Raw genomic sequence first — 144179 nt, 5'->3', positions numbered from 1 at the left:
CCTTGGAACTACCAACGTTGCTGATTCTCAGGGCTGCCTAATTAAAGCTTTACTGTATGTAGCTATGGTATGGCGTATTGTGTTCAACTAGTTCACGTAACTACAAATGGAGACCTACTCATAGTACATTAATTAGTTGATAGGTAAGGTTTGACTTCTTACCCTGAAGCATTTGTTCCTTCAGCAGTTGTTCAGTGCATGATTTTGCATAGAAGAGAGATCTAGATTTTTTTTTTAAGGCTGTGTTTTTTTCTTTGAAAAAAAAAAAGAAATGAAAGCTGGATGTGCACATGATTGCTAGTTCTGCTTTCTGAACTTCATGAATCAGGTAGCAACTGGAGATGGAAACAAATAATGCATAGGGCTGGCTGTAGCTTACTTCCCCTCCCAGCTGAGAGGTTACCTTACCCTTCCTGTAAACTGTTCCACTTCTGGCACAGTAACTTGTACAATCTATGCAGTGGTTCAGATGTGAGGAAGAAGTTAGAGGATGGTTCTAAGCAGATGATTCTGCAGTTTGATGTCTCAGGCTTACTTGTTGTTATGGGAAAGGTCAATCCATGGCAGTTGGATTTCTTTAATTTCTTTAATTAAATGACTGTAGCTGCTGTGTAACATGCTGAGCTCACAGTGGATTTAGGACAGTTGAGTTACGTTTCCTGTTTGTTCTAGCCCGTGTGTTCTACATCTGTGGGTCTTGCAGTTACCTGGGGCATTTGAACAGAGCTTGAGCAGATCTGAAAAAGGTAACATTTATCCTAAAACTAAAATAAAAGCAAACTCAATAAGAAATGTCATCCTACCATGTCAGTTCAAAGGTCCAGTCTGGCCTAGTATTATTTTTTCCAAGACTAGCTAGAGAAAAGCCTAGGAATAGGATAGGCACAGAATGATACTTCCCCAGTATGCACTTCTGCCAATGTGCAACCCAGTGGTTTTTGACAAATCGTAGTGAACCTAAAGTAGGTTAAAGTACAAAGCTTGCTTTGATAAACAACTGCATTAGGCTGATCTCAAAATCCAAGAAGAAACAAAGGCCACCAGAACAGGTTTCTCAAAGAGACAAAGGATTAAGTTACTGTATTTGTAGGTAGTAACACTGCCTGAATTTTAGTTCCTTGTAGTGTCTGTTGTCTTTCCTAAAAGGCAGTAACTAATGTTTCTAAGACGACATTTTGTTACCCATTTTGAGAGGGAATCTGGAAGCAACTGGTCAAACTAATGTAGCTTGCTAACTAAACCAGAAACAGATGATGATGATAAGGTTTGGATTCTTTTAAAAAAGTTAATCTATCTTGCAATATTTTTCCCCCCCCAGCCAGTTTAAAAAAAAATATGAAGAGGGGGAGTGGAAGATGCTCACTGCCTGAATTTGTAGGACTGCTTGCCAGTGTTGAGAAGTGTATTGTTTGGAGCTTCCTATTCTTGGAGCAAACATAACGTCTGGGATCTGCCAGGGATGTTTACAGGATACAGCAAGTCTCTTGATGACGCACTTCAATGCACTGAAACCTTCAAAGTGCACCAGTAACTTCTCAGCCACGGAGGAGCAACAACCTGCAGTCTCCTCCTGGTTTTCTACTGCCTCTCTTGCCTTCAAGTGGCAGTAAGAGTTTTGGCCTCCTCTGCCTCTGGTGGTAAAAGGGTAGGCCAAATAAAACTGCTGAACCTGGATAAATTGTACTTAAAACCAAAGCATCTCCCTCCTCATGCCTGGCTTGTGTTATAAGCACTCATTCTGCTCATGATGATCCAATGGTACTACTATGAAATGGGTAATAGTTTGTTCTTTTATGTATACAAGAACTTCCCTGAAAATTACTAGATGCGTACCAGTTTCACACCTTTCTCAGAAAATAAAGCACACATTTTTCAAAACTAGGTTCGCTGTGGTAATAGAAGCAAGAGTTGGTGAAAAGGAAAAATAATCTGGTTTCTGGGAGTGAATATTAAATCAGTTAGTGTAAATAGCGAGGAAAGCCTGTTTAGGTTAATTTTGTGTCTGTAGTGTTCTCCTCTTCTTGGTGAGCAATACTGAATAAGGTTAGTGTATATTAATTAAAAAAACCCCCAGCATTCTCTTCTGGTTTTTTTTTGTTGTTGTTCTTTAATTTCTTAAAAAATTATTTTTATTGCTTTATTTGTGCTCAAATAAACTACAAGGTGCTATTGTAGAGAGTGTGCTCTGGATTGGCAATTTTTCATCTTTGTGTGTATGAAGAGTCTGCTCAGCTTGACTATGAGAACTGGAAATGGTAGTGTGATGAGTCATGCATGTGTAGGAAAGAAGGGTTGTTGTTCTCATAAGATACAAGTCCTGTAGAGTGTCTAAAGCAGCTGTGATGTCCCAATCAACCAAAGATTTGTAAATCTTTAGAAAGATAAGCAAGCACATAAACCATGTTCTCATTTGGACTTCCTTTCTCAAGTGCTTTGGTTACAAATAAACAGTATCTAGGTTTTTTTTAAAGAGCCATCAGTTATTCCTATAGTTCTGCTTATAAGGTACTGACTCTAAATTGGATTGGCTGGTATAATCTCTGGAAGTAGATATGTGTTTATTAAATAGTGTGAAATTGTTATTTTTATTTTTTGCCTTTAGAGAGAGAGAGAGAGGGGTAGCCCTGTCCCGGTGAGAAGGGATACATGGGAAGAGACCAGAAGTGTTAAAACAAGCAGTGGCTCCAGAGTAGTAACTGTGTCAGTGGTAGCGCATCTGTTGCTGAAACATTCTGGTCTTTCGTATATCAAGAAATGCCACAAATTGGCTGAGATAGGACTGTGTATTAGCATTCAGAAAGTTGACAAGTGGAAATACAGAGCACAGGATAGTCCTAATACTTTGAAATCAAATTTAAAAATGCTACACAGGTATTGTACCAATTGGTCTCTCTTGCTGTTATCCTCAAACAAACATTTGTTTCCTTATCAGTGATTTTTACTTCTTCCAATAGCTTATTAAGAATGGTGTGGTTAGAATAGTTCTTGAGCAGTATGATCTCTCTTACAGTCTCTCCATTAAGCAAGGTACCTGGGGAAACAAAACAAGTAGTAGAATCTTTGCCCCCTTCCCCAAATAAGAAGTGCTATCAGTTTGGGGGGAGAGGTGGCCATGGTACACCTGCAGTCTAATGATACCTTGGGCTCTTTTGTATTTGTTCCACTAACCTATGCGCTGTGCGGAATATTGCCAGGTATGCCTGGTTAACATATGTGACTGATCTCTATCTTTTTAATCCTTCAAAATGCCTTGAAGACTGTCTTATATTTAAAGTGCTCCAGCTCTTCTTGGGATACCAACTTTTTTCATTACTAATGCTAATCCAGGCTGACTCTTTAGATAATCCTTTCTGTCTCAGTGGACCATGAGAACATGGTATACTGACAGTGAGGATAAACTCACAAAAGAATCTGATGTACCGTAGTTGTTCATACAGATGCCTATCTGATCCTAGCTTCAGGTATGTTGGTTATTCTGAGTATAAACTAGGCATTTTGTGTCTGTTTTCCAAGCAGACAGCTGCCTTTTTTGGCTGATAATCTACAAAATTTATATCCCCAAAGGGTACACTTATATTATTTACCATAACCTGGAAGGTGCGTTCCTCATCAGCCTGGCTATATTAAACTCACATATTTGTTCATGTTCGTAAGGCTACTTTTGCAATGCTACTGCATCAGTCATTCTGATTAAACACTTCTGGTTATATACATAATGTGTTGGTAACGCAAATTCTGTTAGTGTCTGGATTGAGCCATGTGTGCTGTTGGGCAGTCCCCTTGCAGGAGTTCCAAACTAGCTCTAGACTTTCCAGCTCGAATTGGTGATGGCAAATCAGAGTACCACAGGGCAAGGATGCTGCTGGTGCTTGCTTAGCAAAAGGGAATTGCTCCTGAAGTCCTTCATTAGGTGTGATAGTGTTTAGCTGGAAGACGGTATCGCCCCACCGTTACCATGAAGAAACTAACACTTTGTCTTCATATTGAACCTTGGAAGCACAATACTAAGTTACCTAAGTATTTAATATCTTTGTATTTCCGTCTTCTTGCCTATGTGTGTGAAATAGGTGGCAATTGTATGCCTATGTTACATACTGGCAGTACTGAGCTTTGCAGGGAATGCAAGTACAGATCAGAAAAACCAAAAGTCAAAGAATGGTTTGCATTAGCATGGAAACAGATTTACCATTAATGTGACTTAAAAGGTAGAAGTAATAGAGCCAGAACTGGTTTCTTGATATCTCTCTTCCTGTAAGATAAGGAACTTTATGTAGTAATTAAGCATAGTTTGACTTAGTCTCAGAAAATAGGTGTCAGATGCAGCTGGGAAGATACCCTGACATAGTTCTGCAATAAAAAGAAAACTGTAAAGATGCCTTAGTATCTTGCATGGTAACAATTAACCTAGATTTACAGTAGTATTACAGGTAGCCAGTAAGGATGGAGTATCCCAAGACATATCAGAATATGTTGCCACATGCAGTTAGGGAAATGTTTCCAATATTAGTACGCATAGGTAAAGTGGATTAAAAAGCGTATGAGGGACTATGTAGGAATTGTGGTATATCTACAGAAGAATTTATGAAGGAGTGATTCTCATGCCATCCGTCTCCCCACAATATTTTGTATAAGTAATGCAGATGCTAGTTATTTGCATTGTTTCTTTCTTCTGTCAAACCGTAATTATGTTGTGGTTGCTCTTGCAGTGGAAGCTGTTATAAAAATCAGCTGGTATCTTTATTTCATTACAGTTACTTGGTGTTCTCATCATAGAACCTAGGCGGAAGCTCTTCTGCTTATACAGGAATTGAGCAGGATTGGTGCAAGCTACACCTGAGGCATAGCCACCACCCTGTTACGTTCTCATTGAATGAAACCATGTCTGTCTGGTCCCCCTTCTTATTCTGAAGTGCTTTGATTGTATGCTTTGGGGGTCAAAACAATGTATTTTTAAATTTTTTTGTGGAGCACAATAGAATGAAGCCTTGATGGGGCGAGTTCTCAGGACTGCTGAAATATACGCAGTCAATATCATTCTGAAGAATAATTATAAAGCTTTTAAGTTGTTTGCACTTTTCTTTTTAACTTTTTAGTAGTAAGAAAAGAAGGTAGAGGTGGCCTTCCCTACATCTCAGGGCTGGATCTTTCTGGGTAATATGCAAACCACCCTGATAATATGCTACCTGGCCTGAAGAGTTTGTTGCCAAACATGGGATAAGTAAGAGTAAAAATGAGTAAGTTTTAAGGAAGTGGATATGAAATACAAAGAGAATTGTTGTGGCTTGTATCAAATCTCAAAGGTATATTTTTTGAGGTCATTACTTTACTTGGTATAATATCATGTTGTCTTTTTTCATAATCCAGTTTTATGCATTTTGTAGGTAACATGGATCCAAGTAGATTTGTATCTGAGGCTTGGATTTTAGACATCTAAAAACTCAATTTTCTAGCCAGTGTCAGAGCAAGTTTTGTATGAGCTATGTTCAGTGCTGTACTGTTAAATAGGTATTCGGTCAGATCTGGAGCCAGACTAGACTGGTTTTGACACTGTTTCCCACAGCCTTCTCCTGGGCAAATGGACAAGACAGAGATTGGATAGGTGGACCGTGAGATAGTTAGGAAACTGACAGACAGGGTGGTCATCAATGGTGTTTACTCAGGCTGGCAGCCTGTCACAAGTGGGGTCCCCCAGGGATCAGTACCGGACCCCTGCGCTATTCAATATCTTTGTAAATGATCTGGAGTATGGAATTGAAAGAACTGTCACCATGTTTGCTGATGACACCAAACTGGGTGGTGAGGTGGGACAAGTCAGAAGGGTGAGCTATCTTAGAGAGAGCTGGATAGGCTGGAAGAGTGGGCTAGCAAGACCAGGATGAACTTGAACAAAGGCAAATGCAAAGTCCTGCACCTGGGATGGAATAACCAGAGAGCCAGTACAGGCTAATATCTGTGTGGCTGGGGAGCAGCCTTGCTGAAAGGGACGTGGGGGTCCTGGTTGACAACAAGCTGAACAGGAGTCAGCAGCATGCTGCTGCAGCAAGAAAGACAAATCAGAATCTGGGCTGCATCTGCAGGGGCGTTACTAGCTGACATAAAGTTGTGATCATCGCACTCTACTCAGTGCTTGTCAGGCTGCACTTGGAGTGCTGTATCCTGTTCTGGTCCCCACAATTCAAGAAAGATGCGGACAGACTGGAGAGGATCCAAAGGGAGGCGGTGAAGATGATTGAAGGGCTGGAGAACCTGGCCTGTGAGGAGAGGCTGAAGGAGTTCAGGCTTCTCTCCCTGGAGAAGAGAATGAGCAGGGGGGAACCTCATCACAGGACCCTAGTACTTAAAGTGTTGCTACAAAGAGGATAGAGGCTCTCTCTTCACAGGGAGCCACATGGAAAAAGTCAAGGGGCAATGGATACAAGTTGTACCGGGAGAGGTTTCATCTCAATATAGGAAAGAATTTTTTCTACAGTGAGAACAATCATTCACTGAGAACAACTTTCCTAGGGATGTGGTAGAGTCCCCATATCTGGAAGTTTTCAAGAGTGCTCAACAATCTCATCTAGGCTCCCTTTTCCATGAAAGGCTGGACCAGATGATCTTTTGAGGGACAATCTCATCTAGGCTTCCCTTCCCATAAAGGGCTGGACCAGATGTTCTTTTGAGGTCCCCTACAACCTGGGCTGTTTTTTGATTCTGTGATTGCTTCTGTGATTAAATTGTTCTTGGACCTTGAATTCTAATGAGAGTTAGCCTTTCTTCCTCTTCTCTCTGTCCTTTGCCTTTCTAGGCAGGGACTACCTCAACATGGATCAGCATTACTACAGTTCCTACCCATGAAGTCAGCAGGCAACGTGTGATCAGCCCGGGAGGACTCTAGTCAGCCTATTGCTTTTTCAGGGTCAAAGTGGACTTCCATGCAATCTTTTAAATGAGTAGCCTAACCTGAGTGGTCCTGACAGTGGGTCTGGTGCATCGCCCAGTCATTTAACTCAATTTCCTATCCATAACTTTCTTTGAAATGACAACAATTCTTTTTGGATAAATTAAGCTTTAAAGAACAAAGTGAAGACAAACTGAAATAAATTTCAGAACAAAACAAACCAGGGAGTGCAATCCAGATGGTGACATCTACAAATGATTGGGCTTCTTTCCCACTAGATCTGGAGATTGATTTCAATTCTCCGCCTTAATTCCCAGTATCTGTTTAGGATACTGATACTATGTCATGAACTGTGGCAGTGCTAGAAAATTTTAAAAAAGACAGCTCATGCCACTAGAAGCTGTGTGATCTGGCTCTGTTCCAATACAAGCCTTGTTACTTGTCCTGAGACACAGTTAGACACACATGTTTGTCTTGATTACTTGAAATACACTTCACTAATTAGTTGAAGTCAGTTCTAGTTTGGCAGTGAAAAATGGCTTTTTGTTATACATTCAGTTGATTCAAAGCATGGGAGGTAGCTTAGCTGTTCACTTCAGGTACAAAAAGAGAGTTATCTAGGCTTTGCTGATTAAAGGAAACATTATCTCTATGCTGAATCTTTTTATATGAGTAAATTACTGCTCTATGGAAAGAAGTCTTACATCATCCCTCATAGGTACACTATCCAGTACTGCAGGCTGAGCAGACCCAGGAATTTATTTTAATTGTTAATGGTAGGTTTAATACTTCTCACAAGCTGGAAACACCAGGAAATAATTGGAGTCTCAGTTCATGGGAGTGTTTATCATTTAGATGGCCCTCACACAAACCATAAACAGTCTAAACACTAATACTGGAAAGACCAATTCAAATCAGTGCTTAATGCTAGTCTATACTCAGCTCTTCCTTGTGTTTCCCATGAGTGTAATTTCATGGTGACAGCAGCAGGAATGAGCACTGTTAATGGCAAGGCACTGGAAATCTTTTTTAATCTGAAATCAGAATACAATGTTACCTGTAGAAAGTATTAAATGATAGAAATTACTATAGCATTTTAGCCATACTTGGACTCTTGTTGCTTTAGTATATATAGTACTGAATCAGTGCTAGCACCGCTACGAAAAAGCAGCTAAAGAATATGGCAGTGTTCTACATCAGCTCATGAGATGCTCAGAAAAGTCTGTAGGCAATGGATGTGGATGTCTTCATTGCTAGTAGTTGGATTTGAAATGGTCCTTGTGATCTGCTTCCATTCGAATAAAACCAGGGGGTAATACTAAGGTCTGGTTATTGGTGAGATAAGATGCTTCATGTTCTAGGGTCTACAATATTGTTTGGCTGCTGTGATTTGTTGGGTGTTTTCTATATTAGATAATAATTATATATAGAAAGGTAATATAAATGTTGTGAGTATATTGGTTGGTTTAATGTCCTGATGCTGCACTAAGCTATTTCACCTTCTAGGTCACTGCTTTGTGCCTCTGTAGGAAACGGTCAAGGATTTGAGGAAACTCATGCTTTTAATCAGCACTTTTTTCACTTTAACTCTGAGAGGACTTTTTACATGTAATTTACTGAACCTGTTGGCTCTAAGATACTTTGAAGCCCTGTGTGTGTGCTGATAACAGGCAGTCCCAGGGCTGAATGAATTTATAAACTTATACGTCTTCTCTGTAGGAAACACACATTTTACAGATTAGCTGTATCCACTTCCATCTAGAAGAAAGAGCTGGGACACGTTCAGGCCTCAGTGGAGTTTCAGCGCATCTTGTAGTGTTCCTTCTGTCCTTCAACATTTTTCTCCCATTCCTGAAGGTACTGCAGCTGCTGCAGCATTTTTGTTTTCCTTTTTAGCTATGTGACTGTCTCGCTGCAGCTGTAGCATGAGGTCCATGGCTTCCACCTCTGGGAAACTGTTATGCTCCAGAGTTTATTTACTGCAGATTTGACATTCCACAAAGGTTTAGAAAACAATGCTTTCTATAGTACTGCATGTAGCAGCACCTACATTCTTCTTTTCTGTAAGTAACGATGGTTGGACTCGGCTGCGACAGCTCAGTGGTCCCAACAAACCCTGCGTGAGAGCTGGGGACAAGCAGCATGCATGCAAGGTCTGGGTGTTAGCCATCTATAGGCTGTGACCGCTGTTGTCAAGGTCCTGGTCCAGTTTCATTGCTGCCACCTACTGAAACTAGAGCTTTCCACCTCATCGAGCAGACTAGAGGGAAACGTAGTGTTGCAGATGAGATCTGAAATGCCACAACATCACTAAAAATAATAATAAAAAATGCCCCCTTCCCCCTTTAAATGAGGATTTCCAAAATGTTTGTTTATTTTGTTACTTAAAGTTCAGCTTCCTGTGCAGCTTTAGCGGTCCTAACTAATATTCTTTCTGTAGCTATTAATTCTTTCCCTGCTGGGTTTTGTTTTGTTTTTTTTTTTCTGGAATATGTGTCTGATTCAGGTCTGCCTGGTATCTTCTGTTTTCTGAGCAGTAACTCCTGAATGCATTTAGCTCTTCTGTGTCATCTTTAATACCAAAAAAATTATGCTCTTTCTTTGTGATAATGGAAACATCTGTATGTACTTCAGAAAACCCTTGTAATGATTGAATATTTTTTGGGGAAGAGTGCGTTTTATTTTAAATACTCTTTAGTTGCTTGGTGACTTTACTTGGCAAGATCTTGCTTGCTAAACTTGATTTGAAAAATGTTTATTACAACATAAAAACCCAAACTATTTTCTTGCACTGGTTAAATGCTTTTGAAATTGCAGGATTCACTTACATGCCTTTGGTCAGAAGGCAAAACATATTTATTCCTGTAATTAACTTAGCAAGTACTCGTAGGATAAAAAAGCCCACAGTCTGCTTTGATATGCTGTATATAGGACTGACTGGGCAGCAATGAAATATGAGAATTGGTGCACCGGTCTTAATGACCAACTCTCTTGGTTTTTGGTTTTTTGGTTTTTGTGGGTTTGTTTTTTTTTTGGTTTTGGGATTTTTTTTGTTGTGTGGGTGGGGGTTTTTTGTCTGTTTTGGTTTAGGTTTTTTGATTTGTTTGGGTTTTTTTTCTCTAAGGTTTGTATCATTTTACACTTGTTTAAAAAAATGTCTTTTCCCCTTCCCCTCTTAAAGGTAGAGACCTGTGGGTTCTTGTTCTGGGAAGGTTTCCAACCCATCATAAGATTGGCATTCCAGAGTTCAAGTATGTTGCTAATATGCATGGGGATGAGGTACGTTTCAACTTTTGCAATGTAATTTATACCAAATACACTTACCAGAGGTTTAGAGTGAACTTCTCTCAGGTGTGTGCTACTTATTATTAAGGTATATCATACCTCAAAGGAGACCTAATACGTGTGTATGTCTCAAGGAATTTCAAGAGTAAAGTTCCCTTGTTTTGGTGGAAGGGCTTTAGGACACCTTACATCACAGTGAAGAATCGTACACCTAAGACCTCTCTTAAGTAGAGAGCTTTGTCTTCTCCATGTGGATAAACTCAGAGGCTTTAACTTTCCTGGCAATGAGTCAGATGCAGTAGTTTGCTTGTGTGTTGTTATTGCTTAGGCATGAAGCGTGACTGATAGAACTCTTCAAATACATCCTAAGATTGAATAATAATTCCTGTGAAGCACCAAATGACTTATTTTAGAAAGAACATTTCTCTTGGGAACCTTAAGCTAGGAATACTTAGATTCACCTGCAATAACACAGTGAGTACAAAACAAAAAGCACTTTCAGGCTTAACTTGCTGTGGAAAGAATGCCCCCTTATTAATGAAACAGGAGATAATGGTGATTGCAAGCCTTCCTGGTATAGTACATGAATCTGGAACAAGAAGACTTGAAGCTTCACTCTTCTCTATAATCTCTTCTTGCTTTCTACTTCCCTTATTCTTTAGCTTTAACTGCTTTTATTAGTCATGTTCAGAGTACGCTTAAACTACACAATATATTTCTATGCAGCCTTTAATGTGAAGGGTAAATAATTCAACAGAGAAATGGCAAATTTTATATTTAAATATATGTACATATGCTACACTGAATTCCCAAAACTAAGAAATACAGATGTAGTAGGAAGCGTGTCCTGTGTAAAGCATAGCAGATCACAAGCTATTGCTATTACCAATACTGTGTGTGAGCACTTGCACGCCTACAGGCACTTGTGACTCAATGTGCCAAGAATTTTCCCCAAGTTAGACTAGTTTCACCTTGTTTGACAGTGGCTGTGCTCAAAGTACTGCTGGGAGTCTGACTGCTTTGGAATTTAACTGTGTGTGGGAGGAAGCTGATTCATGGTTTCAAATGGGTACATGTGTTACTGGATGCCCCAGATAGGGTTTTCAACTTTTAAGACCTGGTGCGTGTCAGCAGGGTAGGCCAGGGAGCCCAGGAATGGAGGCTCCATGTGACTATCCCTGCAGACTGCTGAAGGTAAATGCAAACTTATGGCTACGGATGAGCCAGCTTTGGTGGGAAAGAGGTAGAAGGCAGGATATGATCTTAGCCAGAATGGCCTGGCTCTCAAACCCAATATTGCTGGACTGCCGAAGGCCACTCCTCTTATTGGAACCTCTACGATGCACCACTCCGGCCATCATCACTGCTTTGACCATGGAGATACACACTGTGCATATCCATAGGGTCAGGAATTGCTGGGGATCAGGTGACCTGGATCACTGCCTAGGATCTAAATTTTTATCTTGACTTTGTGAGGCAATGAAGTGAGACTTTTTTCTTTTTGAAGTATCTGGCACTATATCTGAGTCTGTCTGAGCAGGGTTGATCCTTGAGCTGCCTAGGTATCATATCGCACGAAGTGCCATGCTACATTCTAGCTTGTTCATTAGACCAAGCAGACACATAGGGAAGATTCTGGAAAGAGAGCTATTCCTCCTTTTCAGGCCTCATTATGATCTTTGCCTAATTCCTTTTTTGTGTATGGATATAACGCACAGTTGGTGTTTGTTTTTCCTATCTGACCATAAATGTATTTCAGATGGCAGGAAATGAATACCTCATATAGGGAGGCATTGGAGAACTTGAATATTTTTTCCCATAATCTAAGATTCTGCTAGACTATTCACTGGGGAAAGATTCAACTACCCCTATAATATATTAAGCAGATAAGCTTTGCACTAACTGTGTGACAAACTTCAACTTGCATTCCACAGTCTTTCATGACTTAAAATTGCAAGATTTCATTGATCTAGTTAGGTCTTTTGTGCTTCAGTGATGCTTGCCAAAAACAGTACAAAGTGAGAAAAGTTCTGTTCTCAAGTGTTGGTTGGTGATGCTGCCCTTCTAACCTGTCATGGTCTCACAAATGACACTTTTCTGTTTTGACTCAGCTGACCAGCTGCTCCTAAAACCTAAAAGTTGGGGGGAGCCTGAACTGCATGTGTGCAGGCTGTTCACGTGTGCTGCTGGAAGGAGACTTAGGTTATTTGGAGAGCTGCCCAACAGGAAAGTTCTAGTAAAATAATGTGAGTACACAACATCAGGAAGAGAGTATTTTTTTCAGAACTGGAAAGATTTTTTTTAAGTCAGTTAATTTTTCTTAATACTGTAAGATGTGACCAGCCAAGGTTTAAATGATTTTATTTTGTGATCACCATTGCCAAATAAGGTGAACTTTTGCCCCAGAGATGCAACAAAAGACTTCTTCCATTCTTTCTGTGCCTGTATGAAGCTGGATGCCCTTTTTAGCAGTACTTTTTGTTTAATCCAAGACAGATTAAAACTGATAATTAGAGGTAGTTCAGTCACTTGCAGCTATGTGAGACTTTAATAATCAAAATGCACTAACAGACTGCACAAAATGCACAAGTCTGTGAAATGTTGTTAAAGTCTGCAGTGGGGAAGATGAGGGAGAAGTTTCCTGCTGTTCTGGGGCAGCACTCATTCTGATTTAGCCAGCAGCCTCCCTTGTCCTAGGCCTGCACCCTTACTTGAAAGATCTGCTCTTCCTCAGTGTGTACACTCACTCTGGGTGGAAAAACTTCCTCCACTTAACATCAACCACAACCAAACCCCAAACGCTCCTAAGTCGTCAATGGAGCAGAAGTACCACCTTTTGACCAGCTGTGCCAGTGACCTGAGTCCAATCTACACAACTGAACCACAGGATCTAATTAGAAGACTGTTCCTAAATCATGTATATCACCGTAGGAAAACTCTAAGGAAAAGCACATCTGAACAAAATGTAAACTACCCGTGCCTTTCTGCTTGGCCCCTTTAATGTATCAAGTACATGGCTTCCTTAACTTTCTGCAGTTATAGTGTAACTGGGCCATCACAAGACAAACTCTTTCCCAGGATGGTAAGTAATGCTGATACCAAACCTTTTCTCCTAAATCATCCACTTCTGATAATTTTCTTTTCTTCGTGTAATAGTATTTTGCCTCTTTCATTACGCAAAGCTGAGCCTGTACTGATCATACAGAGCTAGCCTACATGAAAGGATGTATTTATCTTGCCAGCTTATTTTGTGCTTTAAGTTTAAGCATCTAGACCCTATTTTCCATGTCATCACAGACATAGTCCTATCCACAGAGGGTTTCCTAAGATATGGTGACTTATTAGGTGTTGGGTGGCTGAGTTAGATTTAGTTGTGATCAATAAAATTGGGGCTTAAAAACAACAAACTAATGAGTCTTGTGTAGAATTTCTCACTCTCATTTCTAAAAAAAATGAATGGGAGCTCCATTAACACTATCAGAATGCCACTACTAAAAAAGGTGTTTTTTTTAATCACCAGGTTGGGCAAAAAGAGTTGTGTCCACATACTGTACAGTCTGCTGTAAGGAGTTTTCAGCACATATTCTTACGTCCTTTGTGCTGCGCAATATAATCGGAAGTAGTGTGGCAGGGAAACAAATATGTGCTCTAGAAAAGAGAATAAAAAATATGTATGGTGTAGTGAACTATTTTCCACCTGGCTTCAGTATCAGCTGATGTGATGTAAAGAAGGTAGGAAGCACCAGAGATTTCAAAATTCAAAGAAACCAAATCTATTTGCTAACCTCAGACTTTTAAAAAAAGCTGGATACTGCTGAGATCTCTTTCAATACAGGTGGGGCTGCTGCGTCACCCCAGTTACCTTCTTCCTTATCTTCCCTCCCACTCTTCTGAGTGGGAAAAGAAAAAGTGATCCATTTCTCAACCAGGTGAAGCCTGTGCTGAGAAGCCTGAAGCCTGTGGAATTTGTCCAGGTGGCAACATCTTATGCCAGTTACTAGTTCAAAAGCAGGCCTTATGTTGCCATTTCCTTCGGTGATAAACCAAGGAATTGCAATTCCCTGTCATACATGTAATAGTTCTCATATTTCCATAGCGATTACTGCTGTAGAAATAAATGGATACGTGCCAAACTGTGTTTGCACAAACAGTCGCTTTAACACTGGTGTATTTTAGTAAAGAAGGACAAACACAGTGCAGTGTGTCGCAGCCCTGCATAACAATTAGTGCTGTACAAGTCTTAAGTGCCCCACTTACAAGATGTTCTCTTTTAAGTGGTAAACCAGGATGGACAATTGGTTTCTCTGCTGTAACTCCACTTCCTTAGGCGGGGTTGCGCCGGGTATGCTGCGCTAGGTCTGTTAGAGCAGTCAGAGCTGGAGCAAGGAGGCTGGCCAGACTGTGTTGCTCTGAAACAGGTCCTACCTGATGGTTTGGATCTTTCTTTCAACATAGTTCAACTTAAAAACTGGGCCGCGTTTAAAGAAATAATTTAATCACAAAAATGGGCAGAGTCTATCCACCCATAGTCCCCTGGTATTAGGTCTCTATCATGTGGTAACAAAAACGTTTTAAAAACAGGGGTGCTGCAGTGAAGTGTTACAGTGCAGGTGCAATTGGAGCTAACCTTAATCTTTTAACTGGCTGCCGCTAGGGCTTCTTGAGTAAGCCCTTCAGTAGCTGAGCAGGGTGCTGACCCAGCCATGCCAGAAGTGATAGTCAGCAAGCTTAAGGGGTACATCTACAGAAATGGCAGTCACACCCTTTTCTCCAGTGTTGAGCCATGCCCTGACGTAGCATGCTGCTTCATTCAGGGCTTCCCCTGAGGATCGCTGAAAGCCTTTCCTGCTGACGCTCTCCCTTTGGGGCATGCAAGGAAGCTGACAGCTGAAAGTGCACAGAGAGGCTTAATGTCTGCCTCCCTAGAGGTGGGAAAAAGGGTTTTCCTTTGCTTTTGTGTCACCCCTCATCTGAGCCACAGCAGAACAATGAACCCGGGCATTGCCCTTGGGATACTGCAATTAAAACCAAATATTCATCATGTCTTCTCAAAGCCAAAGAGCACATAAAGGCCCCTGCTCTATACATCTTTGTACTAAAGTAGAGGCAGGTTAAGGTGTCTGTCAGCAACCTACCTCTACTGTGTCTAGATCCTTCATTTGAAGCTCTAAAGTAAAACTAAATGCCTCATAACTTTCCTCCACAGGTACAGCTGACCTCTCTAGTAACAGGGTAAAGCTTGGCTGGGCAGGAGGTGCCTTGCAAGGACTTGGTCAAAACTTGAGCTATACTTTCCCAGAATTGAAAATTTCCCCCCCTCAAAGACATCCAGATGTGCTTTCTCAAGAAATGCAGCGTACTCTGCACCACAATAAAACCACCCCTCTCACACACCACCGAAACAGAGTGGTAATAAATATATTCTTCCCCCACCAGGGAATGATCAAAGTACCAACCCTCTGTGACAGAGATTAGCTGAATTGTTTAATGTACTAAGTACTCAAGTACAGCAGTAGCTACACAAGGAATCCTAGAACATAGGGTTAGTTTTTAAAATACTGTATATATAAGTAAATCTGGGTTTAGCTCTTAAGTGCAAAGAATGTAATCTATGAAAAACTGGTCATTTTCCATTCTTCATAAGCATTTTCCTTTTCCACCACCTTCTCTTGTTGCTTTTCTTTATCTTTGTTCCCCTTCCTGTTCCTGCTTCTCTGCCCTTTCTTTTCTGGATGTCTTTTTCAGGCACTGAAGTATGGTAGGAGCAAAGACACTTTCCCAGTTCCTCCAGAGAGCAGTCTGGTCTTGTCTGTAGTTTAGCTGTCTCTGTGGTAGGGCTGTTCTTGTTGCTTCTGAGTCTGCTAGCTTTATCTCTCATGCCCAGGGCCATGATTTGGCTGACTTTTCTCCCCTCCTTTCTTCCCCCCTGCTCTGTATGCTTCCCAAGATGTCTATCACCCAGAGCTGGAACTGAGCTGCCTGTACAAGACAGGTTCTGTTGCATCCCTTCTTAAATTTCATGGAGTAAATTTATCAAACCTGCAGAGCCGTCTGCTTTCATGTACTCAGGTGCTGTTTTGAAAACTACTGGTGGTGGAGGAAATTAGGTACCTTTTCCCCACCTTGCCAAAGCCCATTTGCTGTAGTGTTTAGAAAAAGAACCACTTAGTTATTGGGACAGTAAATGCATTTGTGTAACACAGCTTCCACTAGTGGATTACTGGATGGTAGCTTGCAGGAGACCATCAGGAGGTGACAGGCAAGGGTTAGAAAATTTGGGAACAAATCTGCTCTGGGGCAGACTGAGAAGAGATCCTTCTTTGTCCCTGTTCAAAGAGCATGGCAGAATGGTTTAAGTACCAACTCAGAGACCATGGCTGCCTTCAAGTACGACACTTAAAACAGTGCGATCCACAACTTAGCGGAGTCATGTTTGATACTATGTTGTTTGTTTGTTTGTTTGTTTCTCCTGTGACTAAACAGCAATTGCCAGCTAACTGGCAAGATACGGTTTGCTCCCAGCCTGAAAGGCAGTTACACCCGGCCCTCCTTGCCCCATCGTGTACCAACCCAGCTCCTGTAGGCAGAGCTCTTGCTGGACGGTGTCTTGTGTTCCTGTTCACCTCAACACCCAGAGCAGGATTTGCCACTTAAAATGCACCAATGTGAAAATTTAAAAATATATTAGTGCAGCAAATAGCAGTGGAGAAATATTCCTTTTCCCCTGCCTGATGTCACCTACCTTTTACGTTAGCCTGTACCAGTCTGAAAGCAAGATGTTTATCTGTGATACCAGGTTCATCCAGTAATGCCACTCCATGTTCCTTGCTTTAGGAAAAAGTAATTATTTACAGTATTTCCACTTTAGTGATGCAAGGTTCATTCTAAAAGATACTGAGATGCTGTAGCTCTGAGCTGGAGCCTGCAGTGATTTACCAGGCTTTGTTCTTGGAGATAAAGTAGAGATAAATTATCTCCAGAGCATGTCTAGTGGCAAGTCTTGATTTGTTCCCATCCCAGCCAGGGCTTAGGAACCCTACAGCGCCCTTGTGGCGTGGGGCACAGTGCTGCAGAAAGTGCTGCTGGAAAGTATGGTCCAGTGAACACTCTACTGGTGGTTTCTGGGGTAGAATAAGATTGTTCTTAACTCACTGGAGCTGGAACTTGCCACTGTTTTGCCTGAAATCTGATAGAGTAGACCAAAGGGAGATGTCCTGCCAGCTTTCATGGCCTATACAAACTTAAATGAACAGAAATACTTATTTAGCTTTTTTTCTGCCACTGCCTTCCCTTGATCCAAAGTCTGCACCCAAATGTCCTTCCACATCTTTCTCTAAGGATGTAATATACCTGTTTGGTTTCCCTAATGCTTGTGTTCACAGCATTAAAATAAAGCAATGTAACAGAGAATATAACAGAAGTGTCTATGAGGTCTCTTTTGATCCTGCATTAAAATCGACTTCCCGTAAAAGGGGATCAGCAAGAAAAAGTCCCGCTCTGTAGCAGCCCGGAAAACATGGAAGGTGTTTCCTTCCTTTCTTCCAAACCGAACCGTCACTGCCAGGTGGTGATGCACAGCACCAATGCGCATTGCAGGGCCCAGGGTCCCTCGGGCATCGGCACAGAGCTGACTCCGCAGGGCAACTGAGGTAACACAATGGTGCGTTTCCAGGCCCGTGGGATCTTTAACAGGCGGGCTCTGCAGTTACAGTTTTTGATAAGGCTAGTCCTTATCCCTGCAGGATTTAAGCAGCACAGCTGACACAGTCTGTTTCCCATTACAGAAAAAGCTCTGGTTGATCTGGGTTTAAAAGCCATGTGAAAACCCTCCAGTGACTCTTTTCATCTATTAAATTACTGAAAATATATTTAGGGGAGAGCATTAAAAAAAACAGCGTTGACCAGAATACTCTTGTATGCCTTTTATGTCTGTGTAATCCAGAAGGAAAAATGTGTAAGTGGAAGGTGGTGGGTCTTTTTTTATTTCCTTTTTCTTCTTCTATAGCAGACTTAAAATAAAATCTATGCTTCTTTATACAGACTGTTGGGAGAGAAATCCTGCTCCATTTGATAGACTTCCTGGTGACCAGCTACAGACGTGACCCAGTTATTACCCGATTGCTCAATAATACCCGGATCCATATCATGCCAACAATGAATCCTGACGGATTTGAAGCTACAAAAGTACCTGATTGTTTTTACACACGAGGAAGGTAAGGGTGGCTTAGAAGGTGGGAGTAGGTAAAGGAAATGGGTGGGGAGTAATAATTGGAAATAGCCAAGAGACTGAATCATCCTTGGTGGAGAGGGTAGCCTAGAGGATGTGTTAGGGCTAATTTTGGCGGTGCTGTTCTGAAGACACACTGTTACAGCATAGAGTTTTTGGACGACTGAGTCAGACTGGTGTTTATATGTGGTGCGGCTAGAGAAAATTGGTCAGAAGGGTGTCATGAGCTAACCTTTTAGGCAGGAGACCCAGACTGCAAATAGAAGCACAACAACCTATTTAGACCTTTAGGGTCCCACAAAAAAAGGAAAACTCCACCCACAGGGATCTATTTCAATTGGAGAACTCTGTAACTCTTCTTAATGAGAAAAAGTTGTGTCTAAGCTTGTTGAGTGGACTTCTAGAAAAGTGTTTAAAGATCATGTTGAATGTAGATCTAATAAGAGGGAGGAGTTAGGCAAGCAGAGCTGGCTGTAATAGGTGCTGTGCTAACTCCAGTGCTGGGAAAAAACTTACGCAGAAGAAAACATAACGTAGCATTGCGTCTTGTGCTACTTTTGCATTCTTTAATTTAGCTGTTGGAGTGACCAAAAAGGGGAGGAAAAGTTTAACAAGCTAGTGAAAAGGTAGTTTAGGTAGTTTAGTTCTCTAGGTGACCAGTGCAGTCCCCCCTTTTTATTAGGAAATAAATCTATTCCTCAGCAAATAGATAGGACTTCTATGGAGGGTGGTATTTTTTTATCCCCTCACTGTCAAAGAGTTTAAGTAACTGAGTTTAAAAATTAATACAGCAGATGCTAAATACCCTCTCTACTCTCTGTACTGACCTGTCTGAGCAAAAAAGGAAGAGCATTTGCACAGGCTGGACCTTCTGGTACAGGGGGAAGAGAACATATCTTGTGCTTGAGTCAAATTTTTTGCTCCATGTCCGCATCCACCTTGGTCTTCTATACTAGTGTGAAGAACATACGACATCCTCCTTATCTGGCTTAGGTTTTTCTAATTCACGTACGTGTCAGTGCGTACATGCTATACGTGTGTTAAATGTTATTACTGTTTCTACCCAAAATACAATAGAAGAATTGTTTTATTGTGTGCTGTGAAAATCCCAGTGCTGCCAGAAAGCAAACTGAAGTCCATCTTCTTAATGCTTGAGAAGATTTGCAATGGTCATCTTGCCTGTTTCCTGAAGACGCTAGCAAGCCACAGACCTTAAGTGCTGGGAGGCTGGTGATGTGGAAGTGTCTATAGGCAGAACAGTAATGGGAATGTGTTCTTTCTTTCTAAGGTACAATAAGAACGGAGAAGATCTGAACAGAAATTTCCCTGATGCCTTTGAAAGTAACAGTGCTGACATTCAGCCAGAGACTCAAGCAGTAATGAACTGGATAAAAAATGAAACATTTGTTCTTTCGGCAAACTTGCATGGGGGTGCCCTGGTTGCCAGTTACACCTTTGATAATGGTAACACAGGTGAGCTAGTAGCAAACTCTTTTCTCCATGGCTGATTTAGTTTAGGAACATTAGCTGTACCAAAGCAAAATTAATAAGGATTTCTGCAGAGTTTTGCCAGCTGGGATGGGCAGACTTTGATAAACCCATCAAAATTCACTGCCTGACGTGGCTATTTGAGAGATGTTTATCCTGCACGTAAGCCAGCACTGTAGGTTTTTCCAGTAATGAGAGTTACAGAATGGCTATCTTTATCCTGCAGTTACTGGCACTTTGAAGGGCTATAGCAGATCTCCAGATGATGATGTGTTTATTCACCTGGCAAAAACTTATTCTTTCAACCATGCCAGCATGTACAAGGGGACTGGGTGTGACAGCAGGCAAACCTTTCCAGAAGGCATTACCAACGGGTATTCTTGGTACCAGCTGGAAGGTAAGAACGTCAGTGATATTTTTTCAGCTGCGTCGGATACGATGTTCCCACTTTCTCTTGCCGTATTTGGTGATGGAAGGGCTGTGACCGTGCCCAGAGCAGGGGGCTGATAAGGGGCGTAAGCCACCATGTTCATGCGGATTCCCCGAGCAGGAGGTGGGTGTTTGCAGACTCTCCCAGTCAGCAGTTACATAGTGAACGAGGCAGTCTCTGCTGCCGGGCTGCTGCTGTGCCCTTTCTTAAGGTCTGCGTAGAGTACACCCACGCACTGGTGTGGTACCAGGGCCTTGTCCTTTCAGAAAGAAAAACCAATCTTCTGTTTATTTATAATCTTTTTTTTTTTTTCAATGTTTGATTAATGAGAGAAATATTTTCATTACTGTTTATGTGTAGCCAAACAGAATATGGGTCCTGTATACTGCGGCGCTGCGTGTTGCTTTCACAGTCTGGATTCAGAGCCTTAAAAGGCTCTTAGTGGAGTTAGTGGCAAACTCCATGCCAGCCTGTGAATGTACCTGCCCCTGTTTAGTGGGGAGTACTTGAACAAATTTAAGTCAAAGGCCCACCATTCCTCAGCCGCAGTAATCATTCCCGAAATGCCACTGTGCTTTAGAACACAACGCTCTACATGTAACTGGAGTAATTAAGTTGGTTTTCCACAGGAGGCAGTAAATTCAGGTGTGGCACTGACAAATAATTTATCAGAATTACTCGTTACAGGTGTGATGCAAGTACCAACACTTTAACTCTGCTATATTCCTTCTAGCTTCGACTTGGTGCTTCTTTGCAGCTGAACACTATTTTATTTGACTTTTAAGGTGGAATGCAAGATTACAACTATGTCTGGGGACAATGTTTTGAAATTACATTGGAGCTGTCATGCTGTAAATATCCTCCAGAAGACCAGCTGGAAAAGTTCTGGCAAGACAACAAGGTTGCTCTGATCGAATACATAAAACAAGTACACCTAGGTGGGTACGCGAATGGGGAAGGGGGCTAAGGCTGAGCCGGGTCTGTGGGCAAAGTGGGGGCTCTTCAGCAGCCTGGCTGGGTGTCAGAGCTCGCAGGGGAGGAGCTCTGGCATCAACTTGGGAGCTGTGGCTTCTGAACAGCAAGTGCTGCAAGGCCAGGTTGGGGCTGGGGAGGAGAGCTTACACGTGGGAGGTGACCAGCACCATTACAGTGGTGTAGGGGGCTCAAAGCTTGCTGGGGCAGGAGCAAGGGACAGGCCCCAGGGCTGGCTTATGCATCCCCCACTCGCTTCTTCCTGCCTCGGGGAGTCCCGTAACCCGTTCCAGCGGTCTCGAAATCTATGTGTGCATGTGGGCAATGTTTCACTGGTCTTTGCTGCTTGGATTTGGTATTTTTGTAAGGCTTTTCCAGGTGTGATCTCACCTTCAGAGTTGGAAGAGAGAGCTGCTGCGCAGAGAAGCAGTGGTGCTTTACAGCGAGTTGAAGGGTTTGCGGAAATCTTGCTTATCTTGTGTTTTGTTGCTCAGAATGTCTGACTGCTGTTTTATCTTTGCTTAATGCCAGCACCGCCTTGAAGGCTGTGTGTGAGAATTTAGGGAAACCGTTTCGTAAGCAGGCATTATTGGTATTCTGCCATTGGGAAGTACTAGGGAAGAGGCTGACTTATTTTAAATTTTTAAAAAGGACTGAAGATTGAAGCCTTTCGGTAAAAGACACGAACAATAAGCATACATGGTGCTTTCAGCAAATGATATTCAGAAGCAGAGATGACAACACTGCTTTCAAATTTCATGTGAGGGTAAACCACTAACAACAACGAAGGATTTTCTATTTTAGTTCCCCTCAGTACGACAGAAGTGACTAGTGATATTAAATGTGCTCAAAATCACTGAAATAGCCATAGAGTGCATCCAGCAACCACCAGCCTGGCTCTTCCAGTGAAGGACGCTCACCGCAGCTACAGGCTGCCAGCTCTCTCGCCTCTCCCTTCTTCATAGGTGTCAAGGGCCAGGTTACGGATAAGAACGGGAATCCTATTCCCAACGCCATCGTGGAAGCCCAAGGAAGGCCGCACATCTGCCCCTACAGAACAAACGAACAAGGGGAGTACTTCCTTCTCCTTTTGCCTGGGACCTACGTCATCAACGTAAGTGTGTGGCCTAACTGTAGCGTCGTCTCTCACTGCGTTGAGCTCCTGGCCGCAGTGGGGCTGCATCCTGACAGACCAGTGAGCTGAACTCGCTCGAGTCACGCACAGGAGCTGTAAAGGCTCTTTAGCAGAGTTAGAAGAAAACGGTATCTTAAAACATGAGTCAGCAGAAAGGAAGTTTTTTTGATACAGCAGCTCTTGAGTCCCCAGTGTTGGATGAGAGATGAGCACTCATCCGACCTAGGTGGCAGAGCCAGCTGGGGCAAGAGGCTGGACCACGGCGATGCTAGCTTGAGGTGTCTGAAACACACCGCAGAGGTCCTGAAGGGCGAGGAGGCGGAGGCTGGGATCCACGTAGCCCCAGGCAGTACGGGTGGACATGGCCAGTGGCAGCAGTTACTTCCTTGGGCAAAGTGGCTTCTCCACGGAGGTTGGCAGGAGCTGGTATTAGAGAACATCCGTGCGGCGCAGGCACTGCCTGCTGCCAGCCGAGGGCTTAGGCCTAAGCGTAACTGCAGGATTCCCTCTCTTGGTCAGCCCGGGGTGCACCCCATCATCAATAAATACTCTGGTTTCATCTCAGGGGTTTGGGGGGTTTAGTCTTATTGCTGTAATGTGAAAAACTTTACCCTTTTCTCAGTCCATGTTCTCAAACTTATGTTTAGAACACTTTGCCTTACACTGAAGGCTTAAATAAGCCCATTACATAAAGACTATTTCACAGCTGAACTCAACATTTCAAATCTTGTGTTTGCTCCTAGGCTACTGTACCAGGATTTAAATCGATGCTGGAGACAGTGGAAATACCTGACAACACTGGGAACTTCAGTGCTTTGAAACATGACTTCACTTTCTCAGAAGCCCCTATCGGATCAAGAGCTGCTTCATGCCCCAAAACTCCACTCTACCAGGAGCTCCAGCGGGCTTCAGCTGCAGCAAAACCAACTCTACATATCTGGGGCTTAATGACCGTTATGCTTGTGATTTTCAAATAAAGTCAGGAATGACACAAGAAGGCAAGGGAAACATCTTCCTGCACAAATGTGGCTTTTCTGGCAAGGAATTGTACATGCAAAAGAGTGTCTGTTTTTGTAAAATACGGGCTTGACAAGCAATTTTTGATAGAATATCATATTTTTCTACATCAGTATTACATGCTAAAGAAATTCTGTACAGCCCGGGGAGGTAACTGTAGAATTTTGATGCAGAAAGTGCAAATACATTCTGAAGTTGCTCAAGTTAAAAAAAAAAAAAAAAGTCTAGGATTGTACTGCAAATGTTTCATGCCAACCCAGGTTCCTCGTTGAACCCACAGCTGATGTGCCACACGGGTTAGCTCAAGCCTAAGTTCTCATAATAAAGCCACTGCTATGAGTGAGAAATAGCATTTTTACGTACGTTCTTTCTTATGTGGGCAGCTGAAACCAGGTATGGCTCAGTCACAAAGACGTGGTGTAAGACAAGAAGATGGCAGCGAAGCACCCAGGGGCCACACTGCTGGAAGCTTGATGATAATCATCTGTGCCATCGGGCAAGAGAGTAACTCCGGTCTCTGGAAACTGCTCCTCTAAGGCAAAGCTATTAAAAACATGGAAACCGTCCTTGACAGCTTTATCCTGTCGGCGCTGTCCATTTTTTACTGAATTTGGTGTGGAGCAGAACCACGTACGGCTTAGAATTTTTAAATCCAACTAGTTTTAGCCATGGCGTCAGTGTGTTTAGGCACGCATCACAGCCCTGCGACTACACACGCTGTCTGGGCCGCGTCTAACAGGCCCGCGTGAGGCTGGCGGGCAGGCACAGCAGGGCGCAGACCCCGTCCTGTCAGAGGTGGATTTCAGGCGTGGCTGCTCTACCGGTGTCCCCTGGCCGGGCTGTGCGGGGCATTTTGAGGACCCTCTGAAGCAGTCCAACAGCCACACAAGTTATCAAGAAAAGCCATTTAGTTCCATCTCCTGCATTTATTTTAAGATTTCCTTAAGCAATTTCAAAAGTAACCACAAGAGCTCATCTTTGGAAACATCAAGCTTTTCCTGGGCCCAGTAGACAAAAGTGCAGGGTGGCAGCTAATCTTTTGATGCCTTTTTAAACATGCAGCCTCCACTGGGCACTGGAGCTCAGGCATCAGCCCCTCACCTACCCCTGGGTTCTCTTCCAGGCACTGTATGAAGCTGTAAATACACTTTAGAAATTGAAACAGTGATGCCAGTTTGGAACAAGGGCTGTATGTGCACACAATACCCCTTTTTTGAATGTTTTTCTTCATCTCCATTTGAATTTTCTACCTTTGCTCCCCCTCTGTACTGCTGTGGATGGTTTACCAACCAGAGGAGTAAATAATTATCCACTAATCCCTCTGCTGATTCCTCATTGCGATCCTGTCACTCACAGCACAAAGAACTAGAGACCCCCTAAGATTTACAATCCCCTAAAAGCATGAGATCTGTGGGAAGCTGAGTGAGGGCAGGAAGAGCCTGTACACCCATTCGCAGAATTAAAAATCCGTATGAAAAACTAAGAAGTTCTCCTGCTAACAAGTCACTGAGGTGAAAAAAAGAACACCAAGGAGTATATAAACAAGTCTTTATTTAAAGCTTTTTAAATGCAACATAGTATTTAGTTTCCTCAGAAAAGGAAAAACTTAACACCAGAAGACAAACTCAATACACATGAAAATTCTCATCATAAGTGGATCCATACTCTGTGCAATTTGAGCAGACATCTGTCTTTTAATGGTTACCTGCTGTGGCAGGGGGAGTGCTGATTAGCTAAAGGGTACGTGCCATGGCAAGGTCCTGAAAGCGTGTCCATCAAGGAGTAGTGGCAAAATTGCATAGGTGTTTGAATTCCCTATGAACCAGTCTGCTTAACAGTTCTTCCAACTACGTGCAGTCCCAGAGCAAAGTAAGGCTGCTCCTGGAAAAGCTCTGGGGTACTTTAGGTACGTAATTGTCGTGTTGACGGCTATTTAGCTTGAAAACGAGCTGTCCTTTAAAAGTCAGGCTGTTAAGTTAAAACAACATCTACTCAGAAGGGGAGACACTACCTTATGTATCACCAATAAATTTTACATGTTGAATATATATATATAATGTACTACAGAGAGGCATTCACTTGAAGCTTTCAGTGCATCTGTGCTAAACTTAAAAAAAACCAAACCAAACAAAACCAGCACACATTAGTTAAAAGCAACAATTTTCCATGATCAGTAAGTGCAATCCATTGCTAGAAGATCCCATAAGCCCAGGTTTCTGGGGATTTTTTTGCTTTACATTGCTTGTGCAACCTTTAAACAAGAAGTAACCCAAGACAAGATGCTGACTCCGGTACGGACACGCTGGAAAAGTCGGGTGAGTCGGGCAGGTAACCCCCGGCGCAGACAGGCCTGACGGCCAGGAGGGTGCTGGCCTACGCAGGCTGGAGGTACGACAACACGGGGCGTGCAGCACAGGTCACCCTACGCACAGTCAAAGCCCGCCGGCACCATCAGTAATGAAGAGTGGCCGACAGAGCTCAGGCCTGACACAAACGTTGCCCATCCACCAGTCCTGAGCTCAGGCCTGGTATTAACGCTGCCCGTCCACGAGCCCTCTGCAAGTGCTCAAAGCTCTTCCCTGCAGGGAAGCGCCACACCTGCAAATGCCCCTTTGTAGGCCAAGCATTGCACAACGAGATGTTGCACCTTCCTGGAATGGCTGCTGCCCCACCACGCGTGGGGCAGGTTAACATGCTGCCTGAATTAACTGCTTTAGAATTATAAACCCTACTTCTAAAGTTACGCCCTAACGCAATAGCGGCTTTAGATTAAGACAGGGAATTTCTTCACCCCTATATTAAACCTATTTATTCATTTCGCTTTATTCAGTTTCAAGACGCTTCTAATCATTTTCATCTCTCTTTTGTCAGAACAGTTTTTAGAAACAATTATCCTTGTTGACACTTTCTGTAAGAACGAGGAATTGTTTTTTCCTCATGTTACTCTTTTTTAGGGGAAAAACCCGCCTGAAGCCTTGCACGTGGCTTCGCACCAAGACAGACCTTTCAGAGGCAGCGACATTTAAACAAATGTACACCCAACAGAACTCGGCGAGAAAGTTGGACCACACTGTTAGAACAAAGGCAACGCTTCTCATCAATTAAACCTTTGCAGCACTTTCACCCTTTCTGAATCAACCCACCAGCAGCCTCCTGCACCGTACGGCATCGGCACGTGCTTCCTCCAGCGCGCCCGTTAGCAATGCCAACAACGAACGTTCCAGGGGTGCTGCTCAACAAAAAGCCTAACCTTTGCGGCATAAGAGTTCAACATTATCAGCAATCCAGTTACTTCTGTTTCAGCTGTGCAAGTTTTTTGAAGGATAACAGCAGCAGGCTTCATAACTAATAAATCTTACACAAAGATACAGTATTAAAAGTATTAAAATATATCAAGTATTTTAATACCCACCGCTTCTAGCCTTTTTCAGAAACGTCACAGACACTGAAACAAAGCCCATTCACCACCTGCCTCGAGCATTTCACTTTGCTCTTTGCCTCCTTGGGTCAAGAGTTGAATTTCAATACTGATAAATAGCAACACATAGTGAAAAAAAAAAATCATATTAAGTAGGTTTACTGTACTTTGTGAAGATGACCAGGTGAGTTCTTGTAGCATTTCTAGGAAACTATTGTCTGCCTGAAGTGCGCGAAGGAACAGGCCAAGACAATTCTTGAAAATGTGCACCGTCACACTTTGTCCGCGTCTGGCCCTCATCCCCATGGCTTCCTTGGTTGCATGTTCAAAGGCAAAAGCCATTACCATCCATTGCAAGTTAACTCTGAAACCCCTCACCACCTCCCTGCATCTTCCAGACCATCACCTCCCGCCCACCAGCTCCCCGGAGCAGCCACTTGGCTGTTCTCGGAGGTGCCAAAGCATTCCAAAGGAAATCAAACACCAGCAAAACGCTTTCACTCCGCTGACGCTGCGTCAGCCTCCACCTCTATTTAATGAGTGTCGTTCAGGTTCAATGCAGAAGTTATTTTAAGGGAAGGAAAAAAGGAACAAAGCCATAAATCTTCCTGTGCCCCTTGTCTGAAAGTAACCTGAATATTCATCTTCATTTTAATGCTACAATTTCTTAAATCTTTTTGCAGCTGTGATTTTCCAAGTATGCACATTCACCTATCTACGCACGTACCTACAGACTAATTCAATAAATTAAAGCTCAAGACACTCACTGTAAGCACAAGAATATTTACAAACTGCAATAAATTAAAGATTAAAACGCGTATGCTATTAAATAAGGATCTCAAAGAGCTCATCAAGTAAGACCAATTGTCAACTTCTGCTCTAAAAGTTTTGCTGACTTCTGTGCTGCTGCCCAAGGCCAGAAACATATTTACAGGCCAGAGGGAACAGGATGATAAGCACAGGGCTGGCAACGCTCACGCGCGCACAAGGAGCGTGGGTCGGGGGGACGGCGCAGGGGCAGACCCAAGCTTCAGCCTTGGGGACCCAGTGCCGGGGCCGCGACACCACAGAGGCACCCACCAAACCCCACGCGCGCACTGGCCTGCCAGCGCCTCCCATAGGAGCTGGGATGGACACCGATACTCATCCCTCCCTTATCCGTAAGGCGTGCCTTGGGGCAAAAAAACCCCACAAACATAACGCCCTATGGTTTTACTAGAAATTAAGAGTAATATTAAAACTCAGACCAGTAGAATTAAAAAAAAAAAAAAAAAAAGGCTCTGACACAGGAGTTTGGCCACAGCTGCAGAAATCAAACCTCTCCATTTCCTCAGCACCATGTACTTCCCAAGGCTGCCCTCCCCAACAGAAGGCATGCCAGGGAAGTAAAACTTTAGATCATAAAAGGGAAAATTCATTACTCTCTCTGCTCTCACTTCATCTTTTGCCAAAGCATAAAACATTAATAAGAGACAAAATCGGGTTTTTTGAAGAAAAATCCCAAAGCTGAGTGGCTGCGAACAGCAAGGGCCATCGCTCTGACCACATGCGCCTTTTTGAGAGTGGAATATTTTTTTGGTTTTGTTTTTAAATATAGAGATTGCCAAAGGGGAGCGGATGAGAACACCAAGAGCGGGATGGTACAATCCGTCCCAGCAGGAACCAGGTAGGAGCAGCGGCTCCCCCACCGACTGCAGCTACACCGCTATCTCTGTGACTGCAAAGAGATTATTGCGCTGAAAAATCAAAACTTAAGAAAAAGAAGCATTGTAGATTAAGGCAGGTAACTGGCTTTTAGAAGCATCCCTGCTTGAAAAGTGTATGTATCTGCCCCACAGGACTTCCATCTTGGTCTGAAGGGTTATAAAACCCCACGAAAGGTTACGGCTGACCACAGACCTTCAAGGAGCTTCCAGCTACCTGCTGTTGCATCTAAGAATTTGAAGAAAGATACACAACTGGGTTTTACATTTTGTCTGGTTAAAGTAAGTTATGGTAAAACCTCAGGGATGTCAGTATCTTTTAGTAGTACTTTTCAAAAATCAGCTCAAATGTATGAACACATCATGACTGAACCTGGTAATTCACTCTTAACCTATGAAGGTATTTCTCTGCAGGCGAGTAACAGCCAAGGCGTTGCTGAGCCTCTCCCGTACAGCTTTATGCCCTTTTCCAAGGCACCTCCCTGTATCCCGGCCTTTGCAGCCCTGGTTTACAGCCACTTTATACTACAGTAACTATTTCAGCTCTGACATGAAGGCAATTACAGCAGGATAAGTCTGTGCTACCACACAGGCATCAGCGGTTCCACACCGGTGGCGAAGCGAGACGTTTAGCTGCGGCCTGCGGGACGGTCATGCAGCACAATTCCTGCATTTAGGCTACGTCTCCCTTCTTGGTGCTCCCCCATGCCGAAACGACCTATTTGCTACTCCCTATGGGGCAGACTATCAGCAACTACCTGTAAAACTAAAAGGTGCTAAAAACGTACAATTCCTCTTGTAACCTAGTTTTCCAAAGAAATAAACACCTCGCTAGTACAGAAACTCTCCATCTGAAAAACAGCTCAGACAAGCAGTCTAACTACGCCCTGAAGGTACCTCAACTTGTGGAGATATACTCGTGTTACCTACTCTGAAGGCACCATAGAACTGAGTCACTGCACAGACGCCTTAATAAAGGCACTGGTAAGTTGCACACAGTTTTTGGCAAAGCACAGCGAGGAGACCAGGGCTAAAAGCAGTAAAGGACAGGCCCAACGAGACCAGTTTCCAGTTGGCCAAACACCTTGCAACAGATTTTTCAGAATTCTTGTGATACGGATAAAAACCAGCTTAAGTTGGAAAGACTACAGAATTTAAAGAACGCCTTTGTGAACTAGAACGGCACAGTGTATTTGTTTCTGCAGATGAAGGTGGACTTTTTTTGCCTTACTATTTTTATTCAAGTGAATGTAGTGATCAAGCAGCATGCTACACCGCTGAAACCAAAAATGAGTGTAGAAAAAGAGTAAGAATGTCCCCTAATACGGCCTGACTCGACATTACATGGCATCTCCTTCATTTACCTGGCCCCTTCCAGCCCTTTCTCGCACTGCTGAAAACAACCGCCAGGACAGTACAGACCTCCAAACCCACAAAGCATTTTAAAAGCCGGTTTCTCAGGATGTTTCAGAGACAACCCTAAGACTGAACTTGGATCAGCGACCTCTCAGGCAGGACGCACACAGCCCTGCAGTTTGCTACACACACTACAAAAATCAGAGACAGGCAGTACCCCTTTATATTTCCAAAACCTTACATGATTTTCTATTGCATCTTCCCCCACTTCCAGGTAAGATCTCCCCCATCATTTGGTTACTTGGAGGAATTTAAGTTTTGGGAATGAGGGAGACAAGATTCTAGTTATTTATTTTATTGACTTATTCAGAGGGTTCCGACTGAGCCTGGTGTCTTCACCAGGCAACAGATACTGGAATCTGGAGCATCTTTTTAAGAGGAGGAACTCACATTGAGGAGCTCTTCAGCATGTCTTTCGTAATCACTGAATTCAGGTTTTTAATGTATTTAGTCCAGCAAAGCCAACGGTACTAGCTTGTATGGAACGCGAAACACTTGGAAAGGCAGGCAGTTTGCCAGAATTGGTTAGTCCTATTGAGCGGGACTTAAAACCTTTGAGCTGACTTAGGAATATTAGGCTAACCTCTTAACAACTCCAGTGCATTTACTTCAGCAATTACTTCTCATACCAATCGCAGAGAGAGCCAAAATATTAGTTTCCCCAATAAGCATACAAAAATAGTTTCTTATTCTCTTAACCAGTTTATGAAGTTCCATCCACTGCTTTCCAGTCACCACCCACCTAGCTAAAATAAGTTAGTACGATCATTTGTATGGGCTGCCGGCACACCGGGCAGGGTTTGTTCCTCTTCTTAAGCTTTCTTGCGCACGTAAAGCACGACATGAGGTGTCCCGTTTTGCCATGCACTATGCAGCCATTTTTAGGTCTGCTCTGACATATGACACAGGGCTCTATGCTGGTAACGGGTAGACTGGATTCCACGCCTTCCTCTTTGTCTTGCATTTCTCTCTTCTCGGGCTCCTTATAGTCCTCCTGACTGCTACAGAACATGCTGCTCGATGTCGATGGCTGAGAATAATCTTCGCTTTCCTGGGACTCGGAAGTTTGTACTGCTTTCTCCTCGTTCTCCTCTGCAGCTGGTTCTTTATCTTCAGTCATTTTCACTTTCTTGCAGTCAGGAACATCAAAACCTTCTTCGGACTCCAGGGGGAGGGAGCTTTCTAACTTGCTCTTTACTGATTTCTCACTCTTTTCATCTGGAAGCCAGTCCTCCCGAAGGGCCCAGCATCTGTGGCAATGTCGTGGTAACGGAGGATTCATTTCGTTACATTCCAGACACTTCCAGTAATCCTTCAGTGAATTAAAGGTTGGAACAGCTTAAGCTACTTGGAATGCTTACAACTCAAATATTCAGAGATTATAAACAATTTATCACTGCCAAAATAACAGTTATCTGGAGCTATCGACTTGTGTATCATTTAAAGATTCCATTGTGTCTGGTCCCATTCCATTGTGTTTAGTCCCATTTTATGGTTCTAAATTAAAATAGTCTGAGTTTTAAAAGACTCTCTGACTGACTGACTTCTTGCAGTAGATTTGTGAAATAAAAACAGAGGTAGAACAACAATGATTTATTAACAACTTAGGCAAAATTGAAGAAACCAGGCCACAAAAGTCTTCAGAAAGCCTCCTGAAAATTTCTTTCTGATCAAATGGTCACCATTCCCATTATTTCCAACAATAGAAATGGAAACTATTCCAGACTGGTGGGACAGTTAACCTGTGGGACGCTAAGCTGTTGGTGTGCAAAGCAGCCGGGTGAGGGCACTCTAACACAGTAGTACGAAACAGAGACCATCGGCCATTTAGGAAAAAAAAAGGCTGCATCACTGAGGTTACTGCATATACTACACTGAAAATACACCACACACTCTTTAAAAACTCCATTTAAGGGGAGAGACACTTCTTAGAAATAATCCATACCGCAGTGGGAATGAGAACAAAAAAAAACACCAAACCAAAACTCATTTAGAAGATTCAAAGCACTTTTGGTTTGAGTCCCAGATATCATCGGTGACATCAAAAGCTTCAGAAACCAATCTGAATTCCTAAAAATAAGGTACTGACCTATCTTTCCATACACAAGCAGCGCTATGCTTTCAGACGGAGGCTAGCCCCGTGTTCTACACACATAGTGAAGTCCCTTGGTCCTACAGACCATCAAGGGACTGGAACGTTTCAGACAGTTTTGGACAACAGCCTTTGTTCAAGCTTTGATTGTGAAAAGCTAGTACAAATAAAAAAATACACAGCTTTTTACTTCTAGTGTCTGCTTTTCTCACAAACATCTACGGACGTTACCTCAAACCCCTGAACTTCTTCCCATACTTCAAGAATGGTCTCATATAATTTAGAAAATGCCTCAAAATCTATTAATTTTACAGTACTTTTCTGAAAACATGTTTGCCTTCACGTCTGTATGCTACAGATTCAGGCTGGACAATAAAACTAGGTATTACCATTTACAGGAAGAGTTCTTAAACATACTAAGATTTTTTTGTTGTAGTTTTGCATTTTGTGCAAAAAGTCAGATTTAGGCTTCAAATAATTTCCTTCCCTGAAGTCACTGAAACCGTAAGTTAGTACTTTTTTAAATGGATTAGGAACCTTACTGATTTTTTTTTTTTTTTAAAATATCAGGGTTCCTTAATAGTCACCTATTCAGTAATGAAATCGTTGTCTTGGAATCTTCAAGCATGCAAGCAAAAATCAATTTAAAAAAAAACAAACAACCCACACTAGTAACAATAGAATTTATCTATACTCCATGATCTACTCTGATCTACCTTGATGTACTCTTGATCCACCCAACTTATGATGCTTTGCCAGCCAAGTTTTTACTCACAGCTAGAGAAATCTCTGGATCTTCATCAAATGAGTCAGCATCACTGTCTTCATCCTGGTAAATAGTTAGCTGATACACCTGGTTTAAGTAAAAAGAAAAAACCTGATGTAACTGATTTTTGGCATTCAATTAAAAATCTGATAGATTTTTAATCTGATAGATTTTCTAATAGACTTCTAATCAAATGTAATAAATAGTGCATATATGTTAATGTATCCTAGCAGGTAATTCCACAAAATCTGATGACTGGTTTGGGGGAAAAGAATTCCGTTCACACTTGTAATACCACTTTGAAGAAGTTAGATCAGACAGAGAGGAGGTACCACATTCTAGAGTAGAGGTGATCCTTCCCCTCTGCTCAGCACTGCTGAGGCCACACCCAGAGCACTGTGCCCAGCTCTGGGATCCCCAGTACACCACAGACACGGAGCTACTGGGGAGAGTCCAGCAGAGGACTGTTAAGAAGATTAAGGGACTGGAGGAGCTCTCACATGAGGAAAGGCTGAGAGAGCTGGGTCCGTTCAGCCTGGAGATGTCAGCTCAAGGGGTATTTTATCAATGTGCATGGATAACCGGAAGTAGGGCATAAAGCAGGCTAGCCAGGCTCTTTTCAGTGGTGCCCGGTGACAAGACCAGAGGCAACTGGCACAAATAAAAACACAGGAGGTTCTGTCTGAACATCCAGAGACACTCTTTCTTACTGTGAGGGTGACTGAGCACTGGCACAGGTTGCCCTGAGCGGCTGTGGAGCCTCCATCCTTGGAGGTATTTAAAAGCACATGGCACTGGGCATCCAGCTCAGTTTGAACCAGGAGGATGGGATAAGATGACCTCCAGAGGCCCCTTCCAACCTCAACCACTCTGCAGTTCCCAACACTGCTGCTGGGGGCAGGGGCACACCTCGATCCTTTCTTCCTCCAAATCCCTGCCTTATCTCAGGGTGCCACTCCGCAGCACTATAACCCACCCGGCACACATCAGTACAGTCAGCCCCATGCAGCCCTTCAAGTACGGCTGGGTACGTCCCAGGCAAGTTCTGCCTCCGGTGCTGAACCGATCTTGCCATGAACTCATTCACCTCTGAAGTAACAGAAAATTAACCCAGAAAAAAAAAAAATCATCTCCCACTTTGTTCCTGACATTCCAGATATCCAGATCTCTTGACAATGATGGTAACACAATTCTACTGTTGTCTTGCCTCCTCATGAAAGTTTCTAAAATTGTGCTTCAGCACCTCTATGTAAAATTTATAACCATGAAAGTGAATGATTCAGAGGTATCCCCTTGCAAAGAGTTACTAGGAAAGTTTTAATTCACTATTGAAAGTGTCATCAAAGCTCTACACATACTTCTGCAATTAAAAATGGAGGAACAGACTCAAGAGCACATGATGCCATCAACTCCAACAGCTAGCAAGTGAAGTTAAACAGACAGACTTTTCCAGACCATCAGGAGTCTGTTTCAGAGCCTACAGAAAGCCTTAGCACTGCTCTGCTTACTGCCCGGTGGGTGTATAACGGTGACCCAGCTGCACAGGCATGTAAATTTGATTTAATGAACCACTAGGTGCAGCTTGTGACATAGCACACACAGTCCTGAAATAAACCTGAAGAGTTACTACTTCTTGCTGGAATCTCAACATGAAGTATTCCTGTAAGTTTCTTTCCCCTTCTCACCACCACCCCACACACTAAGTCAAAAAAAACAACCCCAAACAAAACAAATACGTACCTCATCATCTTCATCTGTAAGCTCCTGTCCTTCTTCATTATGGCTATAATCTTCTGAATAAATAGACTCAACTTCAAATTCTACACTAAACTGGTCTGAAACAGAACTGTGGTCAAACCAATCAGAGTTTTCACTTAGTGAACTGGCATCAAGATCCTGAAAAGAAGAGAAAGCACACAGTCAACCTCACTAGTCCATATCCATAACCATTACTGTTAAATGGCTCATAAGATGAAAACCCAACTGAGCAGTTTAATTAGCTCTAGAAGAAATGAGACCAGCTGCTGTTAGATAGAACATCTTTTATGAGACAAGTGAATCAAAGGTAGGTAATAATAAAGCCAGATCTCAATGCCTTTTGTCAGCTCTGCAATAGAGGCTGCAGCCAACCTACAGAGAGCTTGAAGACTGCTGCTACTATTTCAAAAAGGCTCTCCTAAGAAGTGAAAGAACAGATGCAGGAAGGTGTGCCTGTTGGCTGCATGTCATTAAATTTTCTATTCTCATCAGCTTTGTTAACCTTGATTTGAGACAGTGGCTAAACAATTATAAAACACCGAGAATGAAGACACAGCGTTAGCTCTGACAATTCAGAATACAGTATAACACTAGCAGTACTGTTAGTTTAGCTCTTCGTGACTTAACCTAACCACAGATAATATGCCTCAAGTGAAGTGTTTGCTGAAAACAACGATAAAAAAAACAGGAAAGGCTTGGAAAACGAACACAGCATCATCATCGGGGCACTACTATGTAGTTACCAAAGCTGTACCAGAATCCCCAGGTGCCCAGAAGTACCAGCTATTCTGTATTATGGAACATCTGTGACTGCTTTTCTTCTCTCAGCATGCTAAGAAACAGTTATTTTAGAACACAAAATGTATCTCACATTTTTTCAATACTGCACCAAGCAGTAAGAATCTACTCTTTAAAGAATATTCAGAGTTAGTATTTTTAAGTTTCACTTCAGCTTTGCCAGCACATCTATGAAAGGCCCCACCCCACCCACACACCATCTTTTCTCTCCCCAGATACCACTGAAGCCGCTGCTGCTTTTAATCAAGAACATGATGTTTTAAGATGCATATTTGCACTTGAGGAATCTGCAAAACTTGTACCACAAAAAAATATATTTTTACTTACAGGAATGGAAAGAGAATCTGTTGAATCACTGCTATTGCTTCTTTCACGGCACAGACCGCTGACTACGCACCATGAGAGACTTTCATCAAACGTCAACGAAATGCTGTCTGACTTGTGTCGCTTTCTTCTGTCGCTATGCAGGTCATCTGAAGAGTTTTCTTCTGGGCACATTCAAGAATTTTTATTACTCCACAAACATCTATACAATGTGCAGTTTTGAATATTCTTAACAGAAGCTTAGAATATAATTTACTTATATAGAAATTTAAGAAAAATAAAGTAATTCAGGATTATTTTATGGGGGGAAAAAAGTAAAGGCACCAAAAACTTACTTAAAGAAGACACAGAAACATTGAGAAACATGAAAAGTGTGAAACATTCCCAAAACCAGGGGCTGGCTTTCCCCACTGGCCCCATCACCACAGCTTGTAAAAGGCAGTCTCCACATGCAGGAAATAAAATAATTGCAAATTTGGAAGCATTTTTACTCCACTTCACACATGACACATTAAATCCCTTCTAATTTTAAGGAATACAGTTAGGATCTGAATTGTCCTAGCTCCCTCTATAAATCCCTTCTAATTTTAAGGAATACAGTTAGGATCTGAATTGTCCTAGCTCCCTCTACAGTCAGTAGACAGAAAGGCGCTTTCAGAGGGCTTCTGAGTCCATGCCAGAATTTGCAGGGAGACAGAGCACCTAGTTCTTGTGTCACATGCATACAAAGGACCTCATGCTAGGCAAGGTACATTCACGTTCAAGTTTCAGGTACCTCAACAAATTTAGCAGTTAAACAGTTGCGCTATATGTAATTGTATTTACTCAACCGGATTTTTGTGACAAACCGTTACGACTTTCACCACACACTAGCAGGAAAATCTTCAAGGCGTACTAAGTAAAAATTGAACTCTGAAAGCATTGCTTTAAGCTGTGTTTACTAAGTATGCTCGCTTTGAAGGCAAAAAGGCAATGCTTTTTAAATACATCAGGTTTTGAAACAACCACCTGCAGCAGCATAAGGAGTAGGGGGACAGCATTTTTGGGGTAAATCAAAATTCAGCTCCACTGACTTGCAGAGTGTTTGGTTAGAAAGAATTGTATTGAAAAAGGCACTGCAAAGTCAGTATGTAAGTGCAGTGGAGTGAAAGCTCCCCAAGAGGCCTGACAACTTGGTTCAACAGACCTCAGTAAGAGCCTGCTGCCCCCCTACAGGTGCCTTTTGCACCCACCCTCTATCACCCAGCTTCTCCCTTGCCTTGCAAAACACACCCTGACAATCCACGAGTCTTCAAGTCTTGAATCTTTCATTGTAAAGGAAAAGAGAACAAAACACTTGTACATACTTTGAGACTTCTCTTACTTTCCCTTGGTGCTTCTTGGCTCAGCCCCTCTCTTTTCTTTTTCCGCCCTGAGAGCCCCACCAAATTTGGTGCCCCCAGGCCCAAGGGTTGCTCCTGTCCATCGTTGTCCTCATTTAGTTGTCATGGCTCCATGCCGTACTGATACTGTATCACCACAAGGTTTCTATACACTATATAAGCGGCTCCAAAGGAGCCGCTACCATCCCAATTTAACAAGAATAGTGGTTTAAAAGGAAGATTTCCTATAAATTAGAAAAAAAGTGTATATAAAAACACTATATTAAAAGAACTTTTAAGGTTGTAACAAACTAATAAATGGATGCAAAGACAAGAGTTAATAATCAAACCTACAATAAGTAAGCACAGTGCAGGACCTTACGTGCTCTGCATCATGCCTAAATATTACAGGTTGTGATGTTTAACCGAGACTTTCCATCCTTTCACCAGTTTTTGTTACAACATTAAACGTTCTTTTAATTTAGTGCAAACCGCTCAGCAATGCAGCACAGTTTTCGGACTGACAAAAAACTACTACACAAAAGCTGAGGAACTGGGAGATATTCCCAAGCAACTGAAGAAAAGGAAGGTCTATGCAGCGACAGAAGGTTATCACTGCCCCCGTAATTACAATCGTCAGGTCAGGAGGTAATGGAAGTAAGTGATGGAACAAACTAACGTAAGAAATTCCACAGAATAGTATTTAAGTAGAACTGTAGAGAACACTTCCAATGAGGAATTTAAAGTTACTGAGGTTTAGGCTGACCAGCCTGGTTTTTGCTAATTATCGGAAGAAACATCCCACATTTTGGCCAGTGATTATTGAATAACCTCAGTAAGGAGAAAGAGAAGACAAATAACGATGCTTAAGTTGCCAGACTTTTTAAGAAGTGCTTAAGGAATGGTCAGGTACCTAAATATATCGAAAATCATCCCACGTTACTATCAGATCTTTGATGTCTTTGCCACCAGTTGAAATCCAATGAAAAGTGATTTTTGAGAGCAAACAAAATGTAAAATTTTGTGTCTGTCTACAGAGGGAAGTGAAATGAATTTGACTACAGCAGTCTATTTCAAACAAAAGTGTTCTCATCACGAAGACAACACAACTGATTAAGTCCTGCTCATGTGAACAAGCTTAAAAGATCTGTGGAACAAATTATTCCATCATCTTACTAACAGTTCTAGAAATCTGAACTGTAACGTGATACCGGAGCAATGCAAGGAATCGTGTATTTCTTCCAGACTCAACATTGCGTTTTAGATAAGCAGAGAAACATGAATAGTATCTCACAGCATCTTTCAAAGTCAGGAAGGCAAAAGAACGTACTTTTCTTTTTTCCCTAAGTGGCCATGCTACTGAAAGCTCTGCATCATAAATCTGCACATACCAGATTCACTGTGTTGTCTCCTCCTAGAAGATGTAGTTGGTCGGGAAGTCACGTTTGATGAAGTCTGCTTCTCTTCCAACTCTTGCATGGATTCCTGGTTAACAGAAATACTGAGTAAGCCTGAGCATGAATACAAGGTAAAAGGCTAGAATCAGCTAATTGCAACTAAGCCACTGACACTATCACGCAAAACTAAATAGAATTTACATTTCACAAATTTATTTAAAAATGAAATTTAAAAATCACCTTCAGAACATTTTCTTCTCCAAGCTGAAATCTGGCATCCTCCTCAGGTGGGTCAGCAAGTGTAGAGTCTGAAACCAAACCACACCAAAAATCCATAATACAGCACAGCAGAAAGACAATTTCAGGCTCAAAAACATTAGAGTAAAAGCAAGGGAGAGAAGTTATCTGCACACAGCATTTACAAAGTAAATTCTAAACAGAATTTACAATCCAGACATTTTGCAACAATGGAAACAACAACCCTGTTCCTTTGCTTTTCAGGCATGTGCGGCACTTTGCCCGTAACATTACTGAAGTGGGAAAGTGGGGAGGAAGAAGGAATCTTGACTGCAGAGTAGTTCAGAATTTTATTATAAATGCCTTGAAATGAAGGCTGTGCATTAGCTGGGGTTCTGCAGATACAAAAGAATATAGGGAGGAAACACTTAACACTTTTTCCTCTCCGAAGTGTATTTTACTAGTTACCATCTTGCGGGAACACTGAATTAAAACCACATTAAATAGCAGAAAAAAAACAAACTGTTGTTAATTACATATGCTTACTACCAGACAGACTCTGAAGGAATAAATGACCTTTCAAGAAAAGAATTTGAGGTATGATTTAAGTTTGCAAGCACAACAATAAGTGATAATTTAAAAAAGCATGTTTCCCATTCTCAGCAGGTGAACATTTGCATTTAGGAAGAATCAGGAACACACAGTGTCTTAATATGGATTTCTAATGTACAAAATGGCTTCCAACACTTCGCTTCTGATTCATTCCTTGTATTAGCCAACAATTACAGCTGTACTGAGCACTTTTACACTGCAGGAAAGAGGACTGTATGTAACAATTCTCCATTTACGGAGTGGCTACCCACAAAGTTACCACAAAGCTACTTTTTTAAGTGTACAGACCTTTTAAAAGAGGACTCGGTCTAGCTGAGGGTGACCAGTTCTAAAAGTACTCTGCATTCAGTTTTGAAAATTAAACCAGAACACTAACACAGAGCATAAAAAGCATTTGTCCTGACTTCCTTGCTGGCACAAGTTCAAGAAGCTAATTTTTTAATATAAAACTTGTTACATTGTTGAGGGCTTTATCTGTAAGAAATACAAGCAAACGCCTAATTTTTCAATTGAGTCCTGTGTGTTCAGCTCTGATTGTGCTCCGTCTGGCTCTAGGCAAACTAAATTACGCAAATGCTGTTCATGTTTTTGTTTTGGGGTTTTTTTTCTCCCACAGTAGAAACAGTGTTTGCTTTGATTCACTATTTGTGATTGCTCTGGACAGTAGCATGTAAAGCCAAAAAGCTAATTACAGAGAGATTGATGTTATCTGATCACTAACATGCAAGACGCATTACTATAAGTTATATTTTCCGCTACTATTTCCCAAAACAAAAGGTCCTCCCAAACTAGCTTACCTTGTTGGTTGATTGCTACCAGATTTCTGGAAATCATGGAATACAGTCGCCTTAGACGGGAATAAAGAAAGAGATTTTGGAAGTTAGCTACATGTAATCATAAAAGAGAGCTTACCATCTCTGAAGAGAGTTTAAAAAGGCCATACGCATTACGTTCTCCATTATTTCACAACCAGACTCAGAAAAAAATCCCATTTTACCTGTGTTCTTTTACTGAAAAGCTTGCTACTCCAAATAAATCCCCCAGGAGATCATTTGCACAGTGTACAATATGTTGCTGTTTTTCATCATATAATTGTTTAGACATAATATATTGTCCAAGATAGAATATTACCTGTAAAATAAATGACATACACAGACATTAAACACCCAGGTTCTATTAAGTGGAAAAGAACACACATTAAATTCATTGAGATTTTCTCTTCTAACTTGAATTGCCTACAACTCCCTTTGAGCTGTGATTTTTCATCTGTCGTTCCCCAAGTACTTTGCTGCTCTACTGACGACCAGACACTTTTTTTCAGATATTGAGAAACTTGCTGACAAGTCAGCAGGAAAATGTTTCAGTATCTTCTAGATAAGCTGTGAACTACACTGCCCCCCATTCACTCAATACAAAACAACAATCTATCTGTATTCACCATAATCTACCTTTAGTGATTAAAAGTTCTCACCTCCTTCATAGTAAAAGTGTCCTTTTCTGCACCAGCTAACTTTAACAACTTCAACAACAGTGGCTTTGGTTTAACCTGTGTGGGGAAGAAGAAAAACAGTATGTACCGATTCTTCAACAAACAAAATACTATTTATACAGGTTGGCTTTCTCCTTCTGAATTAATCTGATATACAAACACACAACTATGTTCAAACCTACCCACACCCAAGTTTTCCACTTTGCAAAGTCAAAGCTGAAAGAAAATAACATGAACCCAATCACACTAAACTTCTTGTACATCTTAGCTCAAACCCCATTCTTTCACTGGTACGTACAGATTCCTCGACTTGAGCTACACGACTCATTTGGTGGTTCCAAGTACAGGGCTGGGTCACGGGGAATTCCGTTTCGCTCCTTTAGTCAAGGCAGACTCCCAAAGGGAAGGGAGGAACGCAAACGGACCTTTCTGACCTTCAGGTCGAGTGCTAGTCACAAACCAAAGCAAGCACCGGTCCACCTCTTTCCTAGTCTCTTCCTGTGACAGTTTCTGGGGCTGCAGTTCTGCATTTGCCAGCTGGGGTGCTTTACCTCTGAAGGCTTTCCTTAGCTGAGATAAGCACACCCTGTCCTTTCCATCGGATTTCAATCACTCATACCTCCGCAATGGCCTCCCGCTCACCCACTGTACCAGCAGAGCTAGATCTGCAGCCAGTCTATGGCAATTTCTGAGGTAGAGGAGGAAAAGTAAAAAACAACAGAAAACATTTTCTGTCTCTTTTATTTTTCCCCTCTCTGGCCAGACCACCATCCCGATCCCATTCGCTGCACTGTTTGACAATCAGCTGTGCCAGTACCAGTGCAGGAAGTGAGAACAAGCTGCAGGGGCTGCCACAACTGTGGAGCCACTGAGGGTTCCCAGTGCAGTATATTCTAGTATTGCCACTTTAACAACAGCATAACCATTCTAAGAACAGGGTAATATTTATCTACCCTAATGTAGTCCCTAAAATAAGAAAAAAATATTATAGAAAATAAATTTATAGGAAATGATGAATTAAATATCACTGGACAAGAAATGAGTGCTTAAGGGAAGAGGGGGGGAACCTCCTTACATTCCATTTCAAATATCTGCTAAAACCAACGTTAAGTTTTAGTGCATTAACAAGAGATTAGCTGCAAGAATCACACATAATAAAAACAATAAACAAGCTTGTGGACAACATTAGATGTCTATTCAACCCCTCCTAAGTGCTGAATTAGTTAGATCACACGGCACGTGTTAGTTTCATAAAGGAAGCAAGCAATAACTTATTAAACTACAAATGACAGGTGACCATAGGAGAGCAAAGCAAGAGTTTCAGATCTCTGAATCTACAATTAGACCCATTGGTTCAGATCCTTTTACTCCCTAGCCTTCTCTGGCTCCTGCAAGTAAGAAGTTCTTCTGCCACACGATCTGACAGCAGATGGTAGCTACATATTATGACTTTAAAAAAGAAACAAAAAAAAACCAAATCAAAAAACACACCCCAAACTTTCAACAGTGCTGTCCTGTTACTTCACTTTTTTGAAGTCTGCTCTCAGTCTACACTTTTAAGCTTTACCGTTCTACAAGAAGTTTAACTGTTACTATACACGTGCTGTTTTTAACTCGCATCTCAGGTATAACACATAGACTTCCATCCTCAGGAAAACTTATGTGGAAAGCCAGGACAGCATAACTGTCACTGTATCACGGAAAGCCTGGATATGCAAAGCCATAAACACAAATGAAGACTCATTACAACTTGCTTGCGAATTCCAACAGTGGAGAAAGTGAAAATGCCAAATTCAAAAGCCTTCGGTTGCAATGACAAGATTAATTGACAAACAGTGTACGTTTTGCACAATGCAGATCTTCCACAACTCTTCAGTTATGAACTGTTAACGGTTTCCACCACAGAATACTTACCATGATCAAATCGGACCGTAAGATCCTTTTTGTTAAAAGAAAGCAACCTGACCATCAAAGGTCTCCAGGAAACAGAGTCTAGACCTAAACCATCACCCTCAACGCTCAACCACGAATGAAAAAGATTTGCTTCACAACTACAGGATCAAAGAGGTCCCATCTTCACCGGATTTCCTGGCTTTTCTCTAACCATCGCTTGCCGAGCAAAGCGGCCCTTCTGAATTAGCAGATAAAAAAAACTCTGCAAAAAGCATGAAACACCCGCGCGTCCAGCAGAGGTACAGACCAGCGCCTCTTGCTCCGAAGCGGTGACAGACGAGGCATCCGTAAGGGAGGACATGTTGGTATTGCACATTTGCCTGCAATTAAGGGGAAAACCAGCTCAAAACGTGGAACACAGCTGCACAACTCGGGCTCCCCCTCCGCCACCCCGGCGGACCTCGCCGCCCCCCTCCGGCCCACACACCGGGCTCCAGCAGCAGGTACCTTGGGCTGAGTCCGGCTGGGCCAGGCCCGGCCTTATATAGCGCTGCTAAGAGGAGGCAAGTCGGGGCTTAGCTCCTCCGCCGGCCGCGGCCCGACATGCCCGAGCATGACCAGGGGTGGCGATGCTGCCGAGTCACGGCGGGCGGCGGCCGGCGCTGACTCACCACGGCCGCCAGCAGCTAGGGGGGAGGGGGGGGCGACGGCGTGGAGGCACAGCCCCGTTTCCGCGCCCTCCACCCCCCCGGGCCCGCCCCGGCCCCGCTCCCCTCCCCCTCCCCCTCCCCTCCCCGCGGGCGGAAGCCGCGGCGCTTCCCTCAGCGCTTCCCTCAGCCGCCCCTCCCCCTCCCCTCCCCCTCCCCCGCACTCACACTGTCATCGGCCAGAAGCAAGCCCCGACCGACCCCCTCAGCCCCTGCCCCCGGAGCGAGTCGGGAGCCCCCCCACGCACCGCCAGCCGTGCCCGCTCCGCTGCCTGACCCGCGGCGGCCGGAGGACCGGCGGCCCTACCGGGCGGCAGCGCGCTGCGCGCCCGACGCCGCCATTTTAGCCGCCCCGCCGCGCCGCGCCGCCCGCTCGTCTCTCTAGCGCCCCCTACCGGGCTGGGGGCAACGGCCGCGGAGCGGCGCGCGCGGGCCTGAGGCGGCGGCAGGCCGTGGTGGCCCTAAAAGAGTATGGATGTTCCCGACGGAGCCTCACTTTACTAAAAAAAAATAAAAAAAAACCTTGTGTGGATGCTGAACTTCTCCCCGACTTCCCCTCAGACAGGCCCGGCAGCTCTGAGGCGCGGCCCCGTCGGTGGCAGCCCTACGGCCCCCTGCTTCCTCAACGCCCCTCCTGAAACTTTCAGACCTTGTTTGGGGATAAACAGGCTCTGGTTGGCAAGCTTAACTTCCGTAAATCCAGCCGCAGCGTAACTTAGTGACAGAAAACCTCACTACGTCAGTTTGTATTGAGGTTAATAACGGCAGAGACTCTTGCTTATAGTCCACGTAAATTCAGGGACACGATAATAAGTGTTGCTTGCCTGGCTAATAGATCTGACACCTTTGGGTACTAGTTTGATTTGCAGTGCTCATTTGTGCCTTTTAACTTGTTTTTGCATTGATATTTCTCCCATTTCTAATTCTCAGGTTTTTTCTTTGCCTATAATGACATCTTAAAATTATATTTGAATAGTGAAAAGATTTGTTAAAGAACACAAGCGCTGCAGATAGTGTTTAAAGATATGCTAGAGCAGAGCAAGCATAATGCTAATTTTCCATGACAACTAACTTGTCCAAACAAGCAGCGGATAACTGCCTGGACTTGTCCGTCAGCCAAATATAGCCTCTCGGCAACCATGGCACCTTGTAAAAATTCCAGCAATGGTTTAAACCTAAGATATTTGTGTGATGACGGATTTTAAAGACGAGCTTGTTATCCTTCGAGAGCATAAAGCTCAAGGTCTGGTGAGGGACAGCCGAGAAGCTGCCAGAATTTTGCAAGGCGTGATCACCTCCTGTTGGTACCAGACTTTCAAGGCAAACAGAAATCTGGTTTAAGTAGAATGTCAAGCCACCAGCAAAGTCAGGTATCTGCTCATTTCTACTCAGCATTCCATTACTGAGATCCTTAGCTCACTAGCTTCATCATTAGGAGAAAACTAGGTCTATACAAAAATGCAAGAAGATAGAACCAAATGTCTACATTCAGTTGATGTAACACCGAATAGCAGTATTATCAATGCTCAGTCTTGTCCTGATGTGGCATGAAAACTGTTTAATTCCTGTACAAAATGCATTTTACTGAACTGAAGCAAAACAAAAATAGAGTGTTTATGTGGTTCTCCCCAAAATATATCACATTATTGAGCCTTGTCTTACCCACAGTATCACTTTGCTAAGGCTATGTGGAAATTAAGGTGCTTTTTAAATTAGCAGTAAATTTTCTACAGTCCAAGACTTACCAAACTGGTAACTATGACTTTCTTTTTCCACTTCTCAACCAATAAGTGTCTTGTGACCAATGACTTTGAGATTAAATTGGGATTCTTTAAATAATAACTCCCCTTAACAGTTCATTAACGCCTAGGGATAAAAAAAAAACCCACCTAAAAACAGTTTCTGTCTAGAATTTTTATCAGCCTTCAAGGACAATCTTATCTCTATTCTCAGACAGACTAATCTCAACTAAGGGGAGGATGCAAGTAGCTAAAACATGTTTGCTTAGGGAGATTGGGGATATTTTCTGACATGCAGTGTTGCACCACTTCTGTCCTGTTTGCCACTAGTTTGTCACTAATACAGCACATGCTGTGTCTTCAACATGCATATTTATTTTCTTATGCTTGATAATTTTGTACTAATATAATGAAGAAGTTTTACCTGAAGGGTAATAAGCTTGTACAGTTATGAGAGCTGGCTTCCCCACTCTTTCAAAGTCGTAAAAATAAAAGGAGACATCACTATGGCAAGACCCCACCTGTGTATTTTATTTATTATATTACAGAAAATACCTGAAGCAGATGTAGCCCAACTGCCTTAACTGGAGATACCCACTTTACATTCTGGTTAAGTAACATGCTCTGAGACCCTTTTTAATATAAGTTCAGATTCTAACTGTAGACATTTCATTGTTTAATGCTTGCAAGCTGAATTCTTTTCTGAGATGGATCTAGATGGATCTAATCTACCTATAGGTGCATATGCCAGAGGAAAGATAGTTCGCTGTCCTGCAGGGATGCCCTGCTCAAGTGAACAGCTGGACCATTAAAGACCTCCATTTCAGATTTTTGTTCCTTGCTGTAATACTTCCCCTCCCACCCCCAACATGTTGCCTAGTCAGCATCCGGCACATACATGAAATGGTCTGAAGTTCCCAGATGCTGATCAGAGGCATAAGTGGCCGGGGTTTGTCAGGTCTCATCTCCAACACATTTGCTGCTTCTTGGCTATCAGATGAGTTAACCTCACATGCTGTCTATCAACTGCTCCAGACAGAAAAAAAAAAAAAAAGAAAAGAAAAAAAAAAGACAATGACAAAAAAAAGCCTCTGGGGCCTTATGCTGTGCTGATGTGTCCTTTCTGAAGCCTTAGACTGCATCTCTATCAATGTGACACACAGCTGCGATCAGGCATGTGCCACAGATTGTTGGGCACGGCAAGATAAAGGGAGGGGAAAAAGGATGCTGAAATGCAGCTGGGATATGTGTGGCTTAACTGGGGTTTCTGCCAGGCCTGTCTGCTGCAGCTGTGACCCCACATGCCAGACAGCGGGACAATACCTTTCTTTACAAACACAGGAGTAAGAATTTGGTTGTTTTCTCTACACTCCTGTTCTGTTGTGTATGAAAAAGCACATTTGTAAGAAATCCTCATGCCAGTAATAGCCTATTTGGTTCAGAGAACTTACACTTCATAAACTAAGACCTATCCCAATGGAGAGTATGTATAGTACTGCCACTGGGAACTTCTTACTATAAATGACACCCAAATTCTACTAAATGAAAAGGCGACACAGCCTTCCTGGGGACAATTTTGAACAGACAGTAATGACAGGCAGGAATCAAGAGCAAGGCTCGTAGCAGCAGTGGGAACCCAAAGACCACACACAATGCCTTTGCAGCTACTTCACAGGGAACGCTAAGCTGTACTTTGGTGTTAAATTTGTGTTTTTCTGGTGCACAGGAGCTGTGTTTTTGAGCTGCCCAGGGCTGTGCTGCCCTTCCCAACAATCCCAGCTGCTCTGCAATTGGGTGGCATGACAGGCGTTCTGCAGGTTCACAGAACCTGCACCCTGGGCTTAAATAGCTGCACCCTGGGTTTAAATAGCTGCAGTATTTTATGGTTCATTTGGATATGAGATCGGCAGTTTCCTACAGTTGAAAAATGTAAAATTACTTCAGGTGGACTGGCAAAGATGGTCTCAAACAAAATGTTTTTCTAGCAGCCGTTCATGAGATCTTACCTCTGTCCCACAGGCACTCAGTTCAGGTGTGAGCATTAACTACGAGCTTCTTCAAAACCACCTGGAGCTGGAACAATCCCACATCAGAAGACAGAAATTCTTCTGCTTTTGTTTAGTTGGTGTACACATTCCTTCATGCATCTGGGAGACAGTGGTATGTCTGCCCAAATCTGATTTCTATTTGGTATTAGCTCAGTCATCCACAAACAAAATTAAACAAAACGAACTTCTACTTAGAAGTGCTCAATATCTAACAGGGAATGAAAAGTTGGGGTGGGGTTTTTCCCCTCTAGTTTTCTGTTTAGTCCTTGCTTTTGGAGCTCATGGAGCAGTTCTAAAGAACTGAAAGGGGAAAATCTCAGGAAAAAGCTCTTCTTACTCCCAATGATTTTGATTAGGAACATCACTGAGTGGAGGAACTGAGTGTTTTTCTTCTACTCTTCTTAAGCAGGGGTGAAGTATGCGACTAGACTGTGACCATTTCCCGGTTTACTAATCTGTAGCTGTGAAAATTAAATAATCCAGTGATCTCTCCTCTGTAGTACTTGATTGCATGTAATTAGATCAGAGAAAGCCTCCATTTAACAACAGTCATCTGCCTTGTTTAAGCAAACTAGGATGACCCCAGTTCAGTTTAGAACTGTTCTGTTAATTCAGTGCTCATTTGTCATTCAAATGTACTATTCAGTCCAGCTCAAAACACATTTCTGTTCAAGGGAGTGGCCCAGAAGGGTGTGTGGGGTGTGCACAGGCTAATAGGACTCAGGTGAAAGACTGAGGCCTCTTTCAGAAGCTCCAGAGGGAACGCTGAAATGTATTCAGGGACAACATGGATCTAGCTGAGGTTGAGAGCAAACATAGCATGCAATCCAAATGCAGTCTGGGATGCCACGTATGGACAGAACTACAGTTGCTGGTGAGGTCAGGCCTGAAAGTACTGTTAAAGTCAGGCTGCAGTTTGGGTTAGAGGAGGGGAAGACAAAAAGTTGATTTTAACTGTGTGGCTGTTATTTGAACTGTTTGTTACTAACAACAGAACACAGCAGCATTTTACACTATGCAAGCAGCTTCTTAACTCAGACCCATTCTATGCACCTGATTGTGTATCTCCAAGAATTGTCCCAGCCTTGCAAACCTATTTGTCCACATCTCCCCTGCATGCTCCCGGATCCTATGCTTGCTTTCTAGCTGCTTGCTCTACAAGGAATGATAATCCTTTATTTTAGACCACAAAGTCGCTTATACCTCGCTCCATTGCAGACATTCTTGTGGTCTGTTCCACAGTTTAATATTAGATTGATGCAGTCTTACTGACTGGTGTACAATTTTACCTGACACAGAATGAGCTATCCATTCCTGAGAAAAGCCTCAGCACTCTCATTTGGCTCATGTAATTGGTTTTGCTTGTGAATTACAAACTCACCTTTCTGCTGCTATCAAATGGCTCTCAACTTCTGAGAGCATAGCTTTGCCAGTACAACTTTTAACATACAGCTTGCAGCACATATAGTTAAACAATGCCAGTAGCCAGACAAGTAGTCTGGAGCATTTACTAGAGGAATTACAAATGTCTGGGGTAGCCTCAACTTGAAACCTTGAAGTTTGACTAGTTTCCCTCCAAGAGTTCCTTGCTATCACAAACAAGACTATGTTATCCATTTTGGATGTGCATTCCAAAGCTCATTTTAGAAGTAGATTTGCTGAAGAGAGAAGTTTCCTCAGTTTCCTTGAGATTAAACCTCTCCCAAATCAGGCATGGATTTACATACCTCCTGAAATAAACTGTTGTACCTTCTAAGTCATCTTTCTGAAAGGCCACATTTTTTTCCTGGTTACCCAGCCTGCATTTTTCCTTATTTATATGCCCTCACTTGATTCAGGTGGGTCCTGATCAAATGTTACCTCACCATTTAATTGCTGGCATGCAACTACTTGTTGCCAAGCTGATATCCTGAAGAAAATGGAATTTTCTGCTAAGTAATAACAATGAACCATGTGAGTCTGCCAAACAGAATTTGGAGGCCAGAGAAGGGAGCTGAGAGATAGGAAGCATTTGTTTTATGACTATATCCTTGAAGAAGGACTGAGAGACTGACAAAAGGAAACATCCTGCCTCCGAAGACACTGAAAGCTGGGTGATAAAGTGTATGGTCAAGGAGAACAACTAATTGGGATGTTGATAAGAATTAAAAGTAAGTGTCCTTTAGGTGAACTATCCTCATTACAATACTAAAAATCACGCCCATAGGCCAGAAAACCCCATACTCAAATAAGCCCCTTACTCTCCCAGCATGCGTGGTAAATTTAAAGGGACCTGTACTTTTAAGGTGAAATGAGAAAGAAACTAACCGATTATTAGCTGGGCAGCATGAATATTATCTGCGACTGACACATTTAACTGTATAAATACCTTGTGGTTTCTTGGTGTGGGGTGCCAGCTTTGTGAGGTTACCACCCAGCACCCATCTTTGCGCAAAAATGAATTGAATAAAATACCTCTGCTTTGTGTGTAGTTTGGTGCTTTGCACACCAGGTAGACAAACCCACTTTTCAGGAAGAAAAATCAAGAAGAGAAGTTTTATTATAGTGTCGAGTTGCCTGCCCATGAATTAGTACATGTTTAAACACAAACATGAAACAACAGCATCTAAGTATGGAACACATTCATGCCACTGAAACAGAAAGGTTCTCTCTGTGGACTGAGGGAATAGTAACATCAGCACAACATACAGAAGGGAACTGGTGTGATTTTAATAGGAGGGGAGCTGTATCTGTGCTAGTTGTGTCATCTTTTGGTGACTATAGTGATATGGACTTTCCTGACTGATACACAAAAATGACGTTTTGTCCATCTGGTGAAACCCATGAACTCTGACGTTCAGAGGAGCTGGAGCATCCTGAATGACAGTCAGGAAATCTACCTGAACTCCACTTGAGACCCAAACCATGAAGAGGACTGAATCCATGGGCTCCTAATATTCAGTTTGCATGCGCTGCATTGCTGTCTTTGCAAACAAGCAAACCCGAACTGCTGCATAACTTCATGCCTAGACAGTGGTTATTCAATCCTCTTGCCCTTTCCACTTCAAAACGGTGGCTCTATTTGATCTGACTGAAAGATTCTCTTATGGGAAAGACACAGAAGAAAAAGGCAGGTTTTCTAGATCAAAAGGCGGTACATTTATGTATGAGAATGACAGGCTGGCAAAGTAGAAAATAAATTCACTGATGAGTCCCAGACCGCTACAAACTTGTACCAAGTTTTCCTGTTACCTACCTGGCAAAGTAGTCTGCAAGACAGTGCTTTACATCTCAAGTGTATTGAGCTTTACATAGCAAACAGGCTGTACTGGAGAGGCAGTCATCTTGAAGCATGCGGTCTTGTCATCTTTTAAGTTTGCATAGCATAATGAACATGCAGTAAAGTTGTTTTTTAATTATTTACATGTTTCCAGTGGTATATTAGTGTTCTGATTTTAAAAAGATCCAAAGGGAAGGAGATTTACACATGACATATACAGAGGTTCTTCTTTAGCCGCCCTAACATCCAGACAGCCTAGTTATGACATAGTTGTAGTGGGCCACACATTATACTTTCATCTTGAGCGATCTTTTCCCAGATTTCTTCTTCTAGCAGCAGTTGGAATTGGAGGGTTTAGATTTCTGAAATATCTCAGAACTTGCATCCTTCATTTTTATTTATGGCTGATCATGTGATTTATTTCCTCCAGTCCATGTGTGTAGCTCTTGTGTACTTGCATCTCCACAAAGAACACACCTAGTCATCTTGCTCTCCATTGTCAATAATGTGACAGCATTGTCAAAGTACCTTATCAGTATGACATAATCATATTAATGGATGTTAAGGATGTGATAAATGCTGTTTATTCACTGATGTTCTTAATGGGCCCGTTTTACCTGTTCCTTCCATTGACCCTCAAGGATTGTTCCTTGTTCTCACATAGGCTACCTAAAACATGGAAAGCAGCTTTTAGCCTCAGCATTTAGGCTCCATCTGTGCATCAGTTGTATCAATTTCCCATTCTGCAGCTACTGGCAGTTCTTCTTACAGCTCCTTTTTCTTATACAAATGTCCAGTAAGAAAGGCCTGGGAAAGTAGGAACTAAACCTCGTCTCTCGGAATTAATGGACTATTACTGTAAAGGGAGACCAAAGCAGGAAATATTTCTGCACTGCAACAGAACAGGCAAATGTCCCTAAAGATCTTGGAGATGTAAATATGTCTGTAAAAATTATTTGTCCTTCAATGGCCATTTACTGTAAAGAAAGCCCTTCTTCTGTGGAACGTTACAAAACCAGGTGCCAGGGGTTAAACATAGGCACCCAGACTCTTCCAAAGGCCTGGAGAACTTTAGGGAACTGAGCTGGCTAAGAAGATAGCCGGGTGTTCCTGGGAGGAGTTCTGTGACCACAGAGACACAGGCAGTTCTGCTGCAACAGCCTTGATGATTATTCTGTTTGTGCCAAGCTGGGTGCCAAGGCCCTGGAACACGGCAGTCACAGAAATCAAGGGGAAAGCTCTCATACGTGTTTTCTACTCTCACAACTGCAGTGAGAAACGCTAAGAAAATGGGATTTTGGCATTTGGGAGTTCAGATGCCAGACAGTGGTTGGAATGACCAGCACTGTTGATATCCCTAAGAAAATGGAATTTTTGGAACTGCCTGCTAAAGGCATAACAATGAAATAAGCAAGCCTGCCAAAACAGAAGTTGAGGGCCAAAGACAGAAACTGAGAGATAGAGAAGCACTTGTTTTATGACTATATCCTTGAAGAGAGCTGAGAGACTGATCAAAGCAAACATCCTGCCTCAGAAGCCGCTGAGAACAGGGTGATAAAGTATGTAGTCAAGGAGAACAACTAATTGGGCTGTCGATAAGAACTAAAACAAAATGCCCAATGGGGGAACTATCCTTATAATACCAAAAATCAGGCCCATAGGCCAGGAACTGGCCCCCCTGTAATAAGTCCCTTAATCTATGAGCGTGCGTGGTAAATTAAAAGTAAGCTGTACTGTTACATCAAAGCGAGAAAGAAATTAACCAATTATTAGCTGAGGCATGTCAATATTAGCTGTGATTGACACATCTAGCTGTATAAATGCCTTGTAGTTTCTCATTGCGGTGCGCTAGCTTTGTGGGTTACCACCTAGCACCAACCTTTGCATAAAAATCACTTGAATAAAACACCTCCGCTCTGTGTGTAGTTTGGCATTTTGCACACCGGACAAACAAACCCGCTTTTTGGGATAACACTGTCTTGAGCTTCATTTTTACATTGACCTCTGAATTTCTCCACTTTGTCCCCTACGGTGTTTTTCTCCCAGTACTTGCATATTAACTTTGTCTCCCCCCCCCCCCCCCCCATCATTGCTGCTTTTCGGATTTTGGTAATGTTTCCACAGTATATTTATATATATTCTCTAGATATATAAAAAATAGTTTCATACAAAAAGTTTGCAAACTATTCTGCACATTCTCTTAGGTGTCCTAATTTTTTGTAAATACATTTGAAAATGTTTGTAGAATTGGATCAATAAAGGGTTTACTCCTTTTTTGAAGGGTTTTGATATCCATATATTTAATATCCTGCCTTTCTTCTTTTATTGTAGAGTTTTAGTTCTTCATAGCCTCACCTGAAAGCCACCTGATACTAGTTTCCAGTATGTGGCATGTTTTTTAGCCTGAGAAGGACTTTGATGGGTCCAGCTGCAGTAGAGAAACATGAACAAGACAGGTTGTTCTTATACGTTACTTGTTTTTGATACCAGAATAATTTTTTAACTAAATATGAAACAGGAAAAGCAAGGGGAATCCCCCACCCCAGCTGCCCTACAAATTGAAACCTCTTTCTAAGTACAGGTGGGCAATACCGATCAGAATAACACCCACAGTCTTCATCAGGAAGGCAAGGTTTGGAGGGAGGGAGAGAGAGGAAGTATTAATCCAAATGGTATATGAATTTTTGAAGGATATGCGTGCCATTGAGATTGTTTTTCTGCCATCTCCCCTGGCTCCATTGGCTGGTCTGAGAGACATTACCTCCGTTTACAAGCCTTCAGCCTTAGACGAGGCTGGCTTTATAAGGAGGTTCGTGAGTGAAGGTTTGTTGGCGATTGTGCCATCTGGTGGAGAAAAGGGTTTTTTCCATCTACAGCACGCAAAGAAAGGCTCTGGAAATAAACGGAGAAGCCTTGCACAAACCCATTGATGCTACTGGAAAAGCAGGGCAGAAACTAAATTCTGACTGAGTTGAAGAAGCCATGCAAACTGTTGTTCTGTGCTTTGTTTGGTCCATTAAAGTATTAATATCTCAGTTATCTTGCTTCCAGAGAAAGCAAGCGCATGGACTTTTTGGCATTCCTTCATTCAGCTGGTTCCTCAGGGTCCATCTCTGCATCTTAGTTTAGAACACCCCTGTCATTTAAAAATAATCCTTTTAGCTGCAATAGATTGATTCTGAGCATTTTTCTGGGCAGTTTCTTCTGCCTTTCTTTGTGTACCTGGAGAGATATGCAGGCACTGGGCTCTGACTTCTGACCCACCTTACCTATCTTCACATCATGTTGTTCAGATATGAGCCAAGGCCAGAGGGGACACAGCGTGGTAGAACACTTTGAGAGAAATACACCACAGTAGTGTTACTCACAAGGGAAGAATCCCAAATCCACCACTGTGGGTAAGATATTGCTGCATCATGATTTGGCAGGCTACAGTTTCCTCACATAAGTAAAATGAGCCCCACACAAATGTATCCAGAAATGCATCTCAGTGAGCTATTTGAGAGCACAGGTCTTCTGGCTTTCAGTGCCAAAATACAGTTTCAAGAAGATTCACGAGAACACTTGTTTTCCCCAATACCTACTGAAGAAGGTCTGGTGGAATACAGACCATCCCTTTTGGCAGATAATTGCCTATCTTGATCTTTAACTCATTCAAGGAAGGAGATGCCACAATATCTATTTCCTGTTTCTTACCAGATGGGATGTAGGTAACGCTACAGAGAATCATTGACTTGGCCCTGTCTTACCCTCTTCCTGGTCCCTCATCAGCCACATTACCATGCCTGCTCTGCTTAAAGAAACCTATCAGTTGTGGAGCATACTCAGCTGCACAGCCACACTAAACCGGTTGTGTTTAATGGTGAGATAGTGGAGATTCAGCATGCATTTCTTTGCTAGGCACGCTACTTCACAGAGATCTGTTCCCATCCACCTCTTCCATCCTTTGCTGCCCCTTCTGTTATACTGGCACAGGTATTTGTGTATCAATGGCATAAAGTGGATAAAGTGATGTGGCACACCTGAGAAAGATAGCAGTTTTTTCTGCAGGTTACTCCTCAGCCAGATCAGTTCCCTGAGGTAATCCTGAGTAGCTACACAGCGGCTGGACCAGGACATCACTGGAATGGTGCCAGACAGGTAGGCAGGGGAAAAGGCAGGATCTGTTTCAGCTACCTTAGGCAGCAGTACCACTGAAGGTGAAGCTTACAGAAAGTTTGGCTGATTTCAGAGCTTACCACCACTAAAGAGGTGTCCCGTTCTCCTCGCTGGCTGCAAGCTGTGATGGTGAGACCTTTTTTGGAAGCAGTGTGGTGTTGGATTGACTCAGCCACCTTGTATGGTTAGGTGATGCAGCTGCGCCCATCAAATATCTCACTAAAAGAATGTTTGGAGCCCATCTAATGCCCTATTGAAACAATGGCCTTGCCAGGAGCTGTGCACTCCCAGACAACTATTTTTTTTGAGCTGACTTTGGCATATTTAACCACAGATTTAGCTGATTCAACAGCAGGATATTTATTTGCTTTTATTTGCTGCTAGTATGACAACTTGCTTTATCATGCAGTCACTTCAACGCATGAGACATCACAAGGAAAGCAGTGGGAGCACACAGCTGGAAGCTGGAGGTGGAAATAGGGAAATAACCCCTTCTGAAGGCAGGGAGCCACTCAGTGGTCTTTCCCTTATCATCTAACCACACCTTGAATGATAAGTCCCTGCAGTATCTCCAGTGACAGAAGTGGGTCCAAATTCCCAGAAGTTTTCCTCAGGTGTTACTTAGGAGAAGTAAAGAGCACATTACCACTGATAATTACTTTAGCTAGAGTGCTAGCCAGCTTTTCCTGTGTTGCAAAGGAGCTGAAAGCTTTCTTTGCAAGGTGAGTTGGGTTGATTGTACCATTGAAGTCACTTCTGATGGTAATTTGCAGGCCGTTCTGTTTTATAGCTCATTTGCTCATTTGACCTACATCAAGCAGAACCTGTTCCCGTCTGTGAAAGCTTCTTTGGAATTCTGCATCTTGACTCTGTAGAGAGCGTGTTTCAGCTGTGTATTTTGCATTCCACTTGTGCAGATATTAAGGGAATTTCCTTTGTGATAGCAAGTACACACATTTTATTGTGGCAACTTCTTTTTGATAAAAGACTGAGAAGTGAGACCCACTTTCACTTTGTGGCTAATCTTTCCATCGCTTTCAAAGATTTTTCCCCAGGTACTTCCAAAATTATGATCTTGATATTTCTTTACTTACCAGCAGGCCTGATTTGCTGTTGTTATTACAGCTTTGATCAAACAGCTCTAGGAAATCAATTTGCTCCAGCTCAAGAGATCACTTCCCTCTGCTGTTGTCAGTACTTTCTTAGCAAAAGTTACTGCCCTTGCAACACAGTAAGCTGGAGGGATCACTATCCACATCTCAGTGGGTGCAGTCCATAGTCTGGCATGTTAAACTGTTACTCAAGTGATTTCATCCAAGGGAGACCACGGCATGGGCACACATTCCTCTCTGCTGACACAGATGGGAAAGGACAATCCTCTATGGAAGAAGAGAAGCTGCAAGTAGCTGGGAAGCGGTAGTGTCTCACATCACTGTCAGCGTGTGCACGTGGAATGAGTTAAGAGTCCTTTTGGTCCATGCAGCTATAAAATTATTTTATGCAAGACCAAAAAGATGGCTGCAGCATAACTAAGGAAACTTCATGGGTTTTTCTGTGCTTTGTATACGCATATCAGCTCTCCATTTTTACTAGGTTTTGGTTCCAGTTTTCAATGCAAGCAATACCTCTTTGGAGACCAATGTCTCTGGCTTCTTCTACTGCTACAGCCCAGCCCTGTCAAGCTACTTTTACAGAAAAGTCTTTCCAGAAGTTTGTTTCATTTCGGTCATTCCTAGCCCCAAAATGTTGAATTCTGTTAATAAGGATGTCACATACTAAAATAACTTCTTCAGATATCTTTGTATGCATTGATTTTCATCCATTTTTAAAAAGAAACTCTGGAGATCAAGGGACTGCTTATCTTACTTTTACACTCAGTGAAAACACTGAGAATACTTAACCACAAGATATTTAAATCCTGGCTTGCTTAGGGACAAGTAAGTGGTTAGAAAATTAACCAGCCTTTAAAAATAATATCCCAATGATTTCTGATTTATGTGACACCCTGTGAATTATTATAGGCTTTCAAATGAGTAAAGCTGTCTTCACGGAAGCAGAAATAGCTGATGTAGCACAGACTGGTTCAGCTAAATGGAGCATGCTGAAAAATAGGACCAACACACAAAGATCTTCCCTTTATACAGAGGACAAGGAGAACAGAGAGTTGCCAGTCCACGGGAGGCTGCAGAGGCAGGCAACGAGCCACCGAGGCTCACAGCCAGCTAGTCTCCCAAAGACTTCAAGACCACTTATAGGCACATAAATATGTTGTGGAATGCTTGAGAAACTCTTTGAGGGCGTCTGACTGATAGGTCAGTAGCTGTACATGAAAATAGGGCTTTCTCGCCATTTCATTGATGTGTGAAACCTTCTTCAAAACCTGCCTTCTGAAATGGGCATGTAGACATTACATCTGGACTACTGGAAGAGGTGCCTCTCACCCTGCTCCGCTTCCTGTTTCTAGCCGTGTGGTGTCAGTCATCTCCCTTGTCCGAGCTCTGAAATTTGCCTACCTGCACCGTAAGGCAATCAATTCGCTGTCTGAAGTAGTCACGGCTGTTCAGCCTAGCAGAGGGTCAGATGAATCTCCCAGCTCAGACAGATGAAGGGGCAGAAGCAAGTGCCCAAGCTGTGTTCACAGGGAGGAGCAGGACATGTGCCTTTAAGCAGTAGCGTGTTGTTCCACTGACTCTGCCATCTCATTAAATGTGTGCTAAAGGCATGTCTTTCACTAAATCTTCTAGTTTCCGAAAGTGTCTGATTTTCAAGGTACCTGTATTTTAATTTCTGTCTTCGGCCTCCAAGATGGGGTCTGAATGACACCCAATTACAGCTGGTTCTGTAATCTTACATCTAGATCTATAAAAACAACTTACTGTGTGTGGGTGCTGAGCAACCCCAGTCCAGTGCCATCCTCCCAGCTGTCTATCCACTCCGCTGTTGGCGGGACCTCATTGAGACTGTAGGTTTAGGGGTATAGAATTAAGGTTAACATGTCTGCCCCTGATAAAGGCAAAGCTATTCATGAATCAAAATAGCCTTTATGGGAAAGTCTTGCTTGGGCCTGGTTTGGGAAACAAATCTACTAATCTCTCTCCCTCTTTTTTTCTACCTGTAGACCAAAGTCTAATGCGAACAGCACCTGAAGAAAAGCTGACAAAGTGGGTCTCTGGGGAATGATACTACCTAAAAAACATTGGTACCTTGTTAATCCCGATCAGAAGAATCATCTTACCACTCAGAAAAGTGAGACCGTGTGTTTTCAGAAATAATTGCCTGAAGGATGTTTGACCACCACTGTCGGTTTCTCCTCTCAACTGGATTAACAAATAGGAAACCAGTTTTTGACTAACCGCCACAAGAAATGCATTTAACAAATGAATCGTTCTGGACCCCAGAAGACCTTAATATTGCCTTTCCACTCCTCAGAGAAAAGCGCTTTATTTTACAACAGTTGATGCTGTATAATCTGAGCTGCTTTTTCCATTCAGCTCAGAGGCAGAAACCCGAGTGGAATCAACGTGCAAACATAGATAAATTACAAGATCTGAATCAAAGTTTTTAACCTGGAACTCCAGTGTTTCGTAAAGCAAAACCTATTCAGTCAAGACAGTTGGTTGCAACAGAAAAATAAAAGTGTGCAAATGGTTTCTTTTCCCCCAAAGAGTAAGGAGGATTAAAAACATTATGGTCAGAGTAAGGAAGCAGAACAAGGACTGTTAAACAGCATACCTAATTTAGTTGGAGACCAAAAAATATGTCAAACTTGTCAACTATGCAGCTTCATTTCTGGAAACACTGAGCACATGCCATTCTCCGTTAAATAAATTGAAAGGGAAGAATCTCACACTGACAAATCTGGCCTTGCTATTCAGATGCCTGATTGTGGAGTTAAGCATCTAAACTTAGACCTTATATTTAAAAATCTGCCTAGAGGCATACATGCTGTATACTCCTCCTAGTTGTCTCTTAATCCACTGTCTCACTTTCTTTTTTTTTACCTTTTTAAACACACAGCCACCTCTGTTCCAGGGTCCTAGTAGCCGTGATAATCCATGTGCTTCGCCCGATCAAAACACAGCTCCTTTAAACAAGTTAGTTCGCTTTTCAGCCTCTGCTTCATAAGAAAGTAAAAAACACAACTGTTTTCAGTGCCAAGGTCATTAAAAATTACATTCTTATGCTGTGTTTCAACCAGAGAGCTCCTCCTTGCACTTCCTGGATGTGACACAGCCGTCGACGGTTCTAAAAATAATCCTGCTTTTTTCTGACACACTGCTAGCCTGTGTGTGCATCTGCATGTGCATCCTGCATGTGCTAGTTATCCACACAGCCATGCTGGACTTCTTGGAGCTCCTTAAATATAACCATGTGCCTTCAAATGAGCAGCTTATATTCACATTCCAGTGAAGCCACTAAAAAGTTGGAATGTATCTTTGCAACGCTAATCCTTAGGCAACCTTTGGATCATCCCCACTACTTGCTTTTAAACACATAATTTGCTTTCATTACATTACTTTTAATCCATCCATGTCTGTTCCTGCCTTTCCATTATACAGGCAGCATATTGTGCTTATTAGGTACTGAGCTACTGCTGCTGGGAAGGCACACGCAACTCCCGTGCTGGCAAACTACCTCTTAATTCAGGTTAACCTGCCTCCTCCTGTATTTTAGTCAATTTTTTTTTCTGGACTGGAAGGCAGTTAAGAGGCCCTAAGTAAAAGAAGCAACGCTGGGTGCAGTCAATATATTTATGTGAGCAGTGACTATGATTTCTGTCTTAATATAGTATATATAAAATATAGTATAATTATACTGCATACAGTAAGAGCAGACTGAAACAGGAAAGGAAGCTTTCTTGTGCACCTACTAAAGGGAAGTCACAAAGACTAACATTTGAAAGGATTAGTAGCTGCTTTGCAACTAAAACAATGAAAGGGATTGCATTGCCCTTTTCTTTAGTTCTCATTGTACAGTATCTTGTAACTATGACCCTTTGGGCTGGGTTGGACCCCCGGCAGCAGGGCTGCCTGGGCACTGCAGTTACATGAGGTGATGCAATATGTTCTACGCCCCAAGGTCCATTAGACTTTTCAGCTGTTGGAGGACGATAGGAGCATGACCCAAGTCAGTCGGATGAAAGCAGAAAGAGCAACCTCAGCAAGACAAGCTCTGTAGGGAGAGGTGATATGTTTTCATTGGACCAACTGATATAGTTTAAAAAAAGCAGACCAGCTTTCAGGAACACAAACCTCCTTCACTGAGCCTGGCACCACTGGGTGAAGGGGGGGCGGAACAATACCTCCCTTCTCTCAGGAAGGTTAACCATGGCTGTGGGACGAGTCTGGCAAAGATTTTATACTGTCTGAACCCAGCTATTTATTATTTTGTGTGGCATTTATATTTTCAATTTTTATATGACTGAAAGCTAGTTTACACTAAATTTGTCAACTACTGTAGCACAGCAAGAATTCACACAATTCAGCTCTTGCATTCTTTGCAATACCTGCCCGGAGATAAACCCACACCTCTCTCTGCTGCTTAACACAGGTCTTTTTGGTAAGATGTCTCTGTGTCTTAGAATATGATTTCCTCATTACCCAAGACAATATCAGCTCCTGCTGATAGTTTTTCACTATATGTACTTAACTTTCTGCAGCTGACTTCCCAATCATCTTTGCAGCAACTGAGCTGTCAAATGGAAGGCTGAGACTGCGATCAGAGAGCACCAGCAGGAAGCCGGTGGATTTGTATGGAGCAGAAAGCTGGTGCTTGTGTGCATCTACTTGATTGTAACAGTAGATGAGCAGAAAGAGCTGCATCTTTACAGCTAGAAGAGTGAAATTCTTGTGCAAAACAAAACATATCTTCCCTATATATCCTGTCTACCTTTCATTTATTCAACATAATTTTCTTTTTTGTTTTGTTGTTGAACAGGGAAGTTGGGTTGTGAATGGCTAACATCAAATTTTAAGAGAAAAAGCCCATAACACAAGCAAACACCCGCAAGTCTGCAGTCCAAACTGTATTCTTTTAAAATCCAGGTAAGACACCAACTACATAACTCAGAGCAAACCAGACATTTTAGGAGAAAAATCTTGTTGTGAAAGGTGATTTGAGGGAGAGGAAGGCCTGCTCTCCAAATTCTCTTAAACTGCAAGCTGCAGGTTTGTTGTTAAAAGCAAGAAGATAAAAAGCTTTCTCACCTATCAGAGGGAGCCTTTTTCCCTTCCTAAGCACATTAGTGAATTTCAGGCTGGATGTTTCTAAACCACTGCTAAATACATTCACAGTATGTCAGTGTTTTGTGGCACAGTATTGCTCAAGAGCAAGCCCCTTCTCAGCAGCCCAACTGTATAAATATATAGAGGCAGTTAGGAAATCCATCATTACCTTTTGATAGATTTTGCAGAAAATGCGACAAACTAGGCATGGGTTAGACATTAGCCATGCTCCAAAACATTATAAAACACTCTTCTGAAGCTCCCAGTAAAAAAGACATTATAAAAATGAAATTTTTACCTTACTACTTAACCAGCATTGACTACCAGTAATATTTTCAAAGAAGTTTAATAAAAACTATGGGTAGCCCAAACAAGGCTTTAATGTTGCTTTAGCCCCAGGCCATCACTGGGCATTCATTTCGCGAATGAGACAGAGAGAGGATATGTTCCTGCTGAATTGCAGCTCTGTCTTCAAGGTAGAATTCCTGCAAGACAAACCTCCTTTTCATACATGCAGCAGCAGCAAACTGCTCTCCTTCAGCCTCAACCCCGAGAGAGAAGCTGTTCGCCCATCAACAGGAAAACTCCTCTGGCACGGTGCCCCCAGAGCCTGCAAGAACTTAACAGGTACAAAACCAGACGCAAAATCTGTCAAACAAGTACTGAGTTTACAAAGTTAAAGGTAACACAAAGCTTTTAATTGAATATCTTGAAGTGAAGGCATACGTCCTATGTCTTTGGGGAAAATGAGAAAAACTCATGTACATTGTTCTAAACTGTTCTCAGGGACGTGGCTAGCAAAGGAAACTTACCACCGGTCACTCATATTTTAATCAGAATCACACGGGTCTGCTATAATTTTTAAATGCCACCCCAGTTATCTACGCTAGCTTTTCCACTGGAACTACATCAGGGGTAGCTTTTTAAAGTAAAGAACGTTGAAATAAGCAGCAAAGCACTTGATGGCAGAAAAGGACCAAGGTCCATCTCGTTACCATGGTTTAGTCATATGTAGGCTATGAAGTAAAATGAAAAGCAGAAAGTAAACACCGGGGTTTGTACAGTACAGCTCCAACTGCAACGGTACATGCAGGGTGATAACTATGTATTGTTAAAGATGCCAAGTGTCTGATTTCTCTTTCAGGAAAGCCAAAACTGAATGAAATATGTATAATTAGCAGGAAAACACATTAAAGTGATAGAGTGAAAACTAGAATAAGTGCATTTCCCACCAGGTAAGAATCAGCAATTTTTATTAAACTCTACTTTTTACCTCAGGATTTAGAAGTTGGCTAAGTAAATTATCACAGTGCTTACAGTAAAACCATCTAAACTGAATCTTACCCCTTCCTTCTCTTTGTTGTTTTACAATCTCCTGAAGATTCAGCCCCCCTAACATAAAACTCTACATATACTTGCCTGTGAAGGAATAAGGAGGCTGATGCCAGTTACCGTTCTCTGGCATCGTAATGGTTAACTTGGTTTTGCTCCTGCCCTCCTCCCCAGTACCGCTGGGAAAGCACGGGGGCTTCTCTGCTAAAGTGCAGGGAAAAGGTCTGAGCAGTGGTGAAGGAAGTATGTGCAGTTTTAGCGTAGGGCAAGGGTGAGACCAAGGAACCTGGGCACCGGGGACCTTTGTACAGGACAGAGAAGGAAATGAAGAATGTGCAGACTTGAGCTTTCGGGAAGGGCTTAGGTGGGGGACAGAGACAGGGGTGAGGGAAAGCACACAGGCAGTTTGTCAGTGGGCAAGCGTGTGCATACCTACGTGCAGCCCCTGTACGTGCCCTGGGGAGGGGACACATGCAGCCTCGCTCATTTGTGTTATGAGTTCAGCCCCAAAACATGCAAACTCCCTGAAATATTTATATAGACAGAAATCCAAGTGGCACTACTTTGTCTTACACGCAACCTAGACCCCCAAAGTGTATGCAATTCAAGCAGAAGATGAAAAAAAGACAACTACTGTTCTTCCCTGCAATAAACAGATCAGTGAAGTGATTAAAAATTTATTCCCACCCTACACATGGTATCCAAAGAAACAATACATACAAAGATCTATTTATCCCACGATTACACAAGCCTCCTGGATTTAATGCTTTGAACCATATCACAAAGTTCAAGACACTTTATTTCTTAGATACAACAGGTATATCTCAAAGGAGAGTTCTCAAACATATGAAAAAACCCCATGTCACTTAAGCGACCTTCACGACTTACACATTCCAGCAACAGACTATTTATAATGTATTGTTTTGATGATGCTGTTGACTTTCTCTTGCAGATCTGCTCCTCGCTTTAAGGAGTCTTTTGTATTTTCAGACATGGTTCTCTTTTGTTCATTTTAACTCTTCATATTTACATCAGTCTCATCCCAAATATTGTTGTCATGCAGGCTTCTAATTCAGTTGTTGTCTTCTAACTGTAAGAGTCTCTGCAGTCTATCTGCATTTTAGGACTTGTGCACAGCACAAATCCATGCAAATGGCTTTCTCAGTGTACGTACTGAAGGATATGCATCCAGAGATTGACTGACTGGACACACCTTTCAGTAGTCCAGGCTGTATTTTTAAACTAATTATAGATTTATAAAAACATATACAAAAAATTATCCTTGGACCAGTACAATGTCTAAGACACAGTTGGTAAAGATGTAAAATTTTTCAGGTATTTCTAACTCTGAAATTATATAGAGTATTACAGTATAAACTTAGGTTACACAAAGAAATAACTTTTTCTTAAATCAAGAACTCTGTACCAGAATAAATAATTTACAAGCTTGAGAAGATCTGCACTGTTTCTTACGCAAAGACTTGTTACTTATATTGTAAAAAAGCTTAGAGGAACTAAAGATCATTTCTGTCGGTGGTTGTAAAACTTAAAATACCTGTTTTGTTCACATAATTCCCCTCTTTAAATCTGCCAGAGGTAGATGAAGATAAAATGAACCCCAAAATGTAAGGATTAAGATACTGCAAATAAATTCTAAACCTGCAAATCTAGTGAACATATGTTCCCACCAGATTTACTGAAAGCAGTTATTTTTTCTGTCTTTTTTTAAATAGAACAGCACTCAACTTCCTTCCACGTTGTCAAAATCAGTACTTGATACTGGCATAAAATAATTTTCAAAGCGTTCCCAAATTAGAGCAGCAGCAGGTCCCACCTCGCACTCTTCAGTCACTCTGATACATCTCCGGGGACTGTCGGTTGAGGAGACGCTGCCTACCCAGCACTGCCCCGACAGCCCCTGGGCCTCCCGGCAGCAAGAGCAGACAAATCCGCAGATTCCAACAAACTTAACTCTTGGGGAAGGGTGTGGGAGCGAGGGAGGCGGGGGTGAAGGCAGGAGAGAGAACCCAGCAACCTTCACGTCCGTTACAGATGGTGACCTTTCCGAAGATTTCTCCAAAAATATTTTTAGCATGGGTGTCTGCGTGCAAGGGCTGCAAAATATTTGGTTATTACCACAAAATCAGAGGTTTTATTAGGCTCGCGAGTATTTACAAGATCTCACGTAACGAATTGGTTTTGGCATAGAGAAAATTATAAAGCGGTAACAGAATTTTCTAAAACACGAATGGCTTCATTAACATCCTGATGGACCAAAAGAAAAATTTAAGATGAACTGTTTAGATCTGACTTCCTACTTTTCTATAGCTTGGCCTGTGGCTTCAAGTTTTCCAACGTCTCTAGTCTCTCTCCACCTGTAATTTTATCTACTTTCTTCAGCCAAAACATATCAATGTGTTGAAGCCAAACATACGTAAGCAAGCATAGAAGAAACAGGAATGAGCTTGGCAGCCCTTTTTAGAACTACTGAACAAAGTACGTTTCCTCTCCATCATTTACCAGACAAAAAGGAGGAAGCATCACTACATACCAGAATATCTGCATAAAAATGCCTCCAAGTTTCTTCACAACAGTAATATTGGCATGATCACAAAGACAGGATTCCTCCTCTTTCTCCCTCTTTCTCTCTATTATAACTGTAGCCATCATGATCTCATTTGGTATGCAAAAATATAATTACTTCAGTACAATTTCCACAGCAATTTGAAGTGTGCCCTTTTCTCTTTTAAGTTACCATTTAAATTTAATAAAAATGATATGACGGGCTGAGATGGCAAACCCCCAGCATTTTACATAATTCAGTTTGTTTGGTTTAGTTACAGAATAACGATCCTGGGGGTTAAACTAAAACCGTAGATTTAAATGAACGAGGCAATTCTGTGCGTTCTATGCATATTTAAATACTTGTTTTCCTTCACAATATTATTATTCGCCAGAAACCCTTGCTTTACGGACGCTGAACCAATTTACTCTTATTGCTTTCCTGCTCACTAAGCTTGAAGTGGGTGTAAGCTAGAATGCCTAACAATGTGCACACAATCCCAAGGCCTTGATTAACAGACAGTGGATCCTTAAATAAGAGGCACCCTCCCAGGAGGGTGATGCAGAACTTGAAATGTCCAAACATGTTATACCTACACATCTGTTAAGGACAACAGGAAATATCACTATTATTTTTTTTATAAAAAGAAACACTTGAGAACATCGTTAATTCCATGCAAAGCATGCAATGGTACGTGACATTAACTTCAACTCATGCAACTTTACTGCATCCGTGCAGCTCTAAGAATTAACCTCCACATAAAGCCTCTCACTCATCGCACGCTATGAGCTGACATGCCAACACTTCCCCAAGGCAGCCGAAGTGTGGGTAAAAATTCTTTTAGGTATGAAGGTCACCTCAGTAAGTTAACCACCACATCTACACAAACCCCCAACAAAGAAATAAAATACACTAAAACACAAGCATGCTTTCCCCGCTTCATCATTTAAGATAAAGCGGGCAGGTAACCACACAATTTCCCCACACTAAATCAGCCTAAATGAACGCTATCGTAATTCACCTGGAAACAGCAGAAACAACTAATGTTGCAAAGGATACGTGACAGGTGACGTATTTCCAATGATCCAGTAAATGGACAAGTTTACCATAAAGGCTATTATACCAGACAGCAGTACCATTATCTGTGGATTAATGGACACAGTCAGTAATCCAACGCGCTTTTGGCCATTTATAGATACGTTTCAGGTTATTTAGTTAGTTTCCCTGACTTTCAAATTTAAAGTGTCCAGCAAGAAAAACATATGGAGATCAAAAATAGAAACGGCTTCAAATCAGTAAAGACACTGGTTATGTGTGTAAGTAGTTCAGGGTTATTATGTCCATAAATATATACTGATATAACCACAAGCCTTTTCTCTGTTACTCTAAGTGAACCTTTAAGAGCGATTTGGAAAATCTGGCTCCTAGTACACATAGGAGTTGCATTCTTTACCTCTGAGAAAAAGTCTTACTTATGGTCACTCAAAAAAAAACTATTTTGGAAAAAATCCGATTTTATTATTGTTAATACTTTCTATTCCATTCATAAGCTGCAACGCTGTGAGAAATGACCCACCGCCGACGGCACGATCAGCAGCAGTAAGAATATGCCACTGGCTCTTTTTAGGACAGAAGGAAAACAGAGAAATTATAACCTCCTTGGTGAAAGGAAATTAGCAATTCTGGAGAACAACCGACACTGGCATCCTTCCACAGAAGAGGAGTTGAGAGTGTCAAAAGTGAAGATGTTTATCTCTTTCCTGAGTGGACAGCAAGAGCCGGAACTAGGGCACTTAGAGATTTTTAATTTCATACGCTCGAGAAAGCTTCTGGAGGAAGCTTCTGGATTTTGTCAGATTTCCCTGTTGTTCAGATGCCCTCTAAGTGGAAACAAGAATAAGGAGGTAAATCGATTGACAGACAGACTCCCCTGGGAGGAAGTGGGGCAGACAAGTTTTTTTTTTCTCTTGCACATGCCCCTCTCATCTCAATGACTGTACAAAAACCTGTTTCACAAAGAAACAGATCTTAGTATCAAATTTAACTACATCATCAATGATTATTTATTTAAGTAAAGTCAATAAAAGCCTTACCACAGCAGAAAGCGTCCAGGGCCCAAATATTCCCCCTTCTCCAAAGACTGGCTCAAAGAAGGGTATGATGAACAACAACATAGCTGAGGACATTGGTGCCTGATAGTACAGCAACTGCATAGAGTTAACCTGCAACTCATGCTGCTTAGCTCCTACCCACTAAAACCAAAAGAGAAAGGTGTTAAACATGAGGAAAAAAACCCCATAAATTGAAAATTTGAGCAAAAGTAAACTGGCTGCCAACACAGAGGGAGCCTCATGTGGACGGTACTACATAAATGGACTGCTGAGCATCATCTTCCACCTTTGCCTGATCAGAGGCCTACATGTCTCCTGAGGGCACACAAGCTGTAGAGCATAGTCATGAGAGGAGGAAAGCATATGCGGGGGCAGTGAAAACCCTGTTATGTGCCTAAACTTTCCTTTCCCATAGCCTAAGGGTAAGGTGTTACACTTGAGGAAGACCAAAAAAAAAGAGCTGGGAAGAAAATGCCAGCTCCCTTTTGTTCTCGAGACAAATTCCAGATCCTGTCTGTGATGGAGCTGAGCACCTATGTCTAAGCAGAGATCTGCTTTTGCTCTCATTTTCCTCCTCACAGAAGCTAACAAAACCAGTAAATGCTTCGCTTTTTTTTGCCAGCTTATTCCAAATTTACTGGATTTCATTTCAACTATAATTGTAGCATGCTTTAAGAAACAACATTAGTTATCTATGGATACAAAGATAGATGCTACAGGCAAAAAGATGCAGGTTTATATTATACTGAAGAGTGATGCTTACGTTAATACTTCATAAATCACATTAATGGGTAACATGGATTCCAGTGTATACAATATAAACTTGCTAAGTTTTTTTAAAAGCTAGGGGATAATTTCACCCAGGTCCTATAATTTCTTCAGCGCACACACCATGACCTAAAGTTACTATCCAGCGCATCTCTCCTCCTCCTCCTGCCCCAAAACAGGAAGAGAGACTATTATTTAGCATCTTGCATACTACAGGTCAAAGAGCCTCACTTCTTTTGGAGACACAGTACATCTGTTACAAAGAGATTCATGCTTAAATTGGTGATGACCATCACATCAACATGGAAGGGGACTCTAATTTGGGATGCTTTTACAATCATGGATGATAACAAACTGGTCATGAGCTGCTAGTGCAATGTTACAGCAGCAAGGGTTACAGCAGTCCTTGGACATATCTATTTTTTCCGACCATAATCAGGCAGGAGAGTTATAATGTGCCTATACATGGCATTAATGCACCCTCTATAAAAACACCTTAGACTGTGTACAATCGAAATTGAAGGAGGATGCTGATAAAATGTAAATAGCTCAAGGATAAACCATGGGATTAACTGAAGGACTGGAAAACGTCCTTTACAGGTAAAGGCCCAAATGCAAGGCACTTGCTTTGGCAAGGAAGGAATCTGTGCTCTCCAGAAAACCAGAGTTTTACTGATGAAGTGATATTTATCCCTTAAAAATATGCTAACAACCACGTTACAGGTGTCACCCCAATTTTTAGCAGCGAGGACAATCAATTCTTTACTTTACCGAGGGGTTGTGGGGGATTATCATAATTAGGTTTTGTTTTTTTTTTTTTAATTTATAATAAATTACGGAGTACGGAGGGTTTCCTGAAAGGCAGGATACTGTTCAAAGGCGCTCTAACCGAGGGACTGCAGCCTGAAGACCCACCACCACAACCGCTCCCCCCCGCCACGACCCACCACTTGGTAGAGGGAGGTCACCAGGACGCCCAGGGTGGCGAACGCCATCCCGAGGAGGTTGAACTTCACGTCGTAGTAAGAGTTGAGGAAGACGCCCAGCGTGATGGGGACCTGTGGAGAGGGAGAGAGGGGGTTTAAGCCGAGCCGCTGCCTCAGGCGTCGCCTCGGGACGGGCGGGAGGAGGGAGGCGGGGGGCGCGGGCGAAGGCGCCCCCCGCCTCCCTCCCTCCCTCCCTCCTCCCGCCCGCCCCGAGGCGACCCCCGAGCGCAGCCCCTTCCCCTCAGCCCCGCCGCCTGCTCACCAGGGTAAGCTTGATCCGGAGAGGAAAGGTCTTGCCGTAAGCCAGGCTCTGGATGACCACGATGACCGGCGTGGTCATGGCTTTAGCCAGCTGGTAGGTACCGATGGTGTTGCTCTGCAGGGAGAGGTTGGTGAAGACGACGAAGCCGCAGAAGCTGAGGGCCAACGGCAGCACCTGGGAGGGCTGCAGGCTCTTGGGGGAGAAGGCGCCGAGCGCCTGGCAGAGGTAGAGGCCGAGCCAGGTGATGGCGAAGTGGACCAGGGTGAGGCTGAGGTTGGGGAAGCCCAGCCGCACGTACAGCCACTTGTTCAGGAAGACGATGCAGATGGAGGCGGCCAGGTTCACCAGCAACCCCGCCGCCAACCGACCCTGCGCCGGCATCCAGCCCATGGCGTCCCGCGGGGCCGGCCAGCAGCGGCTCGGCCAGCCCGCCGGCCACCGGGCCGCCGCCGCCGCCTGCCCCCGCCTCCGCCGGGGCACGTGGGCTCGCGCCTTCCGGTGGCCCCGCCCGCCCCGGCGCAGCCCCGCGGGCGGAGCTCGGCGGGAAGCGGGCGGAGCGGGAGCGGGGAGCTGCCCGCGGGCGGCCGTGGGGACGGCGGCGGGGGGCACGCGGGGAGCGGCCCCGGGCTGGAACACGCCTTCTCTCCAAGGCGCAAGTAGCCCTCAACGCATAAAAATCCACGTACAGCGAGGCATAGCACAAACGACGTCCTTTGCCGGACGCCTAACTGCGCTCCAGCTCCGTCCTCTGCACTCTCCAGTCAGGGGAAAAGCAGCTAAATGTGTGCTTATGCGCGCCAACAGGGCCTGAACGAGATTTCTAAATAAATTACAAAATCTCAAACTTGGGAGCTTTGAAATATGGTCACCTTTCCTCCGCCAGTTCGGGATTACATCAGCATCTTGGTGACTACACAACGTACGTGAGAACGGCGCAAGCCCCGAAGCAAGCCCTTCTCTCTTCTGAAGGGCTGGTGGTAGCCCTCCAGTTCTCTCTTCCTTTAACGTCCCTTTCCTCCAGCTCCCTGCACCTGCTTGCTTCTCTCCTGCTTTCCATGGACATCCTCCCCACTGTACCCTCGCGCGTTCTGCCAAGCAACGTTTCCAGTCTACAGCCAGCTCTTTGGCAGGTAGCAAAGAGAATAAGGAGCCTCATACAATCACTAAATTTATATAATGCTATTATAGATTAGAATGAACAAACATTTCTATTTGTGAAGCACTTTTATTAGAAAAAAACCCGACTATGAAAAAAGTTGTATAACAAATATCTTCTCCGAAGTTGGTGAGAACTTTTCAAGTTGACATTGAAAGCTGAGGGTTAGGTTTTTTCCCCCAGAGATCAGAACAGTTTATCTGAGTCATGGTTTTGTTCTTTTTTATAACCAGAATGTCCATGTTCAGAAGTTTTTGCCAGTATTTACATTAAGTCCTACGACTGAATTTCATATCCCAAAGGATCAAGATCCTGGTCCAGAAGCATCAGAGAAGATTCCCTCAGCTTCTGCAGAAGCTTTCGGAGTTCTTCTTTTGAAAATACCTAAGAATAAAAGAGGACATAATGAAGTTGTATTTATTTGCAACGAATAGCACTGATATAAAAGTAAATAGTCATTGAGTTACTAAATTTTTTCTTTACTTTCTTTCTTTTGCTTGTTCTTTCTTTCTATTTAAGACAATGTGAACACCAGACATTTCAGAATGGCATTTAGTAAAGGACTGGAAGCTAGTAGCAGCATCCAAAACCTGAAGGTAGACTCAAGAGAGGTCTGTCTCATAACTACTACAAAGACTACTGATAAACAGCCAAATTTCATTTTCCTGTTATTGCTGGCAGAGATCTCAAGCCAATCCAGGTGAATACACCACAGTATTTTTCTTAGCCTTCATGTTTCTTTTCAGATTTCTAATCCTTGGTGTTTTTTTTTGGTGGGGGGAGTGTTGCGGTTTAGGTTTTTTTGTTGGTGGTGGTTTTTTGTTTGTTGTGGTTTCTTTTTTTTAAAGTGATAAAGTTTTTTTTGTGTTGTTTTTCAGGCTTCTGGTGGGAGAGAATGTTAGGTAAACCAAGTGCTCCAAAATAAAACCTGCTTATACAATATTCTGAAATGTAATGGAAACAAAAAAAAAGAGATCAATTACAATTCCACTGTTCAACTTATATAAATTCAATAGCCCCCATCCAAAAATTAGTAACTGCACTACTGAGAAGAACTACTTGTCAAAACACTGGCATCATCTTCAGTGTTAACTCTTTGATTCCTTAAGTCAGCACCAAGGAAACCCTTTACTACTGCAGTGAATGGGAAGAGATGAAGAGACTTACGATGTTAAGGAACATATGGCATCTTCCTCTCCATATAGAAGCTTTTTCCACAGTCAGCCCACAGAGCTTTTAAATCGAAGCTAAGCTGTCTGTAGCTCTCAATAACTCACCGTATAAAGCTTGTGCCGGTCAGAAGCAACCATGTCAGCCAGTCGCAGGCACTCCTGGTATTGCCCGGTACTATGTAACACTGTGTGCAGTAAAAAGCACATCATTGGCAGACACAGCTTTCGTAGCAAAATCATCTGGTGTGTTCGTTCAGGGTCATCCTCAGCATCCTGACCGTAGCGAAATAATGTATTAGCAGTATGAACATTTACGTCTAAAAGGCAACTCAGCATAACCACATAATTAGCAGTGTCAGAGGCAAAAAAACTGGACTAACCAGGCCAGACTGGGCTGCCACATCCGATTTATGTGGTTACTGAAGGGGAAGCAATCTGTAACTGGTCACAGCAAGGCCAGAGTGAATTATAACAGAGTAAACAGAAGCATTTCAAACTAAAGATGACAAAGGTACAATCGGGTACAATCTGGCTTTGTGGTCTATGCCACGATATAGAAATTCATTTTACCTCTCTAACATCAACCATCCATCCTCCATCCACAAACAGCAACACGTTGTACATTTTCTCTTTCGCATCAGCCGTAAGAGCATCCAAGAGGCCTTTCCAAATACCACAGTCCATCTGGCAAAGAAAAAAAATAAACTACTGCAGAACAGGATAATTTCCAAGGCTATTTTATCACAGGCTCTTCACCTAGCATGCAACAGCCAGCGCAGCTGTAATTCAAACTAGAATCTTCAGCCAACTACCAAAACCTAAAAGCCTGCTGCTAACAGCTATTGCCATCCTTGCTTAATTCCCTGTCCAGAGAGTCAGACAGGTTGTTCAGAAGCAGTCGAAGCCACCAGAGGAAGATAATTTTAAACAACTTATTCTGCCATGCTTACATAACAAACACTTGTATAAACTGAATACAGTGTGTTCATACTGGCCAGACGTGCAAAAAGAACTTTTGGCAAAACAAACAGAACTGCAGCACCTTTTGGAGAAGAAAACGTGACAAATTCAAGAACACAAGACAGCCTTCGTCCTCCATTTCCAAGGGGAGAGTTAATAGCAAAATTGAGTACTCAGATTTACTAATAACACTGACAGTCGACACATTATAATGAATATTTGCTATTACTGTATACAATATTATATGTAAAGCTGAGTCATGTAAGAATAAAGCATGAGAATTTATTGTGTGGTGGCATTACTATTCTGTCTCATAGTCCCTCTTTGCAACATAGAAATATTTTATAATAGAGTTCTTAAGCAATGTGAATTAGCAGAACTCTTCTCTTGTTTCATTAAACTACGACTGCCTCCTAAGCAAGGACGTAAATGTTTATAGTAAATAACAACTTGAACTTTTACCTACCTCATACTTCTTTTCTTTATGTTCATGGGCCACCTTTTCAGTGAAACTTGCTTGTGGTAACAAAGAAGGCTTCTGTGGAGCCGAGTTCATGTGTTTAAACCATTCATTGAAGGTTTCGTGGGCTTCCTGGATTGCATTGGAAACAGTGTTTTGACACTTTTGACTCATATCATTACAGGAACGTCATTAAATGCACAAAACCCAGAAGTTACTTTTAACTACAGAAAGAACCTCAATATTTTGTACTCTTAGCTGGAGCACATCCAGGAATTAGAAGTTAAATCAAATGGACAAAGCTTAAAGTTTCACCACCAAGGCAAAGCCACCATTATTTCTTACTAATACCTTGGAATGCAGCATATTTGAAACTCACCAAATATGCCCGAATACATAAATGTTCCCTTATAGCATTGTCATCTTCAGCTGGAAGCGGAGTATCCATTCCCTGTTCTTCCCATTGGTTATATATTTCTGCTATAGAGTCCTGGGGAATCTTCACAAACACATCTTTTGCAGCTTCATGCTTCTTGGATGCTATGAGAATGTGAACAGAGTATCAACAGCTTGGCAATTTCCATATGTCACGGTTTTAGCTGGGATAGAGTTAATTTTCTTCACTCTAGCTGGCACAGTGCTGTGCTTTGAATTTAGCATGAAAAAAACTGTTGAGATAACACACAGATGTTTTGGCTGTTGCTGGGTAGCGCTTGTACTAGTCAAGGACATGTCTAGCCTCCCATGCTCTGCCGGGTGCACAAGAAGCCGGGAGGGGAGGGGGCACAGCCAAGAGAGCGTATTCAAACTGATCAAAGGGATATTCCATATCATGTAACGTCATGCCCAGTGTGTTACCTGGGAGGGGCTGGCCGGGGGAGGGAGGGGGCAATCGCGGCTCGGGGCCGGGCATCATTGGTCGGTGGGTGGTGAGCGGCTGTAGCGTTTGTGTTTCTGTGAGTTTTTTTTCTCTTTTTTTCCTTCTTTTTCCATTTTATTATATTAACATTATTGTCTTTATTATCATAATCATTATTATTATTTTATTGTAATTATTAAACTGTGCTTATCTCAACCCACAAGTTCTTTTGCTCTTCCAATTCTCTTCCCCATTGCACAGGGTGGGGGGGAGTGAGCGAGCGGCTGCGTGGTGTTTAGTTGCCAACTGAGGCTGAACCATGACACCATACTTTATTTTTAGAAACTGACAAACCCATGCTTTTAAATAGACTAGGTTCAAAATTATATCAAATGTAGTGCCAAGAACCAATGAGAACAAAAACGACATCTAAGAAGTCTACAATATTTGTGAGGTTTAGTACCCAAGAACTTCCTCATGATTGCGTTGCTTTGCTTAAGTGCCTCTGCCCTCTGCGCAGGATCAAATACAAGCCAGTCAATCACATCTATTTTCAGTCGATCCACCTGTGAAAACCAACATATAGCTTCACTAACATTTCAAGCGTACAGCTGATGTTAGACATTGAATCTGGTCAATGAAATAAACAAGTTTCTAGAGCTCTTTGCATAGCATTATGACATACTGACAAGGATCACTTTATTCACAACTTTAGTATCAAAAGCTTAGAAAATCTCTGCAATCTAGAACTGTTCAAAGATCCATTTCTAAGTATTTCCAAGACATTCTGACCAACGGGTGAGCATCAGCTCTCAAAAATTTTTATGGATTTCCATGCATCTTCCTCAAACTTTTATACTGTACAAACATGGTTTATGGAGCCCTTGCTACAACCTTCAGGGGTGCCATCAGCCTGCAGTCACAGTTTTCTAACTCTTGCATTGAATAAACTACCTGTTTGGCTTAGGGAACTTAAACTTTGTACTGAACGGCAAAAAAATTGCCACCAGTTGTTTTCTAAACAGTACTTTGAATGCAAGCTATTACCAGGACCTCACTGTCACTAACGTACTGAGTTGGATCCAAGCAACAATCAATACTGATGACAAGGAAACTGTCAGCAAAGCCGATGTCTGTCGTAGCTAGAGTACGTCACTTCAGCAAGTAATAAGGTACATTTGAGATCCAAAGTATTAATCCTCATACATATAATACAATAATATCCTACTTTCAGCTACAACAGATCTTGTCATAGTCATTTCATGGGGTTTACCTTCACTTATTGTTTGCATACAGACATGCTGCTGAGCAACATACACCACAGCCCACACGATCAAGGAGATGCAGAAACAGGAGTTATGAATTTGCGCAATTCAACCCCTCACTTGATCACATGGAAAGTGCATTTCCCTCACAGGCTTTTTCAAGGCAATTACCACCGTTGTTGAACGAGAAATATGGATCGTATATGGTAGAAGACTCTGTAGTTGGTTGCAAACTGGAACATCTGCCCTACAAAGTATACTCACCTCTGTTGTGCCTGTATCTAACATATGGTCATGGTGACTGAATTCACCAGCATCCTTCTTGCGGATGTTTTCAACAACAGTTTTTGTTATGGTTGCAACATCCAGACCTAGGTTAGGAGAGAACCATGTAACAGTGATCATTAATTCAAAATGCATTTCAGACTCCAGCTGTTGATCTTATTCCTTACTACTAGTAATTCTTATCAGCCTGTTCACACTCGCATTGTCAGACTAAATTATAAGCTTTTGGGATACAAAATTTATTGCAGGTATTTCAGAAGTACGGTATTTGAGATAACAGAGAACATCAAACATGGGGAAAAGAATAAGACAACTATCAAGTTCTTCAGTCTGTGCTGGGGACCAGCATAAAGCTATATTTGCTAAGGCCATTGATTCCTACAGTTCTGACAGCAAGGCTATGATTTGACAGGAACATACCAGGAAAAGCTCAGAATAGTTCTTTCAGAGATGCTGAAGCAGGACGTTTTATTTTTGAAACCTTAGCCAAGTTTTTAAAAGAAAATGACTAAAAAATGATTGAAGAAAAGTTAGACACTGAATTCTGCAGTAAATCTATTTCTTTGTGAATTCTGAGCGGCACAGAAGCATTGTCAAACAATGGATGGCGTGCTGCTTCACTGTAGTCCCTTTCAGGTTGATGTAGAGGCCTGGAAGGAAGCTTACAATTAATTCAAGCAACGCCTCATGGCTAAGAAAGGGCACTATAGATAGGACAAAAAATGTAAGATACTCATAACCTTCCTAAACCCACAAGCAGGTGCGTTATTTTTATAATTAGTTTTCTGAAATAATACAATCATGTCAAGCTTCAGAGCACATATCTGAGACAGGCAGCTGGCATTTACTTCCTGCTGTGTTTGGACATAATCCAGAAGCAAAAGTGATATTTAGTTTAAGTCAGAAAAAGAACTGCAATTCCAGGTTAGTAAAAAACCACATTATATCTACTTGAAGAAGTGAGCAGCAAATCAATTTAGTTTAATTAAAAAATGAAGAGACACGGGAAGGAAACAATACAATCTTCCTAGCTAGGTCTTGCATTAACGACAAAATAACCCACGATATAAAATGGTAATTCTAATATCATCATATCTCACCTGCATCTTTTGCTAATTCAAGGCAGTGGTGGCGTTGATCACTTTCAGTAACATCTTCAAGAAATAAAGCATACTGAGCAACAGCTAGTTCTGGGGGCAAGTGGCTAACATAAAATGCTATTAAATCCGTGTGCTTCTCAGATATCATCCGCTACGGAACAAGAAGCAAATATTTAGAAAAACATTACTATATTCCTCCGTGTAAACACATAAGTGTGTTTACACCTGTGTAAAAACATGTTTTATATAAAAACATAAATGTGTAACAAATTTCTGATTATTTTGTTCTGATATAGGAAGATTCCACTCCTCAGCTTCTAAACAAGGATCAATAAAACTGTCTTTTATTTAAGCACTGCTGACAGAAACTCTGCATGTTAGGCAAGCTTCCATGGATCTGTTGAGAAGAGAACATTAACTGCGTCATAGCTTTTTCCATCCTGTAACCTTAAGTGTCCTTTTCTTCCTCCTTTGTGTCTAAATTACGTCAGAGAAGCAAACTATTTTTGAAAGCTTACCTGAATGTAGGTCTTTAGGACTTCAACAGAAACTTCCTCCTTTTTGCAAACAAATACAAATTCAATTTAAAATCAGATAATGTGGAAAAAAAAACCCCACCACAACTTCACAGGCTACCACTATTACTGCTTATCCCTGCTTCAGTAATCTACACATTCAAACAGGCTCAGCTGGAAGAGCTGTTTCTCTTGAGAGTGCTTAGAAAAATATGTCTTCTGATTCAAAGACTTCGTGTTCCAAGGATTTCGTTTTTCAGCAACTGGATAATATAGGTTTTGGTCTAACTGGAAAGTTACTTTTAAAGTTGTTTTTCAAGTATTTCCATTTTACTGTATTTTAAAATTAATAAATAAAATAACAGGCAAACAGATCACTATTGCAGTGTGCTATTGTATTATAGAAAATTCTAATGTTCCTGCGTACAGGGTATAAATATCACCTGGCTCACCTGTAACAGCCTATACTAAACAACCGAAGTATAGTCTGAGCACCTAAGACTGCTTTAGCTAAGACTCAAGTGTTTGTTACTGTGAAGAACTACCATTTTATGTGTAAATGAAATTAGAGATCTTCATCTAAGCATATACGAATATGAATTGTGCTCAAAACATCAAATAAGGAACATCATAAAAGCTTGCACAACTGCTTCTTCCCTCTGAGGTCTGCTGAGGGTTGATTGAGTAACCTTCCAGTAAATTCACCTACTCCAAAGTTGTAGAGGCAGCAGTCAAGTTACTCACAATCCCACAATGGAATTTAGGTAGGAAATTGCACCTTTTTTTGTCCCCTCTATTAAACATAGGCTAATGACTAATTCTACCACACTTTCGCTTAAAGACCTACTCTATCAAATTTTGAGTCTGGCTAAAAAAGTTCTATGTATACACACACACTCACAAGTTCCTCTTAATTAGCTAAATGTTAGCTGACTTCAAAAATAAATTTCAACAAAGGAACGAAGCAATAATTAGAGGCATAAAAAACCATAACAACTCAGAGCTGTATTTAAAGCACCTAATGAAAACCACATTTGTCTTTTGCCAAAATAGGATACATTCAGAAACTTACTTGATACATAAGCACTTCTGAATTTTAGAAAAGTAGGAAAGGAAGGTTTCTAGTTATTTGTGATTCTCTCAGAAAAGAGTAATTGCAGCTGTGTGACCTGTCTGCATATTTAGCATAAATAGGCTAGGTCGCTAGTAAGCTACACTTAGTATATATTTTGAGAAAACATGAAAATTTCAGCTAGTAACAATTACCTCAAGTAAAAACACTTCTGAGCTTACAGCAATTGGTACAATTCCAACAACTGTGTACAAGATCAGGTTATATTCAAAGCATCATGGCTGCTATGAATAAACGTAATGAATAAACCTAATGTTGAAGTTTGAGTCAGATCCTTCTCAATAAAGGGCTTATGAGTAGAATCCATCATCCTCAACAAATAATTTTCAAGCTGAACTGCAGGGGAGGAGGGTCCTCTTTTCTAATTTTGACTGTTGCATTTTGGCTCTCAGATCAACAAATACACTAAGCATACAGCTCCTCATCAGCCTGGCAGTAATTTACCATCATAGTAAGTAGTTTATATATTTACACACAAACATTTCTACTTCAAAGACTAGCTATTGCTATGACAACAAACCAAATACGAGTGAACTTACCTTAGTCTGCAGACCCAGAGTGCGGAAAAACAGAATAAGATGTGTCATGAAACGAAGGAGGTGTCCTGGAAGCACACTTCTGTCTTTGGAAAGCCATCTGCTGAATTCTTCCATCAAACCTATAGCCACCAAGGGAATGTTGATATTAGACATATCACGGGAAAAAAAAAACACCTAAGAAATATTTCAAAATTATGCATTTATTCAATAAATGTAATTTAGCCTCAAAAGCCCAACGAAACAGAACAGCAACAGTTTTGGGAAGATTCAGCTGTTTGGCTTAACCATCTGCTGTAAGTATTTTGTAATTTCTCAGAAAAAGTTACAGCAATAGTCTCACATATATTCTGACACATTTACATGATTTCATGACTTCTTTGAGACTACCTTGTATGTGAAACTGCAGAAAGTCCCTACAGTTCTTGATTAAAGCAGCAGCCTAGCTTTTAAGTGGAGTATGCCTACTGTGTGCTTCTAAAATCCGTTCACAATACAAATTTCTGGAAAGGTCACTAGAAATAATCTAGTGAGTTGACATTTAAAAAAATCACTTGGAGAAAAGCTCACCATCCACATCTCCCAGTATAATGAATTTCTGAATCACGTGATAGTGTTCTTGATTCTCCTCTATAACCCTCTAGGGAGAGAAAAAGAAAGTTCAAACTTTGAATAAAAGCTTATAGCGTAATGTATAAAGAAAGCAAGCTTATAAATAAAGCAAAGGTTCCTTAGGGAAAAAAAAGCTTTCCTATTTCAAAGGGTATTCTGCATAAAGAGCAGGAGAAAAGGCACTTGCTATCTCAGGGTCAAGTTACAAGAATATTGACAAACTGAAAGAAAAAAACAGAATATAGATCTGTGGAGTTAATACTTTCATGGAAGAGATCCAAGGCTAAGGGCTTTTTGCTCTGAAGAGGAGAATAACGATGTTACAGAGAATAGATTCTACAAAGTCACAGAAGCAACAATGTGTATAAATCCTTAAAGAAAAAGCATGTGAAACTTACTTGAGGAGGAAGAGATTTTTTTTCGTTAGAGGAATTAATGCATGAAATACAATTTAAATGCACCTGTAAAGTTGCTATATGGTGAAGATTGCACTAGAAAGGCAAAGGCAGCTGCGTGTATCTGTGGCTGACTGCATCAAGCTGTCTTTCAACATGTCTTTGTCTTAGCAATATGATAAATGCTGTATGCCTATTCCATTACATAAAAGTAAGCGTAGTTTCAATTTAATTTTTACAAAATTAACATATTAGTTATATATCCCATCTTAAATTAAATAAGTGTCCTGGGTGTTAAAAGTAACAAAGAAACAGTCTGTTTAAGCAAATATGCTTTCAAATTTTGAAAGGCCTGTTTTGAAATACGCACACAAACCTCCTATGAAGAAAACTGAAACCTCCTATAAAGAAAACAGCATGTAATCAATCTTTGCACATTTTATCAGTGTTAAATAGGTGTTTTACTCTGTCTGCTTTGTCTGTGTGATAACACTCAGCAGTCAGCTATTTTAGCGCACCCAGCTAGTTTGGCAGCTAGGGACAAGACAAAAGCTGTACCTTTTTCATCATTAAAAGGCAGCAGCATATAGAAAAATCTATCTGAATTGAGAAACTACACATTACAGAGGTAGAAAACGTACAATAAATCACTGGGCATATTTAAGGATTTTGTTAAGTAGTATAGTAAAAGTAGAACCTACTGAATATTTGAAAATGGTAAACAGTGAGGTCAAACACTGTAAATAGTATGTACCTTTTTGTCTGTTGCCTGAAGTTCTTCAAAAACTTTTTCTGAAGTCCAGCTTCAAAGTAGGAGAGAAAAGGCAAAAAAATGTTACCTTGAATATTCCAGACAGATCATACAGAATCCCTTGTTGAGTGTAGGAGCATAATTTTACTTAAAACTTACTTTGTTTCTAAATAATCTCTAGGGAGCTCTTCCATCTCCTCTGCAGTTATTACTGAGGTTCGTATTTCCTGCTCAACAAGAGTGTCCACCATAACCCTGAAATATGCCCAAACAGTATCTTCCCAGGTATCGCAAACTGGAAGAAGCTACATATTTAAAAAACAGAGCAAAAATTATTAAGAGATGGAAAACTATCAGAATCTGAACAGAGCAACTGTAATTTAGGATCAGGTTTCCGGGCACTAAAGTAGACTAACAACCTTTCCTTCATCAGAGCAGGATACAAAAAATCCTTTCACTGAATAATGCTCTAGTTCCTTGATTATTTTATATCAAAGGTAGTCAGTAGAAATTGTCCTATCCTCCTTCCAGAGGCAGCACCACTCTGACACCATTCCCCCTCTTGTGTACCACCTCAGAAAACCAATCCAGACGAAAACTATCCACTTCTCTGCCTGATGATTTTTCAGCACATTCACTTTGCCTTACTGGTCTGTGTCATGATTACACAAGTCACAGTGCAGCAGTGAGCGGCAAAGGGTAGGAGGAAGGGAGTACCACCTGCTGTCGTGATGTAAAGAATTTTATACCCAGTTTTTCTCTGAATCTTTTGTTAGGCTCTTCCAGCAGTGAAAGCCTGGGACAAGCTCCAGAGGAAACACTGCATTTCATGGAATGATTCTTTCTTACAGTAATTTTAAAATTACTGAAATTACTGAAATTTAATTTCATTAAATGTCTCTCTGCTCTGTCACAAGAAGGTAAGTATCTTCTGGTCTATAAGCCTGTATAACTTTACAAAGCCTTTTTTCCTGTAGAAGAACTAACTTCAAATTTCAATGAATAAAACCTGAAAAATTCTCTCTTCCCCCTCTTTTTATTTTCAGAATTATCTTTATTCCTACTACATCATACCAGGACTGGGGACACACACACACGGGAAATCAAGCTCCTCAAGTAGGAGCTTACCACTGATCAGTATAACAGCAAGGAAACTTTTATGATAGTCTGCAACGTTCCTCACTGTTCTTAAAATTAAACTAAAAAAACCCCAAACATTAAAAATCCCTAGTTAGGAGTGGGAGAGCACAAAAACATCTAGAGGATTAAAACTAATAAAAAGAGACAACTACTTATAGATAAAAGTGAGCATTGTACAGAGTATAAAACATATTGATAATGAAATTCGGCTGCAGAATAATATTTGGATACACCAACTCATCTGTAAGAATACTGTGCACGAGCAGGAAAGTGACTATATAAGCTCTTAAATAATACTAAACTAGAAAAGAACTAAAAACGTTAGAACTGTTTGTACTGAAAGTCAGCAGGAATAATACTAAGAAAAGTCTACTGCATATTTAATTAAGTCACATCAATCCTAGAAAGAACATGTCTACTGAAGCAGCAATGTTTGCTCTTGTCCTGTTTACTAGATCTTTAAAAGTACAATAACTGGTAATTGCAGTATTTCTGATGACATCACTGTCACATATGAGGTAGAGAATGCACAACTACCAAACACCACTTAACTAGGAGGCTTGATATACCTGTTTAAGGTTTCCACTCAGTGCCGCATAGATTGCTCTCTCATATCTGTTAAACTGCTCCTAAAATAGAGAGTAAAAAAAAAGCTGCATTTACAACTTTTAATTACAAAGCATATAAGTTTCCTAGTCACTTTACATTTTATTAGAGATTAATCCATTACAAAAACGTTCCATCTAACAGTTTCCAAGAAAAGCTGGAAAATCACAGGACACATCAGAAGCCAAAATAACAATGGCAAGTGACTTCCCCTTCACTGGTATCCCCTTGTAACTTATCTGAAAAATTTATATTGACCTGGAAAGAAAGCAAAGTTTTTCCTATTTGATTAAGTCAAAGTTAGTGTCAGCAGTTTCGCCTTCAACCAAATAAAAAAAGTCAGACATTTCCTAAGCCTGAAAACTTGGTGCTGATTGGGTAATTTCTCACTACAAGACACAAACACGTTATTTCAGAAGTTGTCTTAGAAATGTTAACTGCAAATCCTATAGGCAACAAACACCAAGGAGGCAGGCTTACTTAAAACCACGTTGAAGAGTTCAGAAAAGTTCAAATTTATATATGAATATGAAGCAAATCAGCATTATCTTACCTCTTCAGCCATACGCCAACAACTTATTTTCCAAATACACCTGTATGGATTCCCTTGGACAGGCTCCAGCTCTTTTCCTACATGCAAAGGATAATGTGGGAGGGGGGAAGGAAAAGAAAAAGGTGCTATTAAAAAAAGAGAAACCAGTAACAAGGTAAAGCCTATTTTCTGTTATTAACCAAATTTCATCCCCTTTGGAACTCTTCTCAAAGCATTTTGATGCTTTCAACTGGACTGCAAGGTGGCTTTTCTGGGAAGTTTGGTAAATGCACGTCTTAAAGTTACAGTACTCTGAAAGCTTAGCTGTTATCTAGCTTTGAAGAAAATAATGTTTTTGACCATAACATATCTACGATGTTTACATCTGGAAAACACAAACTTAAAGAGAAAAGGCATTTTTGTATCTTAAGGAGTACAAACTTCTAAAAAAAAAATCACTGCTTCAGTGCTGCTATTCTGCATGCAGCTGCTTGAGGGCATGCATCGTGGAATTAAAACGCATATAATAGCAGGCTAGGGAGGTACACTCAAAACAAGGCTAGGACACTGGTGAAGCATGCATATGAAAGTAACAGGCTATCAGGATTTGAAAAGTAGAAAAGCATTATGCCTTCCAGACAACATTTAGACACATTCTTAAATTCTTTGCTAAATCCTGCGATGTCCTGAACATAAAGAGAAGAAAGGTACCGTGTTATAAATAGGACTGTGTGCAAGGAACCCCAGAACCAAGGAGGAAGGTAATTTAAAAATTTTCAAATATTTCAAAAACATCTCTTTTTCCTGCACTTATATCTGGTGACCTCTACTCCTATTATACCTTTCTGAAGCTGGATATAGAGCCCAACTATGACTTGGCAAGCAACAAAATGTTTGCCAGGTGGCACAAGTCAGATGTTGAGAAAATACAGACTGAAATATTATATGGAGGTGGAGAAAATCTGTCCAGAACTCTGAGACACCTATTTCCTAGTGATTATGCTTGACTTTCAAAAAGAAAGTGACTTTAGCATGTTAAGTGGATTCAGCGAACTCATACCTTCAACTAAACCCATTTCATATTAGTTTTTACACATTCAACAGACGTGGTAAAATATTTTAGATACAAAAAAGGCTTGTAAGATGAAAGAGTTACTTCTCTTTGCCACAGACAGATATTAAGAGAAAGCCCTCTGCCCTATTTTTACATCTGTCTCAAATGCACTTTGAAGTAGGTAGATACCTCCATTTATGTTAGGATCATGATACAATTTCCATCCTTCCAAAGTTGCAGCTCTCCAGGCCTGACCGCATCGCTTGCATAGGCGCTGTGCCTGAAAAAATAATGGATTTTCTCAGCAACAGGCTACAAGGTAGGAAAACTACTAGCTTCTCCTTTAAAAATTTGAACATCATTAAAATAGACAATTGTGTAGAGATTCTACTATGGAAAAAATAAGGACTTTAAACTCAAAACAACTGAAAGATTTCAAAGTAAATAAAATGGCACTGGTGGTTTTTTCACTAAACTTTTTAGTTTTCAGTATTTATAGCAATGTGAGAAATATGCTACAGTCTCATTTTAGTAGTTTGAACAGCTGTTACGAATCCTTCTGATAAGTTTAAGGTGTTGTCTTGTCGCTTAGATGTATAATCCATCTCTTCACACAGTCATCTACTCTTCCAGTTGACTTAGCCCTCCAAACCCTTCATGCACTTTTAAAATAGCCATCCCACCTTTCCCATAATGATATTCAATAGTCTATGCACTAGCACAAACAGGTTAAATTCAAAGCTATTTCGAATAGCATGGAAAGTAGAACAGAAACTGTACAAAAAAGAGGGCTTACAATTCTTCCAATCCTACAACCCTACAACAAAAAAAAAAAAAAAAAAGCCAGCTAAAGATTATCTAAGTAGTCTGACTGGTACCGTTCCAAGGCTGACAAAACAGCAGGAACAGTGACAGCAATTGCAATATGCAGTCTTGGTTTGTTTAGCCAAATTCTGTTCTTTTCACACTGGATGGCTGCAGACATTCAGCCATTTTGGGGATGGTGACAAACAGTAAATTTAAAGAATAGACAAGCAAGTTGTTCTAGCTTACCTGCTGTGTAGTACCTATTGTATGGTAAATGAACAGAGGTTCCTTCTTAATTCAGAGTAAACTCAAAGTATTTTAACTTACTCTTTCAGTAGTGAATTACCCACTTCATGCTTATCAGACAGCAGGGACCTCTTAGCAGCAACTGCAGAACAACTGATGCTGTAAATTTATATTCATATTGCCCTGCAGCAACATGCTCATGTGCCTGTACTATCAGAAAATGAATAGATGTGCACCACAGTGGAACAGAATACTAGCAAGTAACCATATTCCTAAGTCTAAGGTCTTGGGCACAAGAATCTCAAGTCCCTTTCACCACCCCCTCATCAACATTACTCAAATGTCATCATATATATATATACACACACACACACAAATATATATATACACATATACATAGAGCCTTAGTATAAGGGAATCAGTTTCCAGCTGAGGCCTTTAGAAAACACCACAATAGAGGTATTTACATGACTAAATCATGAAAGCCACTCCTCTACTGGGAATCATTATTCAGAATAGCTTTAGGACTGAAATGCCTGGATGTTACTCAGCTAAGGATTAATGCAATGTATACATATAATATATTCTCTCTCAGGCAGGGGAACAAGCAGACTTAAAGAGTGAAAGTTAATGGAGGATAATAATGTACTTTCTAGAATACACAGATAAAGTCTAGCAGTTTTCACTGCTGAAGACCTTGCCAAACAATAGAAGTAAGAAAATGAAAGGTAGAAAGCAAGAAAGTAAGTTATTTTAACTAATAAGAGTAACCACTGTAAATAACTACATTTTTTTCTGATGGCAGTACTAGCCTATGGAGCTTGTGCGCTGGTCCCCGGTTCTCAGTCCTGGGACACACCTCCAAATGTGCCACAGCAATGGTTTGTACAAGGTAAAAAAAAAACAGCCCTGACTCTCTCCCTCAACTCCACTCGGATCATATACCCAAGAGAACGTTAGAGGAGCACAGAAAGTAAAGTTTGCTTAATTTAATGCTATTTCTAAGGAAAGCATACATCAAAACTTTCTCTCTAGTTAAAATTGCAAGTGCATTCCACTCTAATATAGCTAGAAGAAAGCCTGTATGATAATCCACTGATTATTAGATCTGCAATTAGGAAATCTGTTGAACATTCTGTGTGTTTGTCTGGCAGTATCTAGTACAAACTACGACAGTAAAAAACTATTGTCAAACAACCAAAAAACCCAAAGATACAATGTTTTTTCTCTAACATCTATTCTATACCCAAAATAACTTAACCAAATGCAAGATTTTATTAAAATAATAATTTAGCAGTCCACCACTGTCAGTACTGACAATAAATTGGAAATTAAATCACTACAAGGCAAATTTAAACAGACACCTTAGTCTGCAGCTTTTCATTAGCTTTAATATAGATTTAAAATAAGCTAAACGAGTTAACCAAGAAGATACCATAACTTTCTGCAGCTTACTTCATCTGTCATTCCTGCTCTGATGAGAGTGAAGAGATACTTCAATAACCTTGCATCATCTTCTCGATCCAAGTCATCAAGTGGCAGTTTCTGCCTTATAGGAGCATCTGGATCCTACAAGGAAAAGAAAAGTCACCATCCATCCACACATGTCGGCACAACACTGTACAACCCACGTAATATCTGGCACGATACTTCCCTGTCCTTCCTCTCACATTTCTTCCGTTCCTCTTCTGTCACTGCTCCTATCAGAAGGAGCCATTGCAATTTCTTTATTTACTCCACCACTTTGCTATTTTGCCCCAAACTTCTCATCTTCCAGCTCTTCTTACCTTCAAATATCCTTTCCCCTTCTGCCTCCCTACCTACCAGACTTTCTCCTCCTTCATCTTCTAACTGAGAGGCTTTTCACAACAGCTGTACTCGCTTCTGTTTAATCTAACAGATTTTCTCAAGCCAGTGAATACCTCAGATCACTCCCCTATTGAATTGATCTTCTACAACTGCTTTGCCGTCACTGAGACGGTTCATCACCTCCTTCTACTGGACAGTCCTTTCTTTCCTTGACTTCCCTCCTATTAGCTTTTACTATAGTAGCTCTCAAGGAATCTCATCAGGACTTGGTTTCATTGTACTAGTTACTGTACAAAGACAGCACACCCTTATCTGCAACGGTGTTTATAAGCTTTTCTGGTTAGGAACATGAGTTTGTTTCAGACATAAAAAGTACTACTAAAGCCATTTACTTCACCAAATAGGCACCAGGTACTTGCGATGGGGGGTGGGGTGGGGGTGTGGAAGTGACTCCTGAAAGGAAGCAGGAGTCCACGATCCCAAAAGGGAACTCCAGAGGTCTCCTGCCTCACAATTTCTGTACTGATTTTCATCTTTTCCAACTTAAATGTTTTGCAATTTTTAGATAGTACAACTACTTTTGGATAGTACAACTGTCTAAAAATTGGTGGAAGGCTGTGAAAATAGCATATATGTTTTCTCTAACACATTTTGAAATCAAAACTTATTTTATGTAATACTTACCAACTCTGTTACCAGAGCTCGAGAACTTCCAATGTATGTACTTAACTGTCGCTGCTTCAGGATATGTAGTGTGTTTTCCCTGAAAACAGTGAAATGTTTTTGAGAAAAATGGATTTTTAGCAAACATATTTTAATAAGACACAAATATTGAAAAAATTTTTTTTTTTTGATAGAATATAGTTACAGAAGAGACACACTTGGTTTGGTTGGTTTATCAATGGACTGCGTTACTGTTGCAAAAATGCACAAGATGTACAATATTAGAATCATTCCCATATCTTTGATTTCTTTCAAAAGCATCCATTTTTTTCAATCATTCATGTATTTAACTATGAATTGATTTCTACCTGAGCAAAATTTCCCATTAGCATTCACTATAAAGTCAGTCTAGGACAGAAATTCAACTTGGGATGAACACATGATTCCAAAAGCCATTCACAGGCCATTAAAAGCAGATTTCTTATAGAATCAAAGGTAGGCTTTGGTCTCTTCTGTCATAAACCCCATCACTGATAATAAAGATGACCATAATGGCTTCTGGTGAATGGTCAGTGACACAATGTGATGACAAGAACTTAAACAGGCAAACATTAAAGCCAGGCAAAGAAGTGACCACCTGAGAAACATGTAATAAAAATGGTTTTATCCAGTGTAAATAATAGGCTGATCAGCAGGTGACCATCTCTTATTGTGCCTTATTATGAAAAATCAAATCTGCACCCAGGTTAAGATTAAATTAAGTTGCTTTGATGGTTTTCCTTTGATCCCGGCCTCCCAAAAGCAGTAATGGACTTTTGAGAAGACAGACTTCAGTGGGTAGGTAGGAAATCTCAATTTTTACATCTAAGAATTTAAAGAAGTGTATGAGCTGAACAACTTCTAAAAAACTACTTCTTTTTAAGAAAGACTCTGTGTCTGTGCCTGTGAATCTTACGCTTGATGGGAGCATGTATACCATCAAATAAAGTGTGAACTCACCAATATACAGTTTTTGCGTAAAATTCAATATTATCGGAGAAGTCCCCAATTTCATCCTTGGCAATGCTCTCTAGCCAATCTACCACCAGCTGGAATAAAATTAAATTGCATTTTTAAAGCAAACATATAACAAATAATAGTTTAATTGCCTTCCTCTCATCTAGGGATCTGCTCATGATCTACATTGTAACCAAAGGCGTACACATCCTGAAGCCTATTCCACTTTTATTTTAAGTATCCAGTATGAAGGCTGTTTAGACACTTGATCTCTAGATGCTGCAGTTACTCCAGTGCTACTTAACAGTTTATTAATCACTATCAACAGTAATGGATGCTCCAAATGGGAATAGCTCTCAGCCTTCCATCCTCTCCAAGCTACCCTGAAAAATATTTCTGATCTTCAGAAACCAGAGAGCATTGTTTTTAAGCATACAAAGAATAACACACTTCAGTGAAACTAAATAAATAAGTATTTGGAATTTCTGATCTTTAGAAACTAAAGAGCATTATTTTACACATACAAAGAATAACACACAGTGAATATGAAGAAATAAGTATTAGAACCAGCTTAATGAGGTGCATAAAGCATTAGTGTTATAAACATTTAAGTGTCTACAGATCTATTTCCACTCTCATCTTAAAAACTTTCCATCATACCTGGCTTTGTCGAACAAGTGAATCTTTCTGAAACAAGTTGTCTACACTCGTCTTTTCACTAGCAGTTAAAACCTATTAAAGAAAAAGCTGATTATTCATGGGAAAGAAAACTTGCCGCAAACAACAAACTGAACACCTACTAACTCATAAACTTTCTGCAAGTTCAGGTTGCTATCTACCTTCTACCTCTTTTTTAAAAATGGATGACATTATACATTTGTTTTATTTGGATTACTGTTTACATCCAGTTACACTAAAAACTGTAAAAATGAGATTCAGACTTCACAGATGTATGACCACAGAAAGATGCTACATAGTAGATCCATTGTTTCCACTGGCTGCACTCATATTATCCTAAATTCCCTTTATTGCTCTATACATAAAAAAGATGACATTTTCCAAGACCATATGCACACTTAACATGAAAAAAGTGGGAAAAAAAACCCCAACCCCAAAAAATCAACCCCAGAACCCTGGTCCTTCTATTTGCTCTCCTGCATTAATTTATCTTTCATTAGACTTTCAACAACAACAAAAAAATAACAGAACAGAAGATGCATTTTCCTAAAAAACAGGTAGAAGACGACTGTTTTTTGGCACAACAGTGTTTAATAGTGACAACTTAGCTGTGGGAATCCTAGAGGAAGCTATTTTATTACTGAGAAAAAAGCCACTGCGATCATAAATCTTACAAAGGCAGAGTCACTTTACTTATTGTCTTGTCTTCCTAAGCGTATTCTGGCAGCAAAGGCTGGAAGCACTATACTGACATAGTCAAGAAGACTAGAGCTGAAACCAGAATGCTAAACAATTTGAATTTCTCTTGAGACAAATTGGAATCAGGATTGCAAAGGCTAGACAGCTTGAGACCACATGTTGTTTTAGGCAAAGCAAAACTCTCTCTGACCTATGGGAACATTACTCCTACTGATGCAACAACTTTTTAAAGGAAATAAATAGTTATTTCTAGTGGATTTTCCAAGTATATGTGAAATACTTAAGGAAATAAAACATAAAGTGTAGTTTATAGTATTTTTACACTAGCATTTTCTATTTAGAATTGAATATTTAAATTCACTTTCCACAATACATGAAATAATTTTCTATTTTTCTTCACAAAAATTGAGTGGCTGCAATATTGAGATTGTAAAAATAAAATACAAGCATTTAGCTTGTATTTAGCTTATTTAGCTTATTATAATGCTTAAAAAAATCAAAAAAGCCCAAGCTTACTGTGATATCAAATGCTGTTTCATCTTCCAGTGCAGATTGTATTCTGTCTCTAGAAATAAAAGTGCAAAACCTTAATGATTAAAATAAAGCTGAGAAAATTTAGCAGAATACATATGTGAAAGCGCTTAAAAATACCTTTACAAAAATGTTCTTTTGAAAAAATAGTGGAAGTTGCAAAAGTAATAAGAATAGGCCCATTTACAACTATCATTTCTGTAAACAGATAATAAAAAGACATATATATCAGCACCTAGCTCCATAAACAATTATTAATAAGTACTTAATTGCTTCACTCCATATTTACAAACTCATTAAAAATATATCCAAGAAAATCAGCTCAGTGCAAAAACATAATGTGCTTTTCAAAGGAATTACCTATAAAGTGAGGACAACAGTCTCCAAGTTACCATCTCCTGCTTTAGAAGCCACAAGACACTGGCAGTTTTTGAAAACTTTTGCTGTCCAGGAGTTGCCCGATAAACTATTTTTCCGAGTATATTCACCTGGGGAAAATAAATTTATACATAGTTTATATTGCCCATCATTGTATTTCTTTTTCTAAGCCACTACAGCAGTCTTTTAATTATCCTGAATGCTCTTAACAACCAAATTTGATTTCCATCTCTTCAAAATAGGTAGATGATACTCCACACCATAAATTCCCTTAATTAATAAAATTATTATCAGCACAGCCTAGATGGCATAAACCAAGAGAGTAGCTTTGTTTTGCAAGGCACTGTACAAACCCAGGATGAAAGCAGCTTATGTCAATCAAAAATCACCAAAGACTGGGAGGGAGAGAAGGCAACCACAAGGCAGGGAACAAATCCGAAACCACCAAAACTCCCAACTTTGTTTCCATATACATCAATACCCAACATAAAGTGACCCCTACTGGTATTTGTGACAGTATTTATCAGTGCCTGAAAGATACCCTTTCCTTTCTACCTCTGGTAAATGAGGAAACCCAAACTGTTGATTACCACATAATTTACAGTATCACCAAAATAAAGCTCTATTACCTTTTCCTTTATTTATCATAAAAAAACCTTAGACAATAAAGTCTTCTCCGTTAGTAGCTAGCTCCAGAGCTCCTACTACCTCTAAGAATGGCCCCAAAGTCTTACATTTTAGGAGCACCCAATTTGTCAGGTATCAATATATTCACCAGTTTTCAAGTGGGAGGTGAGCAACAGATTTGGAGGACAGAATGAAGCGTATCATCACGATGCAAGAGAGAAGCATGATCTTCTGTTCCCTTCTAGTATCTCCCAGAAAACATGAAAAGAGTTCATGGCTGTGAGGAGCCACTGGACTGATCTCAGGGTACAGCTAAGAGGCAGCGTGAGAGCTCAGGGCTGTCCCTCCACCCCTGTCCCAAGCCCTGTCAGCAACATCCAAGCCAATCCTTGGAGCAACATCCTTTTGTAGGTCCTTGGCAACATACAATCAACTCCCCACAATTCCAGGTGGCTTAAAACAACCATTCTGTGTTCCATGATCTTGTAGATGGTATCCATATTCTCAAAGAGGAGGAATGGAAAAGACCTTGGAAGTTCCACCATCTCACAAAATAAACAAGTTCATGTTTATTTTCTTTCTCTCATCTGTTTCCCACTTGGGGACACAACTGTGGAACATGCCTCATTAAAGATCTCAGTGTTCTCCAACTCAGCCCAACAACAAATATGCACAAAACAGGGCTAGCGGCCTTCTACCAAGAATGCATTTTCTTAACATAGACAAAGGTATGAAGTCTCTTAAAAAAAATTATCTGTCCACCTCCCCCTTTTGCGATCAATGCTTATTGACAAAAACATCAGAATTTCTTCCCTTCAAACTATCGATCCCTGCTGATCCCAAACTGTCAGTAAACAGCTAATCAAATAAAAGCCTGCGTGTAAAAGCAGAGACACCTTAAATCTAATGTTGAATTCTCTACTGCCAGCTTGTTAGCAATGTAGCAGAAAACTCTTAAAGCATCATAATACAATGGGTTTATTTATTTATACCTGAGAGAAACAAGTCCTTTTTAGTCCAGCTTATTATCATTAACAAAAAAATCTATATATCTGCTCATGTTTATTGTCACTTGACACTTGCAGTGGAATGGCAGCCAGATAACATTTTTAGTATTCGGCAAGCTACACAATGGCTATTCCTGTGCCAAAGCAGTGTATGAGGAAAGAGATCCTATTCAACGCCAGTGTTCAGTGACTCGTAAGACTGCAACGAGCTGGAAGATTGAAATCATCTATGTAAAGCACTGACTTCTCAGCTTAAAGAAAAATAGCAATGCAACTTAGGGAAGGGACTGCAAAATAAAGTAAATAAAAACCCAAGCAAGCTACTTACCTGACTGTTACAAATACTTTCGTACTCATCCACAAGATCGAAAATGGTAGTTGATGTATGCTTCAGGAAGGAATGCAGAAAATCTGAGTACATGCTCATAGTAGCTAGAACAGATTTAAGAAGAAACAGCCATATTAGTCAGACACAACTTGGTAAAAAAAATCTCCCCACGCTACAAAAAACATCCTTCTGATGACAAAACATCTTCTCTTTCATAAATCTAAATGAGGAAAATGATGATATGAACTATTTATAGCCCACAAAGTCAGAAGACATTATGAGCTAAGTAAGATACACAGAAGCTATGAGGTACAGCAAAAATTTCACAGTTATTTGACATAAAACTTTCTCAGATTACATGTTTAACAACAAACTCATTTGCATATCTCCACAAAACTAACCCAGTTTGTGTCTTATATCACCAGAGCATCCCATATGTGCCACCAGGTTCCAGAGAAGACACAAAATCTCAAAACTCCAATAACTGGAAGGGATAACTTTTTGAACTTTTAAAACTCGACTGTTTTTGACAAAGAAATATATCAGCAAAATAATATAGAAAAAAAACCATTTCTATTTATATCCCATAAATAAAAAAATGTAGTCAATTACTATGAAAACTTCAGATTGTCTCACCAGCTTCCCCAGGATCATCTTCACGCAACAGAACAGCGCTCATAGTGACATCTTCTGTCATATTGGATGTGTCTAGATTTACAAACATTCCCATCTGCTGAGGTGAGAGCGCCATTGTCCAGTTACTTTCATCCAACTAAAAGCATAAAAAGGACATAAGGAAAATAAATAGTGAGTCTCAGACTATCATAAGCCTAGCTCTGAGTTTTTTCATTCTATATAAATAGTATAAACAGGGCAATTCTAAAAATTAATAGTGAAATAACTGCCTTTAGATAAGGTGCAGCTATGCCTTTAACAAACAGCTCTGAAAAGATAGATTTTACTCTGGAAAAAGGAAATTATCCATGTTTTCTTCAGGAAATAACTAAAGGAAAAGCTAATCTAATAAGACCTACTTAAAAACACCGTGTATCACTTTTCATCTTAAAACATATAAATCACTCTAAACATTCATATTCTATTATGCTAAATGTTGACTTAGTGTTTTGTCATCCAAAGTAAAAAATGACAGAATAACATTGACTAAGTTGTAAAGCAGCTGTGTAAAGTTAAGCAAAATAGTTAAAATTTGAATGAGAACCATTGACCGCAGTCTTTCGACCTGCTTGGTGAATTTCTCAAAAACGTTTGATCGAATGAAGCAATATGTGTCTAAAATAATAGCAAGTATCAGAATATTAAAGGGGGAGATAAAGACATATGTATTCTTTTTCGTGGGTATTTCAGGGGAGGTATTTGATAAGGTATCTGACATCAGTGCAGCAAAATGGCCAAAACAGAAGACAGACTGTACATATACTGCACTGCCAGGACAGCTCCCTATAGCTGTTTCCATGACAACAATTGCTTTCTCAGCAGCAATTAATGCTATACAAAGACCTAGAGATGTGACCCTGGATGATTCTTTTTCCAGACTCTTTTAAGAGTCCCACCCAAAAGTAGAAACAGGGAACCAGATGACATTGCTGCAGCAGTCTCTTAACCATATCCAAAAACTGTGGACATATACCTGTTGTTATTCTTTTTACGCCCCAGTTTCTACCCACAGTACTCCTCTTGCCTGATTTCTCTCTGCCATTACTGCCCTCTAGCCAACCAGGACAGAACACTATAGCACTCCTATCGCAGAGTAAAAATAACAAGAAACTCAGTTCCAATAAAATCGTACCAGGTCTCTGTGAGAAATACAAAAAGGGTTGATGAGCGTTCTTATTTACCAGCAAGTAAATTTCCACAGCCATAATTTTAAGTCCTTTTTCCATCACTGTCCTGTGAAAGCCTCTGCCTAGTCCCAAGTTTCCCCTCTCTAATCTAAATCGGATTCAAGTCAGAGCACTAAATGCTAACCTAAAGTGTACTCCACTCACAAAACTCTAGTTACAGAATGACAAGAGGCTCTGAATCAGAGAAGTGCCACTGCTATGAGCTGTATACGTGTTGATCAACTAGGCCCCAGGGACTGGTAATTTAAAGAAACAAATGGGCTGTAACAAATTATAGAAACCACCAGAAGGGAGAACAAATTAATATGCACATACAGAACAACATCTTAACTTGGTTTGAGTTAATTTAAAAATAAACAGAGACAAAATACTTCTGACGTCCTTACTGATAATTTTCCTAATCAGTGTTTTTCCAAAGACATTACAGTAGAAGATAATTAACGTCATAAGAAGAGTTTGTTCTTTGAAATTCAAACTTGAACATCCAAGTGAAGCTTAATTCTGGAGAGTGATAAAACAAGAACATTCTGAAGGTTTAACTTACTGACAGACAGTTGTCTTTGCTTTTTTACAAATTCCTCAAAGTCAAGATTTTTGTAGTTACAAGCTGATGTTATAAGGACTAGCTTAACACACATGGTAAATTTAGCAAGTCTTTAAACCCTTCTATTACTCCTCACTGCATCATGTCAAAGAACGTGGCAGTAATAAATAACACTAGTATCAAGCAGTGATAGTAGTAATAGCAATCTTGTACCACCCACAGTTTGTCCTTGGTGCAAACAACACTGAAACGCTGTAACTTTGTAGTTACTTACAAGTTTCACAGGAACAAAAGAGGAAAAGGTGCTCTAACCATCCTACCATTGACAGATTGCTGAAAAGTCCAGGAGTTGGTAGAATCAGAGGAGATTTTCCTCCTGTTCCCAGGATGGCAGATATATCTGACGGCTTCATGGAGCTTCGATTTAGTGCAGTAACTGAAAGAAAGAGAGCATCTTCTGAGAAGAAAAAGTATTTAAGGCCACTATGCTCTGTCAAGGAGCTCCAAAGGAAATCTTAAAACAGAGATTGAAGTAGTTATGAAATCCTGCTTGGTCACACAAGAAACAGTCAAACCAACCTGATGAAGAAGTAACTTGCTCCTGCCCATCATTTTCCTTCTATGAGAAGGGTCGTACCAAACCCACAAATGCCAATTACAAAAGAAAAACACGTCTTGGGCCCATACCCACTTAGAAGTAAGGAGGTTAATAATAAAAAATGGAACTTAATAATCTATACATCTTGTTACGCTAGGGTTATACAAACACCCTGTAAACCAAGTCTGGAGCACACTCAGGACTTAATTTTCCAAGTGGGGCCTGTATAAACATAAAGACAAAGTGTATCTATTGTCATTTCAGTTGTTCCTCAAGTACAGCATTGTTCCAGGTCAAAGTCTGAAGCCAGGTTGAAGGCGAGCGTATATATGCACCAAATGTGCGACACGTCTTCAGTTACTAAAGAGTTCATTGGTACATTCACATCATGAGCATCAATAGCAATAAACCTCTAGTCACTCCTTCTCAGAAATGGGTCTCTGAACCCTTAAAGCAAAAGGCAACAAGTGTGCTCTGCCAAGCACTACATCTGCTCCAGATATTCCTGCATATCAGTGCAGTGGCTAGTGTTCCCAGGAACACCTGACCCATGTTAAAAATGGAGACATGGCTTTGCAGGATGATAAATGCCCTATCCCATGGCAACAGGGTGCTCCACCACAGCAGACCTTCATACAGCCCAAAGACCACAGAATTTGCACCAAGACAGCAGCTGCTTTGGTCCTCTTATTGACCACAAACAGCCTGGAAAGTCATCTAAAAACACTGGGTGCATCAACGCAGTGACAACTGAATCAGGAGCTGCATCAGCAGCTGCAAAGAGAGAATGACACATAGTCCCAAAGTTTTGTTAGCAGATTTGGAGACAGAAGTGCCTGTACAGCCCTCAGCAGCAGTTCCTGCTACCGAGATAGCTCAGTCAGCCTCAAGATCATTAACATTTCCCTTTGGACTTGAGTACTGCTGGAAACAGAGGCATCAAAGGTGCCTACAACAGCATATACAACCACAAAATAAAAAGCATGTCCAGGGTCTCCATCAGACTCATCCTTAAGATTGCAAGACTGTCTTATCAGATGATTGACACCGTCAAATTATAAGGGGGCAAGGTCATTGCAAACAGGTACAGGGACCCTAGAAGGCTTTGTATCAATAGGTAGATTTGGTTTTCCATGCATCAGTTTCACACAGATCTAGAAAGTTCAAGAACCAAAGGTCTCTGTCCCAAGGTTTACGTCCTTGTATTAGCACATACCTTGAATCACCACAAATAAATTCTCCCTAAACTCTTGACATGTGAAAGTAAGCATACTGAAGATCAAAAAGACAAAACAATTTCCAATCTGTAGAACTAGGATTATGGCTACAAACATTAACAGTCTGACTCTGAAGTTGCAGATCAAAGCATTTAAATTGTTAATGGGTCACCATTCTCCTCTCCTGCATGGGACCAGAAAATAATCACTATAAATCCCCCTACCCATATGATATAATGTACTCCAGGGTTAGGAATTTACAGGGTAGCAAAAAAAATAATTACATTGAATAATCCTCAAATACAGTTCTAATACTCCCAAATCCACCATTAGGAGGAAATGACATCAAAGGAAGCAAAAAAACTTTTGTCCCCAGGAGAGGAGACAATGGATGCACTTCACAAGAACTCTTTAATTGTTCCATTGTAGGAGTGAGACTGTACAACAGGAACAGAAAGAGGAGTGAAAATGGCAACACCTTCTTTGTTGCAGAATTGTCAGGCGGTTTGAAAGAGAAGTAACTCTAGCCTATGCAGCAGAAGACACTTTTGACTGTTAGAAAACCTGTACAGGGCAGCAGCAAAGGTAAAACAGAAGAAAGCCAGGATACCGAGGAGAAATGCAGGGTTGTAATGAAGAAGTGCAGAAGTCTTTGGATTAAATAGTGCAGGAACATCAAATAGCAAAACTTTTTTAAGGACTACCTGCCCACTCATAATGGTGTCTGAAGAAAGTTTATCACAAATCATAGCCACGCAAGTTTGCAGAGAGAATCATTATTCAGAAACCACGAAGTCTCCTTCTGAAGTCTGTTAAAAAATAGATGGTAGGCTTAGACTATATGTTCTCTAGTAATATGTCCTGATGTAAACCGCTATGATGACCAGTCATACAAATAAACAGAACTGCTCAACATTAAACCTTCTTGATCAGAGTATTTTGCATCTGACATCAAACCTCTATAGTTTTGGGGGGCAGCTGCTGTGCAAGCGAACTGTACGCTACCTTTTACTGAAATTCTGTACTGTTGAACTTTCTGAAAATAGATGAAACAGAAACTTCATTGCAAGCTGCTAGGTCAACATGCTAACTGAAATAAAGATCTTCACTGAAGACAGACAATGGTCAAGATGGTATACATAAGTTATAATTTGAAGATAAAAGCAGGAAAAGAGCTACTTGATTTTGAAGTCTCTGACCATCACAGTGTGACACATAATGCCTCTCTCTTAAAACAACTAGCACATCACCCATCTGCAAGCAGTCCTGAAAGGAAGATGTGGAGCAGCAGAAGGTGCAACCACCCTCTTGGAGCTTGCTGGAAAACACACTGGCTAGATAATGACAGAAAAGAGGAATCCCTCATATAAATGCTTGAATGATGACAAAATAAAGACTACAGGGAGACACTGTGACAGGGAAAAGGGAGGTAAGCCCTGGTGATGACATGGAAATGCAAGGAACAGGCATGTGTGTTTATTTGAGTCACAACTAGTGAGGGAAGCTCTAAGAGAATTACAGACCTTTCCACAATATGTTTAGTGTCAACACTAGGAACAACTTGTGGTTTTACTGCGAGAGCTGTCAATGCTGACTGAAGAGTAGCTCATGCTTGAGAAGAAGGCTGATGCTAACAGCATTTATCTTTGCTGCTGGCCACCAAAACAGAAGCCACTAGATATTACACTGAACAAGAACAGGCAGGGGCTACACGGAACTTGCCAGGAACCCTGAGAAATCATGAAGAATCAGTCTCTCTGGAGCTTGATATCTTTGCAGTGCCAGTTGGGGAATAAACTCCTAATAACGCTCCTAATACAGGTCAGCTGATGCGGAACTGACCTGTATCAGACAGGAGGGTTGAGATGGGGGTTGAGATTTCAGGGCAATCGGACCCTAGCCACCATGTGCAGTTCCACAGCCTTTCTGCGAGGGGTACTGTATTATTTCTTCCCCCACTACTGGAAAAGTGCATTTACTAGTGCAACCAATAAATACACCTAGTAGAAAGGTCTGCAACAGAATTTACCTGTCACAAAAACAAGGATGGAGAAATACCTGAAGACACATTACATGACAGACAAACTTGAAGAATTAAGAGCTACTGCAAAACCAGAAGGCGGCTACAAAAAAGAAGGAAACACAACAAACTAGACTGGTGACTAGTAAGGCAAGAATCAGTTCCAATGTGGTACTTCAGGGAAACTGAAACGGTGCTGGACATACTCTTGTGCCAAGCAAACAAAACAAAGCTCAAACATCCTCTAAAAACTGAATGGCAAAAATCAACTGGCATTCAGCAACAGCATAAATATATAACATATGAGCATATATGTTGTTGATTGCTACTAGGTGGGTTTTTTTCCATATTTATAAATGTGTTTAACTTCAGAATCACACACTCACCAAGTAGTTGAGGTTGGAAGGAACCTCTGGAGATCATCTGCTCCAACCCCCCTGCCCATACCCCTGCTCGAACACCCCTGTGACCCTTCACTGGATCCACTAAATGCATCCATGTCTTTCTCCTTCTGAACTATTATCAATTATGAAGTCTAAGCATATTATTCCTTTAACTAAATACTAAAGAAAGAAAGAAGCCTTACCTGGCTGGCGAAGGAATGAACTAGGAGTTCGGGACATGAGGTGGCCTTTGGGCGTCATGTTTCCGATAGTGTCATCCAGGGATGTAAGAACTGATTAATAAAAAAGTTAAGAAACACTCTCCTAAACATGCTTTTGGCTCTATTCAATATCACTGTGAATACTTGGAAAGGAAAAAATACTCTACCATAGCTCAAATATTATGAAGACTACACATCTTGTCTTTCAGACTAAAGCAGAAAGTCTCATTCATAGGCCTGACTTAGGTCACAAAATGTTTCACTGTAAGCTTAAAGATGAAGGGCAAAAAGGGACACTGCAAAATAAAGTTCAGAAACCTGAGCACAACAGGTCTGGGACTCCTCATAACTGCTCAGATCGAAGAGACTACTTTTGCCCCATGAGGAGCTGCTTTATGCTACAGAAACCATAACAAGAAAATCTGAGACTGAATGCATTTAAAAAAACAAGTTCTCTCTCTCTCGGTTCCAGGATGCTGATGACTTTAACAAAAAAAGTCTCTGTTGCTCTGCTTTGCTTCTTCCTGTCAGCAACTAGCTTCAGTGCTCTAGGTATGGTTTACTAAGTAGCAGCTGTGTAAAAGTTTCAGTATTCCATGATATATCAGTGTCCAAGAACATCACAATTCTTATGAACAATGTGATCAGGGCCAGTATCTCACTAGTTTTATTCTGCTTGCAAAACCCAGGACAGGCAAGCATACTGAATTCCTTTGCCACCATAGCCAGAAAAATACCATTACATTAGCTGCCAAATTATGTGATTTTTTTTTTCTTATTGTAAATAAGTGGGGAGAAAATTTCTGTGGAAGTTCAAATCTATGTCTGTGCACTCTTCTTGCTATTACTGTGGAAGGAAAGCTAAGATACACTAAATAACCACCATACTCTGATAACACAACACATGCAAAAGAGCACAAAACCATAAAATTATGATAGAATAGAGTTAAGAAAACTTCATTTTTCAAAAGCTCAGGGATGGAGTCAGCTGTGGCTCAACACAGTTCTCTGGGCTGACATCAACCTGAGTTCATAAGCCCACGAAAAGGTGTAGAACACCACGCTACACAGATGGATGGCACAAGTTTAGGAGATAGGCAGTGGAACAACCCCTGCCACCATATTTAACCCACAACCAAAACAATCTAAACATAGGCAAGAATTGACTATACAAGCATTTCGACAATCTCTTACTTTCCTTGAAGTCTAGTGAATAATCTTCTGAGCCATCACTACAACAGCTTTGACATGGTTTGAGACTACAATAGGAGAAAAGGGAGGGGAGAGAGAACATTCCATTCAGAGGAAATACTATTCTGTGAAAAGGCAAAGAACTGCATCTTTTGGCTTATCCCTAAGTTCTTCTGTGAAAGCCAAGTAATGTACCAGGTTGCTGAAAATGCAGTATTTTTCTAAATGAATCTCACCCAGATCTCCTAGTCACACTTTCAGTCAGTCATTAATATCCCTCCCTACTAGTTTTTAGATACTGCAAACATAGTTTTGTTTTTGAACTCTTCTTCTTAATGCATGAAAACACCACACAGAAAATAAAACAGACTACAGAAGGGGAAAATATGAGGCAGTTCAACAGCAAAATTTTGACTGCAGAATACCTCATAAATCAGATAACAATTTCACATTATATTCATACATTCCTCACTTCAAATGGGAATAAAACAAAAAGAAACTTGATGTATATTTGAAAACTGTTCTCAACATGCTTAAAAAAAAACAGTGGTAAAAATACCCACAGCTTGTGAACACAGCAAGCAATGATTAAAGAGAAGATAAAAAGTCTTTACAGAAAAAGGATACTGGAAACTCTTTTCTGAGAGCTTTGCTTCCGTCCAGGTCTGGCTATCTCTGCATCATGGGGGGATGATGCATCTCCAAAGCCATTTCTAGAGAACAGCAACACAGACACAAAGTGAGCAAGTGAATCCAAGCAGAATATGCAAGAGGATTTTTTTTTTTGTTGCTTCAAGTAACTCCGTGAGCAGGAGACTTAAACAAAGCATAAGTCATCTCCAGTTCTAGTATTGATGTCCACTTTCCTCTACAGAACATCTAGTACTGCTCATCAGCTTGGGAAAATTAGTTTGTCTGAAAAATTGCACTTTGTTCCTCCTACACGACAGTTGTTTTGTTATTTTAAAAAAAAGCTATTAATACATACAATAGTATAAAATTCGATTTTGAACTGAAACATTCAATGGAAAGAATTACATAATTTCACTGTTTGACTTTTTTATTCAGACACACAAAATCACCAGATTCAGAAAGTTCAGGTGTCTTGAAGAAAGGGGAAAAAATTGTTAATAATTCCTAAAAGGCAAAGGAGAAGCTACTGGTGGACTGTGAAGGCCACAGCTATGACTGCCTACACAGCACCCTGCAAAGGCCCGCCTCAAGGATTCCCGCCTCATGAACAACTCCTGTTTAATCTATAAGTATATTCCAGAAGAACTCAGAGCAGGTCAAAGCTCTCGGGTGACATAAAGGCCTTTAATGCCCCTCAGAAACCAGCCCGGCACGGGAGCGCACCGCTCCCCGCTCCTCCGCGGCCGCGCAGGGGGACGTGTCACACCACAGCACAGCCGCGGGGGGCCGCGCACCGACGGGACGCGACGGGACGGGACACCCCACCGGCCGCGGCTCGGCCCCCTCCCCACGCCTCCCACCTCTCCATGGCGGCCTCCGCCTCGTCGCAGGCCAGATCGAGCCTTCCCGCCTCCGCCAGCGCCGGCGCGCGGCCCGGAAGGAGACGGGAGAGCTTCCTCCCGCCGGAGGCGGGGCTGCCGCGCTGCGCCTGCGCCGCTCCGGGCACCGCGCACCGCCGGTAGCGCGGGAGGGGAGCGGGTCGCCGATCCCCGCCGTCAGCCCGGCCCCGGGGAGCGGCCGTGGTGGGCTGAGGGCAGCCGAGGCCCGTCAGGCGGCTGGGCCGAGCCAGGCCGTGGCGGTGAGGGGTAACGGCCCGGCCCGCCCTCCTCTGTCCCAGCGGCGGCTGCTCGCCCGTCAGGACCCGGGGCGGCCAGGGGATGCCGGAATAAGCGACAAAGCTTCCAAAACAATCCCAAGCCAAACTAAACCAAACATAAAATAAAAAAGCAGTTTAACTGTTTGAAATTTTATTCAGGCTCTCTCATTCCACAGAGAGCAGCTAATCCAATGCTCAAGATATTACATGTTCAAGCTGAAGCAGCGTGCGTCCCGGCCTTCGCTTCAAGCAGATGAGGCAGTTCGCACCAGTTCACAAGCTTGTGTTTATTTCTCTTACTTTCCCTGAGTGTAACTCAGGCAACAGGCATGCAGAAGCACAGCAGTAACCACCATGTGGGATCACTCAGCACTTATCTCCCTCAAAGTTACAAAGCTGCCTCTCCTCTTTCTGCCCAAATTGGATTTTGCGCACCTTTTAATGACAGGAAAATATTGTTACGACCCTAACACTACAAATGACGCTACTACTGACAGTAGTCTATTTACTTGTGCTCTAGTACAGGGAAAACTGTCCAAACTGCAGTTTTAGTGTAGGCAGGCAAGTTCTGAAAAATGCTTCCAAGTAGTCTGTACTGTGCCTGATTTGCTTACATTCCTCATACAGAGGACGCATCTGAAAACAGCTGCAAAAGGCAGAATTGCAAGGCATTGTCTGAAGTCCTACAGCTTCCTTAAGATGCTGATAAAACACTCTGGCACCCAACCTTGGTGGCTTGCTGGAGCTGCTGGAACCCCTAACCTCAGAAGGCTTCAGAAGGGGAATGCTGAGAAACCTGGGTACACAAGAACACGAGCAAGCAGAAGACCCTGAGAGAGAGTAGATAAGTCACTTAGGAAATGCAGTTTTGGATTTATAAAAAAAGTTGCCCTTCCATCATGCAGACTACTACAAAAGCCCAAGTAAAGGCAACAATCTTCATTATGGCAGAAAAACTAAAAGAATGTTAAAGGAACTATTATAGCCTAACTTGGTACTACATATTTAATGGATTTACCTCTCAACACATCCTCACAAAACAGCGTAACATTATTTTCTCTGTTGTGCAGTGGGAAATTCAGAGTAATGCACAAATTAATGTCTGGTTCAATTCTTTGCCACAAGCTCAAGCTCTCAGGCTAGCCCGTTCTCAGGGCAGAAAAGTGTAAACAGTGAGAGATGTAATGTCGGAGAACACACTTCGTTTGCTTGCTACCTCAAGTTTATTCAAAGCAATAACAGATGAGAACAAAGCAAAAGAAATAAGGCTGAAGACAAATTAAGAGGGCAGCACGCATGCTTTTAAAAAAACGAAACCTAACCAACCTGTAAAAGAATATAAAAGATTTGGGGCCCTTGAGAGAACTTGTCTGAGGTATGTACTGCCTCTTTAAGTGCAGGCTGGGGAAGCACCTTAGAGGCTTGAAGTTGGCTCCGGTGAGGGGCAAGGGCAGGGTGGAAACAGGGCAGAAACCTGGAGGTGTGTTTTTAGGCAGTACTTTTTCACTAGTGTCCCACTTCGTATTTACCCAACGGGAATGAAAGAGGGGAAAACAAAGGAGAAAAAGAACTGAAAGTCTCACACAAGCATCTTACGCTTCCAAGAAGCAGAAGGGAATGTGAATTTTTCAGTGATATAAAGGACTGCAATTTAAATTTATAATTAAAAATTAGACATCCATCTTAAGTTTCACATATTTGCACCAACACTGATCCTAACTGCAGTCATGTTGTCAGAGTATCATGAGGGGTAGCAATGCTCCATACTTAGAGGCAGGAGAAGCAAAGACAACTCAGCAGCTAGCACGACTAACACAGAAATATGGCATGTTTACCACCAACACCTAAGACTCCTCTGCACCCTACTGGCTTTCTGTGAGCTTAGCAGGGTTTCCAGGCTGTACTAGGTTAAAGTTCAGGATATACTAGATTAAAATCAAACAACTAAACTCAAAACTCCAATTAGCCTTTAGAAAATATGTTTTAATACAGACAGCTCACAAATCAAGTAAACTGCCCTAATGCATTGCTAAGCTGCATACCCAACACCTGCATATACAAAATTGCAGTCTTAATTCAGAACTGTCAAAAGCAAGAGCACGACAAAGTCTCGTGCAGCGTGTGACAGCAGTGCAACTGCATTCAGTACAAAGAAACCCATGGAGTATACTCTGTACCTTGCCTTTTTGTGAGAGAAGGCAGAAGGCTCATGGTTTAGCCCGCCTTTGCTTTGTTGAAACATGTTCCTGGACGTGTGTGATTTTTAACTTTTTAAAATTTAGATGTAAGGAAACTTTTTAAAGTCAATCTCCAGAATTTAATGAAAGTGTTAATGTGCTTGCTTAGTACTAAAATACTCGAGTCTCAAATTAATGTTTGCTGGGAGGGTCTTACCCTAAACAAATTGATTCCCATGCCTACTCCTATTAAGGAAGCTCAGCTAAAACCCCCTTTTTTATTAAAAAGGAAAGAGACAAATTTGTAACTGTCATTTTATTTGTATCTGAAAATCATGACAGTAGTGCCAGGGGTCTTTGTGGTATTGGGCACGTTACAAGCAGTAGACCCAGTTTACGAAAGCTGTGATTTCACATGTAGATTTTTGTACTTAGTATGGGAGTGAAGTTACTGACTGCTCCTTGCTAGATTTAGAAGGTAAAAATGCTACATAGTACGAAAACGTGAAGTATACTGACCAAAGAAGGAACTGTAACTTTTACTGTCATTTCACTCAGTATCCAAGAGTGAAGAAATGCACCCTTCTCCCAGGTTTATGGCAGCCAAAAGACATTACATGAATTAATTAGAAATTACAACATAATGCAAATGAAGTCGTTCACCCCAGCCACAAACTCAAAGAAAAAAAATAAAAATTAAAAAATCCTGGTGGCAGTGAGCTTTCTTAAAGCAACGAAGCTGTACAGCTTGTTATTCGGTCAAGCCAAACTAATATTTCTGGAGGCTGAAGTGAGTACAGTGGAATTACGAAGACATTCCTTTCTCCATTCACATATCTCTCCCTAAAGAACATCTCATTGAAAACAGGAAGCCACGCTCTGCTTGATGATTCAAAATGCTGAAGATATATGGTTTTGGAGGGTATTAAAAAAATCCAACCCCAAACAAATGCCTAACACAGAAAAAGAGAAGTAAAATCCACATTTATCTGTTGTTTGAAGCCCAGATATTGCAACACTGATAACAAAACCAAGACTACACAACTTTGCTTACAGTTCCACACTAAGAATGTAAAGTTTGCAACAAATATAAGTATCATTCCAGAGTTTTACTTTATAGAACAGAGAAGTTAAATTAGGTTTTAAGAATCTTGCAAATTATCCATAAACCTTTCAATTAAAAGCATAAGGTACTTGAGACTCAGAAAGAAGACCCTAATTTGATTAAGAGCTCAGCTTCTCTAATGGTACCTTAGAGAGCTACATGCAACTGCATTTTGTTACGTATTTGAGCAACTTTCTTTGCTTTTGTTCTCCTCCCCATATGCAGGCGAAGGACAAGCTATAAATTGAAGTATAGCCTAATGCTGCTGGGACAGCAGTTTAAAATTGGACAAAAAGCTTTCTGTCTATGCTGATGTTTGGCTGTACCTTCATATTACGATTCAAAAAGTGCTACACAGAGCTGTATACAGACCACTGTTTTTGACTATTCACATCTAGAAATAACTTTCTATTGTTGATATGTCTAAATTGAAGTCCATCTAGAACTAGTGCGGTATTGTGGCAAAATTTCTCCTGCTCTAAATAATTCACAAAACTGGCAAAGATTAGAAAACTTCAGAAAAAACTCTATCAAGTTTGATTCATCCATAGTTTGTTGAGCGTTTTAAAAGAAGAAAATCCTTATCTTTAGTGATCGCCCACGAGGAAACAGCAAATGTTATTACACCAGAAAAGGAGAATACTGCACAGTTTAATCCAAATTCCCGCAGGATTCTCCCCTACCTCCCATTTCTAGCATTGCAATATCAGTACACTTTATGAAACAATATCTAACTCTACAATACTTTTCCACAAGTTACTGTCTCTTATGCAGAAGAGCAGTGGTGGTCTGAGCTTACAGTGCATTCATTTGGACATCTGAAAACATCTTGCAAAGTCTCAAAATATTTTTCTAAGTTTAGCAAGTAGACATTCGTTTCACAGAATAATTGGAGGATGAAAGGCATTAGTAACAAGGTAAGGTACAAGAAATAAGTTTATACTGACAGGAAAGAGTCCTAATAGGAAGAGTGCAATTCCATTAGATAATACTTCTCAAGTTCGGGACAGAAACATTTTTTTTCCATAGAAAGCTCGGACATTTAAACACCGACACATATCAGTTTCAGATCAGTGTGGAAATAAAGCAGTCACAACCTTTGTGTGCACTGTAAACATAAGCTAACTTCACAAGCAGTAATACATGTGTATTAGCACTGAATTTGGAAAATTACTGCAGTTCAAGATACAAATTATGCAATGTTTTCATCCAAAGCTTTATGAGAAGTGTTCGGTTTCTGTACAAGTAGTTCAAGCGTGAACAACTTAAGTGCTGGTACACAAAGCAGTTATCCTTAAGATATATAAAGGTTTGTTCAAAAATTTCAGCAGACAGGATTCTTTTCTAGAATTGGTAATGGCTTACATAGTTCCAATTCCTGTGGGGAACTGGATGTTCACTTCCTCAGCGGGAACAGCTTCTTATGCCATCATTACTTAGATATGAAGAAAATTCTTTCATGCGTTTTTCCTTACGCTTCATGTCCATTACTTCCTCAGCATCATTTTGTCATGCATCTTCCCTTTAACAGCCAGGACACTGCTCCCCTGAAGCCTGGCTAAGTTTTCAAGGAGACAAATACTGGTTTTTAGGTATTACCTGGGGTATGGTGTGCTGATCTTACAAATCTGGCCTAAGTTCTAAATAGGAGGAGGAATTGTATTTCACTTTTTTAGCATAACCTTTAGATGGTGAAGCCTGGAGTTTCTGAAAATTTTACTTTCCTGAGGTTTGATCAAACTGACTACCTGAGGAACTGTGCATTTGCTATTCCACAGAGCAACCAAGAATGCTTCAGTACAGAGCTTTCAGGACAAAGCCTGATGTTCCCCATAATCAGTACTCTTTGACTGGACATTGAGACCAGTCCAGGGTGCCCTCTCTGTTACCAAAGAATTTTCTCTCCCTCCCACCTAATTCCATCTGTACAGCTGCCTGGAAAAGAAATACATTAAAAAACACAGATAGAAGGACAATTGGGACATAAAAGTGTTATAAAACCTGAATAAGCAGAGGTTGAAAGTGAAGGGAGGAAAAATACTGATTAGCGCATCAGGGAGGAAGGTACCTAGTGAAAAAGGAACTAGAGCATCCAGTGCTCCAGTCTCACCTACTCTGGGGACCAATCAGGATGCAGAGAGTACCAAAAGAGATATTTATGGGGATCATCAACCACGTGCTCTGGTTTCTAATGATAAATGAAAAGGAATTTCACTCTCAACTCTGACTCTGCAGTGAGAGAGTGTATTACTTCCAATAAACAATGGTGATGACTGATGAAATTACCAGCAGGAAGGATCAGCTGGGCTCCTTAATTCACTTTGGGCAACGTAAACTATCTCAAAGCTTACCGGTATTAACTAACCTAATCTGATTGAATTTGCAGGAATGGATTAAAACAAGCTCTGATAATTCTGTGCCAGAGAAGCAGGAGGTACCAAGTATTTGGGTGTGACATCAACTTTCAGCAGCACAGCCAAGATCAGGAAATCATCCACAGTCCACGCATTCCACTTCACAGTCCAACAGCATTACAGATATTTACAGTCTGCAAAACTCTACACTCAATACTGCAAGAATGCTCTTCTGCAGAGTTCCTTGACACCAACTAATATGGTTTAATCATGCAGAAAAATCGTATTTTTCTCCCAAGAGAACTTTTTAGCTCCACAAAGTGAATTTTAACAATTAATTCTTCCTGGAAAGAAGGAAAATAGCAGGCAACATATTTTTAAGTTCCCAAAACAGCCACTGATATTCTAACCTTTGAAGACAGCTATTTTTCTGTTAGACATTCCCTTATATTAGAGCTTGGAATATTCCAAGTCCAAAACTATAAGTGGAATTTCATTCAGTCAGAAATTCATCCACCCTAGCACATGAGATGCTATTAGAAGAAATGTCTACGGCATGTATTTGTCAGAAGACAAAGTAATAATGGTTCCTTTTTGTCCTAAGATGTATGAATCTGCACTGTGCAAGAGATTTAAAAATAATAATAATAAAAAAATCAATACTTACTAGCACTACTAAAACACAAAACATTCAAGTAGTATATAACTGTAATGCAAGCCCTTGCATGGCAATCCAAATTTATTGAACTACTGATGCTAAGTCATACAAAATTGCACCACTTTAATTAAGGCTTTTAGTTTACATTTGGCCACCTCAAAGCAGTTGTAACATTAGGTTGGTCAATTTAAATACTGTGGCTCCCTGTTGGATATACACACAATCTTTACACCCAAACGTTGATGCATACAAAGCAACAAGGCATCGTTAAATAAATCAGCAAAAGTTAATTACTGCAACTTAGGCCCTGTGACCAATTACACATGATTAAAATTACTTCCCACATTCACATCCACAGTACTCTTCCACCATTTAACATCTCAACCAAAACGTTACACATGTAAAACAATCACTAACAGGCAAAAGTACTAAACCTGTATATTTGGTATTGCGAATACACTTATGCATGAGCAAGCAAGGGAATTCACAGTGAGAATCTACAGCTGCAGAAGCCCGAAAATGATTTACAAAAAATTGTTAAATCATTAAAAAATCATTTTAAAATATACACTTCCTGTTGTAGACCCCCACTGTACACACAACTATAAACATTGTTCCCTATGTAAACAAGGAAAAGGAAACATACAATAAAAGGTTGAAAAGTCTGGACATTTCCTTCCCAACAGATATTAAAGGCCATGTCTTTAGTCAGACGTTATACTGAAAGGACTCTTAAAGACTAGATCACTGCCTCCACAGGTTTTTCCTAAAATTAAAAAACTATATAGCTGTTGTGTTAATCAAAGCGCTTTTGTACAATACGATGATGATGATCCTGTATTTCTTTAAAAAAGTTACAGTAAGCTACAAATACCGATGAAGCAAAGTTATCTGGAGTAGTCTATATAGGAGCTCTTTGGACTTTCTTTTATTATGCTAAAATAGTGGTGCTTTTAGGATTTACATTATTGTACTCTCCAATAGAAAGTGGGGATTGTTGAAGTATACAGTACACAGTTTTCATACATGTACAACATTGGTGGATGAACAATGTCTCTTATCAGTAATACTGGATGTAGGCTCTGGTTTTACCAGTTGCATACACTTAGAATATTTATAAGTAAAAATCTCTCGTGACACTGGAAAGTGATTAGAATGTGCAAACTGATGTAGTAGCTTTCATCCGTTTCTTAAAGGGTACCACCACAGGAAAGTCCATTTAAGATGTTGGTAGGTTTAATAAAGTTGGAATGCTGGCACTGTTGAATTGGGCAACAGTTCTTCAGACCTGTAACAACAAAACCAGAGGTTAGTACTAATACTAACAACTATTTGTCATTTCTCTTTAGTTACAAGAGCTAAAGCAGGAACTAGCAAAGTTCTTAGCACGCAGACTTAGAAGATAGCCTGTTATTTGTACAGAAACTGTATTAGTAGAGGAGAAGTGATAAGGTTATCTCATTAGTAAAACTGAATTGGGATACATATGGTAATCCAAGCTGAACTGTGGAAGTAGTATTTGATGGGGTGGGACTAGTTTTGCTTAGAGTATAACAGTTCCAGTGGCTTTAAAAACACACATTTGGAGGATCAAAGCTCCTGAATTGAAAGCTCTGGTAAGGAAATGCAGCAGCCATTTCTGCCATCCTTAGCTAATGCTTTGGGAATCTTTTCCGTTCTACTTTGAGCTGATTCAAGTTGTTCAAATTAAGTAAGTTTTCACATCAACACCAAAAAGAGTTAAATGTGACACTATCTGAATATTAATAAAAGCCTACAATTTATGACAGTGAAATGTCCAACCTCCAGTTGATATACTGGATCCTCCAGTATATCAAATGGGCCTATCAAATGACAAAATAACGGATTATAGCACTGAAGCAACCAAACCACCATACATCTAGTAAAAATTAAGGGAATCGAGATGAACAGACAACTTGCATGATGCCAGGTCAATCAAGACATACCTCTGTCCATACTACGGCTCAGAGGTGGAAAGGGGGAAACAACCTGCCCAAAAACAAGTTGCAGAAAAAAATTCGTGCCTGCTGACTAACTTCTGAAAAGGCTTGCCTAAAGAGCAGGCTGGAGCCTGCTTGAGCCTTCAGCAGCATTCTTAAAGCATGGATTTAGTCATGTAGAACATCAGCCAACTGCCAAGGAGTAAGAAATTGATCTAGGAAGCAACAGCTCCAGGTCAAATATTTGGAGTGTTACAATGATCACTTCACTGTTCTCTTCAAGTATGCTAATTACAATGCAGCCTATAAAATACCCATATAGTCCAAAGAAAGGAAGCTAAATTCCTATGACAACATACAAGTACATACAGGAGTTCAAAGCAGAAAGTGACGCTTTAACATGCAAACAGCAGTATTTTACAGTGTGCATTCCTGATACTTCAGCTCTTGCAGTATATTCTATCAGCCTTTAAAAAAAGAAAACCATTTCCAAAAGCTAAAGTTTTGAAGTAACAGAACAAATGTGCTTAGTTTGAGCTCTACCCACACCTTACAGCTTGGGGGGGGAAAAAATCATACTAGTATGAACAGTGTTTCTTGCATGTATTTGTAGTTCTGACTTTGGAATGGCAAAACACTAAAAATTTCTATGATAATGTCAGTCAAGAATTTTCAGTGCTGTTCTGCATCAACAGCTGCCACAGCTGTTTAGGCTTTTTTTGTTGGTTTTTTTTTCATTTTTAATAGCCATAATACACAGAGAATTTTAAAAGGTTTACCTGGCTCAGAGCTACAGTACAGCTGTGTATTAAAGTAGCTGACATGATGACTTTTTGCGTGCTTTTCCAGGCACTGGAGTTTTTCTGTTAATTTGTCGCACAAGGTCATAGAAGATCTGAAAATATAAAAATCAGTTGGTTATTGGAATAAAGAGGCTTCTCTCTTAAACCTTGAATCTTCATATAATGCACTCACATACTCAAGAACCCTTGTAAATATTCAGTTATCACAAAGCCAGAAAGTTGTATACTTAACACCTGTTTATCTTCTGTTTAAAATAATTGTCTGTCAAGGCTTTTTGACTTTCAGTGAAGCAGACTGGAAAGGCATCTATAATCTGCAACTGTTTAATCTCTGGGTGAATTTTTTCTGAACACGCATGATATATGTCACAATGATCAACTACTATATGCTATTACTTTGCAATTTAGCACTGAGGTCAAGAAACAGGCCACAGCTTTCTAACTCACATCACTGTAAAGATATTCTTTTAAATACAGTTCTAATAAATTTTAACTCCACATTTTCATGGTAACTCAAGTACACTATGTATTCTATAACAGTCTCCTGTATTCGAATGAGATCATACTTTTCCAGATACTTTAAAAATACCGAAGTCTAGAGAATTAATTCAGCAGCCTCTCTAGGACTACAGCATGACATAAGCGTAACATTTCCTAGAAAAGTAACTCATGTATGAGACTCTCTCACACTTTGAATCTCCTAGAATTCTAATTAGAACATGATTTTGTTGAAAGGCTAATTTAAGACAAGTCTACATACTACAATTAAATAGCATCTGTTTTGTTCATAACAGACATTGTTCCAATTATTTCTGCATCTCCTAAATCAAGGAGGTCCTCATACTAAAGCTATCCTAGCAGTTTCCTAAGCACTGTCTGCAAAGCAGCAAACATTCCAACAAGGGCTTTTAGTATTTGATGGAAGTACATTCTAGTTTATTAAACATATGATTTTTATATAGTTAAGCTGATTAATTTGTATTTAAGAAAAACTTGATAGTTTCCAGAAATTCCCAATTAAACACACATTATTCCTTTTTAAAACCACCATACTCATTTGATTACATGCAAGTCTTGCACAGAGGCCCTTTCAACTTGATTGATGCTGCCAACGATTTTTCCAGAAAACGCAATGAATTGAAGGGTTTATCGTAGTATTCAAGCTGTTCCAGAAATGTAGACACTAACGCAGCTTCTTTTTCTAAAAATTTTTGAATCCTTTCTTTATGCCAACACCCCCACTGGATTAGAAGGCATGCATTATGGCAAGTCCCAAAAACACATGTGTTTGATCAGTCACCTAACCTAGCTCCTGCTAAATAAGCAAGCTGCTAGACAGGTTTTTGCCATTTCTTTTTCCTTTACACAGAGCACTTATTTAGGTCTCTAATCAGCTGCTAATTTGGACAAAACCCTTAAGAAATTTTGTCCTTACCATCTCAAATAATTTAACACCAAATAACTTAAATCAATCAGTTTTAAGGACTTGACTCTCTTGCAGGTTTGTTTTTTTTTTTTTTTAAAGAAAAAAAAAGTAGGCTAGCAGTGGATTCTCAGAGGATAGAAATGATATCAACTAAGGAATGTAACATTAAAAAAGTATTTATCCCAAATTCATATGAATATGATTTGAAAACTAATTACACTAAAATTATATTAATTTTAAAAAGTCCTACGTCGAAGCTAACTACGTCCCTTAATAGACACATCTCTCAAATGCTCACAATAGCTTTGTAGAGTTTTCTCCATTATATTGAATGTTACTCAATTTTGTTAGTTTTTCTTGAAAAATGGTAATGTTTGGTGAACAGAACACAGTGTCCTATCCTTCTCTCCCTGCCACCCCTCCCCACCATAGGTAGTGTGCCTTACCTCGTTAACATTTATCTTTGATTTTGCAGAAGACTCTAAGAACGCACAGTTATTCCATTGCCTTGCTAGGTTCTGACCTTGCTCCTTTCCCACAACTCTTTCATCTTCCAAGTCGCACTTATTGCCAACCAGAATCATAGGCACCTAAAAACAATTTCATACCAGCAAAGAATTCGTTAAAATTTTGGGAAGGCACAATGTAAATGCGCACCTAAAACCCTACCTGAATCCTCAGCGGATCCTGACCTCCAGAATAATGAAGCTCTGGTATAACAGAAACTTAAGTTCACAGTTGTGCGAGACTTTGATTTGAAGATTAAAGTGACTGCATTTTTTGCCTGCTGTTTGGCAGGGCAGTGGGGGAAATAGCTTGAGGATTCGGCACACTGCCAATTGAGAAAACTTCACATCATCTAGAACACCTAATGACATTTCATTTTTAGATGTTTAAAGTCTACTGAAGAATCTGCTAAAAGATTGTTACACATTCAGAAATCCTGGAAGAAGCATCCTGTACTGGGTAGCATGATGAAGGACGCTAATGCTCCTTTCACCATTCCTCTACTTCCAGCGTATCTGCACTCCTTTCAAGAGCAGTTTGCTCACACAGCTCTTAGTAAGATGATACACACAGAGGAAAGAAACATGCTAGCTTACCAAAACTACTAACTACAGAAAACACTGAACTGACCTTTGTGGCAAGAAAAGGCAATCATACAAAGGCAGGGGGTTTGGGGATTTTTTTTTTCTTCCTTTTACTAATCTAAGGACATAACTAAGTTTCTCCCAAATTCAAGCACTGAAAAAAGGTTTACGTTTTGATCATTTAATTTCCCCCCACTGAAAAAGCAAGTCATAGTTTTTCCTAAGCTTCGGCATACAAAAAAACTTTATGTAAATTTTGGTGAGAACTAAAGTTGCAACTTGAAGCTCATTATCTTTCTTCTGATACTATGGAATGGCTTTCAGGACTGAGGGGAGTGATCTAAAGAGAAATAGAATTCCAGGGAAATACTACCAAAATACTACCAAAGCAAGCTTAGGCAAATCAGCATAAATATACTATGTAAACTAAGGTTTCAAATATTGTCACATTTATCTTGATTGTAGTGCCCAAAGTTAATTGATGCTAAACAAGACTATAACTTGGCAGGTTCTGGATGAGAAAGGCAAATGCAACTTAACTTCTACCCTTCTGAAATACATTTGTGATAGTGGGTAATAAATCATTTCTAGAAGAAATCTGCTGAACACAGGCAAGACCTCCAAATGCTTACACTTAAGAAAGTGCAAGGTGGTTTGTATTACAAGAGTCACAATGAACTTCCCTGATATTGAAACATTTAATACATTCTGTGTCTGCCGGCAGCAGAAGCATATGTGTATACATGCAGTAGAGAAGGGATCAAAGTTTCCATTAGCAGTTTAAATGAGATGAGCACACCTAAAAACTGTTCATTGCTTACTTTTTTTTCCCCAGGCAAGATTTTCTGTCTGATGGCTATAACCTAGAAGGTGTTTCAGTTAAAAACACACTTTTACTGCTGTTTCACATTTGAAATAGCTTTCTTCCTTTTATTAAGGGACTAAGCTTTTTTTCATCAGTTATAAACTAGAATGTTTTAGCCTCGCATTATAGCACTATTAATGCTAAGAGGTGCATATTGAAATTGTGTGGAAATAGTATGACCAAACTTACTTGGAAGAACACACACAAAATATAAAAGCTACATAACGTGCAAGTTTAAAGCTTACAGTACCATCTTCTGTAAGTACTTAGAATTTTGTGCTTTTAAAATACCATAAACAGTAAGCATAAAGAGGAAAAATTGAACTGTAGGTTTTTTTAAACCTTCATTGATAATAATTGAGGTAAAAATAGAGTTGCTTTAGAAAGGTCTTCTACAGTACTAGCAAATGAGGATATATACTGTTTGAAATACTGTACTTTAAAGGAAGAGATTAAAACAAGACAATTCTCTTTATACTCCACATGACAATTTACGATTTCTCCAGTTTGTCTTAAGAGTTGCATTTCTGTACTATGCACCTAGTGGTTGATTTGTCTCTTAATTTAAAGCTTGGAAGCTATCCAGTCACAGTGTATATGTTACAACATCTGTAATGAAAACTGTAAATATAAGTATTAAGCATTTTTAAAGATGCTTACATCATCAGTGTCTTTGACTCGAAGAATTTGTTCTCTTAGATCCTGTAAATCATTAAACGTGGACTGTGCTGTGATGGAATATACTAATGCAAAACCTTGTCCATTTTTCATGTATAGGTCTCTCATTGCTGTAAACTGTTCCTGTAATTAAAAGAAGAGATACAGACATTGCGTTTAGTTTGCACTTTCCTTACGTGAACTGCCATATACTTCAGGTCACAAATGGATCACAAGCACAATGCATTTCTGCCCTCCCCCCCTTTTTAAACTGACCAATAAGCTACTGCTTGACTATAAGCATTACGGTAAACCAAATAAATAAATCTGCTTTTAAATATATCTGTTTTGGAACATCATCCGGGGTGGCTGAACAATACCTAGATATTGCCAAGGGCTACACCCTGGAGGGTGGGGGAAGAAATCACAGGAACTAAAGCAATTTCAAAAGAGGGGAGGTAGAGTAGAAGGTACAGTGTAATCTGTAGATTACAAAGTTACATTCCTCCCAAATCCTTCCTTATGTGCCAACATTTTATCATCTCCTGACCATTCTTTAAAACACGTCGCTAAGTAAATGCATCCCTTTTCAGCCTCCCTTTTGTAGTCTAGGCACTTCCCTATATTAAATTCTACTTTCCTTTTCAAGGAGATTGACTAGAGGATGGAGACGCTCAATAGACTTGTCACACTTCCAAGACTTTGGTGACAACTATGATATTGCATAAGGTGCACTGCACAGTAGCATTAGGACTTTTTGAAGGTCTTTGCCTGTTTGAAAACTCTCACCAGCATAGCTGTGGAACAGCATTTGCCTTTCTCACATTGGTGACTTGGCTATCTTGCGACTGGCCAGTCACTCACTAAGTCCCTTACTGTACGTCAGATGAAAAGCCCGATATATTTTGAAAGGACAGCCACTCCATCTTTCTGTAGTTTTAAATTCCATATAAGAGTACGGCCATGTAAATAAATTATTGGACCAGATTACTACTGTAGTTCAGAGAACACATGCTACACTCTCCAAGGGTCTTGAGTTTGTGCTCACTGGAATCAATGAGGGACATGACTGCTTCCACTCAGAACAAGTCAGAGAAAAACTTGACACTATGCAAAGGGTCAGCATAAACCCTGCACTTTGAGTTCACATAAGCTGACTAAAGTGATATTATTTTTATCCCCATGTCAGAGTACATCTTACACACAAAAGAAAAAGGAGAGAAGAAAGCACATATTCTCCACAGCAACAGAAACCAAACCCGAGTAACCATTGGTTCTAAATTTTCCTCTGGGCACTATAAACTCAAAACAGCAGCACAAGTTCTTTTAAAATTCTCAAGCTCACATTTCCCTTACTATTGAACATGAGCTCACAGGAAATTTGCAATTCATTTTCTGCTGCAATACTCAAGTTTTGTTTAAATACTAGTATGTTAAAGAACATCCTTTAATCCAATGCACTGACCACAGTTAGTCTTTAGAGAATGAGGAAGGAAACATGTCATCATTTACAACCCTACAGCTTTCGATGGTTTTTAACACTGTATATCAGTATTTAGGAAAGTTGGTTTTACATACCGTTCCTGCAGTATCTAAGATTTCAAGCATACACTGTTGTGCATCTACTTCAACTTGCTGTCAAGAGAGAAAGATGTGGTTAGGTTTACCTCTTGCAACTCTCCCCTCTGAAGACACCAGGAATTGTGTGATTTTATAAGCAAATTCATAATGCATAAAGCAACATAATGGCTTAAGTAGTTTATATGGATATACACTTTGAAAACAGCAGGAAGAAGCCTTTCAAAGAGCTCTACTGACATTTTCAAAAGCAGCGTCAGCAGCCAAGTACCACTTTGCAAAGTGATTAGGGTTTTTTGATTATTAAAAAGGAGGCTGCTAAATCTGTAATGATGGTTATCAGCAACTAGCATAACTAATTCCTACTTGTTTCAGGGATCATTCACAGATGGAAAGAAAAGTACAGGTGAAAGCCAGAAAGTTGGACTGGCATACTAATGCTCATTTAATAGCAATTTAGATCAACAAGGAAATAAGTAGTACGCAGTAAACAATAAACCAAGCAAACCGCTAAGAGTGGTGTCCCCAAAACAAGCCTTTAGTAACACTAATTAGTAACCTGATCCAGATTAGAAAAATTTGCAAAAAATAGGTTTAAGAAGCCAGATCAGTTTCCGTTTCTATGTCAGGGTTCCTCTATCTAGTTCCTGGGAAAAACAAAAAGGAAGAAAAAAAGGCCTTGAGTGTAAAGGACATGGAAATACCCTCAAGCTATTTCAAGTAGGCTATCCACATTTTGTTTTTCTTTCAAGCTGTTGGTACGCTTCCCTTGTTTCCATTTGCAAGTAAAATTCCAAGTTGGCAGATCAACACTCAGAAAGAGCTTCATGTCCCTTACTCCCCATATATGCATTACCACTAGTTCACCTTTGAGCTTTTATTTTGTAACTAGATTTGAGCTTGGGGGGTAGGGCAGGCAAGCGGAGTATTTCCACCTCTCTTACACCTCCTCCATGTCCCCTAGGGATGGAGATTCCTTCAATAGCCACTATTTTAGCATGTATTGCTGACAAAGTTATTCAGCTAATTAAGAAGTGTCTATTCTCTCTATGGAGAAGTATTTGGGGAGTAAACCACAGTGTCAAGTTTCAAGACTTCATGCTCAAATTATTTAGTTCCAGACAAACTTAAAATATTTCAAGCTACATCTTCTCAACTCCAAATATTATAAAATTAGATTTAAGACTAATAGCATGGAATTGCAACTGCCAAACCAATACATTTTAAAGTCACCCAAGTCAAGCAGCAAGTTAGAACTGTAACTAGCAGTGAGGGGAAGAAAACAACTGCATGAAGTGTTGTCCAGACTTAAGCAAGACTTGAACAATCTGACTGATTTGAAAAGAAGACTATACAGAGATATTCCTAGTCATTTCAGGACCAAACCTGAAGGGAACATTACAAGATCTTTGCTAAAAAAAATTACTTTGCAAAAGGCAAAATTTCTTGAGATGGCTCTACTTTTTCAGGCTCCAGGGAAACAGTCTTTGGAAAAATTCACCCAGAAAACATCATGATTCTAGTATGACCTGAAGAATGTAAATATATAACAAAGGAAACATTTCACTTTAGTACAGCTTGTGAATGTTTTTGGAGTAATTTATTGGGGCTGACCCAGCAAAGTTCTGCACCAAACATCAGGGTAGGATCCAAAATTCCTAAGTGGCTATATAGGATTTTTTGTTGTTGCTGTTGTCTCCTTAATAAGAGTTCTAGCTTTGGCTGGAAGCCCACATGCTTAAGACAGACTAGAATTTTTCCAGCATATAGATTTCTATGAGGTCAAATAAAACAGGTGTAAAATTATAATTTTGCTCCAATTCCTCTTCTGTTCAGAAGAGATTCCAGTAACAATAAGCTGCAATAGCTGTTAATACAGCCTCTTTATTCCAATATAAATGTAGCCCAGTGCTGAACGAGGAAGTACTTCAGTTTTTGCCCATTGCCTGCTAGGATTTGTGCATCTTGCCCCCCTTGTATACGCTGGTATTTTTGTGGCCACATAGTGAGTTACATCAGAGCATCAATGCATCTGGAAAGTAATTCAGCTAGAAAAAGAAAAAAGTTGAGAAACTGACACAGCTGAAAACTAATCTGCTTCACCAAATAGTTAACTCCTTTGGTAGCAGTCCAGATTAAGTTATCTTAGCCTGGAATATTAATCATGGTCTCAGCTGAAACTGAAGAGTGAGCAATATGGAGATTCAGATGATGCAAGCAGAGTCAGACCTTTCAGCCTGTCATGCTGAAGATGGGAAGAGAGAAACTAACAGGCCCCTGTTAAGTGTTTGCTCATTTATGATAGCTTGGTGTTAACTTATTAATAAAACAACAACCCATCTAATGGAAGTATATCAAGCTATCAGTGAAACTGTTAGGAAGACAGTATGTTGCCTCCAGTGTTCTAAAGGTGAGCCTCAAGTTTTTTTAGCAGATTTTCCTAGCAGGAAAGACGCTTAGAGCCTCTGACATGCAGGACCAAATCTACCTGGAGATACTAACACACACACAAAAAATAATAAATACTGTAAAAAATAAAGAGCAGTAGTTTATTTTACTTTAACAAAAACAAAACAAAAAACCTAAAACCTACACCAAAAAAAAACCCCCAAAAAACAAAACACACAACTCAGTGTTCCCAATTCTGACAATTACTTTTTTTACTGACAAGCTAGTAAGTTAAGCTTCAACATTAAAAAGCTAGTCTTGAATTATTCCTTGTAGACAGACTAAGAGCACCTTTATATTTCAAACTTGTTATCAGGTATTACTTGGCATTACCAAGCATACCCCTTTTCAAGCAATGACTCAAATATTTGACAATGTGTATGGCAGATTTAAGTTTCTGTAAAACTAGGGAGGACTTTTGCATATACCTTTCTGTAGGAGTCTTCTATCGTTGGATCGTATTTTTCAACAAATATTCCTTGAACAAACTGTACAGTCTGTAACACAAAAGTTCTTGTAAGAATCTTCTTGTATAGTGACATTTTGTAAACACTGTACACAAATACTGTTCTAGGCCTATACTCAGTTACCCAATTCATTTTTGAAGGCAGATTAAGTGACTGACATAACTATAAATTACAAGAAACACCACAAAGTTTGATGCATATGCCTATTTGACTACGTACTGTTAGATGAAGCAATGCTACACCTTCCTTTATCCACTCTCACTTCGAGCATAAGAATTAAAGCATGCATTGATTTAAGGTTTGTCTAACTGCTGGAATCATGATTAGTTTTTAGTTGAACAGGATACTGTATACAGCTGCATGACTTTTACATTTGCATTTAGAACTACTGCATCTTCTGCTACTTATCTGCCAGCACAGGAATTAGTCAAAAAACCACTGCCAGCATTTACTAGACTTAACTAGACTCAATAGGATATTCCTGTGTACCTAGCACGTAGGACGCTTTTAGCACAAGTCAAGCGGAACTTTAAGACTCAGTGGCCAAGTCAGAGCAGACAGGTTGAAATCCAGAAATGCTGCAGTAATAAAGAATTCAGAGATGAAGGAAAAAGTTCTTTCACAATCTAAGATTATTTGTCATTTAAGGTCTCCTTTAGGAACCGCTTTATGAGAGACTAGTTCTTACCTGAGAAAGTGGACCTCTAGACCTTACTTCACATCTTTCAGTTTAATTGTGCACCTTACCATAAAGTTCCTAGGTGGGTTGAGAACATCCTATTCTGTGAACTTTTTCAGTGCTAATCTAGGTCAGGCTAAACTCTTCTGTAATTGTTTAACTAAAATGGATGAGCTTTATGATCATCTACCTACCACAGCTATAGACCTACTTGCAGGGAAAGATGTAGAAAACATGCAAAACTTCCTGTAAACATGCAATGATATATTAGTATTTGCATAAAGGAAGTATTAGTGCTTCAGAGATTGCTGTCAAACGTTAAGCAAACAGCGCCCTGAAGACCTTCCTAGAGAGAAGAGTCACCAAGGCCAGACACAGGCAAACCAACTCATTGTGAGAGCTTCACGAAGCAGCTTAATTTCCCACAGACCTCTGGCTGGGTTACCCAGTGAAGCCAGAGACCTCCATAACACTGGGGCTACATACTTCACTGTATAAGACAGGCAAAGATCTGACCAAGCACTGTCAACCAACCCCACAGAAAAATATCAGCATGTGAGAACACACCAATAGATGTGGATATGCCCAGTTCAGGATGTACCTATTCTAGCAAGGAACCCCCAGCAGTCATTACTTACATTTATGTTTATTCATGCACACTTACGTAAAAGAAATAATCGGTTAGTAGAGTGTATTAGACAAAACAAAAATAAAAAAGCCTAAGAAAACATACTCAAACTGCCTCACTGACTACTTACCAGAGCAGACTTTCCAACACCTCCAGAACCAAGAACCACTAGCTTGTATTCACGCATGATGCAAGAGGTGTATCACCCTCAATACCTGAAACACACAATAAATTGTTCACCATTTTGATCAACAGTTCAACTATTTTAGCGTTACTACAGCCACTGTAAGGTTGCATATATAACAAGACATGAACATAAATATTGATATCCACTGATAAATGCAGGAGATCTACCATTATAACCAGGCATAACCTAAGCAGGATGTCACTTTATTACACCATATGGAAACTATGAACATTTATTCAAGACACAGTAACTGCTGAATGGTGCCACTTTTCCATCTAGCACAAATAAAGTACCTCCAAGGTTTTCTTGTTACCAGGATTTTAACACTTGAAGAACCATTATTTGTGTGTTATCTAGCCTAATTTCACAATCAATATAGTACAGACCTGGAAAAATCTTTTAAATTGAGATTTTGATATCCCATGAAGCAGTAATTTAGAGAAAAGGCAAGAAGAGATTAAGACTCTCTCTAATAAAGACCTCAGTATCATGATCTTGCCAAAGTATCATAGGTGTTTCAGGGAAAGCGTACAAGTATCTGGAAGAACTGCTCACACGCATGTGCATGTATCACTTCCACAGAGGCCTTTGGATGGATTAATCTCCTTTATTTACAGCAAGGAGGAATTAGGCATAGAAATTAGTTTACTCCATTACTTGGATTACAGCATACCATCCAGTGCGGTGTGTTCACCTCATAACATTTTCTAGAAACCTAGAAAGTCTCTTCTAGTTGTGCACTTAAGTCTCTGGCACCTCTCAGCTATCTATAGTCACAGCAAGCTTTAAGGTATTTCACTGGTTTCTTGTGAATGAATGAAAGATCTTGAGAAGTTGCTTGCACGATACATTTTACACCAACAGACCAAAACCAATATTCCCAAGATCCACAATGACGCCTAAAGAGCTTGCAATTTTACAGCCACGTCATTCACAGTATTGAATAGGTTTATCAGGTAAACAGCTGATAGTTTTTGTTACCCATGGTACTGATACAGTAATTCTAGAAACATGTCTCAAATTTCACAGCTACGTCCTCATCCACCCCCTCAAGCTTATTTCATATCACACAAGTTTTTGTAATTTCACATATATACACATACACATGTAAGTGATTTTGTTCCTTTGAGCTGACATGCATGAAACGTCTCCCATCTCCTCTGAAGAACTCAAAGCATCAGCATGCTGACAAATGCTGACAAAAAAACAAACCCGAATTGGAAGCTTCGTTAGGCAACAGCATCTCTTTATTTTGTCATTTACTTGAAATAACACCCAAAGTTTGTATCTACTGACCAAAAGTGTGATCTACATGCAGAAAGTACAACCATGACACCACAATCCAGTTCACTAAGCAGGGCTTGATAAAAGGGCTTAGTTAATTTTTTTTTAATACAGTGGCCATTTTCAATCAACACTTAATGCAGCTACATAAAATGCTGCAAACCATCAGATACAGTATTTCCCCTACCTCATTACTCTCCCATAAAGAAATATTGAATAAACTCTATTATAGTAAAGCTAACGGTTACTATTGATAAGAAACAATTATCCAAGAGGAGATAACAAGCATTTTCTCATTCTGGAACACTTAAATGCTAAACAAAGAATCACAGAGAGAGACTTGTCTAAGAAAATTAAACCAACCTCTTCCCAGCAAACAAACATTTCTCAAAAAGGACAGCAGGATCCCAGAATCAAGTTTTCAGAAAAATCCATTCTTAAGTCTGAGAATTTATGAACTTTTTTCTAGATATCTAACCACAGTTATAATGCCTGTAGTTTCATGAATAACTGTCAGCAACTAAAATATCCTTTTGAGACCGTTCCTCTTCTACAAGCTAGATCTGTTCCCCCGCTCCACACTAGCCAGTGTGGCTGCCTACAGCAGTCTGCCAGACCTCCTTGCTCATCTTTGTTGAAAACTGACCCCAGAAAAACAAAACACGGCCACAGATTCTGGTACATGGCTTTGGGTCATACTGCTCAAGAAAACACACCTCTCTCAGTCTGGTTAGCAAGTGAGCTAATCAGACTGTTACTGCTGCCCTGGGAGGAAGGTCTCAGTTCCTCTCCTGTACTGGCTTTAGCACTTACCAGATTGGGTTACCCGTTTTCTCGCCTCTCCTCACACACAGAAAGAGGAAACCTTCCCCAAAGGACGAAAAATTTGGGGGTTGGGGAAGAGGGGAAGTGCAGGGAATCCAACACAGGCACTTGCACAAGGTAAGCAGCGGAAGCAAGGTAAGAAAGACCCCTCTCATCAGCAGTAATCTCACAGCATCTCTGGGAATCACACCATCTGTTAGCTGTTCAGCAGAAAATGCTGACGATTTACATAGAAATTAGAGCACCTCCATATTAGTGTCCATCTCTGCCATCACTGATTAACTCCACATTGTCAGAAGACCTGAGAAATCAACATGCCAGGTCCTATTTAATTTTCTTCTAGCAAACATGTAATGAGCAGTATTTCAACTTACCTAAACAGTTCCTTGCACCTTAAGCAAGCAAAAGGAACATAAGGAGAAAGCTGTAAGGAAATAATTGACCTGATGTCCAGCAAAACAAGTCTCTCCACAGGGTTCTGTTACCAATATAAGTTTTGAGACTCCTTAGTAATTTTCACACCTAAGAGAATGTATTTTCACTCCTGACTTTTAAAACTATGTTTCCTTCCCTACACAGATGTTTTGCAAACATAGACCACCAGAACCATTCACACCACAAGTTTAACCTATTTGGCACCACTGTAAATGTTCAGTTAGAAAGGCTGGACAACTTACAGTTTGTGGATCTACAAGCAATAGGAAAAAGGATTGTCTCTGTACCAAAATGCACCTTTAAAAGTCATGACAAGTTAAGCCTATAACTACATTACCTGTCATTTCTTTAAAACAAATATGCAGTTATGTCTTTATTCTTGGAAAGGTGTCACTAGAATGACACAAACATAGTGGGTGTAGAGGAAATCCCAGCACGGTAATCTGGGTTAACTGCAGCAATTTCACAGTCTTGAGAAGAACAGTTCAAGCTGTATTTTTCAGTCTGAAGTTAACAACGAAGTACGGAGATGTCAGTAACGAAGGCTGACAGTAATTTAGAAGTAACAGAACTTAAGCAGCTGCTACCAAATATCGGTTTTGCCTAGCGGTTTGAGACATTTGTGGCTTTCTCTTACTAACTGATCTACAACTCCTTAGAGGAAAATCCCAAACCCTGAAACAAGAAGTTTTAGTGAGAGACTGGCAATTCCATTTTGGCTCTCCAACAGGGATTCAGGAGTTCCATGCAAGCCAAGGCTTCTTTCAGCATCCAGATTTGGAAGTTCAGACCTAAATACCCATTGCTGTACAACACTCTGGAGCCAATTTCATTACTTTAGGTGGTGGCTTAAAGCACATATGTACACTATTGCAGCTTCATTGACCAATTTTTTTTAATCTCTGGAGCACTTAAAAGCCGCCCTTTTTTTTCAAGATCTCTGAAGACATGGCAAAGCCAGACTGCAGTACACTCAAACGTTTCTCTGTCCCTCCCTCCAAACCCAGGCAATGAGCAATGTAATGTAACTTCCTCTTTCCCCATGACAGCTGTTTTGTCATTTGTACAGTTAATCCTTCATTCACCGAGAGCACACAGTAATCCTTTGTATATACACACACCTATACAGCATAAAGGCAGCTTGGCATCTCTGCACTGCTCTTACAGTCAGGTAGCCTGGCAATGACATCTTAGAATGTAACACAAGCCAACATATTCTCCAAAATGCTTTAAGAAAGGTAACCTGGACATCTCTACCACAGCATGCAGCAGCAGAAGCACCATCTGTGATCTAGTCCCACTTAGATCTACCACCCCACTGGCTTTGAGCAGCAGTCCTGATGTCGCTTCACCTTTCTTTTACTGTTTAACAGAAAAGAAAAACTCAATTCCCAGGGAGAACTTTCCCTAAGAAAACTTTCCTGGTTATAGGTCTTTGCCTCCTTCTCAGCTAAGGAGCCACCACACCACAAAGCTAGGAGCTGCTTTAGGATGCTGTGGTTTGGCACACTATTTGGTGTAATAAAAGCCTAGCAATGCACTTTTTCCAGTGACCAGTATGCCTGTTGGCTACAAGTGTGCCCCAGACCGAGTTAGGGCTCTGATCCTGCCTGAACTTGACTTTCCAGTGATTCCCAACTAGCCTGACATGACTCTGCTCTAGGTAAAACCTATTCTTCCATATCACGTGTTGTTGAGACTGCTCACATCCTAAACCTCAATCTTGCTCTTACTTTACTTTTCAGACTGACACAATGCTTGACTCTGGAACTAATACTGTATTCAGCTCTATCCAGTGCTAACACGATTTCCTTTTGACTCATTTATGACAAACAAGTGGGGGCAGAGGAGGAAGACGACAAAGTATAGAAGAGGAGGTTCAAGCCATAAAGCACCCTGTCTTTCAGTTACCTGATAGTATTTGAAACAGAAGCCATTAAGCTCAAGCAAGATGGAAACTATAAAACCTGAGATGGAAGCTCAACCTTCTCATGGATATCCTTTTTGGGCGGGGCGGCGGGGGGAAGCCCTTCTCTAGCCATTCTGAAACAGACACTGTACTTAGTGCATGCAATATATCTTTATAAAGTCTGCGCCTTGCATTTCACATATTGTCATCCCCTCCCACCCCCCAAAAAAGAAGTTACTGGAAGAACTTTGGAAGAATATGTAATTAAGAAGCCATTTGTACAGTCAAGACAGAGCTCAGTGTAGCACCTTCAGAATAATTTTCAGCAGTCTGCACTAACCAGTCATTTCAACAATACCCTTCAGTTTTAAAGCTATCAGAAAGCAATTGTATTAACTGGAAAGGATGAAAACGGATCAGATCACATGATCTCAGTCATTCAAATGAGGAGGCAGTAAAGTTTATGCGTTTCCTTGCCTAGAACTTAGCACTCTAAAGCTACACCTGTATCACAGCATGGCCAGCGTTTCTAGAACAGGGTAGTGTTAAGTCCAACAACAATATTTATCTGTACTCCCCAGATCACCCAATCTCAGGGCTGTAAAATGGATATACTCAAAGGTGCACAACAGAAATGAAGACACTATAACTGAGTAACAGATAAGCAAAAAACCCCCCCAGATTTATTGGACAGTTCAGAAGTATCCACCAAATCACCCAACAGTTAGATATAAGTAAGATTAAACTTATTCCTACCAAATAAACCAAGTCACCTGTTTGAATCCCTCTTCATTTACTGGAGTCTATTTTAAAGAGAGAAATTCTGCTTTGAAAGCTGGCTACTTTTAAGGTGACAGACCTACAAGGAGCAATGCCAACTTCCTTTGCTTTTTCATTTTTCTGCTCCTCCATCTTTAGGCAGGAAAATATTGTCAACTATGGTCTCTACGCAGGCACTAAAGAACAAGATAGGAAGCATGCAAAAAGTAAGGCATTCCCCCTCCCCCCCCCCCCCCCCCCCTTAACTGGAGTGGGCACTGGCTTGGAACAGCTGAGCCAAATATTTGTATGCACATATATTTAAACAACTCAACTCTGGAGACGTGTAATGCAAGATTTAGCTGGAAAGAGAAAAATGAGGGAAGCTACTCTTCTTCAAGGAATAGAGTTTTCACATAAACCAGACTCCAATGCTGTCTCAAGTATAAAATCTCTCGAAAGTACAGGGCTCACTTTCAGATTGCCTTCAGTAACTGCCTTGCATACTTCCTGAAATGTAACAGTCCGTAAAACCACCACATCTGTGCAGCCTCTCTCATTAGTTTGTTCATACTACTTTTTCTAATTAATGCATGTATTAATGCATATAGTGTAGTGTATTAAAGTAACTGCTTAATTCTACTTCTGAATGCCACACTTAAAATTAAAGTACTTGATAAACTAGAGAAGCAAGAGCTTTATATGCACAGGGACACTTTTTCCAATAAAGATTCTCTTTGAAGGATGAGCAGATCTTTGAATAAACACCATTTGAACAGAAGGAAGAAAGGTTAACTAGGACACCACACTAGAAACGTATTTTAAAAGCTTCACATCTGTCAAGAACTGTGAACATGGAACTTGCTTTCACAGCTTCTGCCCTTATCAGATAAGCAACGAAAAAGTGCCTCCTGGACATTTTCTTGAATGATGTCTTGAAGTATGTCTCCAGAAAAAGGCAAACCAAAGTGATGACGCTAAGAAAGTTGAGCAATAAGAAACCCTACTTCAGCAGTGAATGAAGAAACTGCACATTTGCTGCTTTTAAAGCTTTCCTAAAAAGCAACCATGCAATAAAGAATTCATCAAGGTTCAAATACCACTGGTAATTGGGCTTGATATGATATTTAGTAAAGTAAGTTTGGTGGGGTTTTTTTTTAGAATTTAGTTTGCTAGTTTTGTTTCAACTTCTTCAGCTTCAAATTTTGGTTTCTGATTCAACTTCGTTACCTAAGGAAGGAGAAAGCTAATAATCCAGTCTTTCCAAGTGACATTAAGTCAAATGAACCTGTTACTGGAGCTCAGCCCCAGGCCAAATACATGAACTAAATACAGCCACTACTTGAAGATAGCCCTGAGACTTGCTTATGTGAACTAGTTGTTCTGGTCTGGAATTAAACAAATAGTCCCTCCCAGAAACATAATAATTTTCAAAAGGGATCATGATTATTCAGCTCTTTACAGACACCATGACTTGTACAGACCCTGACAATCTGGTTGTATTGTGAAGTTACAGTGTATTTGCTGAAATTTTCATAATGTTTCTGCCCCAGAACATTTACCTCTCTGGACAAGGCACTTTGTTAGAACCACCTTGGGAATAGCACTCCTAAATTAATCTCAGCTGTTTGCATGACGAAAAAAAAATTGTTTCAACCATTAGAATGACAGATGAAGCAAATTAACTGACTGGTTTACCTGCTTACAATTAGCAGTGGAGGGAGAAAAACCCAAGAAAAAAAACCCGTGCTTCTCAGAGTGGGGATACTAACCCTGAGATGGAACAAGACAACAATGGTCAGACATTCGGAAAAATAGCTCTAGGTCAGTCACAGGACCAGCTAAGGTCAGAGGATTAAGTATTCCCAGACAAGATGTTTCCCACTTCTGGTACTAGAGCAGTCTCAGACAGCCACACCTATGTCTAATTGTACCATACAGATTCCTATAAGTTTTGTATCTCTTGGTCAGAACCCCTTCCTCAAGGAGCGACTAATTGGAGAGGATGTGTGCCATTATTAATATTTGCCAAATAATGTAAGGTGAAGTCCTAAATTCTTATGACTCAACTCCAAGTAGTTGGGTTTTGGGTGTTTTTTTTCTTCAGAAAAATTTCAGTGCCTAAGCAGCACCTTGACGACATAACCCAAAGTGGAAGCCTGTTTATTGTCACCAACATTTAGATGCTTTAGGAATAAAGCAACTCAGATAATCCTTACTCAACATGGTAAGTGGTATCTCTTATAAAAGAAATTAAAATATGCCAGAGCTGACTTTCACACTTATATACAGAAAACATTATTCAGAAATCAATTCTGAAGACAAGATACACTGAAAAGCTCATCAGGTCTAATTAAAGACTTTTATACTCAAGACTTCTGGAAGTAAAGCTATTTCGTTATTAATGCAGACTTTTTGGAAGCAAGTCAACTATTCAGTAAACAAAGCTAGAAGCAATTTTTATTTCTAGTTTTTACCTGATTTTGATAGCTTCTTGTCTTGACAAAAGTATTTGCCAGTTGAACAGCTAGTTCTTCTGGGCACTAATACAGTAATTTTTCTTGGACAAAAATATTTCTTCTATCTTCAAATATTTTAACTGATGCCAGAGAATCTTCAGAGGATTTTCCAAAAGCTGTCTGGGTGATTAAGCTTATCCAGTGACATGAAATCATACTAACCACCTGAGAAAAAGGCTGAGACCTGAAAACAAGTTACTGCAGCACAAACAGGGCACTGAGGTTGAAGTTGCTCCTTGAACTGCCCATGGGGACACTTACCTACAGAGAGACCTTAACAAAGTTCTCCTCGTTTCATTAAGGGAGACACCTTGATTAATACAGCACACAGGGACAATTTCTATAAAGCAGCTAACAGCAGCTTACCTTGTGAAACTGGTTCCACTGTCTGTGACTAGTATAGCTGAATAAAATCTGGTTTTTTTCCCTTAAGTCAAAGTTAACTCCCAGCTAGATCTTAAACATGAACACGAACTTAATGCATGTTCTAAGGATAAAAACTGGTCTGCTTGAAGCCACTGATATCTCAAGATGAAAGCTTCCTAATGTGAGAGACTAACAAGCACATGCAACTTGCAGTAGTTTCATACAAAGTGTAAAAGTCACTTCAAAGCAAGCAATGTAACGAACGTTCTTAAGCTACTAAAAATATGCTATGCTTCAACACCTACTGAGTTAAAGTTTTAACTTTGTGCAAAAATTCAAATCTGTCAATTCAAATTTGCAGTCCCTTATAAAAACCTAAGCCATAGAGTCTCTTTAAGCCTCAACTGGAGTTTGTAACATTTATCAGATTTATTCTTCTTTTTGCTGACAGTTTGCCATGGTTTTGCATTTTCTCCCTATTTCTGTAAAATAGTCACCATCCCCCATGAAAGTTGTTTGTGCATGTTCTACCAGACTTCCAGCTAAAATGATGATCTCAGAATTTCTGAAGAAAGTGCATTGCAAATGTTTTTTATGCTTGCAAAGAAAATCCAGGCAGACAATAAACAGAAAAGAACAACACTCAAGATTTTTAAAAATACTACAAGTATATTAAATTCAGAGAATGCACAATTACCACGTTAAAATATCTTACTAGGCCTAAGCTAAGTATTCAATCATACAGCAAGTTTTGAAAACTGAGGCAGCAATTTACTGCTGTGAATTTGGCTCTACTGTCATTGCAGAGGAGGATCCATATTTAGCTCTGAAACATTATCAGTTAATGGATTGCCACATCATGGTATACCCAACGTGGTTTACCTGATATGCATCCTTCCGATTAAAAGCAGGTATAAACATTTGTTTCTCTGTATAATTGTTACAGTAAATTTTGTCTTTCAAGCTACAAAAACAGTTAAAAACAGCAGGACTAGAAGTAAGGCATGGAAATTTTCAGAGTCAAGGTACTTCTGTAAAAATGCAACTTGTGCAGCTTGGAAGTTACTTGAAGAATAAACTTGCCAGTTGGCTTAAACTACTCTTCTTTGGAAAAAGGCAGCCTAACTTCTGTTGCAGAAACAATTCCTAGCCTCAAATTCCATGCGTTATCTGCTTAACATCTGGCAATCCTAGCTCTACTCTGATTCTGACACTGGCTGCTGAACCAGCAAAGCCTTGTATCAGGTTTCCTTCTACCGACATAAGGCAATGCTCAGTTCAACTGCAATTCCAATACCACATGAATTTTTGTCCCTCTTGTATATTTTTCCCTATAACCCACATCTCTCATACAACCCTGGCAATGCCAGAGCTTGCATACCAAGGTATCATTACTTGTACTCTCCTCATTATTAAAAGTTTGGTTTCAATTCAGGTTTGTTTAGATTACTGATACACCATCAAGGCACAGCTATATGTATATATATTTTTTTTTTCCTTCATTGTATCATCTGTTACTGGCCATTTTAAGTCTGGCTGGTGTAGGACCATTACATACCAAGTATCCTTCCATAGTATGATTTACAGTAATTCTATTACGAATCAGGCTGGTAGCCTGAGAGCAGTCCTACAAATTCCCATATGTCATTTTAATTAAGATTAGAAGTTTTATCTGTTGAAAGGACACTGATTCTTTGCAAATTGAGAATACTAGCTACTAGCATTCATTAACAGGAATAAAATTAGTTCTTCCATGATAAATGAACCACACTAGCCAAGTCCCAAGTAATTGTAGCTCAATTCTGTTTTGACCTCTCAATCAATACTTCCCTAATAGAAACATGGTATTTGAACGTGAGCAAACGTCAAAGTCACCCAAATTATATGTAATTTCACAAAGAGTTCTTTTGTTAAAGCTTGAGACATCTGTCCTGAGGTTAGCTGAAAAAAGCATACACCAACGCCCAGCATTAACTACCATCTTTTGCCAAGTGGTTTTGCTACCTCTGCAATAATGGAGGTGCAACCTTAACTGTTTCTTTTCACAGTCAACTTCATTAGCTGAATCCACTGATGAGGGTGGGTTTGTAAAAGGTCTAAAATGCATAACTGAAATGGCCAAAACTTGTCCAGAACATCCTGTGCTGTTTCTGGCAATGAGGCAGTAGCATCTTGAACCTAGGGATAGCAGCTCCTCAGGTAACATCCAACTCACAAACATACCTTGACTAGCAGATGACCACTGTAGAAGTTGACCTCCACACCTCTGCCCGTATGCAGACGCACGTACAACTTGGTTGTTTCTGAGGCAACTGCTAAGTTGTCATAAGCTTCAGATGAGGGTATTAAAATAAATAAATAAATGAATGAATAAAAAGATCACTAAAACAAATGCTAGCTTACCTTACCATGCCAAGCTGTGAACTGTTGTAGTTCTGCATCTGCTCTGTGAGCAGTTGATGTATCTTAGACAGCCCCCAAAAAAGTCTCATTTAATGGGTCAGGAATTTCCAAGAGAGGGAAAAATCTGACAGTTATGAGCTGGAACCTGAAGGTAAGCAATTCACACTTGCAAGCCTGAGCTCACAGACGCAACGACACCTACAGAAAAAGCTGAATAATTTTAACCAAATGAATTTCAATCACACTCATCCCCCCACTCCGCTTTCTACTACATGGACTAGGTCTTTAGTAGAAAGTTACCAAATTAACGAGGGATAAACTTGTTTAATCAAGTCTCCACAAGAGTCTATTTTAATCATCTTAAGATCACTCTTGCTCTTGTTTAGGCCATACTTTTTCGTTCTTCTGCAACTTCAAAGCTTGCCATTTTCTGGAGAAACCTGTTGTACCTTAAGACTCACTTTGCTGTTAAGTCAAATCAAACATGTGCTTTGGTGAAGTAGCAGATGTCCAAAGCATACTGAAATTTAACAATCGGCTCCAGAGGTTTGGTTGGGAAGACCTTTCTAAATACAAATCAGATACAAATGTCTGGTGTCCTACGAGTCATCTATTATTTAGACTATGACAATCACCACAGCATTTGAATGAGTATTACTACTGCATCCTAAATCTTTTACTCAAGAAGAGTTTTACTTCCAGCAAGTTAAATACATGCATCTCAAAACAAACTACACTTTGGGCAAAGCGGGAGTGGAAGAATGACTTTTCAGCCCACCTTGACTGTTCCAGTGAAGCAAGTTTATCCTTCATGAAACTACAGTCTTGTATTTCCACATTGCTTAGGGTGCTCCCTATTTACCCAATGCGCCCTCTGTTTAGGTTCTTGGGATCTGTGACTTCAACCTTCTGTAGATAAGGCTGTGAATAGTTCCTTATTTTTACTTCTACTATCGCAGCAGATTCAGCATTCAGCTTGGAAAAGAGGTTTCAGCTTTCCTCTGTGAAACTTACAGCATCAAATTTCATTTAAAAAGTAGTCCACAATAAGATTAAGTAATGGAAGAATTACATTATTTTCAGGTAATATTTTCAAGGCTGATATATTTGTCTTTGAAAAAAGTATTTGCAAACTGCATCTTAAGATCTTGCCTCTGGCTAGGTGCAGGATGTACTTTCATTTAGCAAGACTACACATTGTTCAAAATATTAGTTACTGTAGTTAAATTAAGTCCAAACTAACATGCACGTAATGTTGCTTCTTCATCAGTTTCCTGGCTAGACAGGACCCAGATTTCTGGCAGAGAAGGAAAAGGTAGCATCAGGACTTCTTTTCTTCATCAAGAATAAAGCTGTACAACCTACTTGATCTTTTCATTCTAGGCTTCACATGAAATATTCTTATTTTCCTCACTCTAATTCTTACTCACATAGATAGAGCACTTTTCTTTTGAGATTATTCTTAGGAGTTTGATGAAGAGCAGCACATAGATCAGAAGGATGCCAAACACCAGCACATACAGTGGCCTAAAGCCCTTAATTGTGAAACCTTGTTTTCAGCTACTCAGCTTTTCACAGAACTTCAGCTATCACACTTAGGTTTTCTACGTGAGATCTCTGCCTGAACCTCAACCTAGCTTAGGGCGTTTCCTGAAATAAAAGGTTTAGGGAAACCAGAAAAAAAAAAAACAACAGAGGATCATTTAAAAAAAGCAATGGACTTGCTCAAATATGAAGAAAGGTAAAAAGGTAACAATTAAACTCTAAGGACACACAATGAGCACAAATAGGTATCATTCAGAAATGCTTATTTCTTTCTAGTATTCAGATACAAAAATCAAGTAGAAAATTTTACACCAGAAGTAAGAAGACCGAACATCCAGTTAAAAAAGGAGAATTATGAATGCCTGTTTATTATACTATAACAGACTTCTCACTATTGGCCTCCAAACTTACTCGATGCCCAGGATGATCTATATCAAGTAACAGGGTGTCTCTTCTTTGGCAAGACCCCACCTAATCTGCTACTTAAGTCAAAAAAAGATATCAGAAAAACGGAACAGTGATTCTCCAGCATGACAGTCAGCTATTGTTGCCTCTTCCAATGCTCCTCCTTGATGCCACAGGACTACTACATACTCTCTTATGTTCCACGAAGTGTTAAGATGATAATTTGACATCAGTTTCTAGAATCATGGCATATTCTCAAATACCTGACATCAGAAGTAGTTGGATTTTGAACACGACATTTCACACCACGCTAAGAACAACTAAGAACACCAAGTCCAAGGCATCTCACATTGTATGCTTGTATTCAGTGAATACTGTTGGTATAAAACTATATTGGAAATTAATCTATGGACCAGTATAATACGTGCAAGAACTCTGAAGGTGTAGTCACCCTTGCCAAGAACTAATTTCTGATGCTGCTCATCATAAAATCCATGCAAACACATAGCATTTGCTGTACACTTGCACCAATATAAACAACAGGCAGTGAATAACAAAAGGACCATCCCCTGAATGGGAATAAAACCACCATATTCACAGAATGCCTACTGCCCATCAATTCTCCATTTTAAACATGTCAGAAGGGTCACAGAAAGGCGGTATGATATATCCTTATACATACTAACTATATAAATGTAACTCCAGAAACATGAGTCAAGATTTTGCATGCAGTATTAATTTATACACTTTCCCAACCCCAAGAAAATCCTTCAACAATATTGTATGCAAAAAGCAATCACATGAAGCCAAGAAGGGTCTACTTATGGGTCATCTTGTACATCAAGCTTTCAGAATGTTATCTTGGAAATAGCTTCACAAGCAAAGATCAGAGGAGGGTTACTGACTGCATCTTACAACGTCCAACAATTCACCTTAACCACTTCACATTTGCAAGAGAGATTCCTGCACTGTATGTTGCTGGGCTGCCCCCACACTTAACTAACCACATAAGCCTGGATGTGCAGCCATGCACAGCTTGGTCTCAGCTGTAATGTCACATTATAAACAAATAATCTAATCCTAAATATTGTATTGCAGAGAATAAGATTGATTCTTAGATAACTTCTACTTAATAGATTACTTCCATTCCATGTCCCAGTTTACCCTTCTCCACATTCAGGAAAAAAACCAAAACATGTTGCAACTTTCCACTAGTCTTCTAATGAATCACTTTTGGGGGGGAAGTATCAGACCAGATGCTATAGAAGTTTGATTAACTGCAAGGATTGTACAACTGCACAACTTAACTATCAGTATTGTCTGGGTTCCGATGCAGTCCAAGCACCGTTTGGCATACTAGCTTCATCTTAAATAAGAAATATTGACCGTACATGAAACCTTTAGAAAAAACTGAAGAAGCTGGTCTGGCCCTGCAACTACCGAAAACACTTTGATTTCAGTGGTGCTAAGTGGCACACCTAGCAACGTACAGGTCCTCCTTCTGTCCCCTGTACCTCCCCTCTTGAACTCCACACAGGTAACTCACATATATCTGCAGTTCATCTTTAACACAGGTGTGGTGGTGCCCTTTTTGCTTCTTCCTGATATACAAAGAATCCTTTTTAGAAATTTCCCTTCATTGCAGACACGAAAAAAAAATGAAGGCACAAGTGGCTATGTTGCAGAAACAGGAGACTATGAGTGGAAAAAATAGGACAAGACTTCAAAAGCAAAAACCACTAACGCAGTGAAACAAAAAGAGAGGGTTGCAGGGACTATCTGTGCTCACAAGTTGTTTTACATTAACTGTAGAGGGGGCTAGCCAACATACATTATTTTGCATATAGATAGCAAATTAACTGAAGAAAAAACTTTTACCATCTAATTTCACATAAAGTTACGAAGTCATACTAAATGAGATATTGTGAAACTTCATCTTTTCCTTCAATCCAGAGTACCTACTGAAATCAAGAGTTAACTTATTAAGGCAACTAACATTCACCTCAATATCAACACATTTTGATGCAAAGACCACATTCTCCTCAAAGTTGCTATGCAAAAAGAATTATAACTACAGATCCTTGCTTTATCTTCAGTTATTAAAATAAACTGTACTCCTGTTACAATTCTTCAACACTGTCCAGAAATCTAACGATATACGGTTTCTCACAGCTCTACGATTAGAGTTATATTGAAAAATATTTCACGAATAAGTAACAGTGGCACACGATATCCTTTTTGCAGAAGACCTGGTCAAGTCATTCAGATTTAGGACACTGTCCTGTGTTGCAACAGCTGCAGGAATGATATGAAGTGATCTGAGAAACTAGGGGTTCCCTGAAGAGAATCTCAGGCTGGAGAGAAACATGAGATGCTGCTTCTCTGCCACAGGATGCAAACACCAGTCCATTAGAAGGGCTAGGCTCTCCCACGCCTGCACTATGGTCTGGCCTTCCTCCCTTGGCCAAGAATGAAATAACCATGTGTACTGTAATTGGCAGTCTCTTTTCATAGTTGCATAGCAGGGATTTACTTCAAATAACATCAAGCCCTTAGATTAATAACTAGAAAGCCGAGTGGGACAGCATACAAGATACTGTCAAATGCCTCCTCTTCCTCCTAGTTCAACTCTGAAAAGAAGTTCCTTTAACTCTGCTAGACACACTCCTGTAGGGTCTTATAGTAACTTTCACTCTACTGTTTCAGTAACAAAAAATTGCTATTAAAACACAGCTCTTGAAAAAAGAGCATCCTGATTAGCTAGAGGGCCCCCCAAATCATTTTATATTTCAAAAGTTGCCTAATAGGCAGATTTCCAACCTGGCGTTTACAGCCTTCCTCCCTTTCCTTGCTGCTAGAGGAGAGGAACACATAGTATGTCAGGAGCTCACAACAGCATACATAAACAGGCACACAAATTTAAAAAAAAAAAGTTTTTCACTTTTAGTTGTGCAGTGTGTCTTTAGGCATTCTAAAGCTTGAGACAAGAGCGTCAAGCCAGAACCTACTGCTGCTTTTGAAGGTAGCCTCAGTCAACTGTTTCATGAAGAAATGGTTTGTGCCAGTAGACAAGGTCTTTGACCTTCTCCAAATAGTACTTGCCTACTACAAGCACCATCAGAATATTGCTTCTACTATGCCCATCCCACTCAGTTTTCTTAGGGTTGACAGGCCCTAAGGAGAAAGTGATACATTAGATGCTTTAAGAGAAATACTAACACTCCACTGCAACCACTCCTGAACAACTCTGAAAACTCCATCAACTTGGAAACAGGTCCCCTATTAAGGGTATTCAAGTAACAAAAACCCCCCTTCCTTTTTCCCTACTTCATGCAAGAAGAATAGAAACAGACCATCTTAACCACGTCTGAGCAGGACAACAAAGTTTGCCTTCGAATATGAAGGTGTAGTTACTGTGGATACTCCTTCAACCTCTCTGAAAAAGGAGGCTGTCTAAAATATCCCTCCACCTGACCTAGATGCAACAGAACACAGCAGAAGCCTGCCCCAACTCAGCAGGGATTCAACGCACTGACATTACACAGCACACTTCAGTGTGCTTTTGTATTTGTTCTGAGGCAAAAGAGTGTCAGTGCTTGCAACCACAAGCTAAACATGAACTTCTGTTGCGTAGGGTATGCTTAGCATTCTGATACTGAGAGCAATACTGGTTAAAACTCACAACTTGAGCTTACCCTGAAGAACGCTCTCAAACATCAGTTATGTATCTTAAAGTCACCTAAGCGTTATTTAGACAGGTCAGTTCAGGACCCACCTACCCTCTTACCAGACACCCAAGGACAACAGAGTGCCTATTTTTATCTGCAAGATACCCTTATCCTGAAGAACACCTCTCCATACCTAACTTTGAGCAGCTAGCAGAGCTCTGCAGATGACAGGATTGGCGCTACAGCAGCAAGCATGGAGTACTCAAGTATTTCTGTGACTTCCCACATCCCAGACGATAGGTGGACAATTGTGTATTTTAGTTCCCAGTCACATTACTAACTGCTAGATCACAAGCTACAGTGTAGTCTTCAGCACACTTCCTTCCTCAGCCATACAAGTAGTTTCTTTCTCCTTTTGTAGGCCCTCACCTAGATTCCTGTCTGTTTGCCTCTGCTCCAGAAAGGCTCTCAATTAAAGACAGGCAGTTTTACTCTGCAAAACTGGCACAGCACAAAGAAATGTCATGGCTCACTTCAGATTATTTTTTTTATATATATATAAACTGTCCTACAGCAGAGCTTCAGAACAAAAGAGCACAATTTTAATTCCACTCAGAAAACTTATCTGGTGCATGTATATAGTAAGAGAAGCAAGATGCACAGTAGGAGACAGTAAAAAGACTACTGGGGTTCCCCCCCCAATACACAAGTTCTGGTTTTACACTTATAGTCTTTCAACTCTGTTTTGCAGATTATTTCACCCCCAGGCAGACGGGTGCTCCAAGTATGATCAGCTTTGCTACAAAAAAGATACACGACATTTACATTGTACAGTGCAACTCAAAACTCAGTTATTTAGCTACAGATAATCATAATGCTTTACACTACAGTTGCAAGTTGAACTTGAAGTAGTTCATGCCACTACAAGAAGCATCCCTGAAAACAAGCAGGTACCAAGGAATGAAACGCTGCATCTAATTAGTTAGAAAGTATCTTTGCAAAGCCTTTGATGTGAACAGCCAAGGTAACCTCTGCTACGCACTCAGCTCATTTTTAGCTAGAATAAAGTCCACAGGATAGACTTTGAGCTGGAGTAAAAAAAAGATGCGATGAATACAGAAAGTGAAAACACTTGAATGTAGCAAGTTGGGTTTGGGGTTTTTTTTTCTCCCTCCTCCACAAGCTTGCGATTTTAACACAGAGGCCAAGTCATCAAAAAATGATCATTTGATTCATTTTGCAAGTTTTCCATGGAGGATAAAAGAATCCCTTTCCAGAGAAAAGTACACTTGGTTTTGAATGGTTACTATATAAGACAACGTGATTGCTTATTTGCCTTTTAATTTATGAAAAGGAGAGTGCTTTGTGTCTTCTTTTTTATACGAGTAATTTCAATGTATATTTTACCATGAGAGAGTACTGGAAAGTCTTTGTCATACACTGTCTACACATTTCACACTAGGGCAGGATGTAGCTGTTATATGCTGGAAATAACAAATTACACTAATAAAAACATCTAAATGCAAGGACACACACACAGGACCTGTGCAATTTTCAAGCTGGGCATCTCTGAAATACTCTCTCCCTTGGAACTGTAATACCTTACTATCATTCCCCAAAGCAGTATAGAAAAAGCTATGGGTTTTTTTTTTTTTATAATCTGTGAAAAGGACAACCAATCCCTTTAAGATGGAAAAGGGAGTAAAACCACACTGATCTTTTTTGCAGGAAACCTTGGTTTATTATCCTCTTTGTAATCTGAGGCCAAGGCAAAAACACTCGGATTTGGTTTTATTCGACCCCTTGCAAACTTCGCTTTCCTTTCACCACTGCTTCACCCGCACACGCAGGAGGGTACGAGGTGCCTCGAGGTTATGACACGGGTTTGGCGCAGGAAGCATCAGTCAAATTCTTCCATTTCCTTTGACACGGGTGCGGGGTTTGTTTAGACGCGACGAACATCCCCGTCATCCCCTTCTTTTTATTCTGTGACAAGCCGGAGGGGAACCCGCTGAGCACGACGCTGGCCGCTCGTCCCGCTCCGCGGCCACCCCAGGCACAAGCACCGCCGGGTCGCCCAGCCTGTGCCCCCCCCGCCGCCCCCCTGCCTCGCCCCCACACACCGGCCGGAAAGAGCGAGCAGTTTCTCCCCGACGACCGGACTAGGTGGGGCTCGGACTTCCCGCTGACAACGACGGCGGCGGCGGCAGCTGGGGACCGTCCCCTTCCCCGCCCGCGGCGGGGCCGAGCCGGGCGTCACCCGCCCCTCCCCGCGGCCGGCCGGGCCCCACGTCGCGGCCCCGAGCCGCCGGGGTTACAACTTTCCGCTTCCGCTCTAACTTCTGCTCCGGGGACCGGCGGGAGGGGGGTGGCGGCGAAGGGCAGGGCCCGGTCCTCGGCCAGGTTGGCGGCGGCTACCCCTCAGCGCCCCGCTCTCCCCCCACCCCCCACCCCCCGCCGTGTCCCCCCGTGCCTGAGGCCGGACGAGGCGGCGGCTCCCAGTTCCTCCTCCGCCATGTTCCAGGCTCGCGCCCCTTCCCTCAGAGCGCGCCGCTCCCCGCCGCTGCCGCTGCTCCCCGCTCCCCCCCCACCCCCGCCGCCGCCGCCGCCGCCCCCACCGGCCCGTCCCCGCCCCGCCGCGCCACCTGTACCAGACACGCCGCTCCCCACCCCGCCGCCACAGCGGCCCGGCCCGCCCTCCCACCCCGCCGCGACCTACCGGACAGCGCCTCCGCTCCCCGTCGCCGCCTCGCCGGCCGAGCCCGCCGCACAGCTCCGCACCGCGCCGCTCCGCCCGCTCCCCTCGGCTCCCTCTGGCCGCCTGTGCCGGGGCGCGGCTTGGGGCCGTCGCCGTGACGCCGCACGCCCAGCCTCGCTCTGGCGCGGCGGGGGCGGCGCGGAGGGGAGGGGTGACCTCGCCGCTCCGCTCCCCCTGCGCAGGCGCGCGGCGCGGCCCCGCGGCACCACCCCTCCCCCCCCCCTTCCCCACCCCGCGTTAGTGCGGGGCGGCCTGGCCTCCGTAGGGCACTGACAGATAGACAGACAGACACCCCCAGGCCCGGAGGGAGGGAGAGATGGCGGGAGGGATGGCCGCTGCTCCGGCGGCGCTGCCCTGACTGGAAACCCCGCTGGGAAGGGGGGCGGGGCGGAGCGGTCCTCCCCTCCCGCCGAGCGGCGCTGCGGCCTCCCCCGGCCTGCCGCCACCGCCCGCGGTGACAGCCGGGCCGGGCCGGGCAGGGCGGGAGGGGGCGGGACGTGTGAGCCGCCGCCGCCGTCCTCGTGCACACGCCCCTGCTTTGGGCTCGGGGGCATTTTTACTGGGGGATGGAGCGCCAGCAAAACGCGCGGTCTGGGAGAGCGGGTTAAAGCTGGAGATCAGAGTCCTGGGTGGCCTTGCGGTGCCAGGCCTCTGATCTGGACTCTGATCGCCAGCCCTGTCACGTTCCCAAAGACACCACAGGGGAACGAACGCCTGTCGGGATAGCGCAGCCCTCATCTCCCAGCTGCTCATCGGGATGATGAGGTCTGTCTCCCCCCTAGTTCTTGTAAGCCCCAAGCAGGAGCCGTAGGTTAGTTACAGCTCAAAGGTAGGTCAAAAGCGCATTCAGGTTGCTCTAAGTTAACACAGGACGTTGAGAGCTGGAAACAAGTACCAGGGCAGTATTTCTTGTATTTCAATCTATTGGTGAGGGTGTTTTAGAAATGCAACTGTTTTTATGTGGATTATTATGCCTTCAGATGTGAACACCCTATCATTAGCCCCACTGATACAAAGCAGGATGCCCATTGCCTGCAAATAATTACAATATTTCTTAGCCTTTCTTGTACGTTAGTCCTAAATAACGTAAGCCATTCTTTTTCTGAGCATCACTAGTATTTTCCAGTTACAAAGGGTTTAGCTGATAAAGGTTAAAACTAAATAAGCATTTATGTGTTTAGGAAATACTTAGTAAGCAAATAGTTAACATGGTACGTTCAGATAAAACTTTTGCTCAGAGGAAGTCCACAGCAGCGTGTGTAAAACTGACAGGAAGTTGCAGTGAGGCTTCTGGCAGGGAGAGTGGGTGTGGAGGAAGCACAGGCTTTCTGTTTGTAGCACAGAGATAGAAGAGGGATATAAAAATAAAAAAAAAAAAAAAAAAAAAAAAGAGAAAGATTACATTTCCCGAAGTTGGATGATGGAGAGTCCCTTGCTATAAATGTTTGGAGTCCGTACAACTTCAAATGAATGTGTGGGAGACATTAGAGCTTAGAGCAAACAGAGTCAAAGAATGACGGGAGAAATTAACTGCCCTTGGTAAGAGCAGCTTCATCTAGATTCAAGGCATCCAGAAAGTGACGCGTTTAAAAAATACTTCTCTTTAGAGTGTTGCTCCTAAATCCCAAGCGTCATAAAAATCTCCTCCAAAGTCCAGGCAAATCTCTTGGCGTTTTACAGCTTAAAGCCTTGTGCAGTACTTTGATAATCAATCCCTGTAAATGACGGATAATGCAAGACAGCTCAGGTTGTGAGAAATCAAGCACATAGAAACCAGTTGTTTCTCAGTGGGGTGTCCTGTGCGGGCAAAAAACATGAATGAGAGATGTCAAAACACATAAAATACCGTCTCTCAAGTAAAAATCATGAAACCATCTATTGCAATTATTAGCTATGCAGTATGTTTACTCGCCAGACAGAAAAGTGTTTCTGTTTCTTCAGTCTTTCTGTCAGTAGTTATTATTATCAGCTTCCAGAAATATTCATTGTACATCGGAAAAGAACAAACAGAAAGATATATCCTCTGCCCTCACAACTTTCTTCAGTGAACTAGATTAATCACAAATAACAAGCAGTGTTCCCGGAACAGATGTGTGTCATGACCGTAATAATATTCTACAGTGTGCCTTTAGTTTCCCTGTGTTTTATAGGCAGCGGGGCAAATACTGCTCTTTGCTACACAACAAGAAAACAGGAAGGGGCCTTTGGGAGCCTAAGTAAATGTTCCACTAGTAGGTCTTGGTGTTTTGAGTTTCATACAGGAAAATCTGAAACTCAATATTTTAAAAGAAGTGTATATACACATATATACACATATGGTTTACTTAATATAGACATGCTTGGAGGTTGATCGCTGTAACTAGAAGAAATAGGCAATTAGGATCCATTTGGAGCAAGAGATGGAGCGTTCCCTTTTCCCAGCTCTCTCAGCCACATACTTGGGGCGTAAATTGGGCCCTTACATTTGGATTTTCCTATGAATCAGCTGGCTAATCCTCAGCGCAATTCTTAAACCGGCTTTACTCATATCAGTGTGACTGGCGAATAGAAATTGGTGTGCTTCTTAAGCATCCTTACCCAGTACTCCACAGGGCTTGTTCTGCTCAGCTTGTTGAGCATTTCACATGTGCCTGAGCTGCTTGCTGATGGTCACTCAAGCAACTGTGCCAGTGCGGAGGTGCCCTGTGACAGAGCAGCTCCCCAAAGAACCGTGAATAGGGAAGAAATAGGGGAGGTAGGGCCAAGGTGCTGTTGTATCGAATAGGAACAATACAGCTGTATCAGCTTTCCTGCTTAGTGGGCCTGCCTGTGCCAAGCATCGTTCTGGAGTTTTTAAAAGAAGGAGGTCAAATACCCAGCTGCCTGCTTGCCAAAGGAAAGAACAGCAGAGACCTGCTTATTCCCATGAACCTTAATGAGAAATAGACCCTTCCAAAGCACTGTACCACTTGTCCTTTGGGCTGCGACTTCCCAATGTACCAGTTGTGTGCCTGTAGTTCAAAAACCTCTTATTTCAATGACCAGTGCTCAGCTGGAGCTGATTCAGCCTACTCATCACTAACACAGTGAGCTGGCTGATAATGTCATGGCTGTTGTGAGGAACAGCTACCAGGAAACATAGAAGATCCCCTCTGATGGAAGAAGAGGAAGAAAATACTGACAGATCTTGTTAAAAAGTTCTGTGGAATTAGTGGGGGGCAAGGGGGAGTTGATAGATTATTTGGGGAAAACAAAGGAATATTTTTTTTAAACAATGCTTGAATAAAAGCTTGACAGGGTGGCCTTTGGTCACCTCCATATAATTTTTCTAACTTTGCCTGCATTGTTTTCACTGGGGCTGCATGGGTGTTGGAGCAAAGAATGTGGCTCTATGTGTACTGCAGTTTCATTACTCCTGAAATACAGCCATCTCCGGGACAGAATGCAGAGCTGGCCTGTGCCAGCAAACTCTGAAGTTTAATGGGCATGTGGTGCCAGGGAATGTTGTGCTGGCTGCATGCCAACTAGCTGTGAACTCCTCTAGAAATTTGTCCTGAAGGGAAAAGAAATGTCATTTGGTTAATCTAGGAGGATGCCCTGCTTTCAAAGAGGAAGCACAGTTCTTGTCTTTTCTGGTGAATGGACTGAAAGGGGTTGATTCTTAGCTCAGTGACTTGGTTGTTCCAGCAAGAGAGTGTTTACTGGATCAGAATGTGCTTTGGATTCTGAGAGCAATAAGGAGACAGCATCTCCAACACTGAAGAAAAATGTCTGTTATTTTTGAGACATAGATGCGTGAGATATCTTTATCAGTCTTTATCCTTCAGCATGATTTTCGTTTGGTATTTCTCCACGCTCAGAAGATTTAGCCACGTAGAGTGAGAATACCTGCCTGCCTGCCTGAATAGCTCCTTGAGATGTTTCAGAGATGTGTCTTCCCCTGCAAACTCGATGCAATTTCTCTGTGTCTTCATATCTGTTGATACAGCTTCAGCCTGAGATTTTTACACTGGTAATTATCAGTTCTACCAGTTCATAATTTTCACTTCTGATGTAGCTTTCATTGTGTAGTTCTGCACCTTAACCTCTCCTCATTGCATCTTTTTGATACGTTGCCATTTACTGATCAAAGTTGTTTAAACAGGGGTTTAATCATAAGCTTGACTGAAAGGTAACTCCAAGATTTTTTTCCCCCAAGTCTTTTTTTACTTTCCATATGTTTACCTCATTTTTGAGGAAAATCCTCTGTCAATTCTCTGCT

The 144179-nt window shown here is 40.9% G+C and overlaps 5 protein-coding genes across 14 annotated transcripts in view; 1 reads left to right on the top strand and 4 right to left on the bottom strand.

Moving 5' to 3' along the window:
* CPM (carboxypeptidase M) overlaps positions 1-24262 on the top strand; it is a 34039-nt gene extending 9777 nt beyond the window's left edge. For 2 of the 3 annotated variants that reach the window (XM_064449305.1, XM_064449297.1), the window contains exons 3-8: positions 18206-18378; positions 19681-19865; positions 20107-20277; positions 21096-21248; positions 22248-22396; positions 23161-24262. In XM_064449305.1, coding sequence (XP_064305375.1) covers positions 18206-18378; positions 19681-19865; positions 20107-20277; positions 21096-21248; positions 22248-22396; positions 23161-23394 — 1065 coding nt within the window. In that variant the 3' untranslated portion in view covers positions 23395-24262. Of the gene's footprint in view, positions 1-10061; positions 10160-18205; positions 18379-19680; positions 19866-20106; positions 20278-21095; positions 21249-22247; positions 22397-23160 lie in introns of all 3 variants that reach the window. The other variant, XM_064449288.1, reaches the window with a different exon arrangement.
* Positions 24263-24965: 703 nt separating this feature from the next.
* MDM2 (MDM2 proto-oncogene) lies at positions 24966-43948 on the bottom strand. Of its 6 annotated transcripts, none has more exons than XM_064449266.1 (11): positions 43928-43948; positions 43006-43078; positions 40788-40862; positions 40314-40447; positions 40114-40163; positions 38708-38775; positions 38462-38555; positions 35713-35873; positions 34570-34725; positions 32839-32916; positions 24966-31283 (listed from the first exon to the last, which is right to left on the bottom strand). In XM_064449266.1, the coding sequence occupies exons 2-11, from the start codon at positions 43072-43074 to the stop codon at positions 30714-30716; spliced, it is 1455 nt and encodes a 484-aa protein (XP_064305336.1). In that variant the 5' UTR covers positions 43075-43078; positions 43928-43948; the 3' UTR covers positions 24966-30713. The 6 variants fall into 6 exon arrangements, with proteins under 6 accessions (XP_064305336.1, XP_064305309.1, XP_064305344.1 ...); XM_064449239.1 differs by lacking the exon at positions 43928-43948 and adding an exon at positions 43654-43804; XM_064449274.1 differs by lacking the exon at positions 43928-43948 and adding an exon at positions 43654-43804 and having other exon boundaries at positions 35713-35870.
* Positions 43949-62801: 18853 nt separating this feature from the next.
* Positions 62802-69354, bottom strand: SLC35E3 (solute carrier family 35 member E3). Of its 3 annotated transcripts, XM_064449208.1 has the most exons (5): positions 68856-69352; positions 68555-68665; positions 66822-66980; positions 65788-65870; positions 64143-65320 (listed from the first exon to the last, which is right to left on the bottom strand). In XM_064449208.1, the coding sequence occupies exons 1-5, from the start codon at positions 69243-69245 to the stop codon at positions 65134-65136; spliced, it is 930 nt and encodes a 309-aa protein (XP_064305278.1). In that variant the 5' UTR covers positions 69246-69352; the 3' UTR covers positions 64143-65133. The 3 variants fall into 3 exon arrangements, with proteins under 3 accessions (XP_064305289.1, XP_064305278.1, XP_064305298.1); XM_064449219.1 differs by lacking the exon at positions 65788-65870 and having other exon boundaries at positions 62802-64279; positions 68856-69353; XM_064449228.1 differs by lacking the exons at positions 64143-65320; positions 65788-65870 and adding an exon at positions 66225-66608 and having other exon boundaries at positions 68856-69354.
* A 706-nt stretch (positions 69355-70060) lies between these two features.
* Positions 70061-102004, bottom strand: NUP107 (nucleoporin 107). Its single transcript, XM_064449196.1, has 28 exons — positions 101684-102004; positions 100818-100903; positions 98982-99071; positions 94881-94996; positions 92791-92926; positions 92155-92258; positions 90175-90302; positions 89800-89848; positions 88567-88638; positions 87910-87998; positions 86932-87010; positions 85894-86007; positions 83575-83665; positions 82353-82429; positions 81763-81822; positions 80213-80358; positions 80057-80105; positions 78866-78935; positions 78299-78417; positions 76631-76669; positions 76113-76263; positions 74992-75098; positions 73926-74028; positions 72983-73143; positions 72610-72735; positions 71754-71867; positions 71289-71456; positions 70061-70395 (listed from the first exon to the last, which is right to left on the bottom strand). The coding sequence occupies exons 1-28, from the start codon at positions 101689-101691 to the stop codon at positions 70288-70290; spliced, it is 2760 nt and encodes a 919-aa protein (XP_064305266.1). The 5' UTR covers positions 101692-102004; the 3' UTR covers positions 70061-70287.
* A 6318-nt stretch (positions 102005-108322) lies between these two features.
* Positions 108323-140106, bottom strand: RAP1B (RAP1B, member of RAS oncogene family). Its single transcript, XM_064449182.1, has 8 exons — positions 139901-140106; positions 121007-121091; positions 119531-119599; positions 116655-116711; positions 115080-115220; positions 112910-113053; positions 111014-111129; positions 108323-109561 (listed from the first exon to the last, which is right to left on the bottom strand). Exons 2-7 carry the CDS (start codon positions 121061-121063, stop codon positions 111043-111045), a joined length of 555 nt encoding a protein of 184 aa, XP_064305252.1. The 5' UTR covers positions 121064-121091; positions 139901-140106; the 3' UTR covers positions 108323-109561; positions 111014-111042.
* Between the last annotated feature and the right edge of the window lie 4073 nt (positions 140107-144179).

Source organism: Phalacrocorax carbo, chromosome 1 (genome assembly GCF_963921805.1).
Source record: "Phalacrocorax carbo chromosome 1, bPhaCar2.1, whole genome shotgun sequence".
NCBI lineage: Eukaryota > Metazoa > Chordata > Aves > Suliformes > Phalacrocoracidae > Phalacrocorax > Phalacrocorax carbo.
Note: the sequence above shows the minus strand (reverse complement) of the source record. Positions and strands in the feature narration are given on the sequence as shown.

Coding starts and splice junctions, on each gene's coding strand:
- MDM2 (XM_064449266.1), bottom strand. CDS start 43,074: ATGTGCAATACCAACATGTCCTCCCTTACGGATGCCTCGTCTGTCACC. Junction 38,776..40,113: donor GGTAGCAATCAACCAACAAG/GTAAGCTAGTTT, acceptor GTTTGGTTTCAG/ACTCTACACTTGCTGACCCA. Junction 38,556..38,707: donor GAGAAGAAAATGTTCTGAAG/GTGATTTTTAAA, acceptor TCTGTTAACCAG/GAATCCATGCAAGAGTTGGA.
- SLC35E3 (XM_064449208.1), bottom strand. CDS start 69,245: ATGGGCTGGATGCCGGCGCAGGGTCGGTTGGCGGCGGGGTTGCTGGTG. Junction 68,666..68,855: donor TCCGGATCAAGCTTACCCTG/GTGAGCAGGCGG, acceptor CCCTCTCCACAG/GTCCCCATCACGCTGGGCGT. Junction 65,321..65,787: donor GGAAATACGTCACCTGTCAC/GTATCCTTTGCA, acceptor ACAGATGTGTAG/GTATAACATGTTTGGACATT.
- NUP107 (XM_064449196.1), bottom strand. Junction 87,999..88,566: donor CACTTGTTCGACAAAGCCAG/GTATGATGGAAA, acceptor ATTTTATTCCAG/CTGGTGGTAGATTGGCTAGA. Junction 74,029..74,991: donor TAGATACAGGCACAACAGAG/GTGAGTATACTT, acceptor TGGTTTTCACAG/GTGGATCGACTGAAAATAGA.
- RAP1B (XM_064449182.1), bottom strand. CDS start 121,063: ATGCGTGAATACAAGCTAGTGGTTCTTGGTTCTGGAGGTGTTGGAAAG. Junction 115,221..116,654: donor TCTTAGATACTGCAGGAACG/GTATGTAAAACC, acceptor TTTTAATTACAG/GAACAGTTTACAGCAATGAG. Junction 113,054..115,079: donor GAGTCAAAGACACTGATGAT/GTAAGCATCTTT, acceptor AATTGTTTTTAG/GTGCCTATGATTCTGGTTGG.